This window comes from Prionailurus viverrinus, chromosome B1 (genome assembly GCF_022837055.1).
Source record: "Prionailurus viverrinus isolate Anna chromosome B1, UM_Priviv_1.0, whole genome shotgun sequence".
Lineage (NCBI taxonomy): Eukaryota > Metazoa > Chordata > Mammalia > Carnivora > Felidae > Prionailurus > Prionailurus viverrinus.
In genome coordinates this window covers 105,445,544-105,574,620 of record NC_062564.1, presented here as the reverse complement: position 1 = coordinate 105,574,620, position 129,077 = coordinate 105,445,544, and the positions used below count along the sequence as shown (strand labels likewise).

The window sequence follows — 129,077 nt, the reverse complement described above, 5'->3', positions numbered from 1 at the left end:
AGCTGAGCCACCCAGGAGCCCCAATTGAGTTTAAAAATTCTAAGATCAGCATACCTATCATATATAATTACAATTCTAAGTATGCCAGTCCAAATGTTGATGTTTATTTTCATTGGCAACAATTCTCTCCCTGTTAACCTATTTCCCTTCAAAGGATGAAGATTAGGGGGCCTAAAGTACCACAGTTCTTTTGGACTTTTCTTCACTGTGTAGAATAGAAAAGGGGAAGAGGTTGATGCTGTCAGCGACAACAGATTTTGTGGTGGAGAATATTCTACCCAAACACTGCTGAATCAGATTAGACCAAGGAATTATGGAGATGTCAAAGAGTAGAACAGTTACCATGACACAGCACAACTGGGGAGGAGGGATCAAGCATGGAGGAGAGTCTAGTATGGCAGCCAGGTCACATATCCAGAGTTGGAATGGGTCAGCCCTGCAGCAGCAACATACTGTTCTAAGGCTTCGGTAAGTCAAAGAGCCACCTGAGCCCTTAGCCCATAAATCTGGAAATTTAAACTACAAATCTCTGTTCTAAAGCTGAGTGTCATACCATCGTTTGATTTTAAGTTGATGGAGCTGTAATGGCAAGGTGCGTGTGGGTTAGTGTGCTGTCCATAGCTGAGATCCTGTCTTGGCTGTTACTAGGAACGATTCCTTTTTGTGTCTTCCAAAATACTTCCTACTCATTTTAGTTCCTAAATTACAACTTTCTGATTAGTTTCAGCCACTTATTTTAAAAGCTGTACTGCTTTCATCCTGAATTTAACTACCAAGATTTGGTCTTTGCAGTATAGTTCCAGATTTTACTGATTGTTTAATCTTTACTAACTTGACTGAATGATGGCCCAGTGGGACTCATTCTAAATAGTTTTTGATCTAAAAGTGTCTTTTATTTTTGTGAGCTATTAAAAACATAAACCCTTACTTATAAGAAGGGCCTTCCTTAAAACAATCCAATAATCTTGGGGTTCACATAGGACTTTTAGCATTATCCTGTCTTTGATATTTGGTCATAAGGACTGAACTTTAGCTTGGGTCTCAAGTATATGTAGTCAGTTCTGAAGCTATAAATCTAGGACTTCACAGCCATGGAAGACTCCATTTCTGGAAAAGCCACCTTGCTTGTGTTCAAAAGGCCTTCATCATTTACTCAGACATAAACACTGCTAGCTATAGTGAACACAGAGAAAACTACCTCATTTAATCTAGATAATTCTTTTCCAGCAAACCCTCTTTCCAGTATTAGATAAAATGTTAAAATAATCAGTTTGTATATGTGTTACACTTCTTGTCTCTGAAACTTGAGGTGCTAATAGTGAAATTCGGTAAGGTAGGTTTTTTTCTAGATCATGGAGAATCTAGAGGTCAACAATGTAAAATGTATATAGGAACCAAGCATATACAGACTGGTGAAGCAAGCCATGAGTTTGTTTCTATTGGAATAATTATCTTTTTAGACATATTTTGTTTGCATATTAAACATGGAAATATTTACTTTCATTTACTTTCTCACATTTATCTCATCTGTGCTGTTTTCCCAATTTGATGTTTTTTTTCAACTCCTCTCTAAGAAAAGCAGAGCAGCACAGAGTACTTTAATAAATAGCCACTGACTTGATCTCAGGCCCATGGAGACTAGAGAGAAAGGTAGGGACAGGAGAGCTCCCACCCTGAGTAAGGTGGACATCACTACTCAGCTCTCCATAGGTGTCAGCACATAGGGAAGACAGTAAGTTTGAGAGATTTGTGTGAAATCAACCTAATTTTTAGACAGTGATGGCAATTAAATTTGTGTCCTTTGCTACTTTTCATGGAACTAAAATTTTGTTAAAATTAGCTTGGCTAGCTAAATCTTGCGTGCATATTTTAAATTTTGGCCTCTAAACACCAGTGACCAAATTTCTTAAAAGAAGAGGTAAAAAAGTTACTCAATTGGGACAGCATTTGGAAGCATGTGATACAGTCAATGTACTTTGGAGCATACATAAAAGACTGCAGACGTGGACTAATTACTTTCAAGTTGCACACAGTGATGTGACTGCAAGCCATTTGTCCAGTGGGAGAAAATACAGAGCTCTAAGCCCCTGTTGTCACAAAAACAGACCTTTTATAGAATCCCATACCTGTTCAAGATTTTAGTTTACAATTACAGTTGTGAATATCATAAAAGAATAACTACATTATTATTTTGTTTTGTCGTAAAGCAGAGGACAAAAAAATCAGTTTTGTTCAGAAATACAGTTTAGTAGTTTATGCTAGTTGAATTACTAAGGTAATTGCCTAAATATCTTAGGGAATTTGCTGTCATTTCATTTCATAGGTTTATGCTTCTCAAGACAACTTCCGGGTAATTACATACTTTAATATTTAGTAAAGGAGAGGTAATAATATTGGCTATAATTCATATGAACTATACAGGTGGATGGATTATTTGGCCTTGTCCAAAAAGCTACGCTTATAAGGCATGGTGAATAGGAGCTCAAGCCTACTTTTCTACTGCTCTGTCTTATTGAACAACAATGTATAAGCATATAGCAGTCCCCCCCCCCCCACCCTTATCCATGGGGGATATGTTCCAAGACCCCAGTGGATACCTGAAACCAGGAATAGTCCCAAACCCTATATATACTAAGTTTTTTCCTATGCATACATACCTAGATAAAGTTCGATTTATAAATTAGGTATAGTAAGAGGAACAATAGAACGATTATAATAATATACTGTAATAAAAGTTACATGAATGTGGTCTCCCTCAAAATATCTTCTTGTACTGTACTCACCCCTTCTTGTAATGATGTGAGATGTTAAAATGCCTGTGATGAAGTGGAGTGAGTGATCCAGACATTGTGATGTAGTGTTAGGCTTTTGCTGACCTCTGACAATATGTCAGAGGATCGTCTGCTTCTGGACCATGACTGACCTCAAGTAACTGAAACCATGGAAAACAAAACCACAGATAAGGGAGGGATACAGCAGCATCATGATTAAGAATACTGTATAGGAGCACCTGGGTGGCTCAGTCAGTTAAGCATCTGACTTCGGCTCAGGTCATTACCTCGCAGTTTGTGAGTTTGAGCTCTGCATCGGGCTCTCTGCTGTCAGCACAGAGCCCACTTCAGATCCTACGTCCCCCTCTCTCTCTGCCTCTCTCCCACTTGTACTCTCTCAAAAATGAACATAAAAAAAAAAAAAGAATACCTTATTTATAAAAACAATTCCAAAGGAAATTTTCAGCAAATATAAGCACAAATGTAAGCTCACCAGCCACAAACTTCCTGAATCTTGAATCCCATCTCTGTGAGATGATGCTAATGAGAACTGAATCAAGATGGCATCAGGACCTCTTTGGGGATCATGCCCACTTCTGATTGCTTTCACTTCTCCCAGATCAGGTGAAAGATGGCCACCATTCCAAAGATTGCCTTTGTCTACTCATTTAGACCTTACAACTCTGCTGCCTGTGCTCTCAGAAATGAGTCTTTGTCATTCATAAAAAGGCAACAGTGTGCTTTCTCAGCTTTTAATATATGGCTCATAGTAAGTGCCTAATAAATAGTCCCATACTCCTTTGCTTGCTTAATAATTGGAAGTAAGGCCCAGAGGATTTTTAATATTCTTCTCTTGCCACTTCCTTTTCCTTCTACTGGTGCTTTCTTGGCCGCGTATGAGGACTGTGTTTTTCTAATAAGGATTTTTTTTTCTCTCAACATTATTTTTGAGACTGAAGAAACAGTAATTTCCACTGACTTACCACTTAGCAGATTTATAGAATGAATTTCCCCTCATCTGACTTTAAAGACACCTGATTCTTTCCTCGGATAATAAATTTTTTCTCTACCAAATGCAACCTACAAAGTAAAGAGTAAGGGGAATGGTTTAACTCCATCTGTATCACCTTGTTGATTATAGCTTAAGTAAAAAGTTACACTACGTTCCTCCCATAAATAATAGTGGAACTAAGAATAGGTTGCCCAAGAGTGGGAGGACAGGATAGTTGAGGACTGGCTTAGGGTGACACTCAGAAGTCTTGGGAAACTGCTGCTGGCAGTAACACTGCCTCAGAGAGGGAGGGCCTCACTGGGAAATAGCTGAATGGTGTACTTAGGAAAGTGATGGTCCCTAGACTACACATACATTTCCCAGAAGCACACTATGGAAGCAGAGAAGTCCTGAAATTCAGGAGCTGTGGGGAGGCTTTGACACAAGTCATCAGTGTGAGCCAAAGATAGTAAACCTTCCCTGCCAGTCCTGTGAAAAAGAGATTCAGATAAAAGATTCATTTTTAAAACGTGGCACCTTTTTGCACACTAGAGTTTACTGTTGTAAATTCATATCTGCTATATCTGCTTTCCCGTAATTCATAATGTAGTAACCTCTTTTTCCAAATAGGCATATTGGGCCCTAAAACATAGATTGGGTAACATTAAACCCCATGGGATATCCTAAAACTGTATTTTTCAAACATGAGTAATATGTATTAAAAGAAAGTGTTTTGTGGACTCATGAAATAACCTGTTTGAAAAATACGGGCTTAAGAAACTGAAGTCTTATATAAATATCTTAAAATGGGAAATTCTTATTGCAAGAGTTTTGTATGTGTAATTGGTAAAAACTTTATAATGCTCTCAAAATAAAAAGCACACCCTGAAAGTTTTCGCATAACCATGTACTTGAGACCATCTGCAGTCAATATTATTGAATGATAATTTCCTTAACTAGACACTGGTCATTTTGCTTTCCCAAATTGACTTTGTTCTTTATGTGAGTTAAAACTGGATTTTCATGTATTAAGTTGGGATGACAATGGCTCTGGAAATCATGTTTACAAGGAAATGCTTTGGGAATTGGGAGGGTTTGGCCTGGAAGGGACACAATAGTAATATATGTTAGCTTTCAACTCTGAGAACTATTATCAAGTGAAGGAAGACTTCACCTGTGGCCTCAAAACACAGCTAGCACCAAAAAGAAAAAATTAAGGAAAACAATGTGCTAAATATAATTTTCTTACAGAGTTGTTCATAAATGGCTGTTTGGGAGTAAGCAGTAGTAAGCTTCTTATCAGTGTCTTAAGAAGAGGCCAGGAAATACCCATCAAAGATGATGACTAAGGGATTTCTGTTGCCTCTTTCCTCGGAGATTTTCTTTCTTTTTATCTAGTGTGGTCAGCATTACATCTTGTGTTTCCAGCAATTAAAATTTACAAAGTCAATTCTCTGCAAAGAATTACCTTTTCTGGAAGATTATTGACTAACCTTTCTGGAAGGTTTCAGACACTTTAGTATATAACGCCTCCTAGTGGAGCTAATACACAATTTCAGAATATCTTGCCCTATTCCAGAACATGATCTAAAATTTGATCCTTACTCTTCATTGGTTTATTAATAGGAAACATGTCCCCATGTGACTGAACACTAAAAAAATATATTAATATATCATTCCTAATGATGCTCAGTCTCCTGTTATCCGGTTATTTCTAGGAAGTGAAGGTAATGCCATTTAGTAACTTCCTCAAAGATATGCTTTCTTGAGGGAGTAAACTCTTATTTTTCATAATAGTTCCTCGAAACACAAAATACAAATTCTTGTCTTTGGTTTATATTTTACAAGTTTGGGTTTTTAACACTTAAAACAGCTTAAGTAGTTTTCTCATTGATAAATTTGTTTTAATTTCTGAAACCGTATTTAATTGGACATTTCTACAGCATTTAAAGATAGCTTGATTTCGAGGATACCAGTTAATATACTCATGGCATCAAGAGCAAATACCATTAGGAATCAGAGTAGTCCTAGTTTTCGTGATCCTTAGCAGGTTTAACAAAAATAAAAAATAACTAATATAATAACAGCAATGAACACTTAAATAGCATTGTGTATCAGGGACTATTCTAAACCTTTAACACTTATTAACAAATGAGTAGGAAACCAAGGCAGAAAGGTTTCTAACATGCCCTGACGTTCAATTTCAGGGTGGAGCTGGTATGGAAACCTATGTCATTGGTTCCAGAAACCATGATGCTCTATTGCAGAACACCTTAGAACAGCACTCAACATTTTTGGCAAGTTGTCCTTCAGGATTTATTGGAGCACCTCCATTATGTATTGGGTTTCTCTTCCCATTGAAAGCTAATCTGTTTGTACTCTGCATTATATTATCTTCTGCCTTCTAAGAATCTTGTTCTTTTAAACCTTTTTTTGTCTTTAGTCTTCAACATTTTTTGAACTGTTGATGAAACAGTACTGCCACTATTTATTTTTCCAACATAATACTGGCTTCTTTCCACCAGCATTTAAATGTCAAATACCTGGGGCGCCTGGGTGGCGCAGTCGGTTAAGCGTCCGACTTCAGCCAGGTCATGATCTCGCGGTCCGTGAGTTTGAGCCCCGCGTCGGGCTCTGGGCTGATGGCTCAGAGCCTGGAGCCTGTTTCCCATTCTGTGTCTCCCTCTCTCTCTGCCCCTCCCCCGTTCATGCTCTGTCTCTCTCTGTCCCAAAAATAAATAAACGTTGAAAAAAAATTTTTTTTAAATAAATAAATAAATGTCAAATGCCTGTCTTAAAATAAAAAAATCCTGTCCTTCCTCTGTGACTCTCTCATCTCTTTCTTGAGTTGCCTCCACTCTGACTCCCATTGTTGAACATATTCCAATGTAGCATTCAAGTTCACTGACCCTGTAAAACTGCTCTCACCAAACTCAGCCATGACTTTTTTTTTTTTTTGTTACTAATTCCAACAACCCTTTAAGTCTTTAACTTCCCTCTAGGAAGGCTGTTAATTTGGCTGCCCCACTCTCTGCATGCACCCCTCTTACCTTGGCTTTGTAACATCCTCTTGCCAAGTTTTCCTTTTTACCTCTCTGGCCCTTCTCCCAGTCTTGTCAGAGGTTTTTTCATCTTGTGCCATTTCTTTTTCTCTGTACGTAGATGATTTGCAAATTTCCAGCCCAGAGTTTTTGCTTGAGCTTCAGGCCTTTACTTTTAGGTATAGTTTATCCCACCTGCATAGGCTGCAAGCTACCTCAGCATGGACAGCTGTAAACTATTGCCTCTTGTGCAAACAGAGGCACACATACACACAGTCCGCATCTACTCTGGTGTTTCCTTTCTGAGGGAAACACTTCTCCTTCACTAACTTCATCTCCTTATCTCCCTCTGTCAAAACCCTCTGTTATTTTAGTGCAGGCCGCCATATACTCCAGTAGACTACTCAACCTCCTAAGTGGTGTTTCTGTTTCTAGTTCTACCACTTTACAACCCCAGAGTGATCTTCCTAAAGACAGTCCTGTTACTTACTGAAATCAGTTTGAATGTCTTCATTTTGCCTTTAGGATTAAATCTAAACTCCCCCTTGACTAGGACTCACTCTTACTATCCCTTAGGCTTTATCTTTTGCCACTTTGTCTCTCCCTAGTAAGTTCCAGCTAAGTTTAAGTTCTGCAAGTTTCTTTTTTTTTTTTTTTTTTAGAATTTTTTTTTTTTTTCAACGTTTATTTTTGGGACAGAGAGAGACAGAGCATGAACGGGGGAGGGGCAGAGAGAGAGGGAGACACAGAATGGGAAACAGGCTCCAGGCTCTGAGCCATCAGCCCAGAGCCCGACGCGGGGCTCAAACTCACGGACTGCGAGATCGTGACCTGGCTGAAGTCGGACACTTAACCGACTGCGCCACCCAGGCGCCCCGAAGTTCTGCAAGTTTCTTGAAAGGGTGATACGTGCTCTCTCCCGCTCTGAGCCTTCATACATATTTACCAATACTCTCATTTACCTGGCTAATGTCTACTAATTCTTTCAGGTCCCAGCTTTAATATAACTAATGGGAAATCTTTACTGACTATACGTGCCCGCTAGCTAGACTAGGTCATATCACATATACCTGATTTTATTTCTATGTTACATATGTAAATATATATTATAAATTTATATATATATACACATAAAATGTATAATATAAAATTTATATATGAAATAACAAAATACTATGGCATGTCACAGCATTTATGAAAACTACTGTAATTATAGAGATGGAGAGGATTTTGTTTGTGCTGCTCACTGTTGTCTGTCTCTCCAGTAGAGGGCATAGCGTCTGGCACATAGAAGATGTGCAATAAATAAATATGTAGAACACACTACCTCCCAGAATGGCACACTCTTTGAGCATCTAATTACTGAGTAGGTTCTTCTTTCAACTGAGTGGCACCTTGTCACTTCTACATATTGTTTCTGGTCTTCTACCCTAGGGAACATACAGAGCAATCAGAGACTTATCATCGAGTGAATCAAGGAATGTGCTCTGGGCTTCTAGTTCACATGGAGCATGGTGCCTAGAACTGAACACGCATCTCAATGTGGTTTCACCTCAGAGTAGCTCTACTCATCTGAGAGGTTATTCTGGTAATAGAGTAACTTGAGATCACATTTGCTTTCATCTCACTACAGATTCATGCTGACAAACTCCCTCGGTTCTGTTTTAAATACCGTTGTTTCCAAGGAGCATCTGCATGTTCATTTTTCTGGACACAAGTTCAGGATCATACATTTCTTCTTGTTAAACTCATCCGAGTCAGTCTGAAACATCATGCCAGTTAACATGGGAAGAGATTTTAATTCTGTCAGTGTATTTGTTATTCTACTCAATTTCATGACATCTACTGATTTATAAATAAACCTTACTAGCCATGCAATCGTAGACAAGGTCCTGATTTATTCACTTCAAGCCTATCTCTTCATCTGCGAATGGGGCTGGTAATAAGATTAGGGTTGCTGTGAGGAATAAATGTTCTCAAAACATATAGTGCACTTCTTACAACATTATATGTACTCAGTATACTTAACTCTTATTATTTATTCATATCACTAGTATCAGAGTTGAATTAGGGCAGATACAGGACAGATGCCTGTGTCATACCACTCAAAACCACTCTCCTAGGTTTATATTTATTTATTAATAATGATCTCATATAACCCATTTCTATTATTTGCCCATAAGGACATACTGGAGAATTTTTAAAAATGCAATTCTCAAGTACATTGTCTCTGATATTTCCTAGACTGATTTATTCACTTAACACTTCCCAACCCTCCAAAAAAAAAAAAAAAAAAAACAGTTTTCCCCATTTTTTCTTAGTGAGCCTTGTAAACAACTTTTATCCAAGACACAGTATGACCCTTATTTTAAAATCTCAAAATACCTAAAAAATGATCTCTACCTGTTGAGTAAGAGCATATGAAGTGATTTATTGGTACTGGTTAAGATCCATTATATACAGGTAGAAACCCTCAAAATTGTACAGAGAACCATTAAGAATATAGATAAAGACAGTTTTATAGACAAAACAACTGGAAAATAGTTTTAACATACACAACATATAATTATGAAAAAAAAAATGTAGAACACAAATTGTTCTACCAAATAGATTCCAAGGTTATTAAAAGTCTGCTATGCAAACCTTAAGTTGAAAAACATGTTCAAGGGGTGTTACATGGTTTTAAAAAATTAGGTATAATGTAAAAATTGTTTTTTTCCCCTCACTGCAAATGGGAGAGCCAAGACAACTTTTTACCCCAAATCTATACATTTTGAAAAATAATTTATATGTCTAGCACAAAGAAAATTAAGAATGTTTACAGTTCTGTAAACTATGCCTTTCATGAAATGCAAACTGTATCGATTTTAACAGTTAAAAATTGTGCAATCAGAAATAGACTGTTCCCTTTAAAAGGTACCACTGTACCTTCATTGACTTTATACCTGAGCACCAAAGCTGAAGTCCTAAATGTCCTCTTGGAAAGCTATTTTGAAAATGAGCAAGAAATCAAAACTAGCCTGTTATCATCTGGAGAATTAGGCACCAAGAAGGAGATGATCTCCTTAAAAATGCAACATCAACAACAGAGAAGATTCAATTAATTAAGCAGCTGGCAGATCTCTTTGTGAACACAACAAAGGAAATCCACATAAGATGATCCTCCATAAAGTCCTTTGTCTTCTACCAGGTACTGTCGGAAAACCATTTCTGGCTGTTCTCGCTGCTTTACTATTGTCAGCTAGGAAAAATAACAAGGTAGGTGATTTATAAACATTCTCCGAATGTGGCTCAATTATACATGCTTCAATTTCACCCAAATTACATAATGTCCACTGTGTGTGAGGCCTTGTAAAATGATGGGACAGTGCTTATTATCTAGAGTGGAGGGAGGCACTGACCCCAAAACCATAAAAACCCAAGACATACAACTGTAAGTTCCAACAATGAAACGTGAAAAACCATTATGTGAAAGGCTTCACAGTGGTAATTAACTATCACTTGAGCCTTAAAGGATAAGGTAGGGTTTCCTTAAGGATGGGGGTGGGGTAGGGTTTAGAGAGCATTCCATAACGGGGTGCCATGTACCATGTGCCAAAGACAGACATGGCTAGATGTGAGTTAACAGTCTTAAAGTCAGTGGAAGGTTAGGGACAAACTACCTTAATGAGTCTAAGCTTTCGTAGGGGTTGTGATCCAGTGAAAGTGCTGCAGAACAAAATGAGACAGTGAACTGGTAGCATACAGAATGCATTAGGAGATGAGGGAAGCTAGGTAGGAAGCAGTTGGGAGGTGTCTAGGTGGGAGATGGTCAGGACCTGAATTACAGAGCAGTGATGGTGGAAAGGGAGGAGATCTGAGAGGCACCACCGAGGTGGATCGCACAGGGGACTCTTGTTCCCTGCTTATAGAAATTATCTAGGGCTGTGCTGTCCAGTACTGTAGCCACCAGCTATGTGTGATTATTGAACACTTGAAACATGGCTAGTCTGAACTGGGTTGTACTATAAATGTAAAATACACGATGGATTTCTAAGACATAGTAGGAAAAAGAAAATGCAAAACTCAGTAACTGCTTATACACGTGGAAATGATATTTTGGATATACTGGATTAATAATATATTATTAAAATGACTTTTTTTTTTTTTTTTTACATTTTTAACATGGCTTCTAGAAAATTTAGAATTACATCTGCAGCTTGCATTATTTGGACAGTGCTGCTCTAGGGGAAGAAGCACAGGGGAAAGAAGCCCAGAAGCGGGTAGCTTTGTCATGAACACTTGGAGCCCTTTTATCTAGCTGGTCCCTACTCACTCCTGTTTCAGGAAGTCAGAGATGATGGTCTGATGATCTGATTGAGCTATGAGTGGAGTTAATGGAGCCACACATGCAAAACAATGTCGCCCTGCCTGCTTCCTGTATAATTTGGAGGAGCCATGGTATCCCCTCACTTCCTCTCACCAGGTAAAACCACCAGAAAGGTCTGCAGTTACCAGCTGCAGCAAGGAAGGTATCTGCCATTTTGACTAGGAGGGCCTGACCCTCCCCACTTTTGCTTTAGTTATCAAGCAGGATAATTTTGTCAACACAGTTTGCTTTTTTCCTTTATGTTATTTTGGCCTGGGCCCTAGGCTGATAAGCTTTAAACCACCCCTGAGCTGATTAAAATACAAAACTGCTGCTGCTACTACACAACTCAGCTAATTCTATGTGGATATGGACACGTGTGATGTCTTGGCTTTCAGGTGTCACTGCCTGGCACGGGGAGGCAGCACGGGAACAGCTATGTTGGACAGGTGTGCTCCACTCCAACATGGGGGAGCAAAACTAACCTTCGAGGGAAACTTCTCCAAAGGAGTTTAAGACTTGCATCCTGGTGAGCCTGAAGCCAAGGCCATTTTCTTTTTTACTGGTCGTATCCACTTTTTCCCACATGCCACTAGGATTCTACTATTGGCCGTGATGGGCAACGGCAATGTGTTTGGCCTCAGTGAAACAACCCAGGCTGAGGCTGGGCAGAATGAGACATTATGAAGGGAAGAATTTGAGGATCCAATTTCTTTAGAATTTCATTTCTCTATGGAAATTAATGGGAAGAAGTTCATACTACACATCTGAGGGGTATTCTCTGTTGCTGCCATTTTCCCATGATGCTCACTGTAAAACCTCCTTGGATGAAGTGTGTTTGGCTATGATCTGAGGTGGGAAATAGAATAGGAAATGAATTTCAGCCTTGGGAGAAACTGAGCTTTAAGTAACAAATATCCTGCTGTACCATTTGAGTCTCTACGAAGTTGAGCCGGCCACCAGTCATTCCAGGATGGCACAGAAACTATAGTGGATGGTCTCAGGAAGCAGATTCATGTAAGTATGGCAAACTGTCTTAGCTGTCTTGACATGTTGGTGGTCTTAGATCACACAAGGATGAGGAAAAAAATACTGGGGTTGATTGGGGAATCCATATTTTATAATCCTTCTCCCTTTACATTTCCATAGGGAGGGACATAGCTTTGTAGAATAGGAAGAGAATATTAAAATGATCATTGCTGGTGTCCCTCCCAACCTCTTAGGTACCCTCTTCATGGAAGTACTATTTCAAGTGGTCCCAGTTTATATTTTCCAGGTCACAGTACCAGTGGCCTTAAGGAATCATTGTCCTTCAGGGGCACCTGGGTGGCTCAGTCGGGTAAGCATCTGACTTCGGCTCAGGTCATGATCTCACAGTCCGTGAGTTCGAGCCCCGTGTCGGACTCTGTGCTGACAGCTCAGAGCCTGCATGCTGCTTCAAATTCTGTGCCTCCCTCTCTCTCTGACCCTCCCCCATTTATGCTCTGTCTCTCTCTGTCTCAAAAATAAACATTAAAAAAAATTTTTTTTAAATAAAAAAATGTTTAAAAAAGGAATCATTGTCCTTCAAAGCCATTCTCATTTCTCATTGCCTGCCTCATAAGAAATAGATAAATGATGAGAGTGATTAGGGTGGCCCCCAAAGAATGAACTGAATGGGAAGAGAGCCACAAACACAACTAAGGGGAACACCAGCTCTTAAGGGGCAGATAAATGAAAGGAAGCCAAAGAAAAAGTTCAGTGAGAAAGGAGCATCATAAGAATATGATGTTCTAAAAGCTGACAGAAGAGAACATTTGAGAAAACAGGTAGCATTTGATTTTGTAAATGCTGTAAAGGGACTGAGAATCAATTTCTTGGCAGTTTGGCCATTTTCAGATAACTGGAGACATGGGAATAAGGAAATAGAAGCAGTTAACAGATGACTTTTTCAAGAAACATGCAATGCCTGGTACATTGCTAGCATTTGATACAAATTTGTAGAATGAAATAAAAGGAAAGGGAAACAGAATCTTGGAGAAAGAAGATTCAATGAAAGTAGATTTGAACAGCTTATAAACTAGAAAGAAGCCAGTGGGAGGGGAGTTATGTAGAAAACACACGAAGAAGAGAATGGCAAACACTTGGAGCACAGAGAACTTTGAGCAGGGCAGGACTAGAATTTATCAGTGAGACGTTTGATTGAGGTAATATTCCCAGATATACTGTGAGAGAAATCTTTTTTTGCTCCTCCACAAAGTAAGACTTATGCAGACAATGATGAGGTCTAAAAGAGTCGATGGTCTGAAAAGCTAATTAGCATAGCCTAGAAGGTAGCAGTGGCTTCTGGATTTGATTTTGTGTTCTTGACCCTTCCAGTCCAGTTTTTGTTCTCCTATTCAACCTTGACTCTTTAGAAGAGATTTAAAGATTCTATAAATGTGTTTTTATTTCCTTTATGTAGTCTACTTTCAAATGTCAGAGACAAAGGTATCAATGCTGAGTGCATTGGAGTTAGGCCTGCATCTGCCCTGATCTAGCTCTGAGACAGTAACCAAGTGAGTGAGCTCCTGAGTCTCACTTTACTATCTGTTAGATGGTGTTAGAGGGAGCTGAAAGGCAGCAGGTGAATGAGGTATCTTCTAGCTTCCTTTCAACTCTAACATCTGTAGATCAAATTTGTTATACAGATAATATACCTCTTGAAGAGGCCAAAGAAATCTTATAAACAACAGATACATTTGCAAGTGGCACATAAAAAATCTGATTTAAGTATTCAAGCCAAAATTATTTAACATGCAACTGCTTTTATCTTATTCACATATATTCAGAGCTTATCCCAGATTGATTGATTGATTGATTGATTGATTAAGTAGGCTTCATGCCCAGTACAGAGCCCAATGCAGGGCTTGAAATCATGACCCGGAGATAAACACCTGAGCTGAGATCAGGAGTAGGAAGCTTAACCCACTGAGCAATCCAGGTGCCCCCCAGGTATTTTTATAATTAAAGCTAACATGACCTCCCACTATTGGAGCAGGTGGGAGAAAGCAGAGAAACAAGTTTTATCTTTCCTAGATGGAGAGGCTCTTGGGCACATGATCTCTATGTTTAGTGTAGACTCTTCTCTGCAAATGAGGCAGGTTGTGGGGATGTAGCTGCTGCAGCTAGGATAAAGGTACACGGATCATCACTGCTATGTATTCAATACCAGTGCTTTTCAATGTTTGTTTCATGAGACCTTAGGTTTCATTACATGCCTCGAGGGTGTTCAGTGTCATGTGAAGAATGTGTTTAGTTTGAGCCTTCTCTGCCATCTCTAGGTCTTTCCCTAAAACTGAACCCAAGTAGGGGCACCTGGGTGGCTCAGTTGGTTAAGCGTCCGACTTAACCCAGGTCATGACCTCACGGTTCATGGTTTCGAGCCCCACATCAGGCTCTCTGTTGTTAGTGCAGAGCCTGCTTGGGATCCTCTGTGTCTCTCTCTCTCTCTTTCTCTGCCCCTCCTGCAAACATTCTCTCCTCCCCACCCCCTCCTCTCTCCCTCAAAAATAAACATTAAAAAAATTTAAAACTATGTGTGGTGTGAAAATAGTTCTGGAAAGGTTCTGTCATTATTAACTTGAGATTATTAAAGGTTCAGTCAATATTAACTTGAGAAGGAAGATGGGTGAGTAGCTGGGACTTGGTAATAAGGCATAATTTTCCTGGATTATAGGTATTTTATATTCTTTTACCCAAACTTGAGGCCTTGAAGGGCTTAGAAGGGCTAGGATAACAAAACTCAGAGATCACAAGTCTGAAGTTATAAAAAAATTTAAAAAATGTTCTGAATGATACTTCTGTAATTAAGTAGTTTTAAGCACTGAAGCAGTCATTCCACAGTCTGTTAATGAAATCAGTTGCTATTAAGCCATGAAGATCTGCATGATTACTAAGTTAGTACTTACTAAAATAACCCATGGTTAACCTGTGGTGATTCTATTTTTTTTTATGTTTGTATCTGTTAAGTGGGTAGATTTTTAAGGTCAGTGTGAGTTTTCTATCAAAGATCATGTTATAAAAATATAGGACATGCATTTTAAAAGTCTGTAATGAAATTAAAAAAAAAAAAAACTTGAATAGCCAAATTATGGAAAGAGCCCAAATGTCCATTGACTGATGAATGGATAAAGAAGATGTGGTATATATACACGATGTAATATTACTTGGTGATCAAAAAGAATGAAAGCTTGCCATTTGCAACAACATGGATGGAACTAGAATGTATTATGCTAAGCGAAATAAGGTAGTCAGAAAAAGAAAAATATAATATGATTTCACTCAGATGTGGCATTTAAGAAACAAAACAGATGAACACAGGGGAAGGGAAGGAAAAAGAAGATAAAAACAGAGAGGAGGCAAACCATAAGAGACTCTTAAATATGGAGAACAAAGTGTTGTGTTGCTGGAGGGGAGGTGGGGGGATGGGCTAAATGGGTGATGGGCATCAAGGAGGGCACTTGTTAGGATGAGCATTGGGTGTTATATGTAAGCAATGAATTACTGGGTTCTATTCCTGAAATCAATATTACATTGTATGTTAACTAACTTGAATATAAATAAATTAATTAAAAAATAATAGTAAAATCTTTTTAAAAATTTGAATAAAGGAAAAAATAAAATCTCATTCTTACCTTCATTGAATATGGCCTCTTTTGTTGGATAATACTCATTATCATTCTGAGTGTTTGAGAGTACGGGTTTCCAATCTCAGGCAGTAATGTCTAAATTTGAGAAAATCAAAGTTAAGTTTCAGTGTAATTGGTAATGAGATTATTAGAATGTTAAAGTTAAAAAAAAATCCTTCTACACCATATATTTGATTTTTGGCTTAGTCTGTTTACCTAAAAACCCAAACTGTGAAAAAAATGCACTGAAAATTATTCATTCTTATTGGCATACATTTCCACTAATTTACTCTCCATCATTTGAAAATAAATATTGTCTGAAATTTGACACATGTACATCACTTAAATGACACAACGGGTATATGTTTTATGCAAAGGATATCTTTGGATCATACACCATGATGTTTAATCCCTCTGTAAGATGTCTCTTTCAAGGCTTTGTCACAGGAGAAAAGGATGTACTTTATTCCTTCAGTGGATCAGTTGCAGGACCGTGAATCATGACCATGTTTAGAAAACACCATCCAAATACTACTGTTCCAAGATTCAAACAAACCACCAAATGCTGATTTCTCAAGGGGAATGTACCCCCTGAGATGTTTCTGAAATCTGGCTAATAGTTTATAAAAGATAACTGCTGCACATGGCCTTCAGGGGACATGAAGAATCTGAATTTCATTTCTTCCAGTAAGACAGTAAAATTCAGGGCACCTGGGTGGCTCAGTCGGTTAAGTGACTTCAGCTCAGATCATGATCTTGCAACTCGTGAGTTTGAGCCCCGTGTCGGGCTCTGTGCTGACAGCTCAGAGCCTGAAGCCTGCTTCAGATTCTGTCTCCCTCTTTCTCTGACCCTCCCTCGCTCATGTTCTCTCTCTCTCTCAAAAATGAATAAACATTAAAAAAAATTGTTTTAATAAAATAAATGGGGAAAACTTAAAAAAAATGTAGAACATTTTACCACAAAGTCTCAAGCCTCAGGAAAAGATCATGGACGGTATTTTTCACAGGAATTGTAAAAAAAAAAGAAAGAAAGAAAAAGGCAGAAAATTCATTATTTATATTTACATTCCATCCCATATGTGTATTTTTTGACATTAAGGTAGATCTTTTTATGTAACAAACAACATAAGTATATGTCACATACATATTTCGAAGTGCCAACTGTCTCTAAAATCAAAGTGACATTTGCTTTTTCTTTTGTTTTATTTTTTTTGAAGAAGGTCGAAGGAGGCACACTGAAATAAGCACAAACCTACTAATCTGCTGCTCTGTGGTAGAGAGACTGGTGATTTCATATGTACATTCAGCAAATTCAGCCAATACGCATTTAACACTTACTCTAACAATACATTGTGACAGATGAGGAGGCTTCCTTAAATTTTATATAAACATTCTTCAGATTCACAGTCCTTTGTCTATTGAACTTGAACTTTTTTATTTTTTAAAAATTGCATCTCTAATCATTCCTTAATTTTAACCACATGCAAAGATCTTACTATTTCTAAGTCTTTAGAAATAGTCTCTTAATGGGATACGGACACCTTTAATTCTTTTAAAATATAAATATATATATGTACACACACACATACACACATATATATATATATATATATATATATACATGTACACACACACACACACACACACACACACACACACATATATTTTTTTTTGAGAGGGAGAGAGTGAGAGTGTGTGTGGGGGGAGAAGGGCAGAGGGAGAAGTAAAGAGAGAATCTTAAGCAGGCTCCACATCTGGCATGGAACCCAACTCGAGATTCAAGATCACAACAGTGAGATCATGACCTGACCTGAAGTCACGAGTCAGATGCTTAACCAACTAAGCCACCCAGGCGTCCCCAAAATATATTTTTGACATTCATAACAGATATGCAGCTCCCTAAACTGACCACCTACAGAGGTGGAATTTTGATCCTGCTCGTTCCTCCAGGATATTATGTATTTACCTTCACAACAGAAGTTGGGGAATTAACTAGACCTAATTCATCTTGCCATCATACAAGTGAGGCCTCAGGGAACAAACTATCTGCTGAGTTCTACGTGTGAATTCGTAAGAAATGCACCATGAAGTACAATAAGACAATAACCTTCATAGCAATGGTGCTCATGCAACAATGGTCTACAAATAAGATTTGCAATAAATACTCTCAAACAAATTACAACTGCTGGTTTTTCCTTAGGATACTTTAAAAATAAAGTCATTTGTATTCATATTACAATAAATCCACAATCTCTTTTGTAATGAGTGGAGTATATAACTTATTTAAAACAAAGGGTAATATGGGGCGCCTGGGTGGCGCAGTCGGTTAAGCGTCCGACTTCAGCCAGGTCACGATCTCGCGGTCCATGAGTTCGAGCCCCGCGTCAGGCTCTGGGCTGATGGCTCAGAGCCTGGAGCCTGCTTCGGATTCTGTGTCTCCCTCTCTCTCTGCCCCTCCCCCGTTCATGCTCTGTCTCTCTCTGTCCCAAAAATAAATAAACGTTGAAAAATAAAAATAAAAAAAAATACAACAAAGGGGAATAAAACCTGTTTTTGTGAGATTGTTATTTTGCAACTCATTAATCTGACACAGTTTTATTCTGTAGCTAAATATGGATGCAAGATTTCTGCTTTCTTTTGAATATTGAGTTCAACACCAGAGAAGAGTACTGAGTGTAAGAACTGAATTCGCTCTCTACCTCTGCCACTTGCTACCTGAAAGAACTTGTCTCCAAAGCTCAATCGATTCATGTACAAAATGTTGATGATGATGTCTGTCTCACTGATTTGTGACAGAATTAAATGCAATGGTGTATTTAAAGTATTTAGAGCACAGTGACTAACACATAGCAAATGATCTGGAAGTTCTGGCAATCCCTATTTAAAGTCATATATTTTGGTTATTTGATAATACTTTATACAAATAACTTTATACCAGCTCATTGTTATTCATTAAAACATGAAATTCTCTTTCTTTAACGTTTATTTATTTTTGGGACAGAGAGAGACAGAGCATGAACGGGGGAGGGGCAGAGAGAGAGAGGGAGACACAGAATCGGAAACAGGCTCCAGGCTCTGAGCCATCAGCCCAGAGCCCGACGTGGGGCTCGAACTCACGGACCGCGAGATCGTGACCTGGCTGAAGTCGGACGCTCAACCGACTGCGCCACCCAGGCGCCCCTGAAATTCTCTTTCTTATAAAGAACTGCATGCCATTATCGTTTCTTCTACTTTGTATTATATGGTTGCACATGAGCACAAAACATTCAAGAGTTTGTGTGTTACCACAAAAATAATGAAAAAAAAATACTTACCATATCTGTGTTCACATGTGCAAACGATGGCACGTTAAATATTCCTTGGATCAGTTCTGGTGGGCTACTAACTCCTAACCATAAGAACATGTTTAGACCATTAGCCAATAAGAATATCCCTTCTTCTGAAAGACGGGCCTCAGAGCAACGAATAGCAGCAGGTAGTGTAGTACTCTTGATATCTAACGTGTGCTGTGCAGGCAAAGGCAAGAGAGTTAGTGTGTTCTCCTTCCCTTCCTTTCTGCCTCTCTCCCCCTTTTCCTTTCACCTCCCTCCTCCCTTCTTTCCATCCAGGGCATATTTAAGAAATGCCTACCATGTGCCAGGCATTATTCTAGCTATTAGACAGTCACTGTTTAAGCTGCCTTGAACAGTTAATAATTTTTTTTTTGGAAGAAATAAGAAGCAACAAATAAGAGAAGTAAAATACATCGCATTTTAAGTGGTTTTAAGTGCTGTGAAAAAAAGAAGCAGGAAAGTGGGATAGGGCATGTCAGTGCTGGTGCTGGTGGTTACAATTTTAAATAGGGTAATCCAAGAAGGCTTGTTGGGAAGGTAACTGTTTTGAGTAGACCTAAAGAGATGAGAGAAGGAGCCATAGGGATAACTGAGGAAGAGCATTCCAGATGGAGGGGACAGGTGGTGCAAAGGTCCAAAGCAAGAGTCTGTCTCTGATGTTTCAGGATCAAAAGATGAGGTCAGATAGAAAGGAGGGGAAGATAGTATAGATGACACTTGGCAAAGGGAGTAGGAGATTTGGTGTTTACTGAAATGGGAAATCCAGAGTGTTCTGAGTAGTGGAGGGATGGCCAGTTATTTTAAGAGAATCACTCTAACTTTTACGCCAAACACAGACTGAAGAAGCAAAGGTGCACACATGAAGACTTGTTAGGAGAGTACTGCAGCAGTTCATGGGAAAGATGATTGTGCTTGAACCTGGGTATGACAGATGAGGTGGAGAGAAAGTGGTCAGAATCTGAATATTCTTGGAAAGGAGAACTGACATGTTTGCTGGTAAATGAGATGTGATGGATGAGGGAATGAAAGCAGTCAAGAGTGACCGCAAGTTTGGCCTAAAGAATTGGCATGAGAGAGTAGTGGTAAATGGGGATGGAGAAGACTGCCGGAGAGCAGGCTTGGAGAGGCAATCAGGGCTTGGTTTAAGGTGCCCATTGCACACCCACAGAGAGATGCTCAATAGGCTATAGGATAGACACATCTAGAGTTCAGGACCCATGTGGTATGGATGGACATATAAACATGGGTATCATTAGTATATAAACAGCATTGAAAGGTCAGATGAGGCCTACACGGGATTGAGCGTAGATAGACAAGAGAAGCTTCCCAAGGACTGAACCCCAGGGTAGCCTGACAGAAAGAAGAGGACAAGCTAGCAAAGGCAGAAAGGAGAAGTGGCCAGGTAAGCGAGAAGCTAGGTGAAGAAAGTGTTTCTGGAGGGAGAAACAAACTGTGTCAGATGCTGCTGACAATAAGAAGAGAGAAGGACTGAGAACCGCCCTTTGGATTTAGCAACATGTCAGCCACTGGTGACCTTGGTAAGAGGATTTTATTGGAGAGGTGATGTTCTCATCCCTCAGAGTTCTAGTTTCTCTGGCATACAGATTGTTGCCAATCCAACTTTATCTGAAAATCAATCATTTTGTAATAATTTATACCTAACATTCATATTGATTGAAAGAATTATAGTTTTCAGTTTCCAACCTAATTTAAGTCTTTCTAATACTGACTGCATTGTTACTGAGAGCCTGAATACGAGTTTCAATATAAGAATTTGAAATAAGCCATCAGTCTTCCTCTCTTTTATCTCTCAATTATAAATTGAACTTGTTAGGTCTCAAGGGGAAAGGGCTTAGTCTAGATTACAGGGGCATTCAAGACATTAATGGCTGACTTCAAATAAGTAGAATACATTGCAAAGTAAATTCTCTGAGGGCAAGTGAAGTTGGTCCCTTATACAATGCAGGTGCCCTCAAATATATGCTGATTTGTAAATCCTTAATTGTATTTGGTCAAGGCTAATCATAGCCATTCTAATGAAATGTTGTGACTCTTAGACATTCATACGTTGTATAGAAACAAATACATGTGTGCACATGAGATCCCATACACAGATACAAATCAGTTGCCTTTAATGCTGTAAGGAAGATTTCTTGAACAATTGAAGCTTGGCTTGCTCCAACTTGTTACTGACTTTTCAATCTGTCAATGTGGGAATGAGGAAAAGAAAAGCAATCATCTGAGCAAATCACTGAAGTAGGAACACCTCAAATCCCCCACCATCACCATCACCATACTGAGCACATGTTGACGCATGTACACAACTTGCTCAAAGAGCCCACATACACATTCTGAAGGCATTTGTGACTTTAAACTTCTTCTTAAGAAAATATTCCAGACATAACATATGGAAAGGACAAAATACAATTCCCTTCCAGACTCCTCTAGGAAATGCACCACCACAGTGTACTTACGATTGGCAAAAGCTGTGGGTAGAAGAAAAGCTGAGAGTCGGCCACACCCATGGTCATGACCAGCTGCCTCTGGTACGCCCGCTCATCTGTTGAGATCTCTGGTCTGCTAAGCAGCACACAGTTTTTTAACAAACAGTTCATGTACACTGGTAATACTTTCATGGAATCTGGTAAAATAAGCTGAAAAAGAAAGTCATTTGTTTCATGTGCTTGACCTTTATGAGAAAGAACCCCTGAGCTTTTATCCTTAAGGCAGAAACATCAATTGTTTTTGAGGTGATTTTGAGGATTAAATGACAGACCATACAAAGCACCTGGACCATATAAACTGGCACACAGTAGGTACTCACAGAACGGCACTTAGTTTTATCTAGCACTTTGGCAGCTTGGCACGGTGGCTGTCAGCACACTCTGCCTAGAATGCAATCTCAACTCTGCCTTTTACCAGATGTTGACCCTGGGCAAATCATTCTCTTTTCCTAGGTTTTCTCATCTAAAAATGGAATAGCCATGATCAACAGCATGATCATGGGATTAAATGATTATTAATTTGTGAAGCACATGTAATGGTACTTAGCATATAGTACGTATCACACACGTTTATTAGATAAAGTTAAATAAATGATTCCTAATCAATTTTACCACCTTCTACCTCTTCAGTTCAAAAACAGTGTTTTTTTCGACTGCCTGTGAGATATGTCTTCCTTTATGCTCTTCATGCACCTTAAACTCACACAGTTAGTCATAAACTCATCAAACACTTATTGAATGCCACTGTGTCACGCGTTCTATAGAGCAAAGTGTCAACAATATTCAGAGGAACGAGGGATAGTCTACGTGACAAGATGCCTAAAGTCCAATAAAGATGACAGACATATAAATAGATAAAACCTAACAAGAAGATTGCAATACTACAGATACAAACTAAAATAGGAAATGCTTCCTGGATTTAGGTATGTCACTACTGAATGGTAACAAGCAAAATCAAACTCCCACAATTCCACAAACATGTTCTTCCTCTTACGTTTCCTATTTGAGATACTTAACTACCAGATGAACCCTAATTTCATTTTTTCTTTACCTTCAATTAGTAAATGAATTATTTTAATTTTGTCTTTATAATCCACCTGTACCCTCCTCTCCATCCCCACTTTAGCTTATGTGACCTCATTCTACTTCAAAATATGTATTGTAATGCGATGCTGCAAATAACAACACAATGCAGCACTTGTAGAAACATAACTTGATGGGTAAAAAAATTACAAATAATCTGTCTGTGTTGTTTAACCTTTTCTCAACTCAATTTTATAAAAACAGGTAAGAATCAAGATTGATCTGAGTGTCACTTCCTTCTATTTAACAGTTGGTCAATGGCAAGGATATTCTCAAAAGAAAAAGAATACATAGGGAGATAATGACAATTTACAAATAGAAATATCTGGTCTATAAATTCACGATTTATTTTTTAGTGTTCTATCTTAATGATGAAAAAGAATATACACTTATCAGAATCCACCCTGAAAAGAAAATTTCCTTTGGGGCTCTGTTAGGATTTACTCCTCAACTTAAACCTTTACATCCTAAGTTTCTTCTCATGATCTACTAAGTAAGGAATGTGTAAGACAGTTTTCCAACTGGTTTAGTAAAACATTTCAGGACAATTCTACTTTGCAGTTTGTTCCTCCTCTTCTAATCTCTTCAGAGAATCAAAGACAGTTAAATGCATGTTTCCTCATACTCTTCTTCTAATTTTTTTTTCTCTAGCATAAAAGATTTTTATTTGACAACACTTGCTACCACTTTTTCAACCAAGGAAAAATATGATCAAATATGTAGGAACCAGATCATAATCATATCCCAGAGCCATCCGGCCTTACATATTATGGATTAAGAATATTCTTAGAAAAACACATGGTTTTTCAAATATTATCTTGTAATTTCACTGGTTGCTTCTCATTAATCAGGCCATATTAAGACAGTTTAGAAATCTGTTGACCTAAATGCCACCAAGGGATAAGCCTGGCCCATGATGACCCTACAGGACTAAAAGTCTGATCAGAGGAGCCTGGATGAGAAGGGGTAGAAAGAAGAAAACTGAGGAGGTAAATAAGGAAGAAAATTGATATAGAAGAATGGAATTAGGGTGAAAGAAAACAAGGAGATAGCGGGGAAGAAAATGTGGCAACAGATGGACACTACTCCTGGGGAAAAAAAGTACAGATGAGGAAGGAGTGAAAACGAGGAGTGCCTGGGTGGATCAGTTGGTTGAACGTCTGACTCTTGATTTTGGCTCAAGTCATGATCTCACAGTTGGTGAATTCAAGCCCCACATGGGGTTCTGAGCTGAGAGGTCAGAGCCTGCTTGGGATTCATTCTCTCTCCCTCATTGTCTCTCTGCTCCACCCCCACACTCTCTCTCTCAAAATAAACAAACTTAAAAAAAAACTGACGTAAGTCCAGTTTGCTTGAATTTGGAGAACTCTTCTGTAGTTTTGAAATGACAGAAGTAGTAGTGAATTAAAAAAAAAACTATTACATTGCAGTTAAGTCCATTTGACTTTCCTTTTGAAGTCACTGTACTCCGATATGATGTAACATACTTAAGTTCAGAACAGTGAGTTATTAGATTTAAGAATCTACCTTGCTTATGTAAGCTTAACAAATTGCTTTAATGTTGTTTGTAGTTATATGTGTTAAACCAGCATCTATAATGTGACCTCCAGAGTAGGAGCCTCCTTAAACTTTGCACACTAAGTGCCTCTCTTGCCTCAAGCTAGTCCTGGCCCTGGAGATTCAGTAAAAGCAGATCTTCTGAGATCCAGTGTCATATAATCCAAGTATCCAGATCCCTAATAGTCCTGCTTGGATCAAAGAAACTTTGGACTCTACAGTAAAGGAGTGGAATTCCTTAGGAATTTCTCCCCAGATATTATTTCTTACAAATGAACTCTGGAAGGGCAGCACATTTGAAGTTACATTCTCTGAAGAGAACCCCAAGTCCAGCCATTTCATGTATTTAAAATAATGCTATATTTTAATATGCTATTGTTACTAAGTTTTATAAGCCCTACATTTTCCCCACTCCACGCTGGATAATCATATCTAAATTATGTCATTCCTTAAAGCACATCATTGGTTGAAATGTACCGTTTACATGTGCTCATGGAGAAAGTAAAATCTCATCACAAGAAAAATAATCTCTATCAACTTTTTCAGAGAAAATTTGGCATCGTAATATTTTTCCTGCAGAAATAACTAAACTGCATGAACAGACAATATAGTAGTAGAGACAAAGCTTTTCACTTTTAAATCAGAAGGAACGGGCAGATTTCATTTCTTTTCTTAAATAGGCAACAGATTTGTTTTTAGCTTAAGGTCTTTGAATCCAATTGCTTTAACGTTAGCAAATAAACTTTCTGAGGACACTAACTGTACCTGTTCTCCTTCAACTAATCCTTCTGAAGCGTGAGACACTCCAGAGACAGACTAATGTTTCCAGAGCCATAAAACAAATAGCAAAATCGGGGGTGTAAAGTGCTCATGATTGGACTGTATCCAGGTACATCTGGTGGGCTCTGTATAAATTGAACAAGTACACTGTGACATAGTACTGGTATTGGAGTTTAGTTACTAAAGTTCCAAATCTCCTGGATAATAAACAAGATCGACACTCACACATAGATTCAAGAGTTGCTTATGCGACTGTCAACACCAGGAGACAGAAGAAGAGATGGCTAATTTAATCACTCAGAACAGCACAGAAAGGAATTTTTGTGAAAGGTCCAAGATAATAACTGTGTTTTATTTTCCTTCTTTACCAAGATTATGAAAGTTGGCCCCCAATTTTATCTACATGATCTCTGTTGCTAAGGGCTTACTTTTGAGTGGGGTTTCAGATGTCCTCTCAGCACCCACTTTTGACAATGAGCTAACCAGAAAGTTTCCCCATCTGTTGCTCCCTGTCTTCTCTTTCAATCCAAATTCTATATTCGGATATTCAACATAAAATTATGAAAAGTGGCATCTAGCTTTGACTGACATAGGGAAAAATGTGAATAAGAGAACAGATGCAAAAATAAATGGGAACATGAGGTTCTGCTTTTTCTTTTACAGGAAAGAGTCTAAATGAGATTTATGTAAAGGATCTTCTTAAATTTTCATATTAGTAGACGGTACCCAGAGACATTTCCTTTAAAACTTTTCATACCTATTATTAACCTTTAAATATAAAAAATTCTAATATTTATAACTTATATTCATGTTTATAAAATATAAAGAGGTCCTTCCTGCCATTTGCTCATGTCAACTATGATTGTTAATATGCCAAAATATATTTATGCATATACATTTCTCAACTAAATATCCCTCTTTATAAGCAAAAGAGAATCCCATTTATATTATGACATTTCTTACATATAACATTCTGTTATTTATATATAATATAGTGACTGTCAACCCAAAATGCACACATATTTTTTGGTTCATGCATCTTGTAAAGCCACTGAGTTTTTTAATGTTGGCTATGAAAAGACGATAGCCTCTCCAAATAGCAGACTCAGTCTTCTTAGTTGTATAGTTTACTACGTATAGCATCCAAGTGCCTGGAACAGCATAAGCCTTCGGGAGCTAAATGCTGAAAGAACATGTAATCACTTGTAATGCTTTAGAATCTAAGTACAACAGGTGGCTTACCTGGCTTGCTGCAGATGGACTTGCACAATTCTTCCGGTAACATGCCAACATGTGGGCAGTCTGATTAACCAGAATTTCCCGGATGACCTTCAAGGGCTGGTATAGAACTGCTTTGAATGCTAGTTGCATAAAACAATGAAAAGAGCATGAAAGCTCTGGCTCAGAAATCAGTCCCTTCAAATGGTAATAATAATAACAAAAAAAATGCTCTTATCTTCAGACCATCCAGCAAGGAATAACAGTGTTTAAAAGGTTAAAGTCATCTGCTAATGTTCTCCATTTTACTAAGTATGACAACATACCCAATGGAGAACAACAGCCAACCTCTAACAAAAGGTAGGTCATTAGTCCAGACTTTTTCCACAGAATATTATAAACAGAACTCTACACATAGAGAAAAGAAAGACCAACGTGCCATCTTCTGATGTCCTGAATTCCTACTGACTGGACTGCTGTTTCTTCTAAACCTTGGTGTAGAATCTCAAACGGGGGTTATGAAGGGGAGAAGGAACCAAAGAGGGGCCAACTCAGACCCGTGGAATTTCATAATTATCATGGTGTGGATAAGCAAGTTCAGCCTAACATTAGGGACAGTCTCCTTCCATTAGCCCCAGGTGCCAGAGGGCATACTCATATACCATAATAAGAGTCTAAGTATCACCTTCCTAAATTTCAACTCAGAATTCCCCCATGCCCCCAAGAAGGAAACTTTGAATAGAACTGTATAGTGTGGGCCTGACGGAGATCTCTCATTATTAATCTGGAATTGGAGATGCTGAGTATTCTCCTTGACACTCTGTTTTTATAAATTCTGGATTTGCCCACCAAAAGGCTGTGCTTCCACAATAGTTGTCAGTTACTAATTCAATTAACCAACAAGTCTCACTGAATTCTTAGGCAAGATACACAGCAGCACAGGATTAGTGGAGTGTTACCTGACTTGGCGAAGAAGTTGATAAGGGCATCTGTCTCACAGCTCTTATAGAGATCAGCCAACTGGGAGCTACAGTTCAAGCCAAGATTGTGAATCCGCAGTCTTCTCTGACCTCCGACGGTTGTGTAAAGCACAGCACACTGCAGAGGTGACATCAAGGACACATGCTTTTATGCTCAGCCATGTCCACCCACGCTAGTCTGATCTTAGATTTACAGAGCATTATATATGGGTCAAAGACCTCTAAACCCCTCCACAGACTTTTTTTTGTATATAGTTGCTAATGACTGAATAACAACAAATAAGGGAGGAATAATGACAATTCATACATTGAGCGTCTATGTAGCATTTCACTGGTTTGAACTTAAATTTTAACTGGGCTTTCACGCATATGTAACTCTGGGCTTTCACGCATATTAGTGTACTTTCACATATCTCAGATTTTATTACCAGGGGTTCAGGTCCAAAAATAATACTTTTCATGTTCAAAAACAAACATCTAACTTTGATGATGTACTTAAGTCTTATGCTGATGACATATATATTTCAAGAATGCAAACAAGTATCCACTTCTTCAAATGTCTGTGATCAAAAATAAATATTAGAGTTCTTCCTCAACTTAATGACAAACCTCTTTATTATTTAAGGGTGATGACAGTATCTGAAAACTATAACCATTCGATACAATTGTTCTTAATTCAAAATCTCCATGGCTTCGGCTTAATTTTATTTACTACAAAACCAAATTCTATTTATAGCTGCATATAACATAATAATGTACTTAACATGGTGTCTAACATTTGGTAGGAATGCAACAAATGAATGAATGGGTTCTAAAGCCTTAAAGAATTGAACTCTGCTGGCAGTCAGTTTGCTAATGCTTACAATACTGACCACAGTTTGCTGGGCTCTCATGTGAGGACTTACAATTATTACTTCATACAAGCAGCACATATAAATCAGGCTCTGGAGAATACACAATGGAGTGCCATAATCTAATGACTTTTGTCTTTGGAGAAATAATGTTCAACTTCTTTACAGAAAGACTGACATAGTTGATGGTATTTTAGTCTGCCCAGTGATCGCTGTAACAAACTAAAGCACAAAAGATGGGAATAAGCTTTAAATCACCTGGATTAAGGCTCCACTGTCTTCACCAAGTTTGTCATCATGCTTGAACTCCACAGTCACTGCCTTATCACAATCAATGGCTGCCATTTCTACATCAGTGGTGTTGTTCATAAAAATTCCACCAAAGAAATCAGTGGCTCTGAAACCTAATGATGAGGAAAAAGGGAATTTTTCTTCTATTTAATTTATTGTTATTTTCTCTGTTGGCCTGTTATTAATTTGAATAGGAAACAATTACCAATGGAGACCTGACAAAAAGTATAATTGAAAATTACCTGTGCTGGTACGAACCCTCATAATAGCATCGAATCCTATTTTCTTTTCAATATCATTTCTGAGGTCATTCAAAAATTGTTGGCTATCCATATGCATCTAAAAAATAAAGTAGCATCAATCCCCACCAGATGGCAGCAAAACATTTAAAATAACAATCCTTATTTTTTTCAATCTTGATTAAAACTCTTATCCAGAAGTCTTAAAAAGGGTTCTTAAAACTTTTTCAATTTTATTTCATTTGCAATCTTTGGCCTTAACAAATCCCTTAATTAGTTTACCGTATAAATCTGTAACTAGGTGATTAAAAATAATTTTAATGATGATAAATAAAAACAGATGATGATTAACATTTATCATTTATGTTGGGGGAACACTTATTCTCACTCCATGTTTCCATGTATAGGTACGTAAGTTAGAGGCATTCCCCCGACCCCTTCCTCTCAGGTGAGGGCAGGTGATTTATCTGATTAGTAAGTTTGAGTAAAGGAACTGGGTGGACATAGCTCAGTCTACTCTGTATCTTCTTTCTGAGGAGGCAGCCTGCCTGCAGGAGGCACACATTTATTACCTTTCAATTTGCTAAGTTTTGAAGGTACAGTTGTCCACAGGAGAAGCTTGTAATATGCCCACCTTGTGCCTGGGTATACAGGTTTGTCACATTGAAAGGTAAAGCATTAGCAAGCCCACTTGCCCTCAGACATATGTCTGTACAGTGCTGACATTTTTCCTATCTCATGACTCTCTCAATCCAGGGTTGGAAGAGAGAGTTATAATGAACTGACCCCAAAACTGTAACAATTTAAAACACATACACAGTCACTTTTAAAAACAATTATCTCAGGGGCGCCTGGGTGGCTCAGTCAGTTGAGTGGCCGACTTCAGCTCAGGTCATGATCTCACAGTCCGTGAGCTCAAGCCCTACATCGGGATTTGTGCTGACAGCTCGGAGCCTGGAGCCTATTTCTGTTTCTGTGTCTCCCTCTTTCTCTGCCCCTCCCCCATTCACGCTCTCTCTCTGCCTTTCAAAAATGAATGTTAAAAAAAAATTAAAAACAATTATCTTAAATATATTTAAAACACTAAACTTTTTATATAGAATATATGTTTCCTCATCATGGAAGCTTACACTGAAATTCACCTCTGAGACTAAATGAGCTCAATCTGTTCCCAAACACTTAGGGAGTAAGAAAGCAATTGCCTAATCACATATACATTGTCTCCACTGGCTCTAGATTTACATTTGTCAGTTACCCACAAGGGGGCACAGCGTTCTTATGATTTAAGCACCAAAAGTTAAATGGCAGTACAAAAACCTGAGGTGAACGTGTTGCTGGCTTTTACCTGGAAATTGTTGTATTTGTAAAGGGTTCCTCCAGTGAGGTGGGGCACGAGACCCAAAGAGGCTACATCCACATACTGACTGGGAAAGAGGAAGAGGGTCACACAGCAGCCGTGAGCCACACAGTCCTTGGCCAGTGCGTCGTAGACATTTGTTTGGGGCTGGAAAAGTATCTTAAGAAAAAGATGCACAAAGGGAAAAAGAAAACCACAAAATGTTTTTGGTTTCAATTTTTTATTTCTGTTGAATTCTTTTAAAAAGAAAGAAAATTTTTTTCCAGTCAAGTGAACTGGGCTGAAGGAATGAATTACGGTAATCATCAGTGCAGCAGCCATTTATTGAGCACCCAGTGTGTGCCAGGCTCATGTTGTGTGAAATGTGTGTGTGTGTGTGTGTGTGTGTGTGTGTGTGTGTGTGTGTGTGCGCGCGCGCGCGCGGGCACATGCACGCAATTTTATTTGATCCTCCGACAATGCTAATGAAACAGACATTGCTGTCTTACCTTTACAGACCTAGATGAAACAACCTGTCTGGTGTTATGTGGCCAGTAGCTGGATGCCTATATCCTGGTCTTATCCTTCCCACTGATTTGTCTACCCCCCACCCCACGGTGATTCTGTCAGAGGGTTTGAGCAAAGCACACTGTGAGCATCAGGCACCTCTATTTCCTGTCTCAGGAGTGCTATTATATGGTCCCAGCTACATTCTCCTTCTACCTTTATCTTCTTCCTGCATTTCCCCCCATTTCTCCCATTTGTATTATCCCAGTCTCATACACAGTTTATACATGAAAAGTTTGAGGCCTTATTTTAAGTTTATTTCAGACATTGGTTTCTCTAGGAATATAAAATTTCTTAAATTATTTGCAATTCAAAATATTCTCGTTAATATACAATGTCCCAGATTTATACATTACATTTAGCTTCTCTCCCTTTCTTACTCAAAGGACACATTCCCTCTTTCTTTACTCCCCTTTACAAACTGACATATGGATACTTCAAAGAGCCATTGTTTACAAATACCTTCTCTTTGTCCGTATTAATCAGTTTTTTGTCATCTCTGTTTTTGAGCTTCCCTGGTGCCTCTGCAGTGGGTAAGGAGGAATGGAAGATGAACAGCTTCCCAGGACAATCTGCTGCCTAAAAGAAAAAAAAATTACAGAAAATGTTTTGGGTGGGAAAGTTCTACTTTAAGGGACTCAGAAAATAAATTAAAATACAGGTATTTTCTATGAGCCAAGCACTATACATATCTCATTTAATCCTCTCAGTAACTGTTGTGTCCTCAGGCAGGTACTATTCTCTCCATTTTATAGACTAGGAAACTGAGGCTTAGATAGGGACTTGCCTAAAGTCACATAAGTTGTAAATGAAACAGCCAATATTTGATTGTAGGTCCATACACATGATGCTTTGATAAACTAAAAAGGATGTACTACAGGGAAAATACTTTCTTGTTTAGCCTAGACTTTCAGAGTCAAGTGAATCCCATGATGCAAAAGTAAAAGAATTCCTAGGATGATGATGCAACAGAAGCTCCTCTTTGAAACCTTTAGTAAACATAGATTAAACCTAAAGTGGTATTTCAAGGAAGAATGCACATGAACGTAGCAACAGTAGGTATAAGGAACCAGCTACCAGACAAAATGACAAAAGAGAAAATATGTGATCAAGATTATGTATCTGTAGTCCCTGGGAAGCAATAAAAAGATGAACTTAGGTTCCACAAAAGTCAATTCCATATTAAGAATATTTAAAATCTTAAGGACCTAAGAAGTAATCTACTAAGCAAAATTTACTGAGATTAAATGATTCATTATATTGACCCCTCCAATCTTGCCTTTCTCCAAACTATCCTGGCATATTGCTGCCAGGGCACTCTCTGAAATAAAGCTAACTGTTCTGATCATGTATGGGGCAGTTCTCCCTAAAAATCGTGGAGACTTTCTACTATGTGATAAAGTCCACATTCCTTTATCTGTGTGGGAACAGGAAGGGTAAAAAAAAGTGAGACGGGTTGCTGCAAGCAATTGCTGTGTGCAGCTAGCTCTGTGCCAGGCCCTTCACACATATTTCTCATTTAATACAACCTTGTGGAGAAGAAACTGTTTTCTGCATTCTAAGGCTAAAAAAAACTGAGGCTCATCCACTATGTCCCAGGTCACACACCCAGTGACCCTCCTGCCCTTTCAGGCCCTCTGGAGTTTAGCCTGAATATACCTTTCAAGTCTAATCTCTACATTTCCTCACCCCTGCCACCCCTTTCAGGGGAAGTTTCCGCCACACAAGGTTCTTGCTTTCCTGGAATATACCACGTGCTTTATACACCTCCACATCTTTGCACATTTTGTTCCATTAGCCTGGAATCCATCTCTCCCTCTTCTTGGCCTGGAGCTGTTGTGTGCAAAAGACAGGTTTAGCAGCACACAGTGGTATGTCTGGGTCAGCGGTAAGATGTGTTGTAAATTATTTGCTATTACTAATAAGACATATGAGTTTGTGCCTACTTCCCTAAAATACAAATGGATAAAATTCAAGGTTAGCCCTGTCCTAATGTGTCTCACTAAGTGACATGCAACATGTGTGGTGAGTGGGTCACAGAGGTGGGGGTCACAGCTGACACATGGGGAAGGGTGCATAACCCATGCCCCGTCTTGTGTTCGTCATGCCCAGCAGTGAGCAGTGATTTTATCGCTGCACTAGTCTTCTACTTCTACAAATTATCGATACAGGTAAATGAGAACAAAGGCATGGATGAGTGAAGAAGCAAAGATAGTGACCCTACATGCATACATAGGAAAAAGATGCTAACAACACTGTGGCCAATTAAGACACATTAGTTCCTATGACCTGGGTAAAATTTATGGCAATAATGAAAAAAACATGCTAAAGTTTTTAAATTCTATGACTAATTTTTTCATTTATATCACTTTCATTGTTATGAAAGTATTGTTATGTATTTCATTGTTATGAAAGTTATTTTAATTGAAGTAGCAGAAAAGGTATAAAATGTTTAAGTTCATTTATTTATTTTAAGAGAGAGAGAGAACGAGCAGAAGAGAGGCAGAGGATCCAAAAAAAGCTCTGTGCTGATAGCAGAGAGCCTGATGTGGGGCTCGAACTCAGGAACCGTGAGATCATGACCTGAGCCAGAGTCAGGTGCTCAATCGACTAAGCCACCCAGGTGCCCCTAGAACATTTTTTAAAAGTCCATCTTCTCCCCAGCTTTTCTTGGCTGGCCCACCCAGTTCCTCTAAGGAGTTCACTGTCAATCCATCTAGATATTCCCTCACTTCTATCCATCTAGTCTCTGCTCATACAAGTGTTGTAACTGTATACCACAGTACTTAAGAGCATGAGTCCTGGTTCCTATCTGCATGGATAAGAGTCCCAACCATTTTATTAGCCGAGTGATACTGGGAAAATTACTTAACTTCTCTAAACCTCAGTTACCTAATATGCAACATAGAAAAAATAGTAACTATATAAAATATTGTTGAGAGAATTCAATGACCCAGTACATGGCGTTAATCATAACTAACTATATATAATTGCCTTGCTAAGATTACTCATCGAGAAAAATCAGGCTCATTAAGAAAACAAAGTCAAATACTGAGAAAAATAAAGTAAACATATTTATTTCTAATTCATTAGCCAATTATAATGGCTTAATTTTAGATTTATAATTTCATTAATCGCATACTTACAAAATCTTCTGTAAGTAGCAATAAAAGAAAAAGTTCCTAGGGCATTAATGCCTTACATCCCTATAAAATGTTATGTTTTTACCAAAATCTTATTGTGCCCACACAAGTGTATCATATAGAATTGATAAATGACAATGACATATGACATTTTTATTACAATGGAAAACAGTTTGAGAAAGGCTGGCCTGGAGAACCCATTGTTCAAAATTTAACTCCAACGTCCATTCCTCTGACAGATGTGTTAAATATCACCCTCAACAGAGTTGGCTGTCTCTACCTCCATGTCCTCCCTCTACTTTGCAGATAAGACTTAATAACACCATATCACAATTTATGTGTCTGACTATCTTCTATAAGTCACAGGCTCATGAGAAAGAAAGGACCTTGATTTTTCTACAGCGAGTTTCTCCAAGCCCTACAGGGTCTAGAACTTTCACTCTATAGGTGCTCCATAAATTTTAGAAGGAATGGAAGAAATGCTGTGATGCATCAACTGGAAATCAAATTTAGATATACATGAAGATACATTCAAGATAAATTTCCCAATTAGTGATATATTTGAAGCATAACCATTAAAGGCCACTTCTTTCCCATTTTTTGCCTAATACTACTTATTTAGTTTTCTGGTAGAAGTAATAAGTAACTCAGAAAACTATTGTTTGACCAAGTTAAAAGACAATGCCAGAAATTCACACACAATTGAGTTATGAGTGTCAAATTTTGAGAAGAGATACAGATTTTGAAACACTGTGGAAAAAAGACACTAGAGAACAAGATGCTGTGATCATAGAAGCATGTGCAACATTAAAAAGTGTATCAAACCCTGCAGTTGAATAGTTCAGGGACTTTTGAGAAAGTATGTATAAGAATTTTCCAAATCTTTCCTCTTTATCTTTGTGACAAATCAGCACATGTTTTTTGTTAATTTTTGTCTACTTTCTGTGCTTCAAGAAGTTTATTACAGCTAATTATATATGGATTTTACTTGGCATCTATCTAGTAGAAAATAAAGCTCTAATTCAAATGGGGGAGTCCAGTTCTAAAATGTCTTCACTTGGACACATAAAAACGCCTACATTTGGATGTTCTTTCAGTTTCTACTCCCTGTCCACAGAGGGTGAGACTCTCACCTCTGGCCTCTTGTGCATAATACCCTGAGCAATTCAGCTGAACACCCACAGCCCTGGGCTTTCCAAAATTATTCTCTGCTCTCCTCCCCCTACCTTTTGAGGAATACAAGCAATAAATATCATGTCTTGTGTTACAGAGTTACATCTCTTCTAGCACACTGTAAGCAACTTAGAAGTAGAAACAGTAGTCCTGACATGCCTCAAAAAACATTTAATAAATCTTTCTTGATTGAAAGAACAAGTAAATAAATGATGAGGTCTCCTTAATATTTAGATAATACCCTGAAAATTCTCAAAAATGTTAGCTCTTTGCCTAATACTGACTTCAGGCAAGCATTTTAGTGCCCTTGTATACAAGGTACCCAAATTTAAGTCTGACTGCTTGTTGCCATAGAGGACCTAAAAAGATGATGAGATAGTTTCACTGTCAGAGGTAGATAATAATACATACACCAGGTACACGTGTGCGCACACACACGCATACACATTTTGATCTTATTTGGAAAAATTTGTCTTCATCCAAACCTATAAAGCTGCTACAAGGCAGAAAACACAAACTGCAGACACGCTCCAATTATATTACAGCAGTTTCTGCTCTTGTACAATGAATTATAATGACCCAGAATCTTTCTGGCAGATGCAGGGGAAACTTTTTCATTAATCTTTTTTTTCTTTTATAAACTATCTATTATTTATAGAAAAGTTCTGAGGAAACAGGGGCACCTAGGTGGCTCAGTCAGTTAAGTGAAGGACTCTTGATTTTGGCTCAGGTCATAATCTCACAGTCGTGGGACTGAGCCCCACGTCAGGCTCCACGTTGCATGGACCTGCTTAAGATTCATTCTCCCTCTCTTTCTCCGCCACTCCCATGCTCTCTCTCTCTCTCTTTCTCAAAAAAAGTTTTGAAGAAACAGATTAAAGATACATATACAATGGAATCACCAAAGCAAATGTAAAGAACTAGAAATCAGGAAGGTAGTCATGGAAAGAAAAGAATTAAATTTAGAAAATTTACCCTAAGTATCATTGGTATCTTTTTTGGTAGTTGAGGCTAGAAGAAACATTAAGAGTTAGAATGCTTATAAAATCTGACTCTAGGAAACCAGCCAGTGAATCTTTCTACATGTAAGAAATTGATTAATATGCAATAATATCTTCATTTAATGTTCTACACAAGGAAGAAACTGTCTTCTTAGTGTTTGCTCTTAATTTAACCACTAATGAAAAGCTTAGGGCAAGATGTTAAATCACGGTTAAGTGAAAGCATTCCTAGTACAAAAGTAACATACAAAGTTGTACGGGGCAGGTATGGGGCAGGCAATTTGCTGGTGAGTTAACATAATGCAAGGACGTTCTCAGAGACTGCAGAAGGAATAATTCCTTGTGCTGGTAGTCCTCAAATATGGATGATCAGTAGAACAAATTGAGGAGTTAATGAATTAGAATCTCTAGAAGTGGGGCCAGAAATCTGCATTTTAAAAATGTAGCCACCCTTTAACACATGACTCTGTGACTCCTTAGTTGAGGAGTTACTGTGTCCCTTACCCTTGCACAGAGCGGAGCACCATTCTGCTCTGCATGAAGACATGTGCTGGTGGAACAAGGTCTGCTCTGCCAGCAGGCACACGACAGCAACTGCCACCAACATGATGTCCAACAGTGTCACTTTACAGGCAGTTCCCTATCTTTTTAATAAGACAATTCTTTACCTTTTATAAAGATAGTTCTTCTACTTTGTAAGAAGAATGCTACTTATTAACTTTGATATTTGTGAAGTTATTCTGAGTTGCTACATTTAGATATGAATTCTTCTCATTTTTAAACTTCAGTGTAAAAGTATATGTTACTCTAACAAAAGAATTGCAAATAGAACAAAAAATAACATGCAAAAGATACAAAAATCCACCGGATGAAAGGAACTGGCCTCTGCTGCATGAGCACTGAGACTGCTGACTGCTCCAGCTGTGGTGAACGAGCAGTCTCAAAGAACATTACAGTTATTACCAACACAGTGGGTTTGCAGTAATGCATCATAAGGAACATCACATTTTGGACACATGGAATGCATGTAGGCAAATTTGCTTTACCTATATTTTTCTTTCAAAGCTGCCTCTAGACCTCTTGTGTACTGCCAGTGTGAACCCATTGTTACAAGACAGTATTGTTCCCTTTCAGAAAAAAAGGGGGTTGAGCTGGGATTCTGAACTTCGGTGCTCTAGAAGACATGCCCATATTCTCCTTTCCACTCCACTGCCTTAACTGATACACTGGCTTATGGATATCCATTCATCTTTCCTCTCAGGCACTAGCACATGAATACAATTCCCTGTACTAATATCTGAGAGTAGAAAAACTCGTTTGGCCATGTACAATGATCATAAATCGGGAAATTTACATGGCAGTTCTAGACACCTTACCGGAAGAGAGAACAACAACAAAACAGTTTCAAACTGAAATAGAAAATATTTGCTTTTTGTAATGTGGAATAAAATAGGAATTCTCAAGTCTTTCTGTAGTTCAACCAAGATCACTGTTGGTTTCGACTACATGGACCTAACATGTCCAAATCACTTTATGATGTAAAATTTATTTTTAATTTTATGTTAAATTGACATGTATTCTGAGGCTTTTTGAGGGACATCTACAAGAGTAAATACTCTGAAGATCAGAAAATCCAGGTAAGAATCAGTGTACTAAAACCAAACCACAATGTTTAGACACAAAATTTATGTGGTAGGGTTTCATAAATTCAGTTTTATAGCATTACTATTGCTGTTATTATTGCAATTGTTATTACCAATAGCCATTATATTTTAGAAGTTAATTTCAATTTAACTTTAATAATAAAATTAAAAAATAAGTTTTTAGGAACTAGCTATGCAGGCTAAAGTGATCTGACTCTTGTGCTAAGGTAATAATGATGAACAGTCAGTACCTGTCAATCATTTTGCCTTCTTCAGATTGTTGTCTTTATTACTATGAAAATGGCCAGAGTCATTAGGGCCCGACTCCCCAAGTGAAGACATGGCCAACCTCGCATCTGCTTTTGGCATTCAGCAATGCCCTGTGTGGCATTCACATCTGTCATTGTCAGAGGCCTTGCTTGCCCTTGCATGTTTGAAAACCCCAAGGAAGGAGAGGATAATAGGGGTATTTTTCCCTTCATATCTGGTAGTTCTGATACTGCTGAAGTATTTTTAAAATAGATCATATAGGGCACCTGGGTGGCTCAGTCAGTTAAGCATCCAACTTCAGCTCAGGTCATGATCTCACAGCTCATGAGTTCAAGCCCTGCGTCGGGCTCTGTGCTGACAGCTCAGAGCCTGGAGCCTGCTTCCAATTCTGTCTCTCTCTCTCTCTGCCCCTCCCCTGCTTGTGCTCTTTCTCTCAAAAATAAACGCTAAAAAGAAATTAAAAAATAAAAATAAAATAGATCATATAAAGGTCATATAAAAGCCAAAGGGAGGAGCTAAACTGGAAATACTGACAAAATCAGTTATTCAGATGATAACAGTTCTGGAATGTAAACGCTGGGAGCAATCCATGATTTTGGCCATTTTCCTCCTGAGATTTGTAGGGAAGTTTGGAACGTGCCTCTAGCAAACTACATGCTCTAATGAAGGCTGTAATTTCTTTCATAGATGAAACTTCCTGTGTGTGTGTGTGTGTGTGTGTGTGTGTGTGTGTGTCTGGTTTTAAAAATTTATTTATTAGCAATTAAAAAAGACTTCTCACCTTTAGCGCTTCCATGCCAGCCTGGATGACAGGAGCAAAGACAGTCTCATTCTCATTAGAGTCTGCAAACATCTCTGGAATCTGGTCCAATAAACTGTAATAAGTGAATGAGTAAAAGGTTTTAAGTGTTAAGCATATTTGTAATAAACTTCAAGAAATAAGTCATTAACATTTCAAGCCTGAACACATACGGTTTTATTTTATGCTGAACACCTATGGGTGACCTTCACAGGTCATCCCTAAGGGAATGATATCTTGATATGTTCTGGAACCAAAATTTATGACTTATTTGTAACATTTACAAAAGCACACTCTTTGTAAGTATTTTTTTCACTATTTACATATTTGACCTCTTAGACCATTAATTCTTGGAACAGTAGCTATATCTTTAGCTATTACCATCATCATTGAATAGACTCATCAATATGCAGAAAATATTTCCTTTGCATAACTTTTTTAGCAAAGAGAAGGGACTGGTTGAAAAAAAAAAACTCTTCCTTCTAGATACTGGTGTACATTTAAAATAGAACTAACATAAATGACAGAGTTTTACAATCCATACATTAAAACTCCCTTGCTAATGCCAAAATAACATGTGATTGAATCAAAATAATTCAGAACAGATCCCTGATTTTTATCTAAATTATAAAATACTTGATATTTACTTGTGAATCACAGATTGGGATTCTTGATAGTTGACAAGGAAACCATCCAACAGAGGAACAAAGACCTCTCCAACATCAGTCACCACCATCATCTGAGGCTGGGCCAAATTACTCTTTACATTAAAGAAATGCAGCACTTTGTTATATGTGATAAAACCAACTCGGATTGCAGAAGTTTCTTCTTGCTCTTCCCTATGAGAAAAACACAGTGTTTGAAGTTCTTTCATATATTTATGAGACATGTTTCTATCCGAAATTCAGTAAGTATACCTTCTATAAAATAAATGGAAGACATGTTTAAAGTTTTGCTCTTAATGAATGTTTACCGTATATAAACAATACTGAGTCACAGTAGGGGGTGGGGGATATTACAAAAATAAGCTGATAAAGGAAAAATTCTCAAAATTCTAGGCAAAAAAAAAATCAAACAGATATGAAAATACATTTCTTTAAAATATTTATTTCTTTAATATATGTATGCTCAATCCATAGCAATTACAAGATGTGCTTTTTTTTTTAAATAAACAAGCTAGGCTTATTACATTCTTTATAAACAAAGTTCTCTCAGAAGTCACAACAAGGTCAGAAGAACAAATGGAACATCTGAAGCAAGAGAAAGGCACATTCAGATTACAAACAGGATAGCTATTTTTATCAAGAAAGGACTTGCTCCTTCTGTGTGATTCTTTTCTTACAGATTCTAGAGAATCACAATAGAAATTAGACTAGATTTTGAGAGCTATATGCCATATAAACATATAATGTAAATACATTTAAAAAGTCACATATATGAATTTATGATATAATTCTAATTAAGTAAACATTTGTGATGTCTTGGCAAGACAATAAAAGTAATAAAAACTCTAAAACTGTATTCATTTTGAGAGACGGAGACAGTGCACGTGCAAGCACGGGGGTGGGGGGAGAGCAAATCCCAAGCAGGTTCAGTGCTGTCACCGCAGAGCCCAATGCCGCTCCATCTCAGGAACTGTGATGTCATGACCTGAGCTGAAATCAATAGTCAGTCGCTTAACAGACTGAGTCACCCAGGCACCCTAAAAAGTAAATTTTTTAAAGAAATCCAAGGGGCGCCTGCGTGGCGCAGTCGGTTAAGCGTCCGACTTCAGCCATGTCACGATCTCGCGGTCCGTGAGTTCGAGCCCCGCGTCAGGCTCTGGGCTGATGGCTCAGAGCCTGGAGCCTGTTTCCAATTCTGTGTCTCCCTCTCTCTCTGCCCCTCCCCTGTTCATGCTCTGTCTCTCTCTGTCCCCAAAATAAAAATAAACGTTGAAAAAAAAAATTTAAAGAAATCCAAGATAAGGCCTTAATCTTCCTGAAAAGAGTATAAGGCATGAATGTTTATTTAAGTCTACACTTGAATTGAGTGGTCTAAACTCTCTTTAATGTTTACCCAGGTTTCTCTTTGTCTCCCTTCCCCTCCCCCTTCCAACAACACTTCCTGATTTTCATTGGTGTATACAGCAGTGCTCAATGACATGACGGCCACAAAAGATACATGCCGTTTTCTTTGATCCTTAGATATCAGTAAAACTTATTTTGCTTAGGGACAATTTTTTTTTAAAAAAGAACCTAGTATGCTTAGCTCCTAAACTTTGTACATAGCATAGTTACTCGAGTATGAGAGAAAGGAAAATAAAGTACATAGATGAAAGTATCTGAAGTTCAAATTGTTGATTCCACTGCAGACTTCCCAATTTCAGCAGAGTACATGATGACAAACTATTGACTTTAAACTCTTTATATCTTCTCTACTTCCTTTGCTAACTGAAGGTATTTGTTCTTCGTTGTGGCCTTCATGAATGGGTGGGCAGTTTAAATAGAACCTCATAATCTGTTCCAAAAGTACTTGGTAAATGTTTATATTATGGACTCTTAGAACATTTTCAGAAATAGTACCTAATCCTTTGTAACTGCACATACACAGACTTATACACACACACACACACACACACACACACACACACACACACACACACACCCTTGAATATCCTAAACTGGATGATTTCATGCAACTAACCATTATATGATACTGTACTCATGTTCTCCCTGCCCCCCTATTCATTAGAATTTTACTCTTTAAGACCAAGCACAGATACTCTTCCTCTCTCAAACCTCCCCTGATGCTACCAACCATAAGTTATTTCCTCTTCTAAATTTCTACAAATCATTCTCACTGGGTTCTTAGTATATAGTGCCTGTTAGTTAACATAGCATGAATCCTTGACTACAAATCAATAAAGTCTCAAAGTTTATGCTCCCTGCTCCTGAAGGGTCTAGTATAACGCAAAGAATTAGAGGTTTGCTCAGGATAATTATCATGAAGGTGAAATGCTGTATTTATTTAGGATGGCAAGTTAGAGCCCAGATTGATAAACTGATTGTATGCATCTTTTCCCAACTCCTGTTTAGTGATGTCGCCTTGCTAGTTTAAAATCAGCATGGCTGGACATATTTTACACCACAGGAATGAGCAAACATTATAGTAAAGGCTTTATTTATTTGAGATCCAGTTTACCAGCGCACCACTGGTTAAGCTCCCATTTCTGAGTAAACCTTTTATTACATAAGGTGATAAATGTCCGGCAAATCCCAAGGGCATTTATTCTCTTTTAATAGTTAATTTAGAGTCAATTAAGGCAAAAGACACAAAAGAAAAATTACAGAGAAAAGTCTGGATTGCTATTTCCCATTGGATTTGAACATTTTCAAGTGATGGGAAAGGAGTATCCTGGGATTCACAGGGTTCACTTAAAATCCAAATTAACATTTTTAAAAACATCTAATCAGAACATTTCACATCATTGCAAAATATTATAACATGTTTTCATGGGAACATGTTTGTTTCAATTTGTTTGAGAAACAAAGAACTATCTTAAAATTTTCTTTTCGACAGTATAACTGCCTTGTTAAATCATGACCAGAAGAAAATGAAATCTCAGCCTCTCCTTCATATTAATTCTATGCAAATTTTATAAAGGTATATAAGGGATATCACAGAAAACAACATGTGTTTCTTCTTCTGTTTTTCAATTACCACTTCCCTCAACACTTGTCCTTATTATTTTAATGGAATGAATCCGACAGAGCAAAACTGAAGATGTTAGTAACTGGATGAACTGGAATATTCCAAAGTCAAGCATTTGGAACATTTTTGCTACAGGAGCATTAAAAACAACAAGAAAAAAACCCGATTGCTTGATCTGAACAACAGATAAGATATTTCAAATCTTTTCTTTCCTGTTTCAGAGAAGTCAGACAGAAATGACATCTGGCAAAATCAAAGATGTAAATTCAAAGTTAAATAGTAAAGAATGGGGCCTTTACTTTTCAAAAGATCAGCTAAGAGATGAATATACCTTAGACATTAATCAAGACTTATACTGTGCTTTAAAAACACTATTTGGCATATTACCTGGTTCAAAGAAGTAAATCAAACTGATGGCTATCTTACAATAAAAAGTATAAAATTATATATCTACAGATCCCAAAATAAACTTTGGGGAAGAAAAAAAGCAACCAGATTTGTTTTAAAATCGTTTTATTGTTTTCTCCTATCTTTTTGCTGAAGCCACAATCTGCTCTCCAATGAGATATAAGTCATAATGACATCTCAGGAAGGAGTGTGATTTCATAACTCATATCAATAGGTTATACACTTCATATCAGCACTGTGTTGAAAAGGAGCTAAGGGTTGGCAAGGTAACCGTGAGAATAGCATAGTCTAATTTAACCAGTTTGAGAGAAGGGAAAGAAAGAGACACCATTTCCAGAAATGATAGTTTTCTTTCATATGAATCAAGCTCCAACTTCAGATTTAGAATTAAAACAGCCCTGTGAGAGAAGTCTATTATAAAGTAAGTCCTATTCAGCAGAAAGTCCACAGTTCTCAAGTATCCGGGATAATGAAGTAACAGAAACTAGAGTCACAAAGTGTCAGCAGGCATCACATGCCTTTCTTATGCCCCATCTTCAACTTGCTCCCAGCTCATTCTTCATTTTAGAATTCAGTTTGAAATCACCTCAATGTTTTTTAAACATCCCCAACTGCTTTTCCAAACCATCCTTGAGAATATTATGACTTTAGCTTCACAGATACAAACAAAACTACTCCTGGGAGGTCCAGAGTTCATTCATCTGAGCCTCACATGCACCAGTGCAGCAGCCACATGTGGAATGAATATAGAGGAATGGACACCCAAGGACTCAGGGAGCCCTAAGGGCTATGGATAGCCCATCCCTCAAAGCATCCCTTTTCAGAACAGAGATCATTCAGGAGATACGGAGGGGTGGAAGATGCTGAGACTGGTATAGACACTAGGTTTCAGATGATATTTCTTAGACTCTTTTATTTTCTTAAGCATGTCTCCTCTCATAAAGGAAGACTTTCTCCACTCCCAGGTCTCCTTACTGGATGGCAGCTCCCATCTTAAATAACTAGTTTGTATATTATGAAAAATAGCCATGTTTGCTGAAATACCTTTCCACCTTTCCTTTTGTGCACTGCTCCCTGTTGTGGCAAGGAAAGTGATCTACCTTATGTTTTAAGTCATAGGACCTAGAAGCAGTAAAGTGACAAAGGGGTTTGACAGTGTATAATACAGGAAAAAAGGAAATTTGCCTAAAAAGCTACCACGTCTGCCATACGACAACGGTACAGTTTCCTGGCACCCCTTAGAACTCTACCTACCACATGTCACAACTAGCAGTTTCCACTGAAAAACCAGCCCCTTTGAAAGTGGATAACAGACTTCCAAAGTCTTTCCCAGCACACTGTTGGGATTCTCCTTATAATTAAAATGTACTCTGAATGTTGTTTACCACAGCATTAATTTTTATCAGTTTGTTTCTTTTGCTTTGCACAAAAGATAACTCAGACTTTTTAAGGACTCAACGAGCTGGTGGCTGTTTAATTTAGAAATACTTACCCAATGTCCTCATTAGCAAAAGATATCCACGGGGCATTCAGCACTTGCTTTCTGGCCAATAAATTAATTCAGTAATATTGTGCAAATTAGAAAAATAATGGCAGTTCCCTTACTTTGGAAGTTTTTCCAGCACAGTCTTCAGTTCTTCACATATGAGCTTCACAAGTCCATTCTTGATGTTACTATATGAAACATCAATCATGAAGATAAAGGCTGGTGGGTTGGGAGGCTTATTTTTCTATAGGAAAGCAAACAAATCACATAAATGTAATTAAAAAGTATATACATTGCATAATCAAATTAAAACACTCAAACCCTTGAAGATATCATCAAACTTTTCATTTAATATTTTAGGATATAACATCTGGAGAATTAAATCATTTTTTAGAACACAGTCTCGGATGCTATAAAAAAGATAAAAGCTGTTTGTTTTCCAGGGTACGACCTGCGACACTCTATTGAATTTGGCAGGATTATGATATCTAACAGTGAAGCTTCATTTTTGTAGCACCCTGAAGACTTTCTCACTACAATTACCCAAGGGTGAGTACAGTCTAGTGACCAGCCTTGCTTACAACCCTCTCCTTCTAAGAAGAGGTGTGTCTGGAAACTTGACAAATTGTGCCCCAAAGAATACATACAATAATTGGTATTTGTCTTGAAACTAGTAGAATTTCATTAACTGGATCATGCCATTTTCAAATCTCTTCCTTTGTAAGCTCTCCCAGTTTTAAGGATATGAAATTGTACACTAAAACATAATTGTATACTTTAAAATTGTACTATATTACCAAATATTTACCTATTCTTTACATATTTATGTTAAAAATAGAATATTGGGCCTTTTCTCTATCTGTTTCAAACAATCACTACAACATAAAGCAGCTGCTATATAAATGTTTGATAGCTGTTGGTCCCTTTACTGGCTGGTGTTCAAAGAGCTCTTAGGAAGCGATTATTCAGTTAGGTCTTACAAAATATTTAGAAAACGGCCTCAGGCAAATTTAGTGACTAAAAAAAAAAAAAGAGTTAAGGTTAATTCAATTTTTAACTTTATGATAAATGACAAAAAAATGTTCCAAAGTAAAATTGTCTTTTAACTATTATAATTATAAAATTAGATGATGATGTCTCCAATTCATCTACTGGTTCATTCTCTAGCCACTACAAACTTAGAGGTAACAGCCTTCTAATAAAAGTCTACCATTTGAAACAAGAAAAGAAGTGCAGGACTTAAAAATCATCAACATAGAAGCTTCATTGTTTTGCCACATTCAAAATCAGGCCAACAAAGAAATGAAAGAACTCTACTGCTGTCTATCTGAGCAACTTTTTTGCAAATCATTCCTGATTCCCACCTAATCTAACTTATAACATAGACTTACATTAATTTAAATCAAATAAAAATCACTCTCATTTCCATTAATTAAACCAAAGCCTCTTTGTGACCAACCCAAATGTGTGTTACCATTCTGTGATCTCTTAAATTCAGCATTACTAGTTCCCCACTGAACAGTTTCCATAAATCTATGGAGTCCTTGACTGTAACTTGTTTTCTACGTATGTGAAACTAATTCATCATTCCTCTAAATGATATTCTCTTCCAACATCTCTATCAATAACATCACTACACATCAATTCAAAGGCTTAAAAACATAAAATTAGATTTAACTATTCCTTTTCTTTCAACCACTGAGTCCCATTGACTATTCTTTCAAAATGCTTCTTTTACATGTTTTACCCAGTCCCTACTCTTAACCAGCCAGAAGCTTGTCATCTCATGCCTAGAAAACTCTAATGACTTCATTATTGGTTGTCTTTTTAATCAATTACTCCTTTTAATCCAGCTCGCTTTGTACAGTCAAGCCTAACAGGTATGAACTTTATAAAACCCTGGTTTTCCATGATACTTTAGCAAAACCGCTCTGTTAAGGGTCACAGACCTCTTGACTGCAAACGAATGACTTTAAGTAAAATCCAGCTCTCATCCCTAACTCTCTTTTATCTATCCAATTTTAGGCATCATGGACCATTTTCACTTTAGCTATCACAGCGCTGTGGTGTCATTTCCTCTCCCACTTTTCTGACTGCTTTTTCATTTTCTTATCTTCCTCAAATGATATCTTCTCTTTTGTTACCACCCGCTTTATCACAGAAATCTCTGTGCACCTCTTTTAACTAGCACCTCTATATAGGCAACTCCTCAAATTCTTTCCTATCATGGTCTCCTTTCTGAGCTCCAGACCAGCACTCCATTTAACTATAGCACACCTCCACATAAAGATCCTGTCAGCATCTTCATTCAGAATTTTGTAAGTAAGACAACATTTATCCCATTATATTCTTTACAGAAAGCATGATCCTCAAAAGTAATCTGTGTTTCAAATCTCATTTTCTCTGTGGAATTGTCCACCTTCCTTACCGTCCGTAACCAGTTAATTGTGAAGCTTTTCTGGTTCTAGTACCCAAATTTAGACCCTCATTTACTGTTTTTAAAATTATTTCTCTTTTTTATAGTAAGCTTTTTAAAAGATCTTATGTATGTATGTATGTACGTATGTATGTATCTTTGAGAGAGATAAGAGTGAGCACGCGCATGTGAGCTCAAGCGAGTGGGGAAGGAGCAGAGGGGGGGAGAGAGAGAGAGAGAGAGAGAGAGAGAGAGAGAGAGAGACATCTTGAGCAGGCTCCACCTCTAGCATGGAGCCTGACTTAGGACTCAATCTCACCACCATGGGATCCTGACCTGAGCCAAAATCAAGAGTCAGATGCTCAACTGACTGAGCCGCCCTGGTGCCCCCCAATTTGATTCTTATTGTGGTAAAATATACATAAAATTTGCCACCTTTACTATTTTTAAGTGTACAGTTCAGTGGTATTAAGTACATTCACACTGCTGTGCAACCTTCACCACCATCCATCCCCAGAACTTTTTTATGTTGTAAGACTGAAACTCTATGATCATTAAACAATGACTTCCATTCCCTGGTCTCTCCAGACCCTGGCAACCACCATTCTACACTTCTACATTCTTGTCTCTATGAATCTGACTACTCTAGGTGCTTCATATAAGTAACAAGTAAAATCATAGTATTTGTCTTTCATGTGACTGGCTTATTTCATTTAGCATAATGTCCTTAAAAGTTCATCCATGTTTAGCATGTGTCTACATTTCTTTCCTTTTAAGGCTGAATAATATTCCACATATGTATATACCACATTTTGTTTATCCATTTATCCGTGTATAGACTCATGGACTCCTACTCCTTTTGGCTATTATGAATAATGCCACTATGAACGTGGGTGTGAAAATATCTCTTTGAGACTCTGTTTTCAATTATTTTGGGTATATTCTATTTTTAACTTTTTGAGGAACTGCTATACTCCTTTTATTTTCTCCTGCATGGACCACTGCATTAATTTTCCAATATCCTTCTGTCTCCAATCTCTTTCCTCTCATTATACAAACTGCTGTCAGAATAAATGGTCCAAAAGACAATACAGATCACAGTACCACTGCCTCTGAGGACAGGATGTTTACTGAGTCCTCAGAGTCAAGCACAGAGCATGGCACAGAAGAGTGCTCAATACTGCCAAATGAATGAATAAATGTATGGATGAAAGGATTAAGGAAACAACTTCCTCTTTACCTTTAAGGATCCTCATGATTTACTGAATTAACATAAATTTCTCTATGGCCTGGCATTGAAGACTCCCTATAATACCCATTTAACTAACATGTATAAAAACCAGGAGGTCACAGTTATGATGCCAAACCCAGTGGAATATAAAAAGTTAGTCTGTATCTCAAAACAACTTCCCAGCTTTACTTCCCATTATTTCTCAATACACATTCCTTCAACTAATTTAAGTGTTTGCCATTTTCAAAACATTTCCTATCCAGAAGTCACAGTCTAATGGGTCTGGGCCAAGAATTTGGCCAGAAAAGTATTTTGTTTGGCATAGTGTTTTAAAAAATATTTGAATATGAATGTGCTTTGGGGGAAAGGGAACATACTCTCCAATTATCCTAGTCCCCATACTAACTCCACGTCACTCATTTACAATTCCGGCCTTGCCCCCTGAAGAAAGTGGAGTAAATGGCAAGTCCTCTGCTTCTACTGACTATTTAGTTTTCTCTTTCATTTCCACATGTCCAGACTCTGCTCCTGGTATAACCAGCTCCAATATCACTTATCCCTGATCCTCCAAATCATACGTTATCGCTTGTCTGTTTTGTTATGGCACTGTAATTATTTGACTCTTACAGCATTTATCATATTTGGATTTATATCATAATTATACACTTACCAGGTCTATATATGGGAAATATCTTGAAATCAGGTTCACTATCTTGCTAGCTTTGGTATCCCTCATAGCACATAACCAAGTGTTTTGGACACGTTGGATATTCGTTAAACATCACAATGAATTAAAATTAAGTGGAGAGGTACCTGGACGGCTCAGTCCATTAAGCATCCAACTCTTGATGATTTAGGCTCAGGTCATGATCTCGCAGTTCAGGAGTTTGGGCTCCATGCTGATAGCATGCTATCAGCCTGCTTGGGATTCTCTCTCTCCCTCTTTCTCTACCCCTCTCCCTCCTTCCCTCCCCTCCCCCTTTCTCATTCTCTCTCAAAATAAATAAAAAAACTTTTAAAAATAAAATAAAATAATAAAATTAGGTGGAGAGATGATATCTTTATTTAGAAAAGAAAAAGTCTGGCTTGGAATGGGGTTTTATATTTCAGGTACACTTTGTATGTAGATATATTCTGTAAAATTTTACATAAAAAACTTAAGCAACAGAGCTGGGATCTTTTCTTCCAGGGGAGCACCATGGTGATTTTCTAAATAATTGCTTACAGATCCACCCTATACTGATAAAGAATAAGGACATGCCAACACAGTTTTCAGTCTGGCTCTAGCACTTTCTATGTGTGTGATTTGAGTATGGCATGTAAGAGCTCTAGGCCTCAGGTTCCCCATGTAATGGTGGTACTTGCCACATGGGGTCACTTGAGAACTAAATGAAACAACACATAAAAAGCACTCAGCACAAAACATCACAAATAGTAAATATTCAATCAATGCTAATTTTATTATATAAAATTGGTATCAAGATAAAATAAAATTAATACAGAAAAATGTAATTCTGTAATTCTCCTTTAAGTTTGCAGTTAAAAATTAGATGGCAAAATTAAATAAAACCTTTTTCATTGTCCAAATCCCTAAAGCAACTAATTATTATACATTATTTACATTTTTAATTATAATTAAATTTGAAGATACTTACACCATCTTTTATTTTAAACCTTATTTGGAATAATAAAAGATAAATTAAGCTTACAAAAAAATTCTTCAAAATGTATATAGATATTTTTTATTTGGTTCCTTGCCTGCTGGGTGAAATTTCCCATCAATTAGACATCTGGAACGTTTCCAGATAACAGAGTTTGAAGATACTGAGACTTTTGTTCCCAGAAATAGATTTGACTCTCTGCCTGAGTTTCTACTAAAAAAGCATAAAATCAAGATAATATAGCCTTTTTGGCAGAGAACTAGTAACTGAGAGCATAGTTATTTTTGTACCATGGTTGCAAAGATCAATCAATAAATTTTCCATATCACTAGTTATAATGGTTTTATTACATTTAATTAGAATGCAAGTATTTATGGTCTACTTAATCATTCACCTTCAGTCAATAGCAGTAAAGAACAACAGTAGTTGGTACTTTAGGATTTTTTTGGTCTGTTATAAAGCATGTATACCAATAATGTTCTTGTGTTTCTCAAAATATGTTCAAAGGTTACATTTTGAATTAATAAAGTATTAACTCTTCTTTAATAACTCGTTATAGGTAATGTGGTGAAAAAATCATACAAAACACTAAAATACATGTAAAGTTATATTAACTGAAAAAAATGTAAATCCAATCAGTTCAAAACACTTCTATTTAGGAAAAATGTTCTTTGCAACTTATACTCAATATGTGGACTAGGCCTGTAGTAAACACCTGATAGAATCCTGTGGGTCGGAGGCTGTTTTCTGAGAACTGGGCATCAGTAGGCATTGATATTTGGAAGGGGAAGTAAGAAAAAAAGTCAGGATGACTCTTTCTTCAGGTCTACCTACATATGGTACTTCAGATATAAGCCGAAATCTGAACTGACTGATACCCAAGAAAATATTTCCAAATCACTGAAGAATTTTAAAGGCCTGCAAGTTACCCATAATGATGTCACTTTCACTGTGACATTGGAAAAGGGAAATAGCCAGTCCTAGGAATAGTAACAGACCTGCAAATTCATTCATTCGTTCATTCATTCATTCCACATAATCTGATCAACTGTCTTTCCTGCACTAGACACTGTGGTAGATGCCATAAAGACAAGATTCTTGTCACCAAGGATATTGAAATCTATGAAGAGGGAAAACATTTAAGAAGATTTAAATTTCATGGAGATAACTGCAAAAACAAACATATGAACCAAATTCTATGGGGAAGAAAAAAAATAGAAGACTTAGTAAATAACTACCATAGTGAAATCAAATAAAGTTGTGCATGTGCACACATGCACACACACTCATAAAATAAAATTTCAGCTGGGTATTACACAAAGAGTAGGAGTTTGCTACGTGGAGTATATATAGATGTAATAGGAGGATGCAAAGATAGTCTGGTCAAAACAATCTTGTCTAAAAGCATGGGGATGTAAAAAGGAGTGATGAGTTCAGAGTACGTGGTGAGTGTTTTATACAACTGAAGAGATAGCTGAGGTGGGCATATGGAGTCCAACAGTTAATGTTTTCTTATAAGGAAAGCTAAATTTTTGAATTTAATTTTTTAGATTAAGGATGTGAGGAGGAGTCTCATGCATACATCATAAAGGAAAAGAAACCAGAAGCCAGAATCCCAGGCTCTCAGATAGTCCAAGGAAGATGCTAAGAGCCTTAAATCATTGTGGTGACAACTAGCGTGCAGAAAGGCAGTAAAGAAACCTGTCATTGTCCTATTGGCCATATTGATTGAGCTTCTGCCCTGAAAGGGAGAATTTTCTGAGAGTATTGACAAAACAAAAAAAGCAGAGGCACTATATGGAACTGTTGCTTTAAGAACCCAGATTACATTATCTGATAGGGATATAACAATTAAATTACTGTTTTCTATTTCTGACACCACTTTTTAGTTTTTAAAAATAATCACTGCACTGAGCAGTTTGGCAATTTAATCATGTCAACAGCCTAGAAGCCTTGATCTGCGTCTGAGGCATTTCTACATCCCCATGACACCACCAAAATGCTTTGGTTGTGAATCAAGAGTCAGTTCTTTACATATGAAAGTTATTCACTTGAATTTGACATCAACATATAAACACTTGAAGTCCTGGGAACACTTACTCTGCAGTAATCCAAAGTAGCAACATATTCATAAGATCCTAGAGATAGTTCCGGCTTCTCATAGTGGTCCAGTCTTCTCCCGATGTGGTCCAGATGTTGGAAATAGAATGGTGGAACTAATAAAAACAAAATAAGAGAGGAAATCTTTTGTTTTCATAACACAGACAACTTAATAAGTTCTTAAAATTTATTATGGGAGGAAAAGAATTAGTTGAGGAAAAAAAGTATTTTAAAGCTAGAATGTAGTATATTCTAAATATCCACTATTTAAAAAGCATGTGTTGGAAAGTACAAAGGTTTTCTAAAAAATCCTCTTGCAAGTTACTGATGACACATAACATTTATGATCTGGACCACTGTGAAGAAACAGGGGATAAAAGTACTGGTGTTTTTTAGTTGTCACAAAGAAAATTTAACTACCCCTATTTAATTACCTCTTTTAAAAGGAATTCTGGCTTTTCTAACTATTTAAATTTTCAATACACCTAACAGAAATATACATTGGTTATTTGGACTGTACTATTAACTACAATATTTATTATCCTTTAATTAATAGACGTCTTCAGCCATGGAAAGTTTGCATGGTAATCTTTTAATGTTTGGGCTTCAGAGTAGAGAGGATTACTGTATTAGGGAAAGACTATACCACTAAGACCTCAGCTGAGGAACTCTTAATTTGATTCAAATGTCTAAGAAGGTTAGTTCTGGCAAAGACCTGGAAGTCATCCAACAGCACAGGAACACTTATGAGTCACACACTGAACACTTGGACAAATATGGCCTGGTATCTCTGTGAAAACAAACTCCTGTTGCCTTGAGATTAATAGGGCTGGCTATTAAACCACTGACAATAGAAGTATTTAGAATAACCAGCAATACTCTGGCTTTAAGCGTTTCATAAAGAACAACATTTTCATTTGCAAAACCACAGAAGTAATATGTTTTCTGTTAAAATGAACAACTCAGTCTACTTTATTTTTAGTTGTGAACTAACACTTACAAGACTATTTTCGCAGTTTGGACTTAAAAATAATCACCAAGATTTTTCTATTTTCTTACTATATCATGGCCATTTCTTTTAAGCAAGTTTTATAACATTCTTATGTACATATGGATCTCTGAATTTGGAAAATTCAATGTTTTGAAAAGATTAGGGAAGTGGGAAACTAACAGTCTCAGCTGAGATAAGTAAACTATGAGGGCCTAATCCTGCTATTTTGTTACTTTTAGTTGAGGTAGATGATGTTGGCTATTTAGGATTATGGTGTGATAAATTCTACGTAGTGTAACCTATAGTTAAGTTTCATTCACACATCTACATGTATCGCATGAAATTTTTCCTTTTAAAATGAATTTCACATTCATTAGCATTTAATATTATCTGTTGTGTTTAAAAGACAAAATTCAAGTCACACTGTAAATTATGCACTACAGTTGTCTCCTGCATGCCTTTTGACCCCACATGCTTCCCACCGTGTAATCTCTGGACACTTTGAAGGGAAATAGAGTGAAACCATGTGATCAAGCTTGCCGGGTTCTTTCTAACTTCCATAAACCTCTGTCTTCTTTAGACCTAAATGAAGAATGCAGGTGTCAGTGTAAATCTATGGGAGTCTGGCTCCTCTTAGGGACAAATGTTTGAGCCTAGTATGAATAACCCTATAGGAAAATGAACATAGCAGCCCCCTAGGAGCGAATACCCAAGGAAAGAGAATTCATTACGGGGAGATACAAGAATTCTGAGTGGTTTTTCTACCAGGAAGTGGCTGTGCTCTGAGATGACACTTTGGGTGTGAGGCCAGGGTGTTACACCAAACTGAGGATCTTGGATCTAGAAGCCACATAGATTTCTGATCACCTTTCTAAGAAAGTTGAGGGCTTGGATAAAGACACAGAGGTGTGGGTGATTTTGGTGGAGGCATTTATACAAATGCTGCAGGAGAGGTCTCTGCCTTCTCATCACTCTTCCCCCAAAAACTAAAGTATAGGGAAATGAATTGTCACAGGGCTCCTGAAATCCAGGTCCCAACATTAAGTAGTAGACAATGACTTGGTTGCAGATTTCATCCAAGATGAAACAAGGAATAAATTCTTCCCTAGAAAGAGAAGTAAGGGTGGAGAACCAAAAGAATCTGGCCTCACAGGGAGACCCAACTTGCACTGAGTGGATGCCACAGTTATAGCAAGGAGAGAGGAGAGCCATCCCAAGAGGATGGCAGTTTTTGAGATGAGGCTAGAAACCAATGCTTCCACTCCATAGCAAGGCATTTTTAAGAACTGACCAAAGGTTTTGTGAGACTCATAATGCCACTTTCTAGCCCTGTAAGTAGGACAAAACCATGGGCTGTAATAAGGGGGCAGGGAAACAAGGAGCTCTCCCACCAGAAAACACTCACGGAGCTGGGGTGCCATGAATGCAATGACATAGGCAGAAAGTTGTGCCTTAGCTCACTCATCAGTAGGGAGTAGCCAGCAGCCACAGGACACATGGCTCCTGGGCAGATAGGGTACTATACATTCTTCAGATTTAATGATCTGCAGGGAAGCATGTCTACAAAGACAAGGAACAAAGGAAAACATGTAGAAAGTTCATGCTCTCATAATCATTACATGGTTCTAGAAAAACTCTAGAAACGTAAATGAATGTGGGAATGTTTCAGGCTGAGTATGTGCTTTACTTAACACAAAAAAACTAAAAAAAAAATAGACACATTATGAATATAATAAATGCTAAGTTGCTTTTACCAAGTTTGTGGGGGGTTTTTCCAACATCAGTTAGTTCATACCGGAATGAAACTGAAAATACAAAGAATCTGGAAAAGCCCTTCATAATAATGTTTTTTTTTTCCTTGTTAAACAATGCAACATTCATACTGAAGGGGAAAAAAAAATCTATACACATATTAAAGCCCTTAGTTATACCAGAGTTTTCATAAATACTGACGAGCTCACATTCAGGAATAATTCAGAGGAATAAAGAGAAAAAAATCTCTCCAACTTATCATCCATAAACACAGATAAAATAAAAGTTCTTTATAATTTCCATAGAAGGAAACCAATCAGAACGTGCCCTATGCCCCTCCCAGCCTCATATAAGTGCATTCATTTGCACCTGCAGTTTCCCACATAAAGTTTCTGTGTTTCTCATTTTTATAAGAAACATTTCAGAAGTGGGTAAGTCCTTTTATTTCCTAATCCCCTTCCACAAAGGCTCAGTTAGAGGCAAAATAAAATTTTACCTCTCATGCTTATAGATGATAAAACTGAGAGACTTTTTCTTTCACAATGCCTCTGAGTTATTCTTGAATGTGAGCTCACCAGTAGTTAGGAAAAGCTCAGGTGTAATTAAAGCTTTAATATATATATTTTCCCCTAAACTAAGAAGTATAATATATTTCAATTAATGAAGAGCTTTTACTAAGAGCATTTATTGGCATCACTTACCATCATTCACACAGTTGCAAAATCCACACTGATACCTCCTTCCTCCTTCAATGAACTGCATAAAGGGGCACATGTAGGCTTTGCACCTATTGCATCTGACTGGTCCATTCTCTCCATGATTTACCAAGTAAAGGGGAGTCTAGAAGAAGTGAAATGAACAGACAGGTGGGTATAGGACTTCAAGGTACTTCAGAATGCTATGCAATAACTGTAATTTGAAAAGTCTTCCAAGGGATTCATTAAGGAACTCTTAACTCTTAGTGTTTCCAGGAAGGTAAAGATGCCTCTCTTGATACCTGCTGAATTCAAGGCCATACCCAAACAAAAATTAATTTGTATTTTTATCTCACTAATAAGGACACATGTGTGTTTGTGTATTTATGTACATGTGTGTATATACATTTATCTGTAAGTGCGTGAAGACAGAGAAAAAATACAATGATGGCAATAATATTTAATAAAGCATATGTTAAAAATGTCCTGGAGACCTTGTATCACATATTTTGCAAGGTTTGTTTATTGATTATAAATAAGGCAGCGAATTGGGTCTGATTTTAAAAGCATTCGTTTGTATACAGGTCTAGTTTGTCTAGATAGTTCCATCAAAGAATACAAAATGTTTCTTCAAAAATGCAACTATCTGAATAAATATGCAATAATATCCACTTATTTAGGCAAGAACGCTGATTCTGCCTTTTCTGCTTCTTTATCCCATGACAAAATGTACTTTCAGTGTCATTGGTCATGCGTTGCCAGAACTGAAAAAATAAATATTTCCACTGCTCTTCCTATAAACATGCATAAAAACCATTACACAGCTTGAACGTGGAAAAACTCAGCATTAGAGTCTGCCTTGTTTTTCAGCTCTTCTGGCTTTCAGAATAAAACCACAAAGATTCTTCTTGTTTTTATAAATCTCCTTTAAAGATAACATTTCTAGAAAAGCTTGAAAATTACAGGGTTTGGCATGTTAACTATGTTTTTCTTTAAAGAAAAAGATGTAGCAGACTGCTTTTTAATGGAGACCTGAGGAGGAGGAAGAAGGTGGCGGATGAGGCTGGGTCATACATTTTCTACTCAACTTACAAAACTGAGATTTATTGTTTGTCCCTGTCCAGATGTTCAGTGTGAAAACTAATCTACTGCTGAGGTTTGAGAAATGAGTTGTGAGGTTTCATGGCAGAAAACAATAACACAACACATAGCAGAAAACAATAACAACAACCACAGGTTTAGTATAATACATAAAAGAATCAGGGAAAGGATAAAAAAAAAAAAATTCAGGATCACTTCCCATTACCTCTGCATTGGCCTCTGCCCCTCCTCTTGCCTCAAGGAAGCCAGAAAATGGATTGGATTTTCTTATATGGGGTCTCTTCTGATCCACACCATGGGCATAGCTCTCGTGCCCCACTGGTAGGACTGTGACAAGGATTAAATGATGGATACATGTGCAGTACAGAGCATTGTGCCTGGCACAAAATTGTTGGACAAAAGGTAACTGGTGTGGTCATATCTATACAGAACAACCTTTCCTCTCTCAAAATCACTCAGCTCAGAAGAGACTGTGTTTAATGAGAGAATTATAGTTAGATAGGTTTGAATTTCTAAAGGCATTTGTTTATATAAACATGTTAATTAGCTAACTTGTTACTGTAAACTGCCACTGTTGAAATGATCTAGAAGAGAGGGAACCTACCTTCCAGGATATTCTGATACAGGCTAATGGCTAAAGTTGAGAGCCATGGAAGATTTAAAAAACCCTCCCCAGGAATTTGACTTAAATGCATACATATTCAAATATTGACACATACAATACTTTTTAATATACACTGTGTTTGAGAGGCAAAAACTGACAAATGTTTGTCCTCTTTAGCTGGCAATAATAACTAATCTGAGGGAACAAAAGGAAAGCAAGCAGAAAGATACAGGACCCAACCAGAAATTGTCAGGACAGTGAATGGAGGATTAGAATAAGAAGTGAAAGATAACAAAAATGCAATAATAACATAGCTATTTCTGGATCAAAACTATCAAGCATGATTTTGTTGTTGTTCTTCTCTACAGCTGCAACCTCTGAGATCAGAAGATGTTTTCAAGAATTAAACCAGGGAGAAAGTCTGCAATTTTCCTGCACTCCAGCCAACTTTACTTCTCTCATCCTTTTATTTTGAGAGTTCAAAGACTATAATCAATTCCCTGAGAGACTTTAGAAATATGATGCCATTATTTGCCAGACAAAGCAGAGGTAACAGGAGGAAAATTAACCATATTTTTACCGATATGATTTACCCAAAGACAGGCCCAGCCTAAAATTACTGTGAAACTGTCGGCAGCTAACACCTTAGCATTCCAGTCCTGGCAGATTCAAACTTGCAGAACCAAAAAGTAATGTCTAGTAATAAACTGGAGTCGAGTAGTGACTGTATATGGGCTGTTAAATACATTTACTTTTTTTTTTCTGTTTTCACTCTTTGGAAATTGGATGATGGATAGGTAAGTAAGGTCTTCAGACAATTGAGGTGACAGTAAAGAATGTTAAAAGCTTTTTAACTGTTTACATTTTCTTTGGGGGCAACAGAACAAAGTTTCTAAGTTACACTGCCTTGTTTCATCTCTCTCAGGCCATGTTGAAAACTATCAGAGATTTTCTTTGCTCTCTCCAGATGTCCGCTTATCTGTTGTACAGTAGTCTGTGTGAGCTCATAAATAGCTAATCTCACTTTTCTTCTCAGTTCAACTTTAGTGTATATGGCTTTAAAAAAAAATCTAATTAGTTTCCCAAAAAATCTCTAAGTTTTTTTTTTCCTTATCAAGAACATTATATCATATTTACTTTAAACTCATTTCCAGATTTTATAATTTTGTTTATAAATGGGCTTTAATCTTTTGGCTTCTAGTATATTTCTGCCTGCTCTTTCTTTTCTGTTCTCCTCTTAAATAGAAAAAGTATTGTTGGTTCTGATCCTGTGTGGCCTGAACTTATACAACATGAAAGTGATGGGGAAGCTGAGTTAGGAAGAGGAAGAATAACATTTGAATCTTTTGCTTGTAGTTTTGGATTACCAGGGCTATGCCAAATACTTTACTGATACTAATTTTAATTAGGATGCTTTAATTGAATAAAATGTCTCTCTTTTTTTGTGCATGTATAATACCATGCTCAATTCTGGGCCACAAGAAAGTATATAACTCACTGAGAAATAAGGTTGCGTGTTAAAATGATGTGACTTAAAAGCAAAGCAAATAAAAAACCTTGGGGTTATTTTTCCAAGTAAAAGGAATAGATAATAAGATGTATCAATCAATAACTCCTTGGTACTACTACTACAATTTAAAATGTTTTCTCATATTAATATATTATCAGTTTTCCCAATATTCCTGTCATTCTCTCAGGTAACTGTAACATTTGTACAGTAGGGGCTGGGTATATGATGTGCCTTGGTGGGGTAGTCAGTCGATCAGGATAGAAAATACACGAAACAAACAAGCATGTAAATATGCAATTAAAAGAGCAAAGTAGGATTAGAATAGTTGAGAAATAGTCACTAATAAGAATTGTCTTTAGCTTAAAAAGCAATGTTAAACTATTTGAATCGCATCCCCAAAGAAAAATACTCAAGAAAAATGAAGTACAATGTAGAAAGATCCCACATGAAGAATTCTTATAATTTGTAGCCTATGTCCTTTGTTTTGGTATCTCTATAACTAAGAAAAGTCTGAATATACAAGTCCTGCTGTGTAGTCTCTCTTTTAGGCAAGTAATGAATACCAGAAAGCACCTAAATATTAAAAGCTTATAACCAAACCTGGAAAGCTAAGGAAAATATGAAGGTGTTTTTATAGCACAGATCCAGTAGATGGCACTGTGCGACTAAAAAATTAAAACAAAACTACATAATTTACCCGGTAGGTAATAAAATACTCAAGATAATTATGCTACATTCATTTAATGTAGCTCTAATAACATTAAACTTCTGTCAGCTATTACTGTCACAAAATTAATAAACTTATACTTCTCTTGAAAGAAAAATTAATGGCTAAAAACATTGAGGGAAACAAAATTAAACAACATGAAATACAGGTTACTTTAAATATAAATTATATAGAAATTATAGAATCTGCCTAAATTACTGAAGATAATAGTCCAGAAAAATTTACGTTACGTTTCTAATCCCCTGCCAACTTTTCCTTGACTCCATGTGGGGAAACAGGCAGCCCCAAAGCACAGCGAGCAACCTGAAGACAGCCCAGCCCGGGAAGAGAAGGGCATGAGGAAGCTGATGCTCCTGCTGCCAGCGTCTACCTCCTGCTTGCCACATTAGCATTCCAAGCACAAATAACAAAGCAAAGTCAGAGAAGCTTGCATCACGGTGCTCAGGGGCACACTGTGATGAAGAAATTATTTTCTAAAGCAAACATCTATCTTCCTGCTGGAACATCAAACCATAGGCAGTGGTGTGCGTGAAGGGAGGGGTAGGGCAGAGAGGCCAAATCGGAGATTTCAAGAACACCCTGCTGTAGGAAGGTTACACTTGCCCATATCCAGGATATGGCTGGGCAAAAACTGTCTCACATTGCCCCACTACCTGCCTCCTTATTTTTCAGCACCAGAGTTCTAAGTAAGAGTCCTGGAAGTTCTAATCACGCACACAAAAATTATGTAACAACCTACCCTCCCTCTGTCTTTTAATACTTGTTTACTAATTGTGAAAAAATACATATTTTCCATTTTCAACATATACTTCTCTTCCCTTTTTTCTCCCTTTATTTCCTTCAGTAGAAGTATCAAAAGAGGGGCGCCTGGGTGGAGCTATCGATTAAGCATCTGACTCTTGATCTCAGCTCAGGTCATGATCTTACAATTCGTGAGTTTGAGCCCTTCATCAGGCTCTGTGCTGACGGTGCAGAGCCTGCTTGGGATTCTGTCTCACTTCTCTGCCCCTCTCCCACTTGTCCTATCCCCCCCCCCTCTCAAAATAAATAATAAGCTTAAAAAATTTTTTTAAAGTATCAAAAAAAGTAATCAGTCTCCTTCCTGGACTATACCATTGTCTTCACATGACCAATAGTCTACTTTACTTAGTGCCTGAAAGAAATATCTTAACAGAGAACAGAAGAGAACAGAAAGAGCAGGCAGAAATATACTAGAAGCTAAAAGATTAAAGCCCATTTATAAGCAAAATTATAAAATCTGGTAATGGGAGAGAAATTTTTTTGCTTATAGTGGGCCCTAAATCAGATCAAAAGTTTTATTTTTTTTAAGTGTATTTATTTTGAGAGAGAGAGAGATGGTGAGCAAGGGAGGGGCAGAGAGAAAGAGAGAGGGAGAGAGACAGAGAGACAGAGAGATTGAGAGAGAGAGAATCCTAAACAGGCTCTGCACTGTCAGTGCAGAGTCTAATGCGGGGCTCATATTCATGAGCCATGAGATCCAGACCCAAGCTGAAACCAAGAGTCAGACGCTTAACCACTTAACCGACTGAGCCATCCAGGCGCCCCTCAGATCAAAAGTTTTAAAATAAAATAACCTGCTGAAATGTAACACAGTCCTCCAGCTTGATAAAGGGTCATATTTAACATCAATTATATTCCCCAGTAAACCACTATAAATAGATATCTCTAGCAGCAATAGTTTCATACTGTCAAATGTATTTTGGCATGTAGCTACTTCTTGGGATTGGAGTACTGCTTATTTTTTGGATCTATATCAAGAAGAGGTCAGCTGATAACTTAGATTAATCAGGGGGATGTAAGGAGAAGCATGGAAATGGTATGTGAAAAGATAATCCAGAACCTGTGATGAACAACTACCCTTGAAAAATGTTAAACATTCAGACTATTAGACATGCTGGAAGACGAGCAGGGTTAGATTCCAGAGGATTATGCCCAGAAGCTAAAATGAAAAGAGAACCTGTATCAAGTGCACTTAGTAAAGACATTTTCATAGGACAGAGAAATAGGAAGCAGCTTGTACATGTTTTCTATTTCTAGCCTTGCCATATAGGATATTCAGTCAGCTTACATGGAAAGAAAGGGTACAGAGCAATAGGTGCTTACTGTACACATATTTCCTAAACAGCAGTACTGTTTTGTTTGACTTTTTTAAAATAACAAATATAGCATGAAAGAATATTTTCTGAATGCCTTTTAAAAATGTTATGCATCTTCTGAAAAGAAACAGAGCTTGATAATAAAAACATTCAGTGCACTGTACTAATTCTAAACATACACTTTCTTTTTTTTTTTTAGAGAAGTATGTTTTATTTATCATACACACAATGCACCATAAGAAAGCACGCAGATTATAATTGTCTCTGATTTCAGTCCAGGGTTGTCAAACTGTATTTTGGAATGAAGCAATCTTAACATCTCTTGGGAGTCATAAAACTTCTTCTCATTTTGTGAAAATCTTTATCCACCTTTTTGCCCAAAAGTTATTGCCTATACGCAAATGTAGCCAAACTCTATTACACCACACAATGAGATGTTAAAAATGCCATGACGATGTTCCATATTTACTTTCATAGATTTCCTATATCAGCATTTTTATTTATTTTTTTAATATGAAATTTATTGTCACACTTTCTAAGGATGTTTGTAGTTGGCCTTTGTTAACCTAAAGCTTTGTGTTTTCATATTTCCAGAAAAGTATCCTCTTGTTAAATGCACTTCAAAGATTGTTTTCAGCTTTTTTCTCTTCAACATCACTGTAAGCCTATTTATTCCTAGAGCTATATCTAGAGCTTGTGTTGGATTTGAACATCTTTTTAATTTGGAAATGGATCCTTTGCATTGAGGGGATGTGTTTCGTCTTGTCTATCCAGCATTGAAAAATTCTGAGAAATTTTACCGATTGAAACCTACAATACATGTAAGATCATAACTATTATGTATTATCTATAGTTTAAAATGCTTTCAAATATATGAAAATATCAATTTGATATTGAGATGCTCCACCTTGGGAGTTGGAATTGCCATCCATGGGTTCAGAAGGGAATGGAGGGTCCATGATGAAAAGTGACTTGTCCAATAAATTGCAGGACTGCAGCTTGAATTCTCACTCATTTATTCCATCTATTTGCCTTCTCTGTGATACATATACAGAAACTGCTTTGCAGACTGTTTCTATAGAAAAGCCTATAGTTTCAGAGAAAGGCTCCATTATTCATGATCTTTGATTTGAATCAAGCACTCAGTGATCCCTGGTAACCATTAAATTTCTCTTGTCATTTTTCTCTTCCTCTACAGCAGCTACTTTATACCTTTCCAAACTCCAAATAAGCTCTCTTTCCACATACCTTAGCAGATAATTTTGCTTCCTTGTTCAAAAAGAAAATAGAAGACCTCAGACAGGAACTTCCTTGACTTTCCTCCACCAATTTGCCAGCTTCTACCTAATATTTTCCTTTCTCTCCCTCTCGTTACAAGGGAAGGGGTGTCCTCCTCCTGACTTCACAGAGACCTTGTCTCAACCTGGCCCCTGAGGACCAGCTTAGACATTTGAGCTGTACATTCCCATATTATCTCGTGCCTGACAGCACTCATCACACTGCTTTACTTTTCAGTATCACTACTAAATTCTCAGGTCCTTGACTTGCAAGTCTCATTTGTTTATCATTGTATTTCCAAGAGCACAATACCTGCGAGAGTGGGCAGTCAACAGTTTTTGAATGAACAAACAAAACATCTATCAGGTACTCACAAACACACTGTTGTAAACCCAGGGCAACTCATGATAGGCGCGTAAGCAAAAGGTGCAAATAAGAGAAGAAACCACTTGTGCTGAAGGTCAACAAAAGCGTCTTTCAAAAAGAGATAAGCAGTTATGAGGAGTTATATTTTCAGTGATTGACAGAAAAAGACAATTTCAATCAGGAAGAATAGTGTGACACAGGAGGAAAAGCTTGGGTATGTTGGTAGTTAGTAAGCAAGTAGCCTAATTCAGCTGAGATGGAGGGCGATAAATAGGAAAGCTGGACTGATTTTGAGGAGAGCTTTCAAAACCAGGTATGTCCCAAATGGCTGTGCTTACAACATGGACCACAAAACAGACTATATGGTAATGATTCAGAAGATAACTGAGATTTCACCATTCAGTAAATTAAATGATGCCTTTAGAAAATTGGTTCATTCGGTATACGTCTTAAAACCTTCTTATAAATTAGTGAATTCTATCATGTTTTACAATCAACACGAGAGACTTGTAAAATTTGTTTCATCATCTCCTATATTTTATTCAATTCATAAAACTCTTTAAAAAATAAACTCAAAAGATATTTGAATATTAGTTCCAATTTTTATTTTTATTTCTTTAAAGTTTACTTATTCATTTTGAGAGAGAGAGCACAAACAGGGAAGGGGCAGAGAGAGAGGGAGAGAGGGAGAGAGAGGGAGAGAGAGGATCCCAAGCAGGCTCTGAGCCTCTAGTACAGAGCCATGCATGGGGCTTGAACGCATGAACCGTGAGATCATGACCTGAACCAAAATCAAGAGTCCGATGCTTAACTGAATGAGCATTTTTAAAGTAAGTATTTTTTAAGTAAAGTAAGAATTTTTAAAGTAATTTTCTAACGTAAAGAATTCACTCCTTAATACTATATGTAAGTTTCAAGTTCACCACTGATTCCTAGGGCCTTAATTACAGAGTAAATTCTCAAAAAATACTTGCTGAATGACTGATAAGGAGGGAAAGATAGAAGAAGAGAAAAACAGGTTTAAAAGAAGTCTGAACAGGGGTGCCTGGGTGGCTCAGTCAGTTAAGCATCCGACTTTGGCTCAGGTCATGATCTCATGGTTCATGAGATCAAGCCCCATGTCAGGCTGCAGCGCGGAGCCTGCTTGGGATTCTTAGTCTCGCTTCTCTTTCTGCCCCTCCCCCACTTGCAGTTTCTCTCTCTCAAAATAAATAAACTTAAAAAAAGGTTTTTAAATAAATAAGTAAAAAATAAAAGAAGTCTGAACAACAAGATAACTAAAAAATGAAGGAAGAAGGAAAATACAGAAGTCATGTGTAAACCTGAGGATAATCACAGAAGATTAGGCTTGGATGAAATAAATCCTAATATGCTAAGTTCACCCTAAAATATGCACAAATAGGAGACTCTTTTCCTACAATGGCCAAAAGCATCTCAAAGCAATATAGCTGTAATCTTTCTACCTGGGGCCTCTAATGCCAGGAAGGCTCTTTAGTGGAAAGGCCAAATTGGACCATATGCTAAAGTTTAAGAAGGGGTGCTTTTCTAAGAAGGTACCCATGGTTTCAAAAGAGAAAAGAAATACAGTGAAGAGAGCATTATATCAGTTTTCCTGACTGGCAGTCCTACTTCATGACTAGATTATACATGGTAGATAATGATCCTAAAGCAAAAAAAAAATGGTCAGTTTAGATTGGTTTTGCTGGCCCAGGTTTTCAAGTTACAGGTATATTTGCAAAGATCAGCACCACTTTTCTTGCTGGAACAGATGTTAGAAACTTCTGAGTAAGACACTCCTTCTTAAGGAGCTATGATATTTAGGAATTCTACAGTTGAGAGATATTTTCCCACAATGCATTTAAACCTTGACCTATTATAGTTTATCTTTTATCCCTAAGGAAGAATTCTATTTTGTTGTCTAATTATAGACCAATTGCAGAAGATATATTGGCTATAAGAATGTGTGGATGAAGAAAATATATTTTAGACTTAAAAACTCTATGAATCAAGTTTGTTTCTTCCATAAAAAAATAAGTGGCAGTTTTCTGTTCCTCAAAGGAAAGGTATAAAATACACTTTAAAGGTGAAAGTGTTAAAAATAATAAGCCTAGGAGCACACTCCCTTTGTCTCTCAGCAGAATTGTAAGTTAACCAAAGTCTTCCCTCATTTATATCACTTCTTCATATGGCCATGAAAACACCTTCAAATCACTGTCCTCTGTGCATGAGTCAAGTCTCTATTTAAATGGCAGCTTCTCAATCAGGCCTATCCAACCACCCAACTTAATCTGAAACCTGCCAACTGCCCTTTCCCCAGGCAGCCCTCATCTTCCTAACCCTGCTCTGTTTTTTCCTTTCTCCATATGTTACATCATTTTCTCATTTTCAGGTGCATAGTCTTGTCTTCTCTCAGTTAAAATGTAAGCTCCATGAGGGTAGACAGAGATCTTTATCCGTTTTGTTCACTGACTTGTCTCGAGTAACAAGAACAGGAAGTGGCACATATTGGGTGAACAATAAGTGTTTGTTGAATTAAATCTTCATTCAATAAGGCAGACTAAGTAAATTACTAGTTCTTCATGCAATCCAATCTGCTGTCAATGTAAATACTGCTCAGTTACCGTCCCTGGTGGGCAGCCACATCTACTGGCTAGACCGCTTCCCAGTGACACAGGATATCATCCTTTATGAGCTAATTTCATTTGGGCAAATAACCACAAGCCATTTGGAGGAAAGACTTAAAAACAGGGTTAAAAAAAGTTGAGAAAAAAGTTTTCACTTAAAAAACGCATGTGACCAATTCAAAAGCATCTGGAGGAGTAAGTACATCTATATATTTATTATATACCATTAATGAGCTGAAAGGAGAGGGAAGATGGCTGCATAATTTATCAAATAAATAAAATTGATAAATATGATCTAATATACATTTTATATCATTTTCCTTTAAGGAGAAATGTGGGGAAAAAAGGAGAAATATAGTCAAAATTATATATTTGAAGTATTTAAATAAAAGATTGGTTCAAAACTTGTAAAACTGTAGCAGCAAGAGAGTATGGAACAAAGTAAGCCAAAAGAAGTTTAGATCTCATCCCATGTTCAAGACTATGATACGCTACTTCGGTTTATCTCCGTAGTTCAGTTTAGGTCTAATAAAAGTGATTTCTGGTGGAGGAGTTCTATGATATCTACCTACACTAGATTTTATAATTATGGCTCTTCTATTTTACCTGCTTTTGCAGAAATATTGTCCCAGGATGCTCTTATTTTCCCAAGCAATGAATAACATTTTAAAGATTCTACTCTTTTTTTTTTACATGTCTCATATATACCACCTTTTTTCTCACTCTTCATAAATATACACACATATACACAGTATATATTTTCACATTTATAGTGAAATAATACTGAAAGAAACAACCATCGGAGGGATAAAATTGAAACCTAAGCTAAACTTAGGAAGAATTTAACTGTCCAGGAAATTCTTTAAGCAACTGTTACCCAGTCAGCACAGGTGGTTTTGTCTGCCAGCAATACTAAAAGCAAGGATAATTTGCAGTGAGTCTCCAAATGGTGATTTTTCTTAAGAACATATGTGTGGGAAATAAAACATTTTCTTTGATATAGAACACAGAGATGCAAGTAAATGTCAGATGCCTGGATAGAGATGACTCCAAAATGCAAGTCCTAGCCTTAGCTTGGTTCCTAGATAGTTCAATTTTATTTACTTTTAACTCATTTGGTTAGAAATATAGCATTTACACATGAAGTGGATGTTCAATAAATATTTACGCAAAGATCTCTATTCTGAAAATCTCATCAAGTTACTTGGCTTCAAAATTCTAATTTTACTCCCAAATATAAATGATATTGTGTAATGAAAATGTATTAAATATTTATTTAGTGCAAAAATGTTCCAGGAACTATTTCAGGCCTTGGGAAAGCAATAGTGAGGAAAAGTCACATGTGGTCCCTTCTTTCAGTCAAATACACAAGCATAAAACCACAAACTGTGATGTGCTATAAGGGGAGATACAAGGAGTATCAATGTGGGGTATCCTGGAAAGCTCTCCTAAGAATGTGACTTTGAACCAAAATCTGAAAGTTGAATAAAAACTAATTAAGCTAAAAATACAAGACAGGGTGTGAGAGATTGAGGGGAAATTATTCCAGCAAATGTCCATGAAGCATCTTATGGAAAACCAAAAGTTACATAAATGTTTATGTAATGGTGAGTGTTTATCATTTGAATAAAAAGAAAATTATGATATACTATCCAATGACAGGTCCTATGCAACACTTCTTTTTAAAAATATAAATGAGCAGCCAACTCTTTCCACTTATAAATGAATATAAATGTGGCATATATAACAGTTTCCTCCTTCTTATGTAAGATATATAACTGGAATCACTGAAGGGGTGTGATAACATCTCTCTTAAATGCCCATTTCCAGTAAACCTAAATTACTGTATTTTTGTTTCTCTTCCTTGTATACAGTAGACTCCCAAAATCAGTGATTGCTGAGTTAAAATTTTCCATGGAGGAATTTAATATCATATAAAAAATAACCACAACAATAATGTAAAGATGATAATAAGAATAGCTATCATTCCTTATAACAGCTTATTTTATTTTTAAGTAACTATCATGTAAGGAGGTTATCATAATTTCATTTATGAGAGAAATGAGACCCAAAAAGTTAAGTAAATTTTTCAAGGTCACACTACTAGAAGTGGTAGAGTGAATTTGCAGACCCAGCTTCGTGTGATTCCTACACTCCTGCCCTTATTACCTTACTTGTAGTTATGCTACACTCCTGACAAAGAACTGCTTCAAAACTCACTTGTGGTTCAGACAAACTTGGGAGTCATTTTCAGATATGAAAGGTTTGCATAAGGTTTTCTTTCTTCTCCCCTTTCCTAACTACTCTCCTGCCCTCTTTCCTTCCTTCTCAAAATAGGATTTAATTTAAGTTTTTTGGTTTTAATCAGTGGGATGCCTAGTAAACTTTCAAATATGAAACTTTGAAATATTTGCTTTTCTCGTACTTGAGCACTACAAGGACATCAACTGTATACATTTTAAGCCCTTGTATTATCAAGTCCACAAAATTTGAGCAAAGTTAGTAAAGCAAGGCATAATTAGTGCATTTCACTAATTCTAAAATCTCATCAGTTATAAGAGACAGAGAAGCTTCCAATTGAACAGGACACAATGCTAAGAAGTCATTGTTAATAGGAGATATTCCTGTTTTAGAAATGTTAAAATGTGAGGAAATGTGGACCTTAGAATTGATGAAGGGGCTCTTGGGTGGCTCAGTCGGTTAAGCATCCGACTTCAGCTCAGGTCATGATCTCACAGTGTGGGTTCAAGCCCTGCAGCAGGCTCTGTGCTGACAGTTCAGAGCCTGGAGCCTGCTTCGGATTCTGTGTCTCCCTCTCTCTCTGCCCTTCCCCCACTCACACTGTTTCTCTCTGTCTCTCAAAAATAAATAAACGTTGAAAAAAAATTAAAAAAAAAAGAATTGATGAAAACGGTAGCAAGAGGCACTAAAATATTTCCTCTCCAGTGCAGCCCCTCATGAGTGCCCAGCGCTCTATGTCTAATGAGACTGGTCTTGGCTCCTACGTTATGGATGTTGCACACTAAATCACCAGGCATAGAAAGTCATAAAACCCACAGCCACTGAAAATTAAATCAAGGCATGATATTCTCTTTTTTATTCTTATTTCTCCTGAAGGTATTCTCCATTTAGTAAAAAAGATTCATGTGAATAATTTAGTGACTAAGAAAATAAGCTTGGTGCAGTTAGCTTCTAAACTATAACTTAAAATAGAATTCTAACAACCTTTGCCCTGACAAATGTGACTCTTTCTGTATGTCTGCTATAACACCATTCTAAAAAGGGACAAGATTCTGTTCTTCAGCTGCCAAACTTTTTCATAGCACTATATCAACAGTGACCACAATCATCAAGGGATAAAATTCAGTTTCTAAAGTGACTTTATACATTAAAGTATTTTAAATGTTATATTCATAATTCTACTTCTATTTGAGTATATGCATTTTATTTTTCCAAGTTTTTATGTTAATACCTTTTTAAATACTGCATTAAAGCAGATAACTTCAGATTATAATGCTCATATTAAAAACAGATTCAGACTCTTGAAGCTTTCATGTCAGAATGAAGTGAAATAACTTCTAATTTAAGTTATAAGCATTCTTTAAGTTTTTTAAAGGACACAATATTATGTTGTAATCAATTTCATTTCAGAGCATGTTTTTCAGTAAAGCTAGCTAAATTTGGGCTATATGTAAAAATGCATAGTCTCACAATCTTCATGTGTTTTTTAAGTGAATAATATACTTCAGATTTCTTTTATTAAAAGTATAATATAAATGAAACCACTTTGGGTTAGATTGTGTTAGATTGTTCACAAGAATTTCTAACAATTATAGGATGTGTGATAAGTTCATGATAATCCACACTGAATGCACCATAGAGTGGAAACGTAGACACTAGCAGTCTTCTAGATCTATGGGACATCAGAGCCAGACTTCTCCCTCTTGGGAATAAACACCCAAGATCATAATATAAGGCACAGCAGAGACCTAAGTCATTTCCTGGATCCTACCCCTGTGTCCCAACATTTGGTTACCATCTATTGTACTTTGGAGAAGACAGTCGATTTTTATTGGTTCTGGACATATCTTTATTATGATCAAGATTTCTTCCTACTTGTTTCACTGTTCTGCTCTTTATAATGAAATATAACCCCTCATTAATATGTGATGGAATATACTGATATGTGTATTCATTAGTATGTGCTAAAATACATCTATAATCTCTCAAATGATTTTTTTTTCTTGTCATTCAAAAGTACAAAATAAAATCAGATAGCCAAAGTAAGATAAAACCCTTACTTCATTAAGTGACATGTTTATCAACAGACTCAAAGTGCTACCAAGGAACTTAATAATTAAGACTTACTGTACAAAAAATATTATTAATTTAGAGGCTTAAAATATCTAGATATCAACCACCACTCTATAGTTTGGTTTATCTTTGTCTTTTAAATATCTATCCAACCCTGAGAGTGTGTTTATTCAACTAGTACCTTTACTGAATGCCCAGCCTATGGATTTTGGATAGCCTTTGCCTTCAAGGAGTATGAAGCAGTAGCTTAAAGTCACAAGGCTGCAAGAAAAGAGGTTAAGACAGACATTTCACGATAACTCACAAGTTTACAGGAGGAGCAAGAAATCCACTGCTAAACTGACTGCCAGCAAGAAAAAGGAATGCTATTTTATATGTTTAATTAAATAAAACCTCAACAAGCTCATTTATAGCCAGATGTAGTAAAAGAACTTGGAATCTGAAATCTCGAATTCCAGCAGCATTGCTCATTAGCTCTGACTTTAATAGCCTCAGAACCTGTACAGCTTCTACATCTATAAACTTGAATAACACCTATTTCACAAGTTGCTACCTTCCTGAAAGAAGGGTAACACACAGACATAATACTATAGTGAGACAGAATTGTTTTTCCTCTGATGCTTAAATTGCAGTGTAAACTCTGCCAAAATGTTAATTCATGCCGGCAAGACTGAAAAGTCAAATGCATGACCGAGCAATCCCTCCCGCAAATGATACATAGGAAGTCCACCCCTGATGTAATGTGTTAGTGTTGGGTCTAATCTCTGACAGTCTTTTCCTTTTTTGTTAACCCCATTTGTCAGTTCTTTGACATTCATTCCTTTTTCTTTGCAATCACTTCTTCATATCTACTGAATCTATCAGAAAATGAATAATCGTTAAAGAAAAAGAATTTAGGGGCACCTTGGTGGCTCAGGTGGTTGAGCATCCGACTCTTGATTTCAGCTCAGGTCATGATCCCAGGTTCATGGGATCAAGCCCCACATCAGGCTCCATGCTCAGCATGCTTAAGATTCATTCTCTCTCTCCCTCTCCCTCTCTCTCTCTCTCTCTCTACCTCTCTCTCTCTCTCTCTCTCTCCTTCTGCCCTTCTCCTCCACTTGCACTGTTTCTAAAATTTAAAAAAAAAAAAGAAAAAAGAATTTAAATAGTATTTAGTAACAGAACAAGCTTCTTCATTAAGTCATAACTAAGGTAAAACTTCCTGAAGCCTAAACTCCACAGAACAAAGTTGTACCCATCAGAATTTTTTCCACACTGCACCAAAATTAGCTGGGTACTTGGAAATTTTCTGTAAGTCCTAGACAAGAGTAATTGTCTTGTCTTCCCTCATAACCCTAAAGTTCACCTCAGTTCCTAGCACAGAGTATTAGGGGATTATAAATCAAGTGAAATTTAAAGACTCGGATAAAAGCTTATCTGCACTGTATTAATTCAGCAAGAAAAGAAATTACTTTGACTATTATATCCATTTACAATTTTAAAAATATACACATATTTCAGATTTCTAGTCACAGATGTAGTAAAAGCTTCTGTCATCTGGTTTATAGGTGAAATTACTAAATGCCATGTATAATTAAATCTACACACTTGTCTAAAATGTAAAGATTTCCTACTTTGAAGAAAATGCAAAATTAAGTATAATCTTCAATCCTTTTGCACTGAAACCTGTGTCTACCTCCATTTTTAAAATACAGCATCAAAAATAAAATCACAAGTTACTAAACAAAAGATAACCAATTACTTTCATAGTTAATTACACTGAATGTGGCAATGGGTTTCACTTGAAAAACATACAAAAAATTAAAATTTATGGTAAGGAACATGAAATCTTAAACAACGATGATATATATGCTCTTGGAAATAGCATACATCTCCAAAGCAAATGCTCACAGGGAACATTCTCTGATCATAACTGCTTGGATTAGGTTTATTTTTATCGGCCGTTGCTAACACAGTGGCATGCTTTAAAAGGTTCTGTCAAATAGAAGCAACTAAAAAAAAAAACTGTATTATATCCTTTTGATAGATGCCAAATCAAGATATCTTTAGAGATATCCTTTTTTTAAATTGCAGCAATTATGGCAATTATTACTCAGATAAGGAGTAAAACCTTAAAGTTTACTATACCTAAAAATAGTAAATAAAATATTGTTCATATGAAGAATAAAAGTATTCATATAACCCACTTACCTTTAAGAAAGATACTTTAAATTTTATTTACTTGATTATAGATTATAAATATCTAATTTCAGTATGTTCCTCTTTTTCTATTATTAACTATAATTGCTTATTTAGTTTTTGGTTTCTGGCTCAAGCAGTTAAATATATAATAGTATCACTTATAGATACATGGAACAATGAACTGGTTTAGGGTTAGAGATCAGAAATCCACCATTGAACATATTAAGCTTGAGGTTTCTTTTTTTTTTTTTTTTTTTTTAATTTTTTTTTCAACGTTTTTATTTATTTTTGGGACAGAGACAGAGCATGAACGGGGGAGGGGCAGAGAGAGAGGGAGACACAGAATCGGAAACAGGCTCCAGGCTCTGAGCCATCAGCCCAGAGCCTGATGTGGGGCTCGAACTCACAGATTGCGAGACCGTGACCTGGCTGAAGTCGGATGCTTAACCGACTGCGCCACCCAGGCGCCCCATGCTTGAGGTTTCTATGAGGTACCTAAGGAGAGATTTCAGAAAAGTATTTGGGTATGTGAATAAGTAGGAATGACTGAGTGAGACAGTAACAGCACAGTGACTGGAGTTAAGGACCTGGGTGTCTGACCGCCTGGGTTGGAATCCTACCTCTGTGACTTAGTAGCCATTGGCCTTAATGAGTTACCTGACTGTGCCTCATTTTCCTTGTATCTAAAGTGGGATAATAAATAGGTTGATGTGAAGAACAAATAAATGAACATACACTAAAAAAAACCCAAAACCCTTAGAGGAGTGCCTGGATGGCTCAGTCAGTTGAGTGTCAGATTTTGCCTCAGGTCATGATCTCAGGGTTCATGAGTTTAAGCCCCACATCAGGCTTCGTGTGGACAGCGTGGAGCCTGGAGCCTGCTTCAGATTCTGTGTCTCCTTATTTCTCTGCCCCTCCCCTGCTCACACTCTGTCTCTCTCTCTCTTTCTTTCTCAAAAATAAATAAACATTAAAAAGTTTAAAAAAAAAAAACCTTATAGGGGCACCTGGGTGGCTCAGTCACTTAAGCCTCTGACTTTGGCTCAGGTCAGGATCTCACAATTCGTGTGTTCAAGCCCCACATCAGGCTCTGTGCTGACAGCTCAGAGCCTGCAGCCTGCTTCAGATTCTGTGTATCCCCCTCTCTCTGCCTCTTCTCTGCTCACATTTTGTCTCTGTCAAAAATGAATGAATGTTAAAAAATTTAAAAATTAATATAAATTTTTTAAAAACCCCTATAATTTTACTCATTAGTACTCTGTAAGACTGACTACTATTATTCCCTTAAGTAATACAGCAGCAGCTGTTACAGATGATATTTGGTCTTTGGAAGGAAAAGAATCCTAAAGAGAGAAGAGAAGATCCCAAGTCCATGCCTTGGTGAACCGCAATATTACATCAGGAAAAAAAAACCACAGGGAACTAAAATGTTTCCTGCCTGTGAGGTAGAAAAAAATACACCAGTAAGGTGTCATGGAAACCACAAAGTGAGAGTCTGTCGAGGAGCCCTAAATCCTACTTCACCCAGCTCATCAGTGTAGTGGAGCAGGGATGGTTCCTTAATGCTAGTGGCTCGCCTCATTCAGGTGAAGTTAATCCCCAAAGAGGAAGACAATTTTTTTGAGAACACAACCTTTAGGAACTTCTTCCTGGTGTTTTAATATCCCTTTAATATTTATTATTTTTTTAACTCTAAGCCTGTTTCAACATATAAAAGTAAATGTAGTTCTTTAAATAGAGAATGTCTTCATTCAACCCAGGAGACACTGCTATGTAAGAGACAGTAATCCTTTCTAAATATAGTATATTCATTAAATATCTTCCAATTTTATTTGTCAATACATATATATATGTCAGTACAGATATATATGTACACACACACACACACACACACATAGTGTATTCAGAATAATCCTGTTTTTAAAGGTCTAAAGAAAAGGAAGAGCTTCTGTAGAGAGAACTGCAGTAGAAAACACAGTACTGTCAAAATACATTTACTTAGTGTGCAGAGTCTCTAGCAACATGAAAAGAATAGAGTCTGTTATTTTCTCAAGCAGAGCTTCTCCCTAAGTCAGATTCCAAAAATAAGCCACCACTCTAAACTCATCCATTTATTACTTTGGGAAGCACAAGACTAAAATGCAGCATAAATTTTTCACCAAAGGAAGGAAAACCTCATGCTGGTGAGGAAATAGTATTTGGTCAGATCAAACAATTTTGGAAAATAGAAAGCACACACATTTGGTCTGTGTGAGAAATGTGTATATGATGGGACGCCTGGGTACCTCAATCAGTTAAGTATCGGACTTCAGCTCAGGTCACAATCTCACGGTTCGTGAGTTTAAGCCCCACATCAGCCTCTCTGTTGGCAACGCAGAGCCTTCTTTGGGTCCCCCATCTCCCTCTCTCTCTGCCCCTCCCCTGCTTTTGCTTTCTCTCTTCCAAAATAAAATAAAAACTTTTAAAAAAAGAAAAAGAAATGTGAATACATATTAGGGGTGGGGCTTGAACTAAGATTTGAAAGCTTTTCTCAACTAAATACTACATTTCATTTTCAGGAACCTATTACTGAATAATTTCATTGTTAATACTAAATGGTGATAACAAGAAGGTGGTTACAGATTCTGGTTTTGGGTATGAATAGCTGTTGAGTTTTGTTCTGTTTCATGGGAGCTTGGCCTGGGACACCTGGGTGATGGGGAGGAGCAAGGAGGAGAGGTTTTCACTAGTGTGTAGCTGAAAACTGTGCAAATTCATTGCTGTGGACAAAGTGCACAGAAGCTAATACTGCCCAGGGGCAGAAATCCCACGTAGCACACACACTGATACATTACAAAACTGCTGCACAAGCCTCTTTCAAGGTCCAAGTGTTACCTTCTTATTATGAAAAGAACAGATTACTGCAAAATGATTCAGGTGGCATAGGAATGAGTGAGGTAGAGAGTGTACATCCAGAGAAATCCTCCCTCCCCTGCCCCCCGCCGCCCCCTGCCGGGAGATGTGTCAAGGGTTTGATCTGACATTCTTTAAAGCACACTCATGTTACTATATTTCCCTCAATTTTAGGATTCACATTTAAAAATTGTAAATCCCTGGGACCTTACACATTTTAAAATTGATACAGACAGTTGACAACAGTGGTTATCTTGCTAATATATCATATCACACAGCTGTTGGAAAGAATAAGGCAGCAGCTCTGTAGGTAGCAACATGGTAGGAGTGCCAGATGTTTTTTTAATGTTTATTTTATTTATTTTGAGAGAGAGAGAGAAGGGCAGAGAGGGAGGGAGAGAGAGAAAATCCCAAGCAGTCTCTACATTGTAAGTGCAAAACTGGATGCGGGGCTCAAATCCACAAACCGTAAGATCATGACTTGAGCTGAAACCAAGAGTCGAACATTTAACAGACTAAGCCAACCAGGTGCCCCCCAGACACTTTAACTGAAAAAAGAAATGTGAAAAAGAGTCTCTATGCTATACGACCATTTATATATTTATTTTTTTAAAGGATGTGTACTTACATGCTGGTATATGCATTTTTCATTTCTAGAAGGAATCATAAAGAATAGGTAAAGGTCATCTGTAAGGGGGAGGATAGAATGGTAGGAAGAGACCTTTTTTAACTGTATACCCCTTTCATATAAGTTTATATTTTACTTATTTAAAATTAATTGATTCATTAAAAAGCAAAATCATACTATGTATTACCATGGACCCATGAGCGCGAAGTCTATATATAAAGTCACATATAGGAAGGATAGATACAAATTCATTATAGCATCTGCCCCTAAAGGGGAGGGAGGAGAGGAATGGCCTGATAAAGGAAATACCCTATATAGCTAGGAAGCTTTAATTCCCACAAAATTATTTTAAGAAAATATCACAAAATATTAATATTTGTTAATGATGGGTAGTAGGTATGTGAGTGTGATATTATTCACTAGTCCTCTTTTAATTTATTTGTTCAAAGTATAAAACGTGAAATTAAAAATACATCTCACAGTTACTACTACAGAGCCATCAGAACTTCCTAAAATTAAAAAGACGACAACAGCAAACAGAGAGGCTCTCTGATACAATGTTAGAAAGACTGTAAAGCGGTACACCCATTTTAGAAAATGATCTGGCGGTTTATTTTTCTTTTCTTTTTTTTAAGTTTATTTATTTATTTTGAGAGAGAGAGACAGAGAGAATGCACAAGGGAGGAGCAAAGAGAGAGGGAGAGAGAATCCCAAGCAGGCTCTGTGCCATCAGTGTGGAGCCTGACTTGGGGATTGAACTCACAAACTGTGAGATCATGACCTGAGCTGAAACCAAGAGTCAGATGCTCAACTGACTGAGCCACCCAGGTGCCCCTGGCAGTTTCTTATAAAATTAAATAAACATGTACCTCATGAGCCAGCAAACTACTTATAGGTATTAATCCAAGAGAAATGACTATATGTCCACAGAAAGACTTGTACGAGAATATTCATGGAATTTTCATTCACAACAGCCAGACACTGGAAACAGCCCAGATGTTCATCATAAAAGACTAGCTAAACAAACTGCTATGCCCATACAGTAAAATGCTATTCAGCACTAAAAAAAAGAACACATTACTAATACAGGCAATAGCATGTTTATGGTGCTCTAAACATTAAGCTGCTGGCAGAAGCCTAACACAGAAGAGTGCATACCCTAGAGTCTGTTTACATGAGCACCTAGAAGAGGCAAAACAAATCTATGGTGGAAAAAAAATCAGAATGATGGTTGCCAAGGAAGAAAGGTTGTTAGGGGAGGCTGGTGGAAGGGGCAGGAGACACTTCTAAGAATGACAGTAATGTTTTTCATCTTCAGAGGGTTTTGAGTTGCACAGATATATCCATTTGTCAAAATTCAGTGAACCGTATTTAAGATATGTGCATTTTACTATAAATCAATTTTACCTCAAAAGGAAAAACAATCTGTAAGAAAATATTGAACTCTCATTAATGCCATGAATGCTGGAGTATTTAGGGGGAAGTGTACTAATTAATGTCTGCAATTTACTCTGAAATGCATTTAAAAAAGGCGGATTGATGGACAGATGACTCAAAACGTGACAAAGCCAAGAATAGTTAAACATTAACGGTGGAATCTAGGTGGCAGATATATAGGTGTTCACCATAAAATTCTTCCAAATTTTCTGTACGCTTGAAAATTTTCATAATGAAATGTGAAAATAGCTAAAAAATTATTTCTAGCTATTATTTGAAACACATATCATATTTAAACATGGATCTCTTTGCCATTACATATTGGTCTACCTTATCCTTATTAAGCATAGGGATTCAAAGAGGACTTTATAGACATTATATTAAATTTCTGGGTCCATCATATAAGAGACCACACTTAAAATAAGTATAGTAAATACTGAATGTACTTCTTGATTTACAAATATGAGACCATAGTGCATGTAATATTGGCTTCCAGGAATAGCCCCTTCTATGCTCCGCTCTAAGCCAGTTCACTCCACTCCCAAAGAGAGGGCAGCATTCTGCCATACTACAAGGAGAATGAGTGGACATCTCAGAGGGCATGAAAGCCAGTGTCCACACAGACGCGTTCTTTCTCCCGTTTCCTCCATCCCTGAGGTGATGTAAAGCAGACCCCTCTTCCCCTTCCCCATGCCACCATGCTGCCCAAAACAGCTGGCATGGCCAGACCACGAAAGGCGACAAATCTGTTCTCCTGTGCAGATGGTCTGCCTTTTGCTCAGGTGCTGTTAGGTGTTCTACACTAGATCAGCCAAGCTCAAAGAACCATTAAAGGGAAGCTGAGGGTTCAGTTGGGAAGAGAATCTGGGTGCAGCAAAAGGAATCCAGGGTTCAATGTAGCTGACTGGACTAGTGCAATAGGGTTATGGCCAAAGCTTCAGCCAGAATTAAAGCTTTTCCTAACCTATTTTACTAGCTCTACTATAGTACCTTATGTCTCTGTGTATATGTGGGTATCCACCATTCAGGACATGAAAAGAAGGAATCACAGCAGTGTGGGGGGATGTTTTAATCACAACATCCATTAACTCCATCCTAATATCAGAAATTTAAAATAAACACCCAAATGAATTATATATTGGGTACATCTTTCCAACTCAAGACATACGCTTTCTAATCATACTGACTTTTTAAGCAGGAGTTTATGAACAGCTTGGCCCCATGACTATTAAAGCAGCTTAATAAGACCATGAACCTTGGGCTCTGTTAACTTCCTTCACCAGAACACCTAGATGCTGGGGCTTCGAACTAGGCTATAAGGGCCACATGAGAGGTCTGAGTATATGACATTCCATATTTTCTGAGTATTCACATTGTTACAACAGAGCCACAAGTGATCCAGTCCATTAGTATTTGGTACACAGGTTGCCAAAAAAGATAGCTTGTCAGATTTTTGTCTTCCTTAGTGAATTGAATAGTTATTCTATTGAATATTCATTCATTTAGATATTTTTGCACTATATAAATATTCTCCAATTTTCTGTTTATAATACAGAATAAAAAAACAATGATGAAAGAAGGATTTTGAATTGGTAAATTGTTGAATTGCTTTTTTTTTTTTAAGATTTTATTTTAAGGAATCTCTACACCCAACATGGGGCTTGAACTCACAATCCCAGGATCAAGAGTCGCATGTTCCACCAACTGAGCCAGCCAGGCGTTCCTCGAATTACTATTTTCATCATTCTTACCTCATTTGAAGGAACTGTGGCAAAAGGTTTGATGACAGCAGCTAATGGAATCTGAGCTTGCTTGGCCATATCTGACGTGCATGGGAAACAGTAAGTTGTGCAACGAATGTATCGAGGACTAGCATTGCCTGAAAAGGTCAAAGGAACACACTTAAAATTTGCAGAGAAAAAAAATCTGCCCTATAATGTTTAAATATTTATCAAGGTAATTCTAGATAACACATTGCCTTATTTATATTTCTTCATGATTTCTAAAAATAAGTAGTATTATGCAATTCTACAATCTATGCTCATATTTATATTTATTGAATGTCTACTAAGTTTTAGACATTGTCTAATTGCTTCCTTGTAGAGCTTATGTTCTTACAGAAGATACAGACAATAACTATAAAACCTAGTAAATGAGTAAATTACATAGGTCATTAGAAAATGATAAATGCTATGAAAAAAGCATATCTGGTTAAGGTGAACTTTGGTGGGAGGCAGATTGCAACTTTAAGAAGTTATAGAGTACGCCTTATTTAAAAGGTAACATTTGAGTAAAGACTCCAAGGAAGCAAGGGATTTACCCAAGGAGGTGCCTGGGGGCAGGGCTTGTCTGGCCTGATGGAAGATGAGTATCAGGGAGGCCTGTGTGGCCGGCATGGAGCATGTGTTGGGCACAGCAGCTGTTAAGGAGTTCAGAGAAGTAACAAAATTTGTACAGGACTGGTGGTGGAAGGGTGGTGGTAGGGACCAGCCTGATAGCAGTAGAGGTACTAACAAATGGCCAGAATCTGCACACATTTTAAAAGTCCACTGATTGTTGATAGGAGTGATGTCTGAGGTGTGTGTGAAGATGAGAGGTGAGATAGAAAGAGATCAGGAATGAGTCCAAAGTTTTTGGGTTGAGGAACCAGAAGCATGAAGTTGCACCAACTGACAGAAGAAAAGCAGGAAGGGAAGGAGTGTGCTAATGGGTATGTAGGTGGAGATCAGGGATCTGGCTTTGGACATGTCCACTTTGGAAACTCTATTAAGCAATCCCACAGTGAAGCTGAGTAAACAACTAGATATGTGAGTCTGGGCACTGGGATGAAGATACACACTTGGGAGTTTTCAGCATATAGATGGTATTTGAAGCCATGAAACTAGGTTAAACCACGAAGGGAATAAGTGTGGCCAGAGAAGAGAGGATGGCCAAGAACTAAGCCCTGGGTCCTCTAACATAAAGAAGCCAGAGAAAAAGGAGAAACCAGTTAAAGGATTGAGAAGGATAAAAACAAGGACTATCTGGTGTCCCAGAGGTGAAGAAAGTACATCAAGGAAAAGCATGATTATCTGTTCATGGTGGTGCTGCTGGATCAATAAAACCACTGGATTTACTTGTCATTTGAAATGACTTGGATGGAGCTACAGAGTATTATGCCAAGTGAAATAAGTCAGAAAGAGAAAGACAAATACCATATGATTTCACCCAAATGTGGAATTTTTTTTAATGTTTATTTACTTTTGAGGCAGAGAGAGATAGGGTACAAACAGGGGAGGGGCAGGGAGAGAGGGAGACACAGAATCCGAAGCAGGCTCCAGGCTCTGAGCTGTCAGCACAGAGCCGGACGTGGGGCTCAAACCCATGAATGCAAGATCATGACTTGAGCCGAAGTCAGATGCTCAACCAACTGAGCCACCCAGGAGCCCCCCCCAAATGTGGAATTTAAGAAAAAAAACAAATGAGCAAAGGGAAAAAAAAAGAGAAAGAGGAAAACCAAAAAACAGACTCTTAACTACAGAGAACAAGCTGATGGTTACCAGAGGGGAGGTGGTTGTGGGGATGGGTGAAATAGGTGATGGGCATTCAAGGAGGGCACTCGTTGTGATGAGCACTAAGTAACCCATAGAATTGTTGAATCACTATATTGTACACCTGAAACTAATATAACACTGTATGTTAACTAACTGGAATTTAAATATAAACTTAAAAAAAAAAAAAAAAGACCACTGGATTTAACAACATGGAAGTTGCTAGAGATCCAGAAGAGAGTTTTGGCAGAATGAGGGTAGGGTGGGAAACCTGACTATAGTGAGCTTGAGAGACTCCTAACTTTTAAGGAGAGGAATTGGCAATAATCCTTCCAAGTTTTGTTGTGTAGGGTAGGAAAGAAAAGAAGGGTAGCTATAAGGGAAACAGGTCATGAAAACATTTTTATTATTTAAGAGGGGAGAGTGTAACACAATGGGATAATCGTGTAAAAAGAGAGATACTGATGGCATAAAAGAAAGAAGGGAGACTTATTGCAGCAATATACTTGAGTACTGCACAGCAAGAGAGGCTGGCTTCTGACTGGAGCACAGATCATTCCTTTTCAGCCAAAACCAGAAAGGCAGAGCACAGGTGCACATTTCAGCAGGGGCTGATATGATGGTGAAAATTCATGGAAGGGTACTCATGATTGTGCAGTTCTCTCACAAAGGAGGTCGTATGAGCAGGTAAAAGAAAGGTTGGGAGAGGAGGAGTTGCAGGTTTCAGGAAGGAGTGTGAAACAGGAGAGTGGAAAAGTGAAAGGACTTGGCAAGTACAGTGTGCTGGGAAGTGCATGGTCCTGAGTTTGCATGGTTGACTGGGTACTGTGGCAGGGCTGGGAGCCTTTCCCTGGCCAGGTTTTGTGGCACAGGTGGGCCTGGAATGAGTGACGTCCACATGATGTCCACATAAGAAAGCTGAGTTTCTTCTATTTAGCTTTAACTATTATTGCCAAATTTTACTTTTTAGGACTAGCTAGAAATCTGGATTTTACATAAAATATTCTGATTTTACATAATGGCAATGACTTCAAATAGAAATAAGACAAAATACTGTGCATGACAAATTAACATGACTGCAGGCTGAATCCAGCTGTTGTTGGTACCATGTTTCTGTTGTCTCTCAGATCCTCTGTAGCAGAGCCCAAAACGGGACTCATAATTATGACAGCAATTGCCAGTATATTAAGCATCATTCTAGGATGGTTACATGTGAACCATTTTAGTCTCACAACTGCCCTATGAGATTGATACCCATTTTACAGAGGAGAAAACTAAGGCATGAGGAGGTTAAGTAACTTGCCAAAGATTAAGGAGTCAGTAAATGACAAAAGTGGTATTAGAACCTATCACAACTCTTTACTATATCCCAAGTAGGTTGCTTCCAGGTTATGAAGGCCTTGAATTCTGGATGAAGAATTAAGATCAATCCTTCTGCCCACAGGCAAAGATGGGACCTTTTCTTTCTTTCTTTTTTTTTTTTTTTTTTTTTTTTTTTAGTGCAGGTAAGGTAATACTTGAAAAAAAAACTAAACTAGCCAGGCAGCTTCTGGAGGCAGGAAAACATTGGATACAGGTGGGCTGGTCATTACTGTTAAAAGAGTCCAGATAAATACCAACATGGAGTAAAACAAGAGTTTTGGCAGCAGTAATAAAAGAAAAAGAAATATTAGCAATAAATGTAAATATGCTCGAGCCCAAACCCTATTATTTTACACATTTCACATAACTCAAACCAAAAAAAAAAAAAAAAAACCAACTTAGAGAAGATCTTCCTCATCACACGATTTTACAGACTGTGAAATAAAGATTTTTGAAAATTTTCAAGTATATTTTAATTTTTCATTGTACTCAATTTTTACTAGCCAAAATTACCACTAACATATTGAAATTGAGTATTTGTTCTTTGAAAGGGTTAGTTCTTCACAGTGCAATATGCACACAAACGAGCTCCTAACAGGGACTAAACAAACTTTTCTTTTAGGAAGATAATGTGCACAAAGATAATTTTTAAAAAAGCCACTGAGCATTTGTTTTCATAAATTGGTATGCAAAAGTGGGGCATGAAAGATATGGCTACAGTAGATAATTTTGCAAGTTCAGTAATTAAGATTCAAAACTCTTTGAGATGCTTAATAAAGAGCATTATGGGATAATCTGACTGGAAAGCATTCAACAGATTAATCATTCAATAAATATTTATGAAGCTAAGCCCCCTGCTAGAGGCTTAGGGACAGAGCTAATGAAGCCTTTGGTTTCAAAGTCTGGTAGGAGACAGCTTTGTGCAGTGGCAGTATTGTAGCCAAAGAGGTTTATCAGTGATGCGATTATTGCTAATTCAAAGTCTGGTAGGAGAGAGTGATAACAAAAACAGGTAACTGTAATACAGCATAGTAAGTATCATAGAAGAGCAAATTCATTAAGAAGTGGCCCAGGGAGGCAACGAGCCGCCATGTGGATCAGAGGTGACTATACAAAGTATGTGGTACCTGAACAGGGTCTCATAGGATAGGCAGAAGCACAGAATCAAGGGACAAGTTGGGTCTTACATTCGATACCATAGCCAAAGAAACATTATCTACATTTTTTGTAGGCAAAGAAAACAGTGTTTTTTTAAGTAGATGCTTTTCTTTATAGGTGCCACTCCTAAATAGTTGTGGAGTTTTGGCAAGTTGTTTAAGCTCCTTGGCCCTTAGTGCCCTCACACCTGTAAAGTGGAAGAGCTGAGCAAATGGAGGCCAAGGTTCCTTCTGCCTCTTATCCTACGTGTGTCTGTGACTTTCTGCACATGTCTGAGATTTGGGCTCTATCCTGAAAAATGCACTAGTAAGTATCGGCTAATAAACCAGGCCGGACAAAGGGTCATCACAGCAAAGGGGTGTGGCTGGACCAACTTCAGGGCTCCAAGGCAGGCAGCTGTGTCTCCCCACCATGGGCGGGGCTACAAGAGACATGATGAAGACCTGCACCTTGCCACCTCACCAGTCCTTCCTTCTCTTCCTAGCCTTCCTCGTACTCTTCCTTACATTTTCCTTATGTCTGTATGATCTCAATTCCATGTCTCGAGATACACCCCAAATAATTGAAAACAGGGACTCAAACACATACATGTACACCAATGTTCACAGCAGACATATGGCTGCTATGGCTATTCACAATAGCAAAATGTCCAACAACAGATGGATGGATAAACATAATGTATTTACATAAAAGTGAATATTATTCAGCCTTAAAAAAGAATGAAATTCTGGGGCGCCTGGGTGGCGCAGTCGGTTAAGCGTCCGACTTCAGCCAGGTCACGATCTCGCGGTCCGTGAGTTCGAGCCCCGCGTCGGGCTCTGGGCTGATGGCTCGGAGCCTGGAGCCTGTTTCCGATTCTGTGTCTCCCTCTCTCTCTGCCCCTCCCCCGTTCATGCTCTGTCTCTCTCTGTCCCAAAAATAAATAAACGTTGAAAAAAAAAATTAAAAAAAAAAAAAAAAGAATGAAATTCTGATACATTCTATACCATGGATGAACCTTGAAAATATTATGCCAAGTGAAATTAGCCAGACACAAAAGGATAAACATTGTATGATTCCACTTACACGAGGTACCTAGAAGAGGCAAACTCATAGAGACAGTAAATAAAATAAAGGAGACCAGGGGCTGCAGGGAATGTAGGAACGGGGAGTTATTGTTTAACAGGTATAGAGTTTGAGTGTAGGATGATAAAAACATGTTCTGGAAATACATAAATAATGATGTCATCAGGCTGTGTTTTAACTTGCCACAAGCGGTAGAAAAATAATATATTCCTGGAAAGAACAAACCTGTACAAGGGCAGATACATTAAACTGGCGGCACACACAGAGGACATCTAGGTAGGGATAGAGCTCAGCCTTTACTCATCCCAATTCAAAATTGGAAAAACAGAGCACCCATGTTAAAGAACCTAATGAAAAAAAAAAATATCACTGGGGCTAGAATCAGGTATGCTGATTTCTCATGTTCAATCCCCTACTGCTCTACTCATGCTATCTTTGCCATGTTTCTAAGGTAGTAAACAAATTAAGCCAAAGTACAGCATGTACTACTTTAAGCTCATAACTTAAAATAATATTCTTAAATTAGTACCTTGAACTGTATCTCACCAGACACTCTTTAGACTTCTATAAGCAGAAAATAGAATTAAGTTGATAATACATCCTCAGAACTTGAGCAATTGATGGCAAAATTGGTCCCCATTATCAGCTATAAAGAGGTTCCCTGTCAATGATAGGATTACTGCAGGGTGTCAGTGTATCTGCTTTTTTAAAATGGTGAAAAATTTTGGGGCGCCTGGCTGGCTCAATTGGTTGAACGTCTGGCTTCGGCTCAGGTCACATCTCATGGTCAGTGAGTTCGAGCCCCACATCCACTTTTTTAAAATGGTGAAAACTTTTGGGGTGCCTGGCTGGCTCAGTTGGTTGAGCATCCAACTTTGGCTCAGGTCAAGATCTCATGGTCAGTGAGCTTGAGCCCCACATGGGGCTCTGTGCTGACAGCTCAGAGCCTGAAGCCTGCTTCAGATTCTGGGTCTCCTCCTCTCTCTGCCCCTCCGCAGCTCATGCTCTGTTTCTGTCTCTCAAAAAATAAATAAATGCTAAAAACTTTTTTTTTTAATGGTGAAAAATTTTTAAACCTCAATGAAAAACATTTTTGAAAATAAATACCTTGGTCTTGTATCACACAATCTGTAGTGACCAGGGGAGGGACTTGGCCTCTGGTATTGGTGGCATAAACTTGTCCTCCTCTGGTGGCTCTGTCATTTTCGATCACTTGAATCTGATACGATATCAAGAGCAAGTTAGTTAAGACTCTTCCAAACATTTCCTCCCTCTCCCTCCTTTCCATTAGTCACACACATACAAATAAGTATTTTCTAAATCCTTTCAGTTCAGTTCAGATCAAATTCTCACTGAGAGCCTACCAGGCCTTCAGATCCACCTTTGTTTACTTTCATAATTTTAGAGCAGTAGCTGCTAAATTCTGTTCTGTGATACTCTGAGCTCTGACTTTTCAGAGAACTTTTACTCAATTTGGTCACTGGGACCTTAGATAAGCATTAATATATATAAATATATATATTCTGGTAGGAAAAGAAATTGAAAATAGTTTATAAAGAAAATAACTTTTGTAGTTAAAGGAAAATATACAAGGCTAAAATCATTAAATGCAGAATAAATGATTTACAATATAACCTAAAACACCTTTTTACTTTAAGTTCCTCTTGATCCTCAATTTGCCATTCAAGTTCTTCCACCCCCACCTTGAGACTGTAAAAAACGAACAACATAGTGTTTCCACATGGAAGTTCCCTATTGTACAGATACGAGAAGACACGAAAGTCCTTAGGTTTTGTCATCTAATTTGGACACATATGTCTCTAAAATAAATATTGATGAATAATGTAGAGACAAAAATTTGTCTTTCTGTTGTAGTTGTCTAGGGATGAAAATAATAAGCAAAATCTAGTAATTGGAGTTAAGAAGAAAACAAGAAGGCATCCTAATAATTACCTTCCTCTACCTCTTTATCTTCTCCCTGCCCTCACTTCTTTTGTGACAAGAGACAAGGGGTTAAAAAGTAAAGAGGGAAAAAACAGAAAAATGTGACAAGTGCCCAGACTGTACTACACAGCTTTGGAGGATATATAGTTTTTAATATTCCTAAAGAAACTATTAATATGAAAATTATCTTCCCCAAACTCTGAAATGTTACCTTCTCCATTTTCCCTTCCCATCTCATCCAATCCAGGCCCTAGCTGGCACTGATATCATTGGTTTTATGGCATATCAAAAATAAATTTAAACTGTCTTAAATCCACACATTTCTGTTTTCCTAATTTCACAGGATTTGAGTGCTTATTAATGATATAGAAAGAATATGCTCCAAACAGAACTACCATAAGATACAGAAGAGACCAAAAGCTACCATGGACAGAGACAAGAAGCAAACAGAAAAATCAAAATACTACTACATCCTATATTTCCACCCTAAGGTTAACCCGGTTCCCTCAAAATTGGAGTACTTTTTATATAATCAAAATTTATGGTAATCACTTCAACCAATGAAGTGTCAAATATGAAAGCAAATTAAAAGGCATAATAATCTACATATTGAACAGTTTCCAACCTTAAAATAGACTATATTTCCAAAAAAAATTTGTTTTTAAATTAGTTGTCTGCAACTTATAAAGCACAGGCTCCAAAGAAACAATGTCATATGTGGTAATTATATTTCTAAACTAATTCACATCTTGGCTAGAATATTATAAAGGGAGTAAGAAATATTAAAACACTTCTAGTAATTTTGAGGGTGCCTGGGTGGCTAAGTTGGTTAAGCATCCAACTTTGGCTCAGGTCATGATCTCACAGTTTGTGAGTTTGAGCCCTGGTCAGACTTGGTGCTGACAGCTCAGAGCCTGAAGCCTGCTTTGGATTCTGTGTCTTCATCTCTCTCTGACCCTCTCCTGCTCACACTGTCTCTCTCTCTCTCTCCTTCAAAAATAAACATTAAAAAAAAATTTTTTTTAAAAACCACTTCTAGTAATTTTTAAAAATATACTATAGGTTTTTAATTTTACCTCAAATGCATGTTCTCGAAAAGCAGGCCTGGAGATTTAACAATGCATGGAAATTTCAATAGAGATATTTTACTATGACTTGGTACTTAAAGGATTTTGATTTGATGACAGTGACTTTTGATAATGTCAAAGATACCTCAAAATGTATAGATTTCTTTTCCTTCAGAAGATTTGCCACTAGAGTTACTTTTATACTTATCTTCTATGAATAGAGTATTCTGGGATCACAGAATTGGGAAAGAAAAAAAGAGTGGTTCTCTTGAGATAAATGAACAATAAGGGAGAAGCCAGGTAGGAGATGTGTGCACACTTAAGGCAGGTTGCTCAAAGCAGAATTATGTAAGCTTCAGGGTGGTGAGAAAGAGGGGAATAGGAAGAGCCCCACTTCTCAGTGATCCTCCTGCAGATACAGAAAGGGAGTGAGGAAGAGTTTCAATGGTGATACCAGTGATCTCACTCTCAAAAGGTGGATAATAGCACTACCCAAAAGGATTAGAGTGAGCACTTAGCTCAGGACTAGCATGTAACAGGAATTTAGTAAACATGATTTTACATTTTCTTTCCAGAAGGAAAAGATTATTTAGTCAGTTGAAGCAGGTAACTTTGGGAATAGGAAAATAAACAGGCTCTATCTGATATTGTTATTTCATTACCTTAATGATAAAAATTACACTGGACTGACCTGTATGTATATATTTTAAGGGTCTCAGATGAATCACAGCACTACTGGTTATTATCGCTTTTGTTGTTAACACTCATTCATTCATTCATTCAACAACTGTATGAATGTATATACTATGTACCAGCCTGTGTTCTAGCTGTTGGAGACACAGTAGAGAACAAAACCAAATTCTTGACCTCAGAGAACTAACACTGTATGGAAGACAGACAATAAATAAATATATAAATAAGATGGATCTATGTCAAGTAATAATAAGTACTGTGGATATGGAGTGATATGTACAACAGTATAAGGGACACTGGTGATGAGTAATGAGGACAGGAAGGAAATGAGGAAATGAGCCATGTCCTGTATATATCTAGGCAGAGGAAATATCAAGTGCAAAGATCTTGAGGCAGGAGTACACTCGGTATGCTTAAGGAATAATAAGGAGGCTGGTGTGGTTGAAGCAAAGTGATGGAGAAGAGGGGTAAGAGACCAAGTCAGAGGGGTGGGGTGTGTGTGTGTGTGTGTGTGTGTGTGTGTGTGTGTGTGTGTGTGTGAGATGAGAGGCATGAGGGAGTCAGAGGTGGCAAATAATGTAGGGTCTTTCGGGTCATTGTAAGAACTTTGGTTTTTAACTGGAGGAGTACTGGAGAGTTTTGTTCTGAGTCACAGCATGATCTGATTCAAAATCTGAATGGATAAACCTGGATGCTGTGTGCAGGCTGGAAGATCAGGGAGATGAGTTATAATAATTGATATGGAAAGATGATAGTGGCTTGAACGAGGATAGGCACATAAGGCAGGGCCAGGACCAGGACCAACAGAATTAGGTAAAGGACAATGTGCAAGAAAGAAAGTACAAAGGATGACTCCTGGATCTGGGGCCTGAGGAACTGGAAGAATGGGATTGGAATCTGGATTTCAAGAAAATACCTTGACTAGGAATATCTGAATCCTCATTTAAAGCCATGTAAATAGATGAGATCACCTACATCAGTGCTTCTTAGTATAACTAAGAATCATCTGGAGAGCTTATTTAAACACAGATTCCAAGGCCCCACCCCTAAAGATTCTGACTCAGTAGGTCTGGGGTAGAGCCTAGGAATAGGAATTTCTAGTGAGCTCCCAGCTGATGCTGACGGTGCCATCCTGGGAGCAGCACACTTTTGAATGTCAATCTATAGAGTAAATGTCGACAGAGAAAGGGACAGGTCCAATGACAAAGCCTTGGGACACTTCTAATAGTAAGAGGTCAGAGAGACAGGGTGAGACCAACAAAGGAAATAAGAAAGAGCCACCAGTGAGATAAGCAGAGATGTAAATGAGTGGTGGTATCCCAGAAACCAAATGAAAAAAAGTGTTTCAAGGAGGATAGAATGAGCAGATGTGTCAAATTTCTGCTGATATGTTGAGAAAGATGCGATCTGAGAATGGACCATTAGATTTGGTAATGGAAGTCACTGGTGACCTCAACAAGCACCAAGTGTTGGTGGGGCTGTGGTAAAGAGATCTACACTGGTGTAGGTTCAGGAGAAGAAGGGAGGAGATGAACTGAATACAGCAGAATCAATTCTTCTGGAGATTTCTTGCTATAAAAGAACCAATAAATGAGTAGAAACTAGATAGAGAATTTGAGAAAAGCCAAGGGAGGCTTCTTTTATTAATGATGAAGGTATTACAGGATGTTTATATTCTGCTGAAAATGATCTAGACAGTGAAAAATTAAAGTTTACCGTGAAACAAGTATAAATAATGCAGGAAAGAGGAATGTGATGGTTAATTTTATATGTCAGCTTGGCTAGGCACAGGTTTTGGTCAAACACCAATTTAGATTTTGGTTATTTTTGTGATCTACCCACTTATTCTATATTTATTTGAATATAAACTTGAAGTTTTGTGATCAAGTATCTGATCCTATAACATGTTAGAAATTTAGGTTTAATGACTCTTAGTGCCTTAGAAAAAAAATGTTTTAATATATTTAACATTTAATCAGTGGACTCTGAGTAAAGCAAATTACTCTCCATAATGTGAGGACTTCCAATCATTTGAAGTCCTTAAGAGAAAAAGACTGAGGAATCCCAAGAAAGAGGAAATTCTGTCTCTAGATGTCTTTGGACTTGAGCTGCAAAATCAATTCTTTTCTGTGTCTCCAGTCTGCTGGCCTGCCCTTCAGATTTCAGATTTGCTAGTTCCCACAGCTGAGTGGGTAACTTCCTTAAGATAACTCTCTCAATAGAAAGATACATGGATAGATGGATAGACGGATGGATGGATAGATAGATAAAGATATACACACATCCTGTTGGTAGATAGATAAACAGACAGACACATACATCCTGTTGATTGACTGATTGATTGATTTATTGATAGCTAGACAAATAGACAGACACATACATCCTGTTGATGATACATAGATAGATAGATAGATAGATAGATAGATAGATACACACACATACATCCTGTTGGTAGGTAGGTAGGTAGATAGAGATACATACAAATATATCCTGTTGGTTCTGGTTTTTTGCAGAACTCTAATATAGGAGATACTTGCTGAAGAGTTATCCTTGAGAGGCCATAAGGAATCTAGGAGGTGAGAGCCTTGGTTGGGAGGAGAAGCTCATTCACAGTAATGGGAGAGGGGGATAAATGGGCACAGATGCAGGGAGATGTGGCAGCGGAGCATGCAGAGGTTCTTTTTGGATTGCTACTATTCTCTCACTGAAATAACAAACAAGATTATCAGTAAAGAGTCAGAAAGGGGAAGGAAGTGTTAGGAGTTTGAAGAGAGAAGAAATGATAGTCACCAGGAAAATGAGTGATGGTCTTCAAACTTGCTACACATTAGAATCAGCAAGAGAGCTTCAAAAAAAAAAAAAAAATCTCCATGTCCAGTCCATATCCCAGTCTAATTAAATCAAGTTAGCAGGGGGCAGCAAGGCACCAGAACTTTTTGTTTAATGTTTACTTATTTATTTTTGAGAGATACAGCAGGGGAGGGGCAGAGAAAAAGAGAGACAGAGAAAGAATCCCAAGCAGGTTCTGCACTGTCATTGCTAAGCCCAATGTGGGGCTCGACCCCACAAACTGTGAGATCATAACCTGAGCCAAAATCAAGAGTCAGACACTTAACCAACTTGAGCCACTTAGGTGCCCCAAGGCATCAATATTTTTATGGCTCCACCATCAATTCTTTTGTGCAGCCAGGTTTTAGAATCACACAACTATAGGTTCACCTTAGTTCAGTGGTCAGAAATTAAAAGTACGGTGTGATTTTTCTCAAGTACCAGGCAGCATCTGGGGTGCAGGCACGGAGTAGGTGGAGAGTTGGTTTACTAACATATGGGATTTTTCTAGATGAATTCAGTGGACAGAGAGGGGCAAAGGAGCTGAGAGTAGAGGATATAAGGGACAGACCTATAATCATGGATCAAATAATCTAAGTTGCATAAGATAAGTGAGAAGATGAAGGCGGTATAAGAGAAAAGGTGGTGAGTTATGTCCTGATGGGTGAATCATTATTCAGGTTTGAGTAGTCCTAAAGGGGATGAGCCAAAAATATATGAGGCAGTGGTTGGAAAATAAGATGGTTTCAACCGAGATGTTGAAGTTTCCTGTAATTGGTTATGATAATATTAACGGTAAAACTATGGATAACTGAGGTGGGGTGGATGAAAAGAACACTGGGAGCAAAGAAGATCAAGAAATGAAAGTTTCTAAAGATGGATAGTAAAATTGCCAATAATTGTGACAAAAAATAGTACTGGAGCGATTAACAGTGAACCTGGAGCTAAAAACTTCAGAGAACAAAGTGGAATGAGCCAGAGGGTCTATAGATGTTATATAGAAGCAGAGAAACAAGAAGTTAAGATAAAATGATGAATTCAATGTAAATATAGGATATTCCTTTAACTAGAATAATGAAATAATATTAAGCCATAAAAGTAATGGCTGGTAACATAATTATCTATAAAGGCACTAAGAGTCATTAAACCTTAATTTCTAACATGTTATAGGATCAGACACTTTATCACAAATCTTCAAGTTTATATTCAAATAAACATAGAATAAGTGGGTAGACCACAAAAATAACCAAAATCCTCTACCCTCTGTGTGCCTTTTTCAAGCACTTTTCAGGTCCTCCCATCAAAAGGCAGAGTCTTATCTTTCTACTCCTTGACTCTGGGGTGATCCTATGACTTGCTCTGGCTAAGAGAATGCCACAGAAGTGCAATGTTCTAGTTCCAAGCCAAGGAAGGCCTCAAGAGGCCTTGCATATTCCTACTTTCCCTCTCAGATCTCTCCCACAGTCACATGAACAAACCCAGGCTAGCCTGCTTGGTAACACAGTCCAAGCATTCCCAACTAACAAATGGGTCCAAGTACCAGGCACATGAATAACACCATCAGTGGTGGCCCTCCCAAAAGATATGTCCATGTTCTAATCCTTGAAACCTTTGACTATTACCTGTGACATGGTAAAAGAACTGATTAAATTAAGAGTCTTCAAAACAAGCACTTCTCCTGAATTACCTGGGTGGGCCATGAAAGGAATCATGCATAACTTCCTCATGGAGAGGAAGAAAGAGTTTTGAGATGGCAAGAGAAGACACAAAGAAGAGGAGAAGGCAACAAGATGACAGAGGCAGAAAGAAAAGTAATGTGGCCATAAGCCAAGAAATGCCTGCAGCCACCAGAAGCTAGATGAGACAAGGAATGGGTTTTCCTATAGAGCCTTTCAAGGGAGCACAGCGCTGCCAACACATTGATTTCAGACTTCTGGCCGCCAGAACCACAAAAGAATAAACTTCTATTGTTTTAAGTCATCCAGTTTGTGTAATTTGGCACAGCAGCCACAGAGAGTTAATATACTATCCTGGGCCATTCAGGTTCCAGCCAACCCTCTAGCTGACCCCAGGTGCACAAGCAAGCTCAGACCAAATCCATCAAACTTGGCCCAGACTAGCAGAACTGCCCAGAGGACCCATGACTCATGAGTATTAATAAATAGTGGCTGTAGGGTACTAAGATTAGTGATGGTTTATTACATAGCAAAAGTTGGCTAATACGGTAGCTCTTTGTACTCTTTGGGCTATCTCTAACTTTTTCTACTCATGTTTATAGAACCACTTCAAAGACCCAAGTTAACTGTATCAATTTCATTATTCTTCCAAAAGGACTATACATGTGGGCTCATTGATACAGACTTGCAGTTTCTCCTGAAGCAGGAGTATACATCCCTGCCCCATTGACCCAGGGCTTTGTTATGACTTGCTTTGGCCAAAGGCATGTGAGTGGTTGTGACATGTACCACATCCGAGCAAAAATTTTAAGAACTCTTGCACCTTTTGGCCAGTTCTCTTTCTTTTCTCCCTTTCTCGTGATAATAACATGTCCCAAACACAGGATGCCCCTTCATGCTGGTTTCTGGAATGATAAGGACACACAGAGCAGCACCTAAAGCCAAACTGCAGCTGCTACAGCCTACAGGTCACCTAAGCAATCAATAAATCTTCATGTTTGGAAGTAAAACTGGGGATTGTGTGTTATGGAGAATAACCTAATAAAAGCTGACTGATACAATTACGAAAGAGTAATCTTCCAAAGAAAATCACTTGGATGGAGAAGAATGAAGTTATAACTCTAATTTTATATAGAACAATTTTCAATAGGCAAAATGTAAAATACCTTGTGCTTTCACTTCCTATGGGTATCTTACCCTTATTGAAAAGGGTCCTTTATTTATTTAAACTAGCATGTTTATATACTCTACTAATTATTCATTAAATAATCAATAAACACTGCTAATATATGCCAATATAAACATCAATAGTATTGTTAAGTTTCTGTGATAACAACAACAACAACAAAAATCTACACAGGCTTTCTGTGATGGAGATCCCTGATATGCCAGAACCCAGTTTCCCCACCCCCATACATAAAGAAGGAAGCCTCTATGTGATGGGTATTGTGCTTCAACAATAAAGGACAGGATAAATGCTAACAAACTGAAGAGTTTCCGAGACAGTGAATAAAGAATGGTCCTTTGTGAGGGAGATGGTGGGAGTGAGAGAGAGCACTTACTGGGCTGGGGATGGAGTCAGGATCCAGCTTCTTCTGGAGTTGTGGTGGACCAGCCATCTGTGCAGGACCTCCAGGGAAGCCTCCTGGGTAGGAGAGCTGCCCACCTGCCATCTGGGGACCATAGTTGGCTGCTTGGAAAAAATTTAAAAAAGAAATGACTAGAACCCAAAGTCCCAGATGCAGTGTTCACTGACCATATTACACTATTCAGTCAAGCATGCTGCATTTTTTCATCTTATTATATAAAGGCAGAGAGTTAAGTGTGAATGTCTATAGGGGAAGAGAGTTAAGTGTGAATGTCTATGGTTCCCCTCTTCTCTGCATTTGCCACACTAATCGAAAACTAGCTTTCCTTAAAAGTAAGTGATGGATGCCTAGTAACACAGAGCAAAGCTGCTTACCCTGCTGCGGTGGATATCCAGTGCCCAGGCTCTGTCCTGGAAGAGGCGGGGGCTGGTACTGGGTATTCAGAGGAGCAGGCCCGGGGAACCCGTCCTGCCTGTGCGTTGACGGAGGCAAGGGTGAGGCCCCAGGGCCATTCAGTGTGGTGGGTGGTGGTGGGAGAACTTGAGATCCAGGCTGCATAATAGATGGTTGCGGAGGTCGTGGAGGACCCTGGAAGGAAGGCGCTGGTGGAGGGCCGGGGGGCCCCTGACCAGGAGGAGCCATGCCTGAACCTGTGTGAGAAAAGAAGACCAGACCACTGAACACTGAATTTCTCAACTCTCCAACTTCTACAAAGTACGTAACAGGGACACCTCTTTTCCTGACATAAAACAAGAAGGCACACTTATACACCAATTTCTTTTTTTTTTTTTTTTTTTTTTGCCACAAGATGAATTTTCATTCAGAAAGCTATACAAATGCTATTTGGGGCATTTTACACAATTGGAGAATTTTTAAAGAGTAAAAGCATTTGGTGAGAAAATTAATGGGATGAATTTTAACTATGTTGCATTAACTTTACATGATACATGTCACTAATTAAGGAATTGTATTTTGGTACAAAACCTAGAAAATCATATAGAAGAAAATTTTATCATGTAACAAGCATGATCCAGGTAACTCATACATTCAATAAATTATTTGTGGCCTGTGCTTGACTTGGTCAAATAGATTTCAGAATCAGGTAGAAATAACAAGGGAGAAGGGATGGGCCACTAACATGTTTTCTAATCATATTGGAAATAGATGTGACACCAGATTATTTTTTCTATTTCTGATTATGTGAAATTTAGTTGCTTCACTGGAGACTTATCCATCTTGAAATCAATAAAAGATAGGAAATAGAGGGTTTTTTTTTAACAGATACTTCCAGAAAACTAACTTTAAGTAATGGAAACATTCTTCATCAAGATCAATGGCTGACTATGCTCCTATTACAGTGAAGATTCCTATGACACTTGGAATATACAGCATTTCTATTGATACAAATCTCAGTACTGTAACTGTTTTCTCTCCTATTATTCTCTTTTCTGCCTCACAACATCTGAGCTTCCATTCTTTTCATGATTTAAATACAGAATCAAAACACACTGTGAAACAAGGAGTATTATATTTTTCATTTTAGGGCCCCATTATAAACAACACAAGGTTAAACCTAACCTCACATTTCTTAAAATAACTTCACTGTTCTATGTTTATTTTTAAAGTCAGAAATTTTTTTTGTTTTTTTTATTACTCTAATATTGAACGTAAGGTTTTCTGAGGGTCTTCAAATTATTTTGAAATAAATGGCAGCATCATCAGGAAAAAAATTAATTATAGCCATACGTAATAGATGATTTATATAAAAATGTCAAAAAATTACTTCAGTATGGTGTGCCAGAGTCATGTATGTTTTAAAGATGGAGAAAACCTTCCTCATTAAAAATGCTAATGAAATAGACAGTCAGTGAACACTAATAATGAAACTGTTACCATAGCTGTTGATGTGCATAGCATTGAACTGACTGCCCAGCTGGGTGATGGATGAAGTGGATGCAGGACTTGGATAAGATGATTGTGTAGAGGGTGAGTATGGTGCATAGGAGGATGCTGCACTGTTGACAGGTGGAGGACCTGGAAATCTATGAGAGAAAAAAGAATGTTAAACAGTATCATAGTTTCATATGAAATGATAAACAACAAATGTCAAAAACTGGTAAAATTAAATAAGCCCATCTTGTGGGCACTAGGGCAATGACTGATATTTTAGGCTAAGTCTGTAATTAATCTGAGTGTAAACTTAAAATGAATCATGTAACATCATCTCATATCTATGCTCACAGGCTCAACATGTCAAGATACTTAGCAAAAAATTCCTAATGTAAACAGAGAACCAGCTTTGGAAATGCAGTTGGAAGCTGAGTCCACCACAGCCTTATCTATACCAGGGTTAATGATCAACAGAACGGAAACTAGAAAAATAAAATGCTCTGTAGTTGTATCTTTATGATCATTATCCTTATACCCTACCCAGCTTTTTAAAATAAAATGTCAACTGCACACTAATTTCAGCAATCAGGACATTCCCTGCAAAACAGGACCTGAAAGTGAACAACTCAGTAAAAAGTTTTGAAGTCATTCATTCTTTTTCATCTAAAAATTTCACCATGCTTTAACCTTTAATTTAGTTTGGACTTACTGTATGTTTATGCCATCTGAACAGTGTTCCTATTGTAGTTCATCTGCTGAATAAAGTTAAAGCTTTCCCTTCAAATTACATTATAACTTCCTTTTAATTTTTAGTGTTAAATAAAAATGTTAAATGAAAATTTCCCAGATAGTATACTCTGATTTCAATTTCTCCATAAACTGGAAACTATATCCCTAGTGGCCCACGCTCTTGCCTTCCATCCTTCACTGCCACTGAGGGAGGCCAGTGGCTTGCCTGAAGTCCCACAATTTGTGTGTGATGAAACCAGGACTAACCTCTCCCTAGGTCTTAAGCAAGCACACTTTCCAAAACATCACACTAATTCTCTTCTGTCATTTTCTTCCATATATCTTTTTTTTTTTTTAATTTTTTTTTCAACGTTTATTTATTTTGGGACAGAGAGAGACAGAGCATGAATGGGGGAGGGGCAGAGAGAGAGGGAGACACAGAATCGGAAACAGGCTCCAGGCTCCGAGCCATCAGCCCAGAGCCTGACACGGGGCTCGAACTCACGGACCGCGAGATCGTGACCTGGCTGAAGTCGGACGCTTAACCGACTGCGCCACCCAGGCGCCCCCTCTTCCATATATCTTAAACTGAATAATTACTATAACAAAACTTACAATTAACCTTCAGACCATTATGCTGTATGGTGTTAAGTATATTACAGAATGATGATATCCCACACTTTGAGTTAAATGGATGATGATCAAAATGCTATTTCTATGTAAAAGTACAAGCTATCATATAGCAAATACTTGGTTATAAAGGGTTATAAAGTTACAATGATTAACACTTTAGCCCAAACAATATTGTTTAGCAAAGCTGTCAATTTCCTCTCCTGTCAAAAACTGAAACCAGACCAATGCAGTTACATTAAGCATCTTTTGATTTAAATAATTTGTGTAACAAAACTGAATAAAGATAGAAAATATAAAAGTTAACTTCTCACATAAAAGTTTCCTTTATCTCTCTAATTTATTAATGACACTAGGAGTAAAAAAGGCAGGGCAAAACATAACTCTAGTGTTGATACATTTAAAATATTGTTGGTCACTTAGAAATGATTTCAAGAATTGTCTTAATAATATGTTTTATAAATTCACTGATTAAAAATCTTTTTTTGAAGAAATGGTATTGTCTTTTTAAAAAAGTTATGAGAGATACATACATGAAATACTTGCACACAGGCAGAATGTACATTCTATATAAGAATATATTAGTAGATGTAGAATGAGGTATTGTTATAGGAGTTGGATCTAATAAGCAGGAACTGAGAACTAGCAGTTAAATTGGGTGCAGGGGGACATTATTCAATTGCTTAAGAAAAAAATTATCTAAAATATATTCACAAATATTTCATAAATGTTAATCATATTTTTAAAATATAAAATTATATGAATAATTTATTATATAGATAGTACAAACAGGATGAAGTATGTTTCAAATGGAAGTTATGACACAAGCAACCTTCAGTATTTTTTAACTTAACAAAAGGCTGATGATTTAAAATAAAGAATGAGAGAATACACAACCATTAGGCCATGCTTTTAACCCATAAATGCCACTTATCCTTCATTGCTTAATATATGTCCTGGGAATGAGGCTTTAGAAATAAATTTTTTTTCTAACCAACTTAAATGTTATAAATCTTAAACATATTTGAATTTTAAAAGCAATTTTAGTACTACTTAAGAGTAAAGTAGTATTAAAGGGCTAAATAAATAAGGGAAAAGAAATTAACAGAACATTTTAAACATACAAATATATATTTTTTAACATTTATTTATTTTTGAGAGATAGAGACATGGCACGAGTGGGGGAGGGGCAGAGAGAGAGGGAGACACAGAATCTGAAGCAGGCTCCAGGCTCTGAGCTGTCAGCCCAGATCCTGACGTGGGGCTCGAACTCATGAGCTGTGAGATCATAACCTGAGCCAAAGTAGGACGCTCAGCCGACTGAGCCACCCAGGAGCCTCTAAACATACAAATATTAAACATGGTTTAATATTTTTCAATTTCATTTCTTTACTAACTTAGTTAATCCAAGGTCACACAGCAGGGAGGTATCAGAGTTTTAAGTGTGAATCCAGGTCTTAAGGCTCCCAGCCTGGAGACCCTGATGTGTGACTACAGGCAAGCCACTTAATCTCCATAGCTCTCAGCTTTCAAACTGAAAAAATGAGCAGATAGAATTCAAAGATCCCCTTCTGTGCTATAAATATAATGTGGTTAAAATTAAGAATCCTATGATTTAAATATTTCTCATGTTGATTCCTTCATTTAATAGGTTTCTGGCCTAAGAAAACATTCAATTCTATATTTTAATTTATTGTTTCAATGAATGTCAGAAAAGGGCAGATTCACCATAAAAAACAAAAGTCAAAAAAAATTTTTTTAAACGTTTATTCATTTTTGAGAGACAGAGAGAAACAGTGTGAGTGGGGGAGGGCAGAAAGAGGGAGGCAGAATCTGAAGCAGGCTCCAGGCTCTGAGCTGTCAGCACAGAGCCTGACATGGGGCTCAAACCCACAAACCGTGAGATCATGACCTGAGCTGAAGTTGGACACAACCGACTGAGCCACTCAGGTGCCCCCAAAAACAGCAGTCAATAAAGAGTTACTATCAGAGGGTTAATAAAACATGAATATTTAGGCTCAGTTTAGTCCTAACCCTCTGGAGAGTTGACTGCATTGTCTGTGGCCTGTTCAACTTCAAATACTTCTTATTTTTAAGTTTGCAATGAATTGTTCAAGTAGTGAGTTTTGTGCTGAAGTTTGTTAGAATGTGGAGATAACAATTTTTTCAAGATTGGCCTGAAGTAAAATGGCCTGGGTTTTAAATACTCAGTCCACAGAGTAAACAAAACCTGTACCAAACATCACTGCTTTACACACACACACACACACACACACACACACACACAAAGAAGAAAGAAAAGAAAACAAAAAAGAAATAAAGAGAAAACAACTATTTCTCTTATTTTTCCTGATACCTCCTTTTCACTGCAACCAAGTTCTTAGCAGATTTCACCCTATCAGCTTTAATGGGGGAAGATGAGTCTCCTCTTCATACCCTCTCCACCCCAATCCATCATTTTTTGATCAAAATAGATAACTTAAAATTGACTTTTCCTCTTCTAATTAAAAAATGGATTTTTAGTTATAGATTTTATTCATTAGGTTAATCCCACCCAGCAGTAACAGTTTGAAGATAACTTTGGTACCATTTACACGTTTAAGACATTTATTCTGCCTCAGCCAAGATCAATAAGACAAATGACTAAGTATGATTTTTAAATTTTATGAAGCATTGCCTATGAAGGAGCAATATTTAAAACTAAAAATTATAAATTTTTAAATTTTAATCAACATAATAACTGATTTATATCTTGTTTTTAGTAGACAGTTTAGATATGGTAAAAATTAAGAGATTTTTTTGATGGGTTCTCTAAGTACAAACAACACCTATGAAGTGCTATAATCATCAAAGAAATTGTGATGTCACACGAAGATGTCGTGAGCCATCTATACTCTCTGACCATCCCTGTGTGATTCACCTGCATAATCATTGTGTCCTTTGCCCTTTCATTTAACTATATACACATAAATATGTCCCATGAGGGCAAATTAACATGAAAAACATGGACGCTGAGCCTGAATACTTGACTTTTCCATGACTTTTTCATGTTTAAACCCATTTCCAATCTTTAATTCAAGTTCAAGTCGAAGTAAGCAAATAGTAGAGAGAGGGGGGAAAAATCTGTCAAGGTTTCCCTGGGAATCACAATAAAACCAAATTCCTAAGTTGTCATGAGTAGCTAGAATGAATGAGTAGGAAGGACAAGCTACAGACAGTAGACTTTCTATATCCACTGAAAATGGTACTGATAACTGCTAACACATATTGAGTCTTTCCTGGGCATTGCACACTATGCAAGATTCTCTGCAAGCATTAATCATCAAAATCCTTACAACCACATTATTATTGTTAAAATTGTGATGAGGGAACTCAGGAACAGCTGCCTCAGCCAAGAGTAGCAAACATGTCCTGACTCTACACAGTCTACACTCTTCACTGTGCCAGACTCTGTGCTGAGCTCAGAACCACACAGCGAAGGTCTGTCTTGATGGCAAAATCCACAGTTTACTTATTTCTAAGGAACCTAATTCAAGTGAAACAAATGGAAAGAACCAAAAAGATCAACACAATCAAGGCTATTATCAGTGACCAAAAGCTTTCTTAGCTTCAAACCAGATGTTTAATTTCTGCATTTCTTCTTAAAAAAAAAAAAAATCTGAAATGCTGGCAGTTCACAATAAACTTTTCCAGATCTTCTCCTCTGTATTCTGGACTAGGAGTTCTATTTCTACATTTTACAAGTGAAGAAAATGAGGAGGCCTAGAGGCCCAGAAACTTCACCAGCATCACACAACTAGTTTGTTTTTGTTTTTTGTTTTTTGGGGTTTTTTTGAGCTGGAAAAGGCATCTTCGTTCTTAGCCTTCCTACTCTGATCCTTGTGCCCCACCACCATTGCTAGTGAGACTACTCAGGTCCTGAGTCAGGTCCATTGACTTTGTGCTCCTTGTTAAACCACATATAAACCAAATTACTTAGACTCACTCATCCTGTTTCCTGCATCAACCTTCATTCTGTATCTCACAGCAACCGTTCCAATGGTAGAAGTTATCATGACAAACGAGCCAGAAAGTATGAACCTCACCAATGGCCTCTAAGAGAATTAACTTGCCAATTTTTAAAATTCCAGAGAGTTTTCCCACTAACAGGGACTACTCTCAGGCTCCCTGAAAGGATAACTAAATGGCTTCAGCAGTTATCCTGAAAGGATAACTAAATGGCTTCAGCAGCAGCAGGGTCCAGATTCACATTGAGGGGTTACTCCTCCCACCCAACCCTACAGCCTAACAGCCTGGGAAAGGAACCTGGGAAATGAAGCCTCCAGGTAACCCTTGGAGAAATTCCAAAGTAAACACTACATACAGCTTGGCACTAGGAGTCTCAACAGTGGCAGCTCACAGGACAAACAATAATGGGACTTCCAGCAGGGAAGGTATGATGTTGGCTCCCCTCCCAGGTGACAGTCCCCAGTGGGGTGCACATCTCTACATATCTCCTACATCTCCTATCGTGGCTTCTTCAGGCCTGCCTCCAACTTTCAACTTTTTCCTTCCTGAATTCATTATAAAAACACAAACAGAAGATTTATTTCCTCTGTTGTTTTTACTATTGTCCTGCAAAAATCCTTCATCGGCATCTGTGTACCTTCCACATCAAATCCAGTTTTTACCATTGGCCACAATCTTATTTAATTTTTAAAATATTTATGGAGCACCTACTGGCACTGAGATCTGTTCTATGAAGGATTCAAGAGGATAGAGAATTTAAAATTTATTGGGGAATACAGGCCATAGACATCTGAAGGAATTAGAGATTAATACAGAACTCTAAAACAAGAGGAATATAATCCAAAATTAAAATGTGTGGTATTGATACAAGTAATTTTTTATATATTTTTTAGTATGTACTAGCATTGTTTTTTTTTCTTCCTCCTCCTACCTTTTCTAAATGCTTTGTCTCCTAGGGCAGTCTTCTAGCAAGTCCTTTCAAGGGTGTGGGCAGAATCAAGAGGTCAAACTTTCAATCAATAAACATGCAAGTTTAGAAGGGACTTGTGAGACCATTTTAGTAGAATATACAAATGAGGGTTGAAATCTACCTAGCTCACCTTTGGGGAGGATGCCCTTGGGCATGAGCTCCATTCTGGCCAAACTGATGGGGTCCAGGAGGTGAAGGGCCCTGAGGCAACATCCCCCCAGGGACAGCAGCCCCCAAAGGCCCTGCTGGCTTCATCATACCTGCAACAGAAGGGCATGAATTTAGAAGAGTATGAATGTGCAAAGAGAGAGGATGCCATGCCATTAGGTTAAAAATGAAAACTAGGAGGGGAAGGAGGGGAAAAAATGGGTTAAGACAAGTTCTCCTTTAAATTTGCATTAACCATCACAGACCTATCAACACCAGGTTCTCCCATAGTTATCTGACCATCATAATGATAGGAGAGCAGAAAGAAGAGAATTATCTCAATACTAAACAGAAACTAAGGGACGCCTGGGTGGTTCAGTTGGTTAAGCGTCCGACTTCAGCCAGGTCACGATCTCGCGGTCCGTGAGTTCGAGCCCCGCGTCGGGCTCTGTGCTGACAGCTCAGAGCCTGGAGCCTGCTTCAGCTTCTGTGCCTCCCTCTCTCTCCGCCCCTCCCCTGCTCATGCTCTGTCTCTCTCTGTCTCAAAAATAAATAAACATTAAAAAAAATTAAAATAAAATAAAATAAAATAAACAGAAACTAAAACAGAAGAAATAAACTTGCGTTTGGTAGAAAAACTTTGATAGAACACACAATCACACAAAGAATGCTAGAATATGCAATGAAAAATGCCATTCTGGATTTCAGAAAATAACTCCAAAAACAACAACAACAACAACAACAACAACAACAACAAAACAATATGAGGTATCATAAAGAGCCTAACTCTAACTATGGGAAAAAAATTCTCTGAAAATGCCCTTGTGTTTTATTTTTTTTATTTTTTTTATTTTTGAGAGAGAGAGTGTGTGCACGTACACAGGAGGTGTAGAGAGGGGCAGAGAGAGAGAGAGAGAGAGAGAGAGAGAGAGAGAGAGAGAGAGAATCTTAAGTAGACTCCACATTCCACAGAGCCGGACACAGGGCTCAATCCCATGACCCTGGGATCATGACCTGAGCCAAAATCAAAAGTTAGAAAATGTCTTTGAATTACAGCATGAGGAAAACAAAAGGAAAGTAGCATCTGTTTTTCTAACAAAGGCAAAGCAAGCCTTCAGAGTTCATAATTCTTCCAGGATTCCAAATAGCTGGGTGCTAAACTGCTGAAGTTATCACACTCAGTCATACACAAGGTGGGATCCCTTGTGATGACGAAATGCTCCTGGCAGTAACTGTTTTCATTTACAAGCAGCTCTTGTCAAATAGATCTTTAAAGGTCTCTCTTTAGAACTATTTGCAGACATTTTTCTCTTCTAGAGTAATTGTGGTACAGAAGAAAAATCACTGAGTGTGGGTCAGAGTTCAAGGCCCCACCTGGCCATTTACTAACACATGCATGGTGTGGGTAAGAATTTTACCTTTAAGGACCTCAGTTTCCCTCACTGCAAAATGAAAGGCTTCGATTAGATCATCTGTGACAACATATGTCTTTATTTGTTCTCTCCACTTCCAACCTGCTTGGTTTGTACCAGCTCATTCAAATTACTTTTTCTTTTTAAGTTTATTTATTTACTTTGAGAGAGAGAGAGGCAAAGAGAGAAGGAGAGAGAAATCTCAAGCAGGCTTCAGCACTGACAGCGCAGTGTAGGGCAGGAACCCATGAACCTCAAGACCATGACCTGAGCCAAAACCAAGAGTTGAATGCTTAATCGACTGAGCCACCCAGGCACCTCTTATTCAACTTACTTTGGACTCTACCCTTCTCTCTGGCACCATTATGAGTGACCTCCTAGATGGCTTCTATGCACTCCTCTACTTGATTTCATGATGATATTTCATATCCAACATCTCCTTTCTACTTTTATCTTCCTCTAGAGAGCTTATTCTCTCAGATAGCAAGAGAATTAACTGGATGACCATGTAGTTGCCCAATTAAAGTTTCTTATATTATCATCATAATACTTTTGACAGCAAGCTTTCAGATGCTTGGGTAATACAGAATGTAATATAACCAGTGAAATGGTTGTATTCATGATTATTATCAAAACTTTCAAAAAGGTTTTATTTTCTTAAAACAGGATTCCTCATACTTAAGAAAAATGTTTTATTAATTTTACAGTCACAGTCTTACTTAGCAATTTTTTATATACTAAGAAGAAAAACAACAAATATTTTTTTAATGCTTATTTATTTTGAGAGAGAATGAGCTAGTGCAAACATGGGGATGGTCAGAGAGAGAGGGAAAGAGAGAATCCCCAGCTGACAGAGCAGAGCCTGACTCAGAGCTCAAATTCACGAACCGTGAGATCAGAACCTAAGCAGAAATCAAGAGTCGGACACTTAACTGACTAAGCCACTCAGGCACCCCAATAGTCTTATAACACCACATTTTTATATAAAGTTCTAAACTCCAAAGCCACCAAAGTTAGAAAAACATGAGATTTGCAGTTACACAGACTTGGGTTTGAATTCCTTCCCCCATCAGTTAACAGCTGTGACCCTGATAAGATACCTCTGCCTTTTGAAACCTCAACTTTTAACACTGTGTCATGGCAGTAATGTTCCCTGTCTCCAAGGACTGTTCTGAGAATTGAATAAGACAATAGGTATAATAGCACCCAGAAATGCCTGATAAATAAGGTAATTGATCAACAAATGTTGGTTTCCTCTCCTCTGACTATATACCCCTGTCCTCATTTTTTCAAGGATTTATATTCTAACAGAACATATACACCATAATAATATGTACACTTGCATTTTCATTTTTGAAACATTATTTTGGACAAAAGTAGAAAATCCACAACACTAGTGCCAAAATAATAATTATATGTACTACAAGAAACCAGAAATATTCGAATTCCTTAAGTAATAGCTAAATACCAATTTCATCAACAATCCTCATATATAGTTCCAGAAAATAAAAAAACAGTTTTCAGCATTACTTATGGCTGAGTATTCCCATATGTATCCATGAGACACACATGTTAATAAATTTCTGGTTACAAAAACAAAATTTAAAAAAAACAGCTTAATATATTCAAGCAGTATTGTTATATACCAATTTCACTAAAATGTTCTTTCCTTTTTGTTTTTGAAAATCAACTCTATGGCAACGTTTCAAACTCATTCTTGTTCAATATACATTCAATGTGCCTTTGAGACACTGAGAGCTCTTATGGAATTCACAACCATGTAAACAAAATGACAATGTCATGTGATGAGTGTTATAACATGCAGAAAGACAAGCTAACTCTTCCTAAAGAAATCAAGGAAAAGTTCAAAGAGAAAGGACTGGTTGAGCTGAATCTTGCAAGACAAGCAAGAGTTTTCTTAGTGTAGAGACAGGAGAGAGGGTTTCAGGCAGAAGGGAAAACTTGAGCAAAGATATGAGAGAGCATAGCATGATCAGGGACAGGCAGAAGGTTCAGTGCAGAGAGATTACGAAAAAAAGTGGCTGGAACAGAGGTTGTCCAAGTTGGTCGGGTCAGGCTGCAAAGTCCTGTGTGCCATTTGGACTCTATCCTCAGGGCAAAGGGAAACCAGTATCACTTTTATCTGCAAAGTCACAGTCTTCTCCTGATCACATTACAGGTATTTTCAAAAGTGGTCAGAGATAAAGAGAAATTGAATTCTTTATAGAGCAGTACGAGAATTTTAATAAGAAAAACCATACCAGAAGAAAGAACTAATAACTATGCTTATGCCAAAAGAAAAATATCTAAAATCACAAACTGGTCTTTAATATCATGGCAGATATAGACTGGCTTACTCAATACCAATTCCATTTTCCTTTCTGGCTTGCCCTTCTGTATGGTCCTGAGCTAGAAAGACAGAACATCCATTGCATAAACCTCTTACAAATGTAGTTGCCATGTATTCTAAATTCAGCAAAGCAACACATCACTGGGAGACCCTGGCCAGGAAGCGGAAATGGTTCTGGGGTAGAAAGGCAGTGGCTGCTAATGGAATGGTCCTGTGTGGAGTGTGCATTTCTATGGACCATGGACTCCCAAGCTGGTTCTGGCTTTCTCTATATTCTCTTAGCTTCCTGATACCTTTAACAAATCACTTTCTACTATAATAGTCTCTGCTACCAACAAAAAAACTCCTGACCAAAACAACATCACAGAAAAGTATATCTTGGACTTGGCCCTGGATCTGATAAACTAAAACCAAAATTAAAAACCACTTGTGAAAAAAAAAGTTTATCCCTTTTATTGTTTTCTGTTGTCTAATTGCTGTGGCTAGGACTTCTAGTACTGTATTGAATAAAAGTGGTTAAGAATGGACACTGCTGTGTTGTTCCTGACTTTAGGGGAAAAGCTCTCAGTTCTTCATCGTTGAGTATGATATAACTTGTGCATTTTTCTTATGAGGCCTTTATTACATTAAGGTATGTTCCCTCTAGACCCACTTTGCAAAGAGTTTTTATCATGAATGGATGTTGTACTTTGTCAAATGCTTGTTCTGCATCTATTGAAATGATCATATGGTTTTTATCCTTTCTCTTGTTGACGTGATGTATCATGTTGATTGTTTTGCAAAAAGTGAACCACATTTGCATCTTGAGAGTAAATCTCAATTGTGATATATGATTTTTTTGCACTTTATTTTTTTATTTTTTTAATATAATTTATTGTTAAATTGGCTTACATACAACACCCAGTGCTCATCCCAATAAGTGCCCTCCTAAATGCCCATCACCCACTTTCTCCTCTCTTCCATCCTCCATCAACCTTCAGTTTGTTCTCTATATTTAAGAGTTTCTTATGGTTTACCTCCCTCCCTCTCTGTAACTATTTTTTTCTACTTCCCTTCCCCCATGGTCTTCTGTTACGTTTCTCAGGATACACATATGAGTGAAAACATGATATCTGTCTTTCTCTGACAGACATTTCACTTAGCATAATACCCTCTAGTTCCATCCACATTGCTGCAAATGGCATGATTTTATCCTTTCTCATTGCCAAGTAGTATTCCATTGTATATATAAACCACATCTTCTTATCCATTCATCAGCTGACGGACATTTAGGCTCTTTCCATAATTTGGCTATTGTTGAAAGTGCTGCTATAAGCATTGGGGTACATGTGCCCCTATGCATTAGCACTCTTATATCCCTTGGGTAAATTCTTAGTAGTGCTATTGTTGGGTCATAGGGTAGTTCTATTTTTAATTTTTTGAGGAACCTCCACACTGTTTTCCAGAGAGGCTGGACCAGTTTGTATTCCCACCAACAGAGCAAGAGGGTTCCCGTTAGTGTACGATTTTTTTCACGTATTGATGGATTTGGTTTGCTAATATTTTGTTGAGGATTTTTGCATCTACATTCATGAGAGATATTGGCCTGTAGCTCTCTCTCTTTTTTTTTTTTTGTGGTGCCTTTATCTGGTTTTAGTATCAAGGTGATACTAGCCTCATAAAATGAATTTGGAAGTTCTCCTTCCTCTTTTATTTTTTGGAATGGTTTGAGAAGAATAGGTATTAGCTCTAGCAAAATTAGAGAAAGAAAAATGTCATATGATATCACTCATATGTGGAATTGAAGAAACAAAACAAATGAGCAAATGGGGAAAAAGAGAGTGATAGAGAGACCAACCAAGAAATAGACTCTTAACTATAGAGAACAAACTGATGGTTACTAGAGAGATGAGTGTGGGAGGACAGGTGAAATAGATGATGGTGATTAAGGAATGCACTTATCATGCTTAAATATACATATGTGTGTGTATGTGTATATATATGTGTACATACATACACACACATATATAATTTTAAATAAATAAAACAAAGATAAATTCCCTATTGCATGGACATGTAATGACTACTTTTCCCGAGGCACTGTGCCCGGTAGTGTATGTATATAAGTTTGCTATTTATTATAAGCCTCACCACTTCCATCGCCCTACCTTAGTTCCAGGACATCAATATTAGTTCTTGCCTCTCAGCTTCCAGACAAGTGGTCTTCAATCAGGGATGATTTTTCCTCTGAAGACACATTTGGGCAATGTCTAAGATTTTTGGTTGCCAAGGCGTGGGGATGGGGATGGGTCAGGTGGGGATACGAGGGGGAGTACTGGTATCTACTGAGTAGAGGCCAAGAATGCTATTAAACATCCTACACTGCACAACACAACCTCCCACGACAAAGAATTAACTGGCCCCAAGTGTCAACAGTGCTGAGGATGAGAAACCCTATTCCAGAAAGTAGTGTGTCCAGGTCTGATGCCTTCTCCATCCTTTCTAATGTAGAATATAACTCTTTTTAAAATATACATGGGATTATGACCCTTCCTAGCTTAAAATGCCTCAGTGGCATCCTACTGACCTTAAAATAAAGCCTAAATAAAGTCTTAAGATGGCCCTGCTTTCCACTTCAGGCATACCCCTCACTGCCGGCACTCTACATCTCAGCCATGCTGAACCTCTTGCAAATGGCTCAAAAGTGCCACCTCCTGACCCCACTAAGCTGCCTCACTACCTGGCCAACTCTTACTCATCTTCCAGGTCATTTCTTCCAGGAGGATTCCCTTTATCCATAAGTCTTGGTTATGTGCCCCTGACATGTGCTTCCATAGCACCTTCCACCTCCTTTATCATACTACTACACCCCCTGTATTGCCACTATCAAGGTACTTGACACATGTCCCACTAGGTAAGTAAGTACTCTAAAGGCTGAGATTAGGTTTATTTTATTCATTGTTACATTGCCGCAAGTATTTTTCTCACTCAATAAATGTGTTAAATTTTACTACATAGCCCTAGCATCACACAATAGGCACAAATGGAGGTATGATCTGTGAGAAACACAAAACAAGAGTTAGCACTGCTCATATCTATGGTAGAAAAGATACTTCAAAGAACCACAACTAGATTGCCTGTATCTGTCAGAAAACCAATAAAAGGGTCACCAAAAGACTAGAAAAGAAGGCACCTGATGACTGAAGATTAGGAGATCTAGGGTCACTCAGCCCAGAGAAATAAAGGCTAGGGTAATGTAGTAACAGCCTTAAATAATTCAACAAAAACACCATATTTTACAAAAAGGTGTATTTATAGAGTCTGATAGCCCGGTATCCATCTGAGAATTGAATAAGCAGAAAAAGGCTTAAATTAAAGTGTGAAGGTTTTAATCCAACAGAGGAAGTTTCCTTGTTATTATTGTTTTAATACTGGTAAACACCAGAGAGTTGCTGATGAATGGAGCGGCTTGTCATTCACACACTCATTTAATGGGTACCTTCCCTGCTCCAGGCACATCTATTAAACTACAGTGTGGCAAATGGTATAGAGGCCTGCACAAATGTTAGAACACAAAAGGAAAAAAGGACTTATAGACAAGCCTGAGAAAGAACAGTGGTCACAAACATCTGTAGGCACAGCACTTGAAGTGAGTCTAAAGCAGGAGTGTGGAGGACAACATGAAGGCATGGATCCACCTTCTGGTAGTGTGGAGTGCAAATGAGAGCACCAGTACAAACCAGACTCTAAATGACTAATGGCTTAGTACCACTGCAATAACAGGTATGATAATTTGGCAGATGAAAAAAAGAAAATGGGTAAATTAATGAAGGTCTATGGAGCCTAAAATTCAATCAGAGCCAATGGGAAGCTACAAAAGGTTTTAAGAAAAAGAAAGGCAAAATCCCTCCAGGGGCACATGGGTGGCTCAGTGGGTTGAGTTTCCAACTCTTGATTTTGGCTCAGGACACGGCCTCACAGTCCCACTTTGGGCTCTGTGCTGGCAGTGCAGAGCCTGCTTGGGATTCTCTCTCTCTTTCTCTGCCCCTCCCCTGCTCACATTTGCATGTTCTCTCTCTCTCTCTCAAAACAAATAAATAAGCTTAAAAAAATAAATAAATAAATATCCCTCTAGCACAGGACTGGATGGTCTGGAGAAAGGCAGTACTGAAGATAGAGAATGGTTAAGAGACTATTTTAGTAATCCAGATGAGAAATGGATGGCTTGAACAAGACGAGTGACAAGATAGAGAGGAGGAAGCAGGTAGGAAAGAGGTTTACTATTTCCCCAAAAGAAATAGGGAGGGGGGCGCCTGGGTGGCTCAGTCAGTTAAGCATCCAACTTTGGTTCATGATCTCACAGCTCGTGGATTCGAGCCCTGCATCAGGCTCTATGCTGACAGCACTCTCTGTCTCTCCCTCTTTCTTTCTCTCTCTCTCTCAAAAATAAATAAACATTAAAAAACTGTTTTTAAAAAAGAAATTGGAAGGACAGTTGGATTGAAGAAGGTAAAAGGGAGAGAATGTTTTTAATAGTGAAAGTTTCTAATTTGGATAACTGAGTGAATGATGATGATGCTGATGTTGGGTGAGATATGGAATGCCAGGGAAAAGTAGGTTTTATGAAAAACATTCTGAATTATTTTGGATATGATGAGTTCAATGTGCCCACGTACACAGGTGGGCAATTGAAAATAAGAGTCTGTAGCTTAAGAGAGACATATGGGCTGGAGAAATATATCTGAGAGATTAGTACTTCATATGGAAGGTTACAGCCTAGGGAAATACCTATAGAGTGAGAAAAAAGGGGTGATGACAGAACAAAGAAGGAGAGGGGTACCTCGCTGGCTCAGTTGGTAGAGCATGCGACTCTTGACCTCAGGGTCATGAGTTCAAGCCCCAAGTTGGGCATGGAGATTACTTAAAATTAAAAAAAAATTAAGAAGAACAAAGAAGGAGAAACAGCAATACTTATGGTCATATAGAAGGTGTAGGGGACTCCTTAGAAAAAGATGTCCAAAAAGCCACCAAGAAAAATAATAAAATATGGTGTCACTGGAACCAAAGGAAAAGAGAGTTTTGTATAAAGAAGAGCCATAAGCAGTGTCAAATTCAAAAGATGACAGGAGAGTGTCTACTGCATCTGGTGGTAGGGCCACTGATGACCTTGGTGGGAGAAGGGGAAGAGTGGATGGGGCCCAAGCTATGGAGCAGACTACATTGAGCCATGGAGGGACTGAAAGGCAAGGATGGAGAGTCACTGAGGAAAGCAAGTAATTTCTTAAAAACATGGCTGTCTTGAAGAGAGAAAGGAAGAGTGAATGATACTGAATGTTCTACTTAGGTGTGTATTAGAGTTTGTTGTTTGTTTTCTTGAGATACTTGGGTATGCATCCTGGCTACCCCACCAGCTCTGTGACCTTGGATAAATCACAGTATACCAGCCATTCAGTTTCCTTAGCTGCAAAACAGGGCTAATAATCTATTGCATAGCATTGTGTGAGGATTAAATAAAATAATGCATGTAAAGCTTTTAGGACCAGTTTTTGATACATGGTAAGCACTCGAAAAGAGCAGTTTATAATCTTCATCATATACAAATGCAGAGGGGCAATGAACCACCTGATAGAGAGAAACAAGAAAAAGTTCCTACAGGATCCAGATCTATAAATATTATGGGGAAGATTGGTTCTGGACAAGAGGGGGATGCCTCATCTGAAGGTTTTTAAAAATGAGGGGCAGACTAAATCACAAGAGTCACTTTCCACAGGAAATTCACAGTCTTTAGAGCATCTTCTGAGACAAACTTTGTGTGGCTGCTGCAGTCAAGCCTCCCTACAGGGCATTCCCCAGCCCTCAGTGATTTGCACTCCATACATGCCATCCAGCAGAGCCCAGATTCTACATATCTGAGTCAGTCCTAGTGATCCCCAAGAGACACTCACTGATTTACACAACAATTTGAGATTAATTCCTCAGCATTCTTCCGGAATTCCTAATAACTGTCTTAAACAAATATTTTTAGGAAATTTGGGACCATTAGACCTGAAACAAGCTCTTATTAGCCTCACCCCTGACCCTGAAACTTGGGTCCATCAGAGCAGCCTCTTGATAAAGGGAGGTGGCTTCATGGTGCCAACTTCCATCAGAGCAATGGTAATCCCACTCCATTAATGATTTCAATCACTAATTATTTCAAGGTAAGGCCATGTTTTTGTTATTATCACTTCGTAATCTTTGACATATGAATCTAATCATATTTTTCCAATATCAAGCCTGATTTTTTATGATTGCCAAAAGCACTTTAGTGTATGTATATATAATATATATACATATATAGTATGTATGATATATATGTACATATTTAATTCGGTTTTTTATTAAATGTTTAAATAACCCCACACAACTGATTAATAGCAAGAACAAGTCTAACAGTAAAAACAAAACATTCAGGAGCTTCTTTGTTTTAATCTTTTTTTTTTTTTTAATAATCAAAGGTCATATTTATTTTTTTAATTATTTTTTTCAATTTTTTTTAAATATGAAATTTATTGTCAAATTGGTTTCCATACAACACCCAGTGCTCATCCCAACAGGTGCCCTCCTCAATGCCCATCACCCCCTTTCCCCTCCTTCCCCCCCCCATCAACCCTCAGTTTATTCTCAGTTTTTAAGAGCCTCTTATGGTTTGGCTCCCTCCCTCTCTAACCTTTTTTTTTTTCTTCCCCTCCCCCATGGTCTTCTGTTAAGTTTCTCAGGATCCGCTTAAGAGTGAAAACATATGGTATCTGTCTTTCTCTGTATGGCTTATTTCACTTAGCATAACACTCTCCAGTTCCATCCACGTTGCTACAAAAGGCCATATTTCATTCTTTCTCATTGTCACGTAGTACTCCATTGTGTATATAAACCACCATTTCTTTATCCATTCGTCAGTTGTTTTAATCTATATTTTAAAACCAAACTCATTGTATTCTAAGCAATAACCAAACTGATGATGCAGGCTTCTTCTATAATATACTTTTCCAAATAAGCCTATACTCTCAAACCACTGCATTATATAATGACCATTCAACACTCCCAAAGCTGCTCTTCCAGAATATCTTAAGTCTCCGAGTACTGAGAATCAATAATCACATACAAGCCAAAATAATGCACTTTACCTGGTGGAGAACCTGCATGAGAGGGGTCCACATAGTGTCCATAATGTGGTGGAGAAAGACCTATTCCAGGCTGGGACTGAGAATAGGGGGGTGTAGCCACATATCCTTGTTGACTCATTATGAAATTATCATTCCAAGGGATAGCCCTACAAAAGAAGCCTGCAACAGAAGAAAAAAAAAAAAAAGTCAACAAGAGATTTTTGAGTTACTTAATGCTATTAAAAATAAGAATGCCGTTAGTAAATATTTACAATGGTTTGAGGAAAATATCAGGTGCACGAGACGTCTGCGTATCACACAACATATCATACCATTATCCCCTAAACAGGCTCTAATCATAGCTCTATGGAACTCAGTAACTCGCTTCTATAGGCAAATTCTCAGGCACAAAATATGAATAACAACTTGCCAATCACTTTTTCTTTGGAAGAATGAACTATTTCACAGATAGTCTCTCCTATGTTTGTGCCTTTGGTTTCCATGGCCCTGTTTCAGCGCAAAGCATGCCACTGGCAATAATCACAGTCATTCAATTCACTGACCAGCACAACTGCCAGTGGTCTGCAACCAAATGTTTCTTGGCTTGTGTCATTTCAGTGCCATCCTAATTAGTAATTTTCGTTAGGCAGTTAGGACAAAGAGAGATCAATAGTCCAACAAATACAGCAGAAGATAAAGGAGCGGATAATGGACTCACTCTGTGAGTCATGAAATGACTAAGGCAGGTTGCAGCCTACAACAATTTGGGAGTTGTCAGTGGTTTCTCATTCAGAGATGACAGACTCTCTTTCTAATTTAAATATCACACCTCTGAAAACATATGCACATATATTTAAGGAACAAAGAAAAAAAGCAACTTCATATATGTTCAGGCAACACACACACACACACACACACACACACACACACACAAATGTAACATACCCACCTTGATTCTACTCAGAAGCTAAACACCAATTTGTTTTAAATTTTCCATTTTTTCCAGGTTTCACAAGACAAGAGACATTTCACAGAACTATTGTCAAAAAATCTTTTGTAACAAAAAAGGCTGTGAATCCTAGCAAAGGAAGTAGGCTTTCACTATAAATATACTAATACTTAGCTGTGTGACATGGGATAAGGTGAAGAACCTCTCTGGGCCTCAGGTCCCTCTTACAAAATAAAGTTTCTAAAGATTTGGCAGATATAAAACACTGATACTACGATTTCTCTCCAGTTTCTTTTACCTGGCATAGAAATACCCTTCCTGTTGTTATTTTACGATACTACCTTTTAAGGTAAATTTCGGTGATACCTGCTAAGCCTTGAAATAGACCTACATTCAGGAAATGTCATTCTTCATTCGGTTTCATTTTCCTATTAAACTATGCGTTTCCAAAATTAAAAGGACCAAGCGAAAATATCGTAAGATCACTTTCCTCTCCTTGGAAGGCAAGAACTGCAGAGAGGAGAGACAGGAAGAAGCCTGCTGGTCCACTTTGTTACTGACAACACTTTTTTCCCTCCTCCCACTTCAGCACAGAGAGACGTGGCAGCCTGAGCTTTGGTCAAGCTCATCCAACCAAGCACATTTCGGAAGTCAGCAGGAGCACACACCTACGTAGCAGCCTGTTGCTGAGTGACGGAGAGGCAAGGCCGGGATGTTCACTCCGAACAGCAGGAAGCAAGCTGTCGGGTCCCTCTCTACTGGTCCTGACAGGAATTTGCTTCCTCACGCAGCCCGGTTTGCCACGTCAAACTTCCTCACACAGCACCAAGTTACAGAAACCTGACTCAGCTTCAAGCGGCGACATGGCAGAAAGCCACTTGGCAACAGCAGGCCTAGGATCAAAATCTGGGGAGCCCCAGGCCATTGTCACTGGTCAATTATCGCCGAGGTGTGCCTCTCACCCTGGACCAGGTTCGGATTTGGACAAATTGGTTGCACTCTCAGGATGTCCCGAAGCTTGAAGATACAGTTGCCATTTTTACTATCAATATTTCCAATATTGCCTTCCTCCAAAAAGGAAATTAAGTTGATACGGAGACAAGAAAACCGCTGGCAGTGTCCCTGGAATCTTGGGGCTGGTGAGGACCCTAAGCACGCAGTCCCAGCATCCCAAGACAAAAAGATGGGGGCGGGGGCGGGTAAAAAAAATGCCCACGCCCACCCACCCCACCCCTATTATTATTAAACTGCACGAAAGGGCTGTAGGAGCTAAGTATGAGGTCTCCTCCGCTGCCCTGCCACAGCTTAGCATCCAGCCTCCCGCCAACCCCCATCCCAGGCCCCGCACCGCACCCCGCTCCAGCTGTGCCTGGGGAGGGGCTGTCCCGCCAGAGCGTAGCTAGGCAGGGCGAGGCATTACCTGTTCTGCTCCCGCACGCCTCTGGACTTCCGAGAGCCTGCGCTCTGCTCCTAGCGCCAGCTGCCCCCGGTGACCCTGCTCCCGCTGCGGCCGCTGCTCCCGCGGCGCCTTTCCCCCGGCCCTGTGTCCCCACAGGCTGGTCTCGCGCACAGAGTTGCAGCTGGGCTGGGAACTGCCACGTCAAACACTCTCCCGGCTGCGCGCCCCCAGCGCCGGGGCTCAGACCGGCTGCCGCGCACCCGCCGGCGCACGCGCACAGACGCGACGGGGCGGGGCGGGGCCGGAGGCGGGGCCTGGCCGAGAGAACTGCCGGAGTTTGGGCAGCCCGTCCTTCCTTTTTTTTTTTCTATTCGCCTCTTTCTGTGTGTTTTGTTTGTTTCTTTGTTTGCTTGTTCCCCTATAACAGGTCAAAATGTTAACGCTTTTGATAAATCAGTGTTTTCACAGCGGAGCCGTGTAGGAAGGCGGGAGTGCGTAATGAGGGTTCATTCATTCTTTCATTCAACAGGTTGCAGCTTCAGCTATTCATTACGTATTACTTGAGTAACTGATATTACAGGTATTGCTTGCTAATATGGAAGGTACACGATTCAAGACTCCGAAGAGATGAGAGTTTAAAGGCGAATCTGGCACGTGTATACGGACAATTTGATGACGCATTTGTGCAATGCACTACAGAAGAAGGAACGTCCGAAGCAGCTTGGCAACGTGTAAAATAGGTAGAAAAAGATGTCCTAACTGAAAAGTGTGGTAAGAGGTGCCTTCATTGAAGCTGAAATTGCTAGACTTCTGTGTATCCCTTCAAGGAATGCCTACAGATTCATTGTGAGGGAGAATGATTGAACCCACCCCAAACAGGAATCAATTCATACATAGGACCCAGTGTTTAGCTCACTGTGTTGTTAAGAAACAGCTGAGAAAGACAACCTATGTGAGACCTGGGACTTGACTTCTCTATCCAGCCTTAAAAACTAGGACCATCTCGCTGGTTTCTCACAATGCCCCACTGCTAGATAGAAAGGCCTTCAGCCAACCCTAGGTTTGGTATAGCTACCAAACTTACACAAAGCAAACCAAATCAGTGTTTTGTTTTCAAAATATGCTTTTCTCTGGACTGCAAGAAGATAAAGACTGCTTGACAAATCCCTTTACTGATGAAATCCTTGGGCAAACACTTGCATGGGTATAATGCTACTGCTGAAATGCTACATGAGTTTTTGCAGGCATTTTAAGTTATTCCAGCATGGTGAAGTCTAGTGGTCTCTTTCCCACTTCTCCTTTTTCTACAGCTTTAAAGTGTGATGCCCTGCCCATTGGTTAGATTTGAAAATCTACAATAAAAAAAATTTTTTAATTTGTTTCCTGTATTCTCAGTATAATGAAAATGTTTGATGAAGTTTAGGAAGCTTTGATCTGTGTTGAAGCAACACAGCTTGTAAGAGCAATAAAAGTTGTCATATCACAGTTATGTCACAATGTAAGAAACAGTAGTCTCTCAGAGATAGGAGAGCTGATTCCTATCAGCTGGTTGGCTTGTTGCCTCTATAAAACCACTAAATTTGAATTTGTAAATTCTTTCTAACTCTTTGTTCAGGGATACCAGACAAACAACTTGTGATTTCAGTACTAAGTGTTGAATTCCTAAATATTTAAAGCTGGAAGGGATTAGATATATGGATAAGTCAGTATTCAGTGAGAAGTGAATTCAACTTAATCACTTATAGATTAATAAACCAAATTTCAGAAAATGAAAATAACCTCCTAGTCTTTTAGTTGGAAGTCATGCCTTCTAATTGTATTTCAAAGTAATTTTTACCTCATTTTTCTTTCTCTTAATATTACTCTGATTTGCTCTTCTCTATTAAATGGGTTTGCCTTTCTCTCCTGTAACTGCCATAGTTAAGCTTTCAAATAACTAAGACCATAATAGACCATACAGTTCCACCAGTTACTGGAGTTACCCATCACAAATTTCTTTTTCTTATGAAATAGACTTCTGGTTTCAGGCCAGTTTCCCTTCTCGTGACCTTATATACCACCCCTTTAGTGACTAACTTCTGACATTACGCTTTTTGTAGGATTATTGGCCTTTACCAGACAGGAGGATCAGCCTGGATTCCCAGCCTTCCTTGGTCCAAACTACCCCACTGTCACCTGATGTCAGCCTCTGATGTTCCATGTATAATTAATGTGGTCACCCTGGTAACCAAATCCTAACTGAAAGGTGAGGTCACAGAGAGTGTCCATGTGCTGGAGTTCTGTGTTCTTTAGGGTCTTTCTGTTCTAAATTTATTCTTATTTATTTACTTTTTAGTAATCTCTTCACCCAACGTGGAGCTGGAACTCATAACCCTGAGATCAAGAGTCACATGCTCCACCGACTGATCCAGAGCCAGGAACCCCTCTGTTCTAACTGTAAAAGGAAAATAAAGAAGATAATCGATGGTGCAAAAGATTGTATAGAAAGAGAATGAATTACCTGACAATACTCAGGGTTCTTTCTGTTATATATATCCTTTGGAAAAAAACTATGGTGCTCTAAGCATTTATGTAACTTAAGAAATTTGGAGTCTCTGGTTGAAAAGCTACAGTTTGAAGAGGATTTATATTTTTTAAAAATGAAATAGCCAAGGCTTGGACTGTATTAAACATCTGAAAACACAATAAATAAGGCCAAATTAAATGGTGGTGGCGAGAAGGGTACATGGTAGGCTAACTTGAGCAGCAACCAATAACAGTAAAAATACAGTTTAAATGATCATCAAGGGCCAGACGCAAAGGTAATTACTTCTTTCTCTGTTTTTTTAATACCAGTTTTATTGAGATATAATTAACAATTCACCATTTAAGGTATATAGTCCTATGGGTTTTAGTATGTTTACAGAGTTGTATAGCCATCACCACAATCAATTTTAGAATATTTTCATCCCTCCCCAATAAACCCTGCCCATTAGTAGTCACTGCCTTTTCCTCACTACCCTCCCATTCTACAGCCCTAGGCAACCACTGGTCTACTTTTTATCTGTAAAGATTTCCTATTCTAGACACTTCATATAAATGGAATCATATAATACGTAGCCCTTTGTGACTATCCTTTCACTTAGCATAATGTTTCCTTTTTTTTTTTAAGTTTATTTATTTAAAGAGAGACAGAGACAGCACACGTGGGGAAGGGCAGAGATAGAGGGAGAGAGAGAGAATCCAAAGCAGGCTCCATGCTGCTAGCACAGAGACCAATGCATGGCTCAAATCCATGAAACTGTGAGATCATAACATGAGCTGAAACCAAGAGGTAGACACTTAATGGACTGAGCCACCCAGGTGCCCCTAGCATAATGTTTTCGAGGTTAATCCATGAAGTAGTATGCATTAGTACTTATTTCCTTATTGCCAAATAATATTCCATTGTATGGATATAACACATTTCACTATCCATTCATCAGTTGATGGGCAGTTAGGTTGCTTCCCCCTTTTGGCTATTATGAATAATGTCATGAACATTCATGTACAAATTTTTGTTTAGATATACATTTTTAATATTCTTGGGAACTTCAAATAAACACCGTAGTTTCAACGTAGTTTTTGGAGCAGTCTGGCTCAAAGGCTGTGCACTTAGCAATTAGGCAATGTTGCCACTCTGTATGAGATTTTATTTTTAAAATAAAACAGGCAATATCACCCCCCATACAAAAAGACAATAACAAAATAATTAAAATTGAAATCTCTTGTGAAAATGTAACTTACCAAAGCTGATTCTAGAAGAAATATTTTCTTAGAGTTAAAATATAGAGTTACCATATGGCCCAGCAGTTTCACTCCTAGCTAGAATTACTTTGCTAATATCTTGAATATCTTGCTCTGAGTGTACTGCATTACTTATGTCATCAGCCATAGATTGGGCAGTGTGACATCAGACTGCCAGGTCAAGTTGACTCAGGTTTGAATCCTGAAACTATCACTCACTACTAGCTATATGAGTTTTACTTATTTAACATTTATTAAGCACTCACTATAAGCTGGATGCTGTACTAAGCACTGTGGATATGAAGTTGGATGAGACACTGCTCTAGCTATTAGAAGTTCATGGAAGAGTACAGGGATTGGCAAACTACAAAATCTGGCCCACCTGCTTATTTTTGTACAGCCTGCAAGCTGAAAATGGTTTTTATATTTTTAGATAGTTGAAAAAAATCAAAAGAAGAATAATATTTCGTGACACATAAAAATTATATGAAATTCAAATTTCAATGTCCATAAATAAGGTTTTATTGGAACACAGCCATGCTTTTTATTATTATACTCTCTGCGGTTGCTTTTGCACTACAGCAGCAGAGTTGAGTAGTTGTGACATTTCCCACAAAACTCAAAAAACCTAAAATATATACTACCTGGCCCTTTAAAGAAAAAGCTTGCCAACACTTCATCTGGTGGGACCTATAAGTATGGTAACAGTGGAGTAGAGTTCTATGAGAAGACTAAGTTGCCATGGGAAAATGTAAGAAGAGACATTGAGCCCAGACTTGGAAAGTGAGAGATATCTCCCTGATGGAGGTGGCATCTGAACTGAGTCCCTGAGGACAAAAATAAGTTAGGGAAAAAAGGAGTGAGAGGTAGCAGGAATAGCAGGAATGAAAGAGAGAAGACAAGGAATCTGGGGCATTCAGAGGCGAGATGGTCTAGTACAGCTCAAAGGTGGGGTTCTAAAGGAGTGAGGAGAGGAATGAGATAGATGATAGATAGATAGATAGATAGATAGATAGATAGATAGATAGATAGATAGTCTCATCTCTATGAGAGCAGGTAGGTGGGCTAGGCTAGCTCTTGAGGGCCCTCAAAGGCTCTGGAGAGGCAATGAAAAATTTTAAGCAAAGGAATGATTCAATGATTTTTTCCCCCAGAAATCAATCTGGCAGACAAGAGATAAGGCTCTGCAGTCAGACCAAGTCATGACTTCTGTTTCTGCCAGTTACTGGCTATGTGTTCCCTCCCTAAACTTCAGTATTCTCTTCAATAAAAATGGGAGTAATTATAATACTAATCACAAATTTTTTTGTAGTAATTAAAGGAAATAATGCAGGTAAAGTACTTGGTACAGTGTTTGGCACATAATACATGCTCAATAATGTTGTTATGGCACCATCAAAATAATTATCATTTTTTTTTTAATTTTTTTTTCAACGTTTATTTATTTTTGGGACAGAGAGAGACAGAGCATGAACGGGGGAAGGGCAGAGAGAGAGGGAGACACAGAAGCGGAAACAGGCTCCAGGCTCTGAGCCATCAGCCCAGAGCCTGACACGGGGCTCGAACTCACGGACCGCAAGATCGTGACCTGGCTGAAGTGAAGCTGAAGTCGGACGCTTAACCGACTGTGCCACCCAGGCGCCCCAAAATCATTATCATTATTAACAGCATATCTGTGACAATGGAATTAAGGAGATAAAGTCTAAGGATGAAACCCTGGGGAATCCTGTAATGAATGCACATTCTAAGCTTACTAACCTTGGTGTACTCGTAAATTTGGGATATTACATTCTTCTCATTGTTATCATGAACATTTAATGATATTAAACAAAGTGTTATGGAACAAAGTAAAAGTAGAGCAGGGTGAGGGGGATTGGGAATGCCAAGTGGGTGATGGGTTGTTTTATGTGGGATAATTAATGATAGTAGTATTTCATAGAGTACTTAGGGTAGGGGTCTGTGGTGCCTGAAGGCATGCCACTCAGAGCTCCCTCCAAGATTACCTACTCCCAGGCATGTAAATGGATGACATCCTTCAGCTGTTATGCCTTTCACAACACCATTCATCCCAAAGCAAATATTCTCAGCAGTTCAAGCCAATGACTGAGCATAGTAAGCCTACTGAAGTCAGACTACTTTTTCCCAGCATGGGACCCCTCTAGTAAGAAATCTTTCCTCCGGGGTGCCTGAGTGGCTCAGTCTATTAAGTGGTCGACTCTTGATATTGGCTCAGGTCATGATCTCATGATTCATGAGTTCGAACCCCACCTCAGGCTCTGCACATTGACAGCGCAGACCCTGCTTTGGATTCTCTGTCTCCCTCTTTTTCTTCCTCTCCCCTGCTTACTCTCTGTCTCTCTCTCAAAATAAATAAATAAACTTAAAAAAAAAAAAGGAATCTTTCCTGTGGGGTTTCCATTGTCCTGGCTGAGGTTTTCTCAGAACCGCACTGCAATATGAAGCTCATCCTACCCAGACCTCCTACCTCCTTCTCCTCTTTTCACAGATGTTGGATCTGCATAGTACCAGCAGCCCTTTCCCCTTTTTCTCCTGTTCTTGTTCCCTCTCTTCTACTCTTCATAGGTGGTTTCCCCAGTCACTCTGTTGTGTGTCTAATTCCATGTTGGCATGTGCTTTTTGGGAGACCTGGATTGACACACCTGACAGAGGTGAGATTTGAACAAGACCTTAAAGGAGGTAATAGAGTTAGCCACGCAGATCACCTGGGGGCAGAGTATTTCAGGCAGAAGAGCCCCCAAAAGTCCCTATGTCAGAAAGGAGGGTGCCTGGCATGTTCCAGGAACAGGAGGCCGGCAAAGCTGGGGTGGAGGAAATGAGGGGAAAGTTGTAGGAGAGGAGAGACAAAAGGTTAAAAAGGGAAGTGAATGGTGTAGGGTCCTTTAATCCATTTTAAAGAGTTTTGGGGGTGCCCAGGTGACTCGGTTAGGCATCTGACTCTTGATTTTGTCTCAGGTCATGATCTCATGTTCTATGAGTTTGAACCCTGTATAGGGCTTTGTGCTGACAGTGTGGAACCTGCTTAGGATTCTCTTTCTCCTTCTCTCTGCCCTTTCCCCCCAGCGCTCTCTCTCTCTCTCTCTCTCTCTCTCTCTCTCTCTCTCTCTCTCCCCCTCTCTCAAAAATAAGTAAAAATAAACTTAAAAAAATAAAGAGTTTTGTTTTTTCTCTGATTTAAAAAGGAGTCATTTCAGGTTTTAAAGTGAGGAATGAGGGAGCACCTGGGTGGCTCAGTCAGCTAAGCCTCTGACTGCAGCTCAGGTCATGATCTCATGGCTCATGAGTTCAAGCCCCATGTAGGGCTCCATGCTGACAGCTCAGAGCCTGGAGCCTGTTTTAGAGTCTTTATCTCCCTCTCTCTCTCTCTCCCTCTCCCACTTGTGCTCTGTATCTCTCTCTCTCAAAAGTAAATAAACATTAAAAAAAATTTAAAGTGAGGAATGACATGATCTGACTTACTTGCCTCTGTGTGTGTGTGTGTGTGTGTGTGTGTGTGCGCGCGCGCGTGCGCGCATGTATGTATTTGCTAATATGGGAAGCAGCATCTCTTTATAAAGAATATGGTGTTCAGAAAAGATTTATTTTACAAAGTCTCAGTGAGATTTAGGCCTCAGAAATTTATCCTTTAATCATTTGGTTTCTCACAGGTTTTCTTGATGGTGGCTAAGATTTGAGGAGGAATAGTAAATATAGTTTTATAACCTGCTTTAAAAGCTGGTGGAAAATTGAGTCGTGCCTGCTGCACAGCCATTGTTCTATATTCATAGCTCACCCCTTACTCGGACCACATTTCTGACTTCAAAGATTTTCCAATTGATGAAGTCAATGATATATGTCTCAGTATTTTCACTGCACTGATTTTCTTGATCAAAGAAAGAGAGCAGACACTTAAGACATGGATGAAACCCAACTTTTGTTTAACAGAATGCTTACAAGAAAGGTACTCTCACCTTTCTAATATTGAAAGCTTGGGGTGTAGCAGGTTTCTCACACAGAGAGTTATGACACCGAGGCTTTTCTTTCCAGGAAGCAACTTTATTTGTGCCGGTATGCGCTCAGTTGGTTTGTACCCAAAAAACTGAGCCCCGAACACCAGGTGGCGTAGTATTTTATACATTTTCTACTTCTTTGTTTTCCAAATATGGATATTGTATAGGCATACACTCTGATGTTACAGGCTCATGAGGGAAGTCACACTAGCCAGGTTGCCTTCCCTTAACGTGAGGTCTATTTCTTTAGGGAGGGCACTCTACCACAGGGGCACCTGCCTGGCTCAGTTGGTAGAGTGTGCAACTCTTGATCTCAGGGTCTCGAGTTCAAGGCCACATTGGGAATGGGGCCTACTTGAAAGAAAGAGAGAGAGAGAGAGAGAGAGAGAGAGAGAGAGAGAGAAATAGGCACTCAAAGTGCCCTGTCTACCAATTTGAAAGCTTATGATGTGCTATTCTGTAACAAATATTTCCCTTTTTGCTATCAGGATTGAACTGAGAAATAAAAAGGACCAGATAACTCATTGAATAATGGTCAGAAGATGGGCGCCTGGGTGGCGCAGTCGGTTAAGCGTCCGACTTCAGCCAGGTCACGATCTCGCGGTCTGTGAGTTCGAGCCCCGCGTCAGGCTCTGGGCCGATGGCTCGGAGCCTGGAGCCTGTTTCCGATTCTGTGTCTCCCTCTCTCTCTGCCCCTCCCCCGTTCATGCTCTGTCTCTCTCTGTCCCAAAAATTAAAAAAAAAAAAAAAAAAAAAAAAAAAAGAATAATGGTCAGAAGAAGTAGCAATGGTACTAGCTATTTGAAGTCACTGCTTCGATATATGCTTATTAACAAGAAATTATTTTCTTTTGATTCCTTCCTCAAATCCTCTTACTTGATTATCTAGAAGTATAATGCAATTCTGTATTGTTATTCTGCAATTCTATATTGCCATTGTAAATAACAATATAGAATTGCATTATATAGTGTTAGAAATTTAAATTACCAGAAATTTAGATTTTGGAATATCACATTGTGGCAGAAACTGCTAATATTTCTGGAGTATCCATCCTTCTTCTGAGTTTTAGCTGATGTGGGGCTGCGCAGCCAGGAGACTGCGGCTCCAGCCTTCCTTACAGCTGGTTGTAGCTCTGGGACTCACTGACCAGAGTGGAAATTATATGCAACTTCTTTGTTTCATCCTTAAAATTTTCAACCTGATGAATTTTCTCTCACTTTCCTGCAGGCTGTAATGTAGATGGTAGTGGTCAAGCCAAATGAACCCTTGGGATAAGGATAGTTCTCTGGGATTGGTGGAAAGAATGTGAAGGAAACTTTGGTGCCTAGGTAGCTTCATGAACCAGAGTCACCAACTCACCTTGAGCCCCATGTCTGCTTCTGAGCTGTTACATGAGAGAAAAATAACTGTATGAAGGTTGAGCCACTGGTTTTGTGTGGGGAGGGGGTCCTCTTAAACAAATAATCATATTCTTACAATTATATTAAAAAAAATTTTTTTGATGTTTATTTATTTTTGAGAGACAGAGAGTGGGTGGGTGAGGGGCAAAGAGAAAGAAGGAGACACAGAAGCCAAAGCAGGTTCCAGGCTCTGAGCTGTCAGCACAGGGCCCAATGCGGGGCTCGAACTTACAAGCCGTGAGATCATGATCTGAGCCAAAGCCTGATGCTTAACCGACTGAGCCACTCAGGTGCCCAAAATTAGTGTATTTAAAAATTAAATAAGACACTTTTAAATTTTACTTATCAGAGTAAATCTACCATAAACCAACATACAGAACAGCATATAGACTAGAATCACAAAAGAACTGTCGATTAGAGTGAATTAACCACAGAGGAGCAAATGAGTGGACAGTTTGGCAATTCTATTGTTTTAATGGAGTCTCATGTTGAAAACATACCCTAATGGGTAAGGGTGGAGTTTTCTTTTGAAAGGAGCTGATGTTTCTATTGTTCACGGTTCACTAGCCAAGAACTAAAGGTGACTTTTTGGACTTTCTCCTTTTCCCTAGATCTAAGAGTTGATTCTAAATACAAGAGACACAAAGAAGACTCCAAGTATACTGATCGAACTGGGAGTAGGTCTGGAGAGCTCATCCTGACCTCATAAAGGTTCTGTGTTGGCAGCAGTGAGAGTGGGAGTCTGTTTCCTCTGGTGCACTATTCAGCCTCCCAGGAGCCCCATCTCCATGAACGCGAGCCAAGAGCAACTGTTTAGAAGTGAGAAGGCCAGGCAGGGTTCTCTTTACAATCTGAGGAGTGGAGAAGTCATAGGTGACTGAACATGGTGGCAAGACCCAGTCAGAATGGACGAATCTGAGGACTGTATTCAGAAGTGTATGGAATTCAGCACCCAGAGGAGCCTTCAGAAACAGCTGCATCGCCCTGAATGGGGGCTGAATTTAGTGAACGGGTGGCTTATCCCATAATAATTTGGGCTATTTTTAATTTTTTTATGTTTACTTATTTTTTTTTTTGAGAGAGAGACAGAGACAGAGAGACAGAGGGAGACACAGAATCTGACACAGGCTGCAGGCTCTGAGCTGTCAGCACAGAGCCCCATTCAGGGCTGGAACTCACAATCCTGGAGATCATGACCTGAGCTGAAGTTAGACACTAAACAGACTGGAGCCACCCAGACGCTGCATGGGTTATTTTTTAAAGTGTAACTTTATATTACAATCACAGGCATCTAAGATTTTTATAGATACATATACAATTGTGTTGGAGAAGGTCATCCAGAGGACATGACCGCCAGTTGACCCTAGAGCTGAATCCGGGCAATCAGAAGCTCCTCTTCCCAGCCCCTGTCCTTGCAAGTATGTTCTGCCCACAAGGGCAGATGGGACCAATTTTCAAGGATACAGCCTTTAGAAAGGTTGTTGTTGAACTATCTGGACAGTGTATATGATCAAATCCCATTAAGGCCTCTATATAAACTTTAAAGATTCTGTCAGCAGGTGCAGAAATCTACTCCTCTAGCGGCAGCTGAAGACAAGCCTCCTAAGTAAGTTCCCTTACTTTTTCTTTTTTTCTTTTAATGTTTACTTTTGAGAGAGACAGAGTGTGAGCAGGGGAGGGGCAGAAAGAGAGGGAGACACAGAATCTGAAGTAGGCTCCAGGCTGTCAGCACAGAGCCCAACTTACGCAGGGCAGAACCCATGAACCGTAGGATCATGACCTGAGCTGAAGTGGGACCCTTAATCCTTAACTGACTGAGCCACCCAGGTGCCCCAGTTCCCTTGCTTATTAAAACCGCCACCCTGCTATCTGGAGTGGCCGCTCAGTCTCTCCTTGCCCTCTGTGTACTCTACCAGTTTGTGGACCAACAACTATGTGTTTACTTCACTAACAAGTGGTATTTTATTGCCTCCTAAGGAAACGCCTTCTTTTTAGAGTTAGGTTTTCAAGACTTGTTTAAAAGTTGAGAGTTTTCTCATCTGGTGCAACTGTAGGTTCAAACTTTGTTCTAACTATTAAAAGGAAAATGGAATGGGGGTTGTGAATTGCCTCAGAAATTGGGAAAAGTCGAATTGTTTTTAAATGGTTAAAGATGCTGAACGAATATCTTTGTTGAAGAACTAATAAAATGTCAGTATAAATTTATGTTCATTGCCTTTAACAGACATATAGGAACATAATAATTACTTATTATCTTTCTTTGGACCTTCTATCTAACTGTTCAGGATTTATAGGCAACTGGTTTGAACAATAGTACACTTTACTGAGGTGGAGAAGACTATGTGAGGAGGGATGAGGGTGGGGAATAGGGTTCAGGTTAGGACATGTTATATTTGAGATTTATATGAGACATCAAATATTAATATTAGGTATGAATTGCAATATTTCAACCTGAGGTCAGAGAAGTCTGGTCTGGAAATACCAAATGTAAGAATAATCATCTTGGATAAGAAGTTCTGACTGTAATATTTAACAAACTTAGTTTAGGTTCATGGAATATCTAGTTTTATTTCACATTTAAATGACTAACAGAATTGGAGTTCAGGAAAGAATTGAAGATAAAGAATGCAGCCCTATGTATATCACCAGAGCCCTATGTACATCAAAACAAAGCCAGCTGAGTGGATGCATAAAAGATGTTCTAAGACCATGTCATTTCAATAAAGCAAAAGCAAAAGTTGTTTTCTGAAGGCAACAAGTTAGATTTAGTTTGCATTCTTCCATTGCTTTTTTTAAATTCTTGGCTTTTAAAGTGCACTCATATTTAATTTTTATTGCTAATTAATATTAATATTTAGTTAATTGAAAATTTCATTATTTGAAGAGTGTTTCAAGGTGATATAAAATGCATACATCTTAATTTAACTTGAATAAAGGTTTAGGCTTCAATGCAGCATAGAAAAAAGTAGGAAGGAAATGAAAGAACAGTTCTAAGTTGAAATAATTCACTCAATAGTTTATTTTTTAACTGGTTATAATTTTAGACATATTATGTAAATATTAAATATGTAAATTTTAAAATATTTTAGGCCTTGTATTTCACATCAGAAAACCAATTTTTTAAAAAAATTTTCAACATTTATTTATTTTTGAGAGAGAGAAAGAGAGAGCGAGTCAGAGATAGAGGCTGAGACAGATCACAAGCAGGGGAGGGGCAGAGAAAGAAGGAAACAGAGAATCTGAAGCAGGCTCCAGGCTCTAAGCTGTCAGCATAGAGCCCAACACAGGGCTTGACTCCACGAACCGTGAAATTATGACCTGAGCCAAAGTCGAACGCTTTACCAACTGAGCCACCTAGTCCCCCCCAGAAAACGAATTTTAATGAATGCTTTCATATAAAAAAGCCATTGTTCAAAAAAAATAAAGTTTTAATTAAACTACTATATTCTCTGGAATTGAAACAAAACCTAAAGGATGATTTATGAATAACAAATATTAAATTCATGTTGCTAGTATTGAACTTTAGTTATAGCTCTTATATTATTTTTTAACATCTTCATTGACATATAACTGACATACAACAAGCTGCACATACTTAAAGTGTTCGATTTGATGTTTTTGACATATGTACATGCCAGTGAAATCATCATAATTAAAATAACAAATCCACCACCCCTAAAAGCTTCCTTGTACTCCTTTGTAATCACTTCTTCCTTATTCTCTCTACCCTTCAGCTCTCAAGAAACCATTGATCTGCTTTCTGTCAAAGATTTGTTTGTGTTTTCTAGAATTTTATACAGGTAGAATCATATTGTATATGCTATTTTGGGGGTGGGTGGGATGGCTTTCTTTACTTAATTATGTTGAGATTTATCTATTTGTGTATGTGCACTGGTAGGTCATTCCTCTTTATTGTTAAGTAGGTTGCCATTGAATGGATGTATCACAGTTTGTTTATCTATATTGGCTGATGGACGTTGGATTATCCACTTCGGGGCTTTTCCAAATGAAGCTGATATAACCATTTATGTACACATCCTTGTATGGACATATCCTTTCATTTCTTTCAGAAAAATACCTAGGAGTAGAATAGTTGGGTCACAATAGTTGGGTTGATGTACGTTTAATTTTTTAAGATATTGCCAGACTCTTTTCCAAAGTGGTGTGGCATTTCATGTTATCACCAACAGTAAGTGAGAATTATAGGTGCTCCATATCCTCCCCAGAACCTGGTATGGTCAGTGTTTTTGAATTTAGAAGTTCTCATAGTTGTTTAGTGGCATCTCACGGTAGTTTTAATTTGCATTTCTCCAATGCCTAAGGTTGTCAAACATATTTTCGTGTGTTTATTTGCCATCTATACATCATACTTGGTAAAGTGTCTGTTCAAATATTTTGCTCATTTTCATTTGGTTGTTTTATTTCTTACTATTGAGTTTTTGGGATTTCTTCACAAGTCCTTTATTAGACATGCTATTTGCAAATATTTTCACTCAGACTGTGGCTTGGTTTTTCATTCCTTTTTTTTTTTTTAAGTTTGTTTATTTATTTATTTATTTATTTATTTATTTATTTAGAGACCGATATAGCATGAGCAGGGGAGGG

The 129,077-nt window shown here is 38.0% G+C and overlaps 1 protein-coding gene and 1 long non-coding RNA gene across 4 annotated transcripts; one reads left to right on the top strand and one right to left on the bottom strand.

The window, feature by feature from the left end:
- Positions 1–9,209: 9,209 nt before the first annotated feature.
- SEC24D (SEC24 homolog D, COPII coat complex component) lies at positions 9,210–117,503 on the bottom strand. 3 transcript variants are annotated; one of them, XM_047855585.1, is made up of 23 exons: positions 117,416–117,503; positions 112,974–113,132; positions 102,053–102,182; positions 95,589–95,737; positions 94,070–94,345; positions 93,669–93,799; positions 85,005–85,116; positions 78,534–78,661; positions 55,007–55,145; positions 51,563–51,678; positions 44,274–44,398; positions 39,215–39,406; positions 38,550–38,643; positions 31,001–31,117; positions 29,981–30,151; positions 28,639–28,735; positions 28,364–28,509; positions 27,234–27,372; positions 26,299–26,417; positions 21,607–21,786; positions 19,115–19,306; positions 15,807–15,896; positions 9,210–10,044 (listed from the first exon to the last, which is right to left on the bottom strand). In XM_047855585.1, the coding sequence occupies exons 1-23, from the start codon at positions 117,498–117,500 to the stop codon at positions 9,904–9,906; spliced, it is 3,228 nt and encodes a 1,075-aa protein (XP_047711541.1). In that variant the 5' UTR covers positions 117,501–117,503; the 3' UTR covers positions 9,210–9,903. The 3 variants fall into 3 exon arrangements, with proteins under 3 accessions (XP_047711541.1, XP_047711542.1, XP_047711543.1); XM_047855586.1 differs by having other exon boundaries at positions 93,669–93,796; positions 117,416–117,502; XM_047855587.1 differs by lacking the exon at positions 117,416–117,503 and adding an exon at positions 115,322–115,493.
- LOC125163607 (uncharacterized) lies at positions 115,670–118,303 on the top strand. Its single transcript, XR_007151513.1, has 3 exons — positions 115,670–116,071; positions 117,400–117,545; positions 117,636–118,303. It is a non-coding gene; the product is annotated as an uncharacterized LOC125163607 (long non-coding RNA).
- The last annotated feature ends 10,774 nt before the right edge of the window (positions 118,304–129,077 follow it).

Bases quoted from the DNA above. Each gene is read 5' to 3' on its own strand.
- SEC24D (XM_047855585.1), bottom strand. From the start codon at position 117,500: ATGGAACATCAGAGGCTGACATCAGGTGACAGTGGGGTAGTTTGGACC. The intron at 102,183-112,973 runs GTAAAGTGCATT...CTTCTGTTGCAG, and splicing joins TCATGCAGGTTCTCCACCAG to GTATGATGAAGCCAGCAGGG. The intron at 38,644-39,214 runs GTAAATATCAAG...CACTTATTACAG, and splicing joins TCCCAATCTGTGATTCACAA to TTTATTGGACCAGATTCCAG.